Consider the following 144,179-nt stretch of genomic DNA (forward strand, 5'->3'; position numbering starts at 1 on the left):
TTTCTGCTGATAGGAGCACCAGCCCAGGGTGTCAGGTAAGTATAAGTGCCTAAATTTCGACTTTCCTTCTCTAGTGTAGAGAGCACAATTGCTTTCTCTGCACTAGCGATACGGCTACCCCTAGACCTACTCTGGCACTCACAAAGGTAAGCAACGCGTGAGGGGGGTACGGCATCTGAACGGCCACCTCAGGGGGCGAAAATCCCAGAAACGCCCCTGCAAACTTGTTACTTCACTTCCTAAAGTCGCCCAAAGTTTCCTTATAACACAACTTTGGAAATCCAAAGCAACTCTAAGGTTAGGGCCATTTTGTCCATCGCTACCATCCAGCGCCAGACACAGGTCCCTGCCTACTTGCGCCACTAGTCCCTGGCTGATGCCCATAAAGTGGTGACAGATAGATCTCCACACAAACACAAGCTCTTCTGTCACAGGGTGTTTTCCATTCAATGCTATTACGAGCGGTGGAGGGCATCGACGACCCCCATGTGCCAGATAAAGTGTGTATAATAACAGCTCATGTTTCACAGGCTCAAAGGCAGCGGTATGTACAGATAAAGTATGTAGAATAACCAATCACCACACAAATGACTCAGTATGGCTGGAAAATAATACAGGCCATACATGAAAGCAGGGTTGCCATGTTGGTGGGTTTCCAGCCAAATTGGGCTACTAATTTAAAGCCCAGGCGGGTTTTCATAGTACAAACTAGCCAAGGTAGGGATTTGGGCTACTTTTTGTGCCTTTGGCTGGTTTCTAATTTTGAAACCAGCCAAAGTTTTTTCTTGCCCTAATGTGCCAAGCCTGCATCTCCCAATGCATGTTGGGTAATGTCGTTTTTGTTTAACAATTTGTCGACTGCCAAGTTTAATGTAAGACTATACCCAGCATGCAATGGGCCTGACTTGTGTAGAAGATGGCAGTTACCAGATTTTGGGCTCGGTACCCATGTCTCCCGTCCCTTTTTCCGGGGATTTTCCTCAATATCAGAAAATTTTGGGGCAAAAATCTGCTGACCACCAAAATGTCTAGAGATTGATCTGTTTTAACAGTATTTATTGAAACTGTATAGGTATTATGGCCTTATTGGGCTCCCTATACCTCCTGGGCCCCCTCTGTAGTTACACCTCAAGTGACAGGCAGGCTCACACTGGCAATCTTTGGGTTCTGACAGCTATAAGGTGCCATATAAAGTCAGTATTTAGTGGGCTGTTTGGGCCTCTGTGTGGGCTGATTGGGCCTCTGTGTACCTGAAATACCAGGGCCTATTTTGACTCTCAGTCCAGACCTGGTAGCGGGCGAATCTGTCCCATTCTGCCTCATGGGAACATTTGTTAAACAGGCATATTTTCACATAAATTCATTAAAGGAAAACTTTACCCCCAAAATTAATAATTGAGCAACAGATAGTTTATATCATTAAGTCGCATACTAAAGAATCTTACCAAACTGGAATATATATTTAAGTAAATATTTCCCTTTTACATCTCTTGCCTTGAGCCACTATTTAGTGATGGTCTGTGTGCTGCCTCAGAGATCACCTGACCAGAAATACTGCAGCTCTAACTGTAACAGGAAGAAGTGAGGAAGCAAAAGACACAACTCTGTCTGTTAATTGGCTCATGTGACCTAACATGTATGGTTTTTTTGTGTGCACCGTGAATCGTAGGATCCCATGGGGCGGCCCTTATTTTTTAAAACGGCAATTTTCTGTTTATGATTACCCAATGGCACATACTACTAAAAAAGTATATTATTATGAAAATGGTTTATTTACATGAAGCAGGGTTTTACACATGAGCTGTTTTATGCCATATCTTTTTATAGAGACCCACATTGTTCAGGGGATAAGTTTAACTTTAGTTTCTTTAGAATTTTTTTCACTCCACATATTGTGCTATTTTCGGGCTACTTTTGAAGTGCCTCTCGGCTTGTTTTGGGCTGGTTTTCAAAATTAGACCCTGCAACCCTACCAGGCCCGGACTGGCAATCTGTGGGTTCTGGCAAATGCCAGAGGGGCTGCTATAAGGTCCCATTGAAAGTCAGTATTTAGTGGGCTGGTGGGGACAGTTTGGGCCTCTATGTACCTTAAAGGGCCAGGGCCCATTTTGATTCTCAGTTCATACCTGACCCTGCCTGAAGTAATTTCTGTTGAATATTCACCTTCAGCTTCAATGGGCGACTGGAGTCTCTATAGTAAATGAATAGGCTTTACTTGTCACCTCAGAGAATGAGCAATATGGCTTGCTAATTAGAATACACGTTACTTGGGACAGTAAATGACCTACATGTACCGTTTGGTTATGAAAACAAGTATAATAATAAGCCTCCTCACACAATAAAACAATTATCTGCCTGTGGCCCCTCACCTGCGCTCCGCAGGGGCCCAATCTGAGAGCCGGGGGCAGCCATGTAGTCGTTGTCAGTGATGACTCGGACCCTGACGTCCCTGCGGTGCAGAATAAGCAAGGCCCGGGCCAGGGAGGGACTGGAGAAGGTGAATACACAGAGTTCCAGGCTGCGCTGGGCCCCGAGGAGCTGCACGAGGAGACGGCTGAAGGCGCTGTCGGTGTGAGGGAGTGGACAGGAGCATTGCTTCATGGGAGACAACACGGGCTCGATACAGGTCACCGGAACCGGGAAAAACAGCACCTCCCGAAGAGGCTTTCTCCGCCTCATGTACCGATAGAACAGCTCTAAAATGAGAGCAAGGCCCGCCAGGCCCGCGGCTAACTTCCAGCGCCCCCACAGTAACATCTGAATGGCTGGGAACGAAGGGCGCCTCGGTATCACGTGGGACAGAAAAGGCGGGAAACCTCTGAGCTGAGGAGAATAAACTTGAAGCTGCTTCTGAAGGGATAGGGCTTTACTGTTAAGAGGTTCCTGTGGTGGTGTTTTCATATCATATTGCATAATGGTTGCACTGCAGTATATTCATCAGGGATATAACCTCAACATACTAATAAATAATCTCTCTCTCTGGACTGAGATTAAAAAAAAACGCCCTGTCATTCCAAGTGCACCGCCTCCCAACTGTCCCTTTTTCCGTGGGACAGTCCCTCTTTTGACAGCTCAACCCGCAGTCCCTCATTTGTACTGGAAAGTCCTTTTCTCTGCACTGAACAGCCAGAAAAAGAAACAAAGTTTCTCACTTAATTGGCTTTTAGCAGAGAGCCCAGAACAGCTAACAGGTGCAAATAAGATACTTTGTATCAATTTTGAGACACAAAAACACAGTTTAGATAAGGAGAAATATTTTCAAACTTTCATAACCTGCCAAATTTTGTATAACAAACATGGTAATTAGGGGGTGTGGCCACAGAAAGGGGTGTGGTCAAAAAATTGCTGTGCTACGTGCGGGAAAACATTTTTTGTCCCTCTTTTTACTTCCAAAATGTTGGGAGGTATGCGGCAAGGCCCAAACAGCCCCCCAATAAACAGCGACTGTCTACTCTATGGCATTTTATAGCAGCCCCTCTGGCATTTGCCAGAATCCACAGATTGCCAGTCCAGGCCTGTACCAAGGTGTTATAGACCTTATAATAGCACAAGGCAGAAAAAAAGTGCTTTTATACAGGATTTGGAACTCTGAGGTGACTTCTAATATCCTCATATTCTACAACATATACTTTTATTATAATACACACGATTCAGCGAGTCATGTGACAGAAATGACACCACTAAGCAATGTTTATAAGGATATAATGTGTATAATATATAGTGAATAAAGTACCCCCTCTTGTAAAATATAAGGATATTAGAACTTACAGAGGAGTTTCACGACCATATAAAAACACGAGGCCGAAGGCCGAGTATTTTTATACAGGTCATGGAACTCCGAGGTTACTTCTAATATCCTCATATTTTGCACCTGGAGGTACTTTATTTATTATAATACACAAGTTTTATTGAGTCATGTGACAGAAATGACATCAGAACTCACTGTTTATAACTGATGACATCAGAACTCACCGTTTATGAGGATATAATTTACAAGATATTCATCGCTTTTGTGTATTATAAGAATATCATGTGTATTATATGTCTATAATTACACACACACACACACATTAGGGATATAACCTGCTGTCAGGCCCAGACTGGCAATCTGTGGGTTCAGGCAAATGCCAGAGGGGCTGCTATAAGATGCCATAGAAAGTCAGTATTTAGTGGGCTGGTGGGAGCTGTTTGGGCCTCTGCGTGGGCTGATTGGGCCTCTGTGTACTTGAAATGCCAGGGCCTATTTTAATTCTTAGTCCAGACCTGCTTGCAGCCCTCCAGTATCCAACTGACAGCCAAAGCTGTAAGGAGGAATGTCATGAGTTGTAGTTTGACAACAGGTGGTGGTGAACTGCACATTTGACATCACCAATTCACATAACCCACCAGCACACTCACCATAGACCCTGTGTAGCTAGTGGAAGGGCAAGTGAGGATTTGTGGGTCAGAATGTGGAAGATGCATAGCAGCAAAATAAGGCAGAGAGGCTGACAAATACGAAGGGAGCGGACTGTGGAGAAAATGAAGGAGAATCTGAAGGGGTATAGTTTCTAAATGCAGTTATTTACTTTGGGGAAGAATAAAGCAGAAGGACCCAAGAAACAAAGTTTCTAACTTAATTGGCTTTTGGCAGAGAGCCCAGAACAGCTAACAGGTGCACAGAAGATACTTTGTAACAATTTTGAGAAAAGCAAATAAATAATTGTAACAATTTAGATAAGGAGGTCCCTTGGAAAAAGTTAGACTCATAGCTTAAAGGAAAACTATACCCCCAAAATGAATACTTAAGCAACATATAGTTTATATCAAATTGAATGACATATTAAAGAATCTTACCAAACTGGAATATGTATTTACATAAATATTGCCCTTTTACATCTCTTGCCTTGAACCACCATTTCGTGACTCTATCTGTGCTGCCTCAGAGATCACCTGACCAGAAATACTACAACACTAACTGTAACAGGAAGAAGTGAGGAAGCAAAAGGCAGAACTCTGTCTGTTAATTGGCTCATGTGACCTTACATGTGGTTTGTATGTGTGCGCAGTGAATCGTACGATCTCAGGGGGCGGCCCTTATTTTTTAAAATGGCAATTTTCTATTTATGATCACCCAATGGCACATACTACTAGAAAAGTATAATATTATGATAATGGTTCATTTACATGAAGCAGGGTTTTACACATGAGCTGTTTTACTCAGTATCTTTTAATAGAGACCTAGATTGTTTGGGGGGTATAGTTTTCCTTTAAAGGGCAATTCACCTTCATTAGCAAAACTGTAATAACTGGAAAAAAAAAACAGAAATATGATCAAACTTTTATAAACTGCCAAATTTTGCAAAATTAACATGGTAATTAGGGGTGTGGCCACAAAAATGGCTACACACCGCAATTTTTTTTGTCCCTCTTTTTATTACCAAAATGTTGGGAGGTATGTATGGGTAGAGCTAAAGCCAAGTTCTTTTTGGTTTTAATTGTGTGCATAGAAACTATTGTTGGGGCATGTATTTGCCCACTGGGGCTGTAACTTCAAGCGCCCTACTTGTGAACTCAAGGGCCCCTTCTTGCGTCTGCCCTCCTCTGCCTTGTCTTTTACCTCCCTCCAGGAGCTTTCGGCCTGTGTTCTTGGCAGAGGGGACGATTCAGGCGAAGAAGCGGGCTGGGGTTGGTGGGACCCCACTGGGTTTTTTCCAGGTATCCCACTAGCCATCTGACAGTGAGGGTTTAAAAGCAAGAGAACATGGGTGAAGTAGGGAATTGCAGCTAGGGGTAAACGAGAGGGCTCTGTTAGTGGGGAACACAAATGTTGGTGGAAGTGAAGGGTTTGGAGGATAGAAGAAAAAAGGGAGCAAAGGATTTATAAGGATGAATACAGCAGGACGCTAAAGGGCTGCTGGGAAAAACGAGTGCTGTGTAATTGTCTAATGCCAGGTTATACCTTAACCAAAATAATGAGTCAGTAGGTGCTGCCTGCTTTTGAGAACATATATATGAGATTTGGAATACATGATAACCACTGATATTTGACACCTTCATCAAAATACACCAATAAGTGCATCTCTGACTAGTAACTCATGCAACTTCTTTCTTAGTTATACAAAAATACATTTTATTGTAAAAGAAAAAAAAATCTTCTCAATCTAATCCCTCCCCTCACACAATATTTTAATATGAAATAGCTGAACGATATTTTTCTAAAACAGACATACATAGTACAGGATTATACACGTTTAATAACATCACAGAGGGCATAAACAGGTGGATTGGCTTTTGGATTGAGCCAGTTCTAACGAATCCTGAACCATATCGAGTATTAGGCATGTCTAATATTTTCCTTATCTTTCAGTTCTGCACTTACCGTAAGTTCCACCAAAGAACAGGCTTTTTTTATTGCTCCAGCTATAAATCATTTTCTCTAAATGTTTCCTACAACAGAAATCAAGGAGAGCCTGTCATTCAATCTGAACTTTAACTTACATTTTCCAAAGCCCTATATTTCTTTGTGCATGTGGAATTTAGTAATAAAATGGTGAAAAACTTTTTTTTTTTATCATAAAACACAGATATGTAGCCAATACAGCTTTAAACCATGGTGCAAAGAACTTGTGATGACCACAACAAGGCAGGGAACTCTCCTGAGTTTTTAGTCATATACAAAGGATTGGCAGCATGACCCATGGTGCATCATTATTTGTCCGTTTGACTGTGAGTCCATAGTTATTTTGATGTCACAGTGGTGGAAATGTCAGTTCTATCTTGATGGTTGACAGAAGCACAACCAAAGCTCTGACAGCCTGTTATTTAAACATATGGGGTATGCACCCAAAGTATACTTTACTACAGGAATATGCTTTACAAACACATGCATTTTTTGCCCCAAAGCATTTAATCATAAACTGAAGAATTTATGGCATGTGCCCCTGGACCCCACTTCATTACTGATGGGCATCTACTTGTTTCAGCAGTTTGTTTTAGCAATTTAAGCCATATTGGTTCCAGTCTTGGATAGCAACAATAAAGCCGGCCATATATGTGTTTTTGGGAATTTATACCACACTCAAATGCCCTAAATCACCCCATGTCAACACTGGTGAGGTTTAAAGGAGAAACAAACCCCTTATTAAAAAACCCCTACCCCTCTACCCCACATAGACCCCCCTCCCTCCTCCCCCCCGCCTAGCTGCTACTCCAGGCAAATGCCCCTAACTTTTTACTTACCCCTTGGTGCAGATTAGGGATTGGAGTTCACGGCAGCCATCTTCCGAGTCTTCGGTGCGATGCATGCGCAGTTGGAGCAATTTCCCCGGTTTGCGACAACTGCTCATGCGCTGAAATTGACGGAAATTGCAGAAGCGCTGGAAGAAGACCCGTAAGATGGCTGCTGTGAACTCTGATCCCAGAATCTGCACTGAGGGGTAACTAAAAAGTTAGGGGTTTGATTCTCCTTTAAGGGTTTTTTTTGCCTTAAAAGGCATTTAAATGAAAATTGCCCATGTTTACGTAATCATGGCATTATCAATGACAGCAATGCTGAATCATTTTCAGGCAGTGGTGTAACTCCTTGCAGGTGGGCCCTAGTACTGGATGGGCACTTGGGCCCCCCTGTCAAGCCCTCCCCCCTATGAATCTTGTGCCAGAGTGCTACTGGCGTGCAGGCTATAAAATCACCCCCTGCCCAGACGCCCACAATAACCGACATTGTGGCTCCAGCGGGCCCGGGTGCAATCGTACCCCGCACCCCTAGTAGTTACGACACTGTTCAGGCACTGCATGTTGAACTTAGAAAAACGATGATGGGCAAACATCCCAAAATGTATGCCAATCATATAGCTGCCAGTGGCCTTAGCCAACAGAGTAAAATTCATGTAATAAAAACAAAAGATAATGGGCCTGATTCATGAACTTTTATGTGATTAAAAAAAGTAGACATGAACATTGCTCAGAAGTAAAATTATGTATATATGTACGTACTAAAGAAATAGTCAACAACAACCCCCCCCGACCTACGTGAGCTTGCTTGTAGATCTACTGCTGCAGACAAGGGCTCAAGGAGAAAGGCAATGTATCGTTATGCCCCATTCTATCCACCATCAATATAAGTAAGGAAGGCAGCTGTTATTTATAGATGAAACATATTGAAATGCCTGTAGGAATTACTGTTTAATAAAATTGTTATTTATATGGCATCATTTCCTCGGATATGTTCTTTTAATTGTTATACAGATGCATATCCTTGTATAGTCTGCTGCTTCCAAGGTAGATTACGTCTGGACTTGACATCATCAGGGTTCCCGTAATTCAGTTCAAACAAGTCAAGAATTGAATTAGATACAAAACTGTTCGAGTCTGAGTCTGCTGAAGCAGGGATAGGCCAGGCATCCGCGCCGGCTAGGGGAGTACAGTGCTCAGTTTGTATTATGGGATACAGATTTAGAGAGGGTCAATAAATAATATATGTTGTTTATAATATCACTGTTCCCTTTCCAGGGCTCCTGGTCGGGATTATGCATCTCAGTTGCGACATTCAGAGGCAGTGGGGCTGCGCACACTGGACATGAGGTGAGATTTGTAGGTCTTGCTGAGACCGGTCATCCAGAATTTCAGCAGTTTTATATTGTCCTCTTCTGAAGCCCCAAGGATAACGAGAAGTTTCTGTGTATCCTCCTTGGGTCGGCTGTCAACTTTGGTGAACTTGAAGAGTACTTTCACTTTACTGCACAAGTAAGAAATAGTATTGTCATGAGTACATAACTGATGGGACAGCGAAACAAGCAGTTGTCAATGGTGCTCTGTGGCACGATCAATGAAAAAATCTAGAGGTGTGACTACTTTCTACCGATATATTGACCTGTAATACTTAAATGGGTTCACCTTTGCATTAACTTTAGTATGATATAGAGAGAAATATTCTAAAACAATCTTCAATTGATTTAATAAATTTAATGATTTCAATTTTTGTCAGAAACTCTCTAGTCTGGAATTTTAGAAGCTATCTGGTTGCTAGGGTTCAAATGACCTAAACAACCAAGGAGTGGTTTGAAAAAGGAGTTATAGGAGAGGACCTGAATAGACAAAAAAAAAAAAATAACAATAATAATAAAATTGTAGTCTCAAGGAACACTAGTTTTTATGGGTGCTGGGGTCAGCGAGAGCCAGGAGAAGAAGGCAAATAATTAAAAGACTCTAAAATATAAATAATGAAGACCAATTGAAAAGTTGCTTAGAATTAGACACTCTAAAACTAAAAAGAAAGTTAACTTGAAGGTGAACCACCCCTTTAACTTACCATATTTGCCTGGAACAGACACTTATTTTTACTATTCTGTATAACAGTTTGGAAGGTTTTAATAGGTACGCTGTGTCACTCAAAATCTACCATCACATATGCAAATTCGGGGCAAGGCGGGAAATCACATGACTTTTTTTCACAAAACAAGGAAGTAATAAAAATAGAAAAAAATTCCACTTTTTCCTTTCCTGCCCCTAATTTTCATATGCAAATTTGGATTCTGTTTGGTATTTGTCCGAATCTTCCACGAAAGATTCAGGGATTCGGCCGAATCCAAAATAGTGGATTCGGTGCATCCCTACTGAAAAGAGAAACTGCTAACACTGGCAACTGCTGTCACACTAAGGGGCAGATTAATCAAAGGTTGAATCGTGAATTAGAATTTTCAGTTTTTTTATGGTCAAAACTCTCAAATTCAAATTGTGAATTATCCAAACTCAATTCGAGTTTTAATTCGAATTCAAATTTTGAGATTTATCATACTCTGGCCCTTTAAGAACTCGAATTTGACTATTTGCCACCTTAAACCTGCCGAGTTCATGTATAAGTCAGTGGAGAGGTCCAATGAGCATTTTTATGCTGTCAGTAGTCTTCCTTGAATCAAGTTTAGTCAAATTCGAGTTTCCGGGTCGGGAAATATCGTCCGAGTTTTAGATATTCAATTTTTTTTTTTTTTTTATAACCCCCCATTCGAATTTTGAGTAAAATCGAAAACTCACATGAATTTGAAGTTCGAACCTTAATAAATGTGCCTCCCGACTAGTGCGTACTGGGAATATTCAGGTGATCTCAAACTACAATATAGTACTGCAACAGATCACTGCATTCTCCCATCCACAAATAAATCCAGCAGTGCTTCATGCTGACCACACTTGGGACAATAAAAGCTGCTGACACAGCCCCTCCAGACTGAGTTTGAAGGTCATTTGCCTGTGTATGGCTTGAATTTCAGCAATTTTTGGAGGTTAACTTTCTAACAAAGTATTTGTATAAAGTGCTAACCAGTAACTAATATGTGCAGGCAACACTTGAGTAGAGATATGCTTACAGGAATATTATCGCTTTCAGAAGGAACATTGGATGCCTGAGGCTGCAGGAATGTATAGTTCACCTTAAAAATAGGTAGGTATCTGACTGTGTTGTAAAATGACATGCTATAGTTAAAGGGATCCTGTCATCGGAAAACATGTTTTTTTCAAAACGCATCAGTTAATAGTGCTACTCCAGCAGAATTCTGCACTGAAATGGGTTTTTACTATTGAGTGCTGTTCTTAGATCTACCAGGCAGCTGTTATCTTGTGTTAGGGAGCTGTTATCTGGTTACCTTCCCATTGTTCTTTTGTTTGGCTGCTGGGGGGGAAAAAGGGAGGGGGTGATATCACTCTAACTTGCAGTACAGCAGTAAAGAGTGATTGAAGTTTATCAGAGCACAAGTCACATGACTTGGGACAGCTGGGAAATTGACAATATGTCTAGCCCCGTGTCAGCTTTCAAAATTGAATTTAAAAAAATCTGTTTGCTCTTTTGAGAAATGGATTTCAGTGCAGAATTCTGCTGGAGCAGCACTATTAACTGATGCATTTTGAATTTTTTTTTTTCCCCATGAGAGTATCCCTTTTAGAGCAAAAGGCTAGTAAACTGGTTTGCTTACTTCATCCACTCCTCCTTCAGGCAGATTAGACACTGATCTACCACATCCATCGACAGATTCTCATTGCTCAGAGCAGCTTCTATCTTGTTAAGAATGATGAGTCCAACTGTAAAAAAAAATATCATTTACTAATGTGTACATTTGGAGGGGTTGAACTTGATGGACTTTGTCTTTTTTCAACCCGATTTAACTATGTATAACTATGTAACTGTGTGTACAACTGCATTACAAGAGCAACAGTGGAAATCTGTAGTTATTATTCGAGTTACCAACTACAACACAATTAAGTTCAAGCTATTAACTAGGGTTTATGATACATTACACAGATATTATACTATAACCATTGTTCTGCTCTATTCCATGCATTACTCACCCTTGTCAGTGGCCACAGGGCTACCGCTTGCCACCAAAAATTCATATTTGCTCAGGGGCTCGTCATCCACAAAGAGGGCAGGGTAGAGGTTGGATCGATTCGCATGGCGGACATCGACCATGACAGCAAATTCTGTGAAAGGATTATGCTAATAATCAAGCATTCTCTTAAAGGGATCTGTAAAGTCCTGATGGGCAGCTATATCATATTACAAAATAATGATATGGGGAATGGTAACCCCTGTCCTGTAACACATGGCTGTACAGGTATGGGATCAGTTATCCGGAAACCTGTTATCCAGAAAGCTAAGAATTACGGGATGCCCGTCTCCCATAGACTCCGTTTTATCCAAATGATGAAAATTTTAAATAATTCCCTTTTTCTCTGTAATAATAAAACAGTAGCTTGTAGTTGATCCCAACTAAGATATAATTAATCCTTATTGGAAGAAAACCGGCCTATTGAGTTTATGTAATGTTTACATGATTTTCTAGTAGTCTTATGTATGAAGATCCAAATTACGGAACGATACTTTATCCGGAAAACCCCAGGTCCCGAGAATTCTGGAAAACAGGTCCCGTACCTGTACCAATTATGAGCCAACTGCCAGACTACATGACCTGTTTTTAGTAAAGAAGCATAACCTTAAACTTTATAAATGCAGATAGCGAAGAAGCACGCACTCCATGGACCAACGGATAAATAAAAGATCTTTATTGAAACAGCTAAAACAATGATCCTTACGCGTTTCGTATCCGAAGATACTTAGTCATAGGCCTATGATGCCTATGACTAAGTATCTTCGGATACGAAACGCGTAAGGATCATTGTTTTAGCTGTTTCAATAAAGATCTTTTATTTATCCGTTGGTCCATGGAGTGCGTGCTTCTTCGCTATCTGCATTGATATTACTCCCCCAGCTACGGGTTCGGGGCGCTGCACCCGGGCCACTCTGTGAATTCGGTGAGTCTTCATCTTTACTAAGATTGCTGTGTTCGTGACTTGAATGCTGTGCACTGAGTGAAATTACACCCTCCAACGATAGACCCAGGGTTTTTACACCTGGGTCCTACTCTGCGCTGGGTGAGCGGTTAATTAACTAATTTTGGCTTTACTTAGGGACCAAGCCGATAATAATTTTCTGTACTTAAACTTTATAACCCATAAAACTCATCTTGGAAATATCGTTCATGCTTGTTGTGTGTTTTAGGGACACTCACCAGATGACTGGACATGAAGGGGGATCTCTGCATGAGGGCTGAGCCCTAAGAAGTTGCAGCGATATGCATCCTCATATTTCACACTGTATGGAATGATCCGAACACAGCCAACAGGAAGCATGGCCTAAAGATAAGATGTAGAACAGAACAGTGGGTGCTCTTGCGATGCATTATGGCTACTACGCAGCAATTAAAATGCCTGTGTGCCATAACCCCAAACGCAATGGCCCAAGTAACTGATTGTAACCAGAGGGAAACTGCATCAACATAATATCAGGAACTGTCTCAAAGACCATTATCTATGACTGGAAGTGATTCCAGAAAACTCCTGGCAAATGATATCAAACAGCAATAATCTTTAAAGAACTTTTGTCTTTAACTATGTCTTAGTGAAAAATGGACGCACCTGCAAGACATCAAATGCAGACTGGATTAACTCTTGGTCTTGCCCTTTCCAGATGACTTGATTCCCCATAAGGACATGCCAGGCCAGCATGCGGAAAGCAGGAGCACCCAGGACCTGGGAAAGAGTCGAACAATACATATCATCCCATGCCTAAAGTCTACTGTGTTCTGATAAATTGAGCAGGCACTTCCAAGGATCAATCTTCCAGGAAGACTTGTCAGTTAAAAAGTATTTTTATTTATTATTACAGTGCACTAGGATACAACCTAATGAGTTTTGTATCGATAGGATACTTAATCATTTAAAAACCATTGGAAGCACGGATATTATGAGCAAAGGGACAAGCTTAACGCTTTCCATGATGGGTCCGGGTGCTCATGCCCCAGACCTTCAGCAAAGGGGAGCAACACAAAGAAACCATGAATAGCGGGCAGGCACCACTCCGGAACACCAAAAGTCAATTAGTCAGTAGAATCCAGGAGTCCAAATTATTTTTTGAAGTAGTACAAAAAAGTCTTTATTTACATCATGTATAATTTTTTTAATCATGTATAAACGCCTGCCGTGTTTCGTGTCCCCCAAGGACACAATCATAGCCTATGATTAAGTATCCTATCGATACAAAATGCGTTTGGTTGTATCCTAGTGCACTGGAATAATAAATAAAAACACTTTTTAAGTCTATCAAGTCTACCTGGAAGATTAGTCCTTGGAAGTGCCTGCTCAATTCTTCTATACGGTTATCCGCTCCCTCAGCTGAAGGTTCAGGGCAGTGCACCTGGACCCCTTCTCCAAACTGGTGAATTTTTACTTCGAGACCTGAGAAATTTACTGCAATATCATTACCTACTAGTGTTTATGATTCCATTTTGTGTTCTGAAAAACTCAAACGTCCCTATCTGAGTCTTATGTTGCACTGCCCCAAAATGTCAGATCTGCAATACATTTCTTACCTGCCTCATGTGTCTGAGAGATCTAAAGACACCCATCCGCATCTGTACCATATTCCAGCTGCAGTCCGACAACACGGACGATTCCGTGGGACATTTGGAAAGCTCTCTGCCTTCCATAAGTTCAGGTTGTGGATGAAGTCTCCCTTCTTCCCCATCAGCTCCCTCCCTAGCTGCACACTCTTCCTCTAAATCTGCAAACAGTTCAGATTAAAGAAAAAACTCAGTATACAGTTATGTCCATAAATATTTGGACAGACAACTTTTTTACTAATTTTGGTTCTGTACACACTGTGCCACAATGAATTTTAAATGAACCAACTCAGATGCAGTTGAACTGCAGACTTTCAGCCTTAATTCAGTGGCTTGAACAAAAAGATTGCATAAAAATTGGGTTCAGACCAGGTTTGTCACATTTTTATGCAATCTTTTTGTTCAACCCACTGAATTAAAGCTGAAAGTCTGCAGTTCAACTGCATCTGACCCCCCTTTTAGTGTATACTAGTTATTTAACAGTACAAGTCTCCTGCATTACTTTTTTCCAATTAGAAAAGGTGGCAGGAGCAAGGCTACTTCAATTTCGGGTAATAAGTCTCTTTTCCGATCAGTATTTTTACTGACAGGTACACCGTAAAACATGGTTCAAAGGAAGGGACAGTCTTCCTCAAGGAGTTAAGACTCAAGACAACATACAGTGTGCTCCACTTTGATCCATTCCATATCACATTTGAATGTACTGCAATCAATTTAAAGGAACAGTAAAACTAAAAAATGAAAGTGTCCTAATGTAATGAAAATACTAAGTATTGTTGTGCTGCACTGGTAAATCTGGTGTGTTTTGCTCCAGAAACAAAACTCCCCGAACTGCCTTCCCGCAGGCTAGAATGTAAATCGCTGGCAAGATGGCACTCAAAGTGCTTTGCTTTCCGAATTCACCTTAAGGTGCACGAGGAAATTTCGTGCGACTTCGAAAAAAGGATTGATCTGAGTGCCATCCTGCTGGCGATTTACATTTTAGCAGGCGGGAAGGAAATTAGGGGAGATTAGTCGCCCCGAAAAAGAGGAGATTTGTCGCTGGGCAACTGATCTCCCCGAATCTGACTGTGTGTCTCTGCCCTTAAAACAGTTTAATTTTCTGGTGTTACTGTTCCTTAAAATCCAAAAGATTAGCTGTGCCCTCTGCTGGTCATACCTGCCTGCTTCTCCATCTGCACTAGAGTATCCTCTGTGGGAGCTCCTTCTAACAGCTTCTCCGTAAGGCGACATCCACAAGCCTTCAGGAGCCTAAAGGAAATACAGAGATAAGCAAAGGCAAACATCCCAGTGATTATCAGTACCTTTAAAGAAAAACTAAAGCTTAACCAAAGAAGTAGCTAGAAATGTTGTACATTATGTTTTGTGCTTCTGTACCAGCCCAAGGCAACCACAGCCCTTTAGCAGTAAAGATCTGTGTCTCTAAAGATGCCCCAGTAGCTCCCCATCTTCTTTTCTGCTGATTCACTGCACATGCTCTGTGCTGCTGTCACTTACTGAGCTTAGGGACCCACTCACAATATACAGTACACATAGAATAGAAATGTCACAATATAAGGCTGATTAGTAATTAATACACATAATTACTACATGGCAACACAGAAACCAGTGCAATTAGCATCAGAATTTAATAATCAGCAAACCTGTAGCATCAGCTTATATTACAGCCAGGGAAGCTCATTTTCTGCTGGATAATTAGTGACGAGCCCTAAGCTTAGCTTCTCAACAGCCAATCAGAGCCCACTGAGCATGTGAGTGTCACAGACACTTTCCAAGATGGTGACCCCCTGTGACAAGTTTGAAGTCCTGGATCATTGCTGCTATTGACAAGCTGAAACTTTAGCCTTGTGCAATAAGTTCACTGTATAAAATATGGCTTTTTTCAGCCACGTTCATTTTTATGGTTTAGTTCTCCTTTAAAAACAGGGTTACAATAGTTATTCTATATGAACTTACTTTAGTGTGGAACAAGATTGTGCTGGCTCAAATCCTACAAAAGTAAGATTGCTTGTAACTCTAGAACCAACCAATCAGTATGTTTTAAAACTCCAAAGCTGGCAATACAAGGGGACCATTCAGTCATTTGAAAACAATTGAACTCTGTTTTGTATGAGGCTAAAAACTGATTGTTGTATGAGCCTATCAGATCAGAGTATGTCAGAAACTCCAGCTGCCTGATGTACTGATGTACACCTATATCATGTCTTACCATGCAAAAGAGGTGTGCAGGCAGGCCCAGAGGTTATCATCACTGGTGAGAGAGGTCAGAGAGCGGGCTGCATTTCCATTGCGCTGGTGCAAGAAGGGTGTGAAAGCTGTGTTGATCCGCAGGGGGCGCTGAGGACAGCCAAACTGCTCTGCTTCAAACACCTGCAAGAACACACACATCAATGTATAGAACTGGTGCAAACACAGCCTGGATACCTGCAGCTATCCTTTCCCAATACTCACTTTTATTGCTTTCCCCTGCAGTTCATCAATGACACCTCTGATTTTAGCCAGCAGGAAGGGCCAGGAGTTGATCAGGTAGATTCTGTCCATCATAATGACAATGATGCTGTACCACCTCTGGAAACCCCGAGCCAGGCTGTCTTTAATGAAGAACGTGTGACTAAAGACAAAGCCGTGTTGCTCATCTCCAAAGAATATGGGACCTTCTCTACCAGGACATACCTGGAACAATAAAAAGAGACTGTCTTTATTTCTTCTGGGACAATGTAATGTATCTAAAATGTATAACTAAGCAGAATGGTACCTCCAAAATGGTGCCTATTAAAACAAATGATTTATGGCTGCTTTCAAAGTTGGCCACAGGAGGGCATCATCTTGTAACTTTGTTATACACCACAACTGTGCACATGCTCAGGAATCATCATAACTGATCAAACCAGCACCAGCAAAATAATTTCTGCCATAGAAGCAGATACAGCAAGACCGACTAATAATCAGAATATACAGACTGCACTGGGTCTGCAGATACAAATCTCTACACAGTCGCCGGCTGCTTTATAGGGAAACAAACAAAGCTGCTGGAGTTATGGGAAGTAAGGTGGGGGCTCCCCCCTGCCATTTGAAAGTATGATCATTTCCCTGCAGAGCAGTTAGGGACTGTCTGCAGCAGTCAAAACGAAGGGAGAATTTCACTGGATTCGATCAGGTTTCTTATAAAAATGCTAGGCATTTTTCAAATTGACGTATATTTCTTTTTCATTGAAGAAAATAAAAATCTGATTTTATTTTTTTTTTGCCTTTACACCCCCTTTAACCAGGTCTCGGTTAACATGTTGAATCCACCGTACTCCTGCAATTTATATGTACTGCATTGGTGGTGCTGGCCCTCCGTTGACCTGGCTAGGTCCCTTATTAACAGTAAGATTTTCACGGATCCACACACATGATTCTTTCCTTGCAACATGATCTTGACAAACTGGCAATCTGGGCAGCTAAGTGGCAAATGAGCTTCAATGTTGATAAATGTAAAGTCATGCACCTGGGATGTAACAATATCCACTTATACCCTTAATGTGACTGCACTAGGCAAATCCATTATGGAAAAGGACCTTGGAGTCCTTGTAGATGATAAACTTGTCTGTAGCAAGCAATGCCAGTCAGCAGCATCAAGGGCAAATAAGGTCTTGAGTTGTATTAAATGGGGCATAGAGTCATGGGAGGAGGGGGTCATTCTTCCACTGTATAGAGACTGGTAAGGCCCCATCTAGAATATGCCGTACAGTTTTGGTCTCCATCACTCAAACAGGACATTATTGTATTAGAGAGGGTACAGAGAAGGGCAACTAAGCTGGTAAAGGGAAAATCTTAGCTATGAGGAAAGACTGGCCAAATTGGGGATGTTCATGCTGGAGAAGAGGCGCTTAAGGGGAGATATGATAACTATGTATAAATATATAAGGGGATCATATAATAATCTCTCTAATGATTTATTTACCAGTAGGTCTTTCCAGCTGACACAAGGTCACCCATTCCGATTAGAAGAAAAGAGGTTCAGGCTAAATATTCGGAAGGGGTTTGTTACAGTGAGAGCTGTGAAGATGTGGAATTGTCTCCCTGAATCAGTGGTACAGGCTGATACATTAGATAGGTATAAGAAGGGGTTGGATGGTGTTTAGCAAGTGAGGGAATACAGGGATATGGGAAATAGCTCATAGTACAAGTTGATCCAGGGACTGGTCCCATTGCCATTTTGGAGTCAGGAAGGAATTTTTCCCCCTCTAAGGCAAATTGGAGAGGCTTCAGATGGTTTTTTTGCCTTCCTCTGGATCAACTGGCAGATAGGTAGTTAATATATAAAAAAAAGGTTGAACTCGATGGACATGTGTCTTTTTTCAACCTTACTTACTATGTTACTATGTTACCAACAGTATCAATATAATGTTGGGAGTATAATAAAAGGGGCAATCTTCCCAACTGCATAAAAATAGCATGTGTGTGGATTAGTGAAAATCTTTCTATTAACCAGGTCTAGGCCACATGGATGACTTTGTGGTGGTATTAGAAATTCAATGAGAATGGCTGCTAGCGCACAATATTGCAGCAACCACACACATTCAAGATAAGAGAATCGATTATGAACTATAACATCACAATGGATGTTAAATGCCACCTTGCTTGGACATGCCATGTTACGTTTTTGTTACGTGAATGCAGTTTTCTATAAATAAACCAGAAATAAAACAAGATTTTAATTTCTATTATTAAAATATGGTTTGTCTGTAGATGAACCCTTTTTTGCTGTTACTGTACCCCTCTGTCCTTACCTCACAACTCAGGCTGCGCACACAGGCCTGGCGCACAATGCTGAACAGCTGTGGGTGGTTAGGGTGCTGGTGGCTGACATATTTAATGGACGTCTCCTTATCATGACTGATGTACCCAGGATGTCCCGCAGCTAAGGAACGGCAACCCTGCACAAATGGAAAGCAGTGATATTAATGAACGAACTAGCCACTCCCAGCAGAGGATTCATAGATTCTATCTTTGGCAAATGGGATTTTCCAGCTGAACTGATCAACATCTGAATGGGCACAAACAGATATCTTTCAGGAAACTGAGTCAAAATCAGTGGACCTGGTAATCTTTTAACTTTAGTACAGGTATTGGCCATCTTATGGCAGGGGTCCTCAAACTTTTTAAACAGGGGGCCAGTGCACAGTTCCTCAGACTGTTGGGGGCAGGCCCGGACTCTGTTTGGGTCTCTGTGTATCTGACATGCCAGGGCTTATTTTAATTCTCAGTCCAGACCTGGTTGGGGGGCAGGACTGCATAACTTGGCTCCTACTTCGGCGCCAACTCGGTACCTTCTTCGGCACAACTCGGCTCCTTCTTCAGCGCAACTGGGCTCTTAACGCACCGCAACTCTGTTCCTACTTTGGCGCAACTCGGCTCCTACTTCGGCGCAACTCGGCTCCTACTTCGGCGCAACTCGGCTCCTACTTCGGCCCAACTCGGCTCCTACTTCGGCCCAACTCGGCTCCTACTTTGCAGTTCAAGGGGGCCCAGCTATTCCAGGAAACGCAGCACAGCCAACCCCCCCCCCCCCTTAACATATAGAAGCCATCTGGCCTGGGACAATTGTTCTCCCAGTGCACCTAACTACGTATCTGTCTCTCCCTGTGAGCGGGGATTTGATTGATGGTTCTCCTGTAACTCTAGCTAGGACCACAACATGTGCGGAGGGTGCGTGCAAGAGGAGATCCTGGACCAGGTGAGTGGCCCACATCTACTAAACTGCTGTTCACAGATCCTTTCTTTTCCTCTGCCCCAGCGTTTGACGTCACTGCGTCCCCCCCCCCCCGGGCCATAGTTTGAGGACCCCCTGCCTTATGGCATGTGTTGATATCTATATTGATATATATCTGGAAAAGTGGAACTCTAGAAGGCCTGCAACTTGCTTCCAAATCTGGCAAAATCCCAGCGCTTGGAGCAGATTTTGACAGATTTGGGAGCAGGTTGAACTGTCCGTCACCCCTTTCACTTCTGGTCTGGAATGGGAGGAGGAAGAACCAGGTGGCATTTAACTTTAGAACGGTCACCTCTCCCACCCATCTGGCCAGTGCAACGTTAAAGAACATTAAGAGAGTAATGATCCAAATTCCACAAAGATTTCTTAGCAAGCCTTGGATCCTGAGATTTTAAGATGGAGGATTCACATCAGGTCCATAAGAGGCCCTGGCATTTCAAGTACAAAGAGGCCAAGACAGCCCCCACAGGTCCAATAAATAGTGACATAGAGTCTGTGGCATCTTACAGCAGCCCCTGCAGTTGCCAAAAATGTTTGCAAATAAACATAACACATATATATATATATAAATGCATGCACTGCACTTGCCTCACACATATCAGACTTTTTAGGCCTGGGGCTGTTGGAGTCTGCACTCGCCCCTTCTGCGGGACTGTGACATCGGATCCTGCTGCTCATCTGAATTCCCACCTCCTCATCCTCTGCTTGCTCTCCCTGGCCAATGCCGTCTCCACAACTAGCCCCTTGGGGGTGCGGGGAATGCAGAGCTTCTGTGCAGAACAAAGTTCGGGGTCCATGGAGCTCACAGAAATGGCAGAGTGCCACAATGGCGTTCATGGTAACACTTAAGAGATTCTTTACCACAAATTTAAATTCTGTTAAAAAAAAAAATAATGACAATGTATAGTAAAAAGAAAAAAAAAAATCAGTATTCAAAGAATTTAAAAACTTAAAATCTGAGTTCTACTGTAGGTTCTCCTGTGTCATCGATATCACTTAAAGGAGAAGGAAAGCTACGGAGGCATTTTATTGCCAATAGATTAGCTGCAATAGTGCAAGCTAGAATGCTATATTTATTCTGTAGAATGTTTTACCATACCTGAGTAAAAAGCTCTAGAAACTCTCTGTTTGTTTAGGATAGGAGCTGCAGTATTAACATGGTGTGACATCACTTCCTGCCTGAGTCTCTCCCTGCTCTTGGCTCAGATTACAGTAGAGAAGGGAGGGGGGGGGGAGAGGAGCAAACTGAGCATGCTCTGGCCCAGGGCAATGAGGTTTAAGCTGAAAACAGGAAGTCTGATACAGAAGCCCAGTACACAATAGAAGGAAAGAAATGCTGTGTTTCAGGGGACTCAGAGCAACATTACTTTGGGGTTTACTGGTATATTTAGATGGACCTTTCTGATAAGGCTTACTTAGTTTTAACCTTTCCTTCTCCTTTAAGGGGGTGGTTCCGAATTACGGAAAGGCCGTCTCCCATAGACTCCATTATAATAAAAGCATTAAAATTTTTAAAAAAAATTTCTTTTTCTGTATAGTAATAAAACAGTAGCTTGTACTTGACCCCAACTAAGATATAATTAATCCTTATTGGAAGCAAAACCAGCCTATTGGGTTTATTTAATGTTTATATGATTTTCTAGTAGTCTTAAGGTGTGAAGATCCAAATTACGGAAAGACCCGTTATCCGTATAGCCCCAGGTCCCGAGTATTCTGGATAATAGGTCCCATACCTGTACTATATCAATATTATTTATTTGTATAGTTTTTGAATTATTTGCCTTTTTCACCTGACTCTTTCCAGCTTTCAAATGAGGGGTCACTGACCCCATAAAAAAACATTTGCTCCGTAAGGCTACAAATGTATTGTTATTGCTACTTTTTAATCACTCGTATAACTCCTATTCATATTCCAGTCTCTCAATCAAATCAGTGCAAGGGTAATTTTAACCCTAGCAACCAGACTGCTGAAACTGCATACTGGAGAGCTGCTGAATAAAAAGTTAAATAACTCAAAAAACACAAATAATAACAAAAAAATGAAAACCAATCGCAAATTGTCTCCGAATATCACTCTCTATATCGTAGTAAAAGTTAATTTAAAGGTAAACAACCCCATTCATTTTGTGGTTTCTGGTCTTTATTAGAATAATCTGCTATTGGGTTTTTATAACTCGCTTCCCCTAACAGATACATCACAACATTTGAAAAGCTGAATGAGGGACGCAATTAACAAACATGTCCACTTTGTAGCCGCATCCCCAAAACACTCCTGTTTCTACATGGTTGAAACAAAAGACCCACAATGTCCCCATCCCCCCATTTCATGAGCCAATAAATCTTACTTTTTTAAGCTTTTTTAGTGTGCTGCAATAAATAGTTTGATTTTTATATCTTTACCCCAAGCAGAGTGGGAGCTTTTTCTTTTGCAAAAGCACCTGGAACCACAAAAGTTTTGCAGTGCGGATAAAGCACTTCATCCCATATCACATTGTGCTCCCCGAAAACAGGACTTTTAGGGGGCAGTCAGGGTTTGCAAGCTGTGCAAATACAAAATCAGGACTGACTCATGGAAAGCAGGACAGTGGAGATGTATATGGACATCACAGGTACATTACATAAAATGAGAGGGAGTGGATATTGATAATTCAGCCATATTGTATACACACATGACCAGGGGCAGCTGGGAAATTGACAAAATGTCTAGCCCCATGTCAGATTTCAAAATTGAATATAAAAAAATCTGTTTGCTCTTTTGAGAAACGGATTTCAGTGCAGAATTCTGCTGGAGTAGCACTATTAACTGATGTGTTTTGAAAAAAACATGTTTTCCTATGACAGGATGGATCCCTTTAACTCAAAGGTGAACAACCCCTTTAATTAAACTCTGGGATTCTGCTCGGCTGGGACAAAGATAAGAAATGTATCAGCTACATTTATCCATTTAAAACAGTTTACAGGGTCGGCGACCCCCCCTTCAGAAGGTGAAAAATGACACTTTACACTTCAATATTAGAAAAAAAATCACACATAGACAATAGAAAGTCATTGGAAAAAGTCGTTATTTCTGGTGATCTATCTGAAAACAACTAGTTGTTTGAAGGTGGACAACCCTTTTAAAGGGCAATTCACCTTCATTAGCAAAACTGTCACAACGCATAAAACCTGACCCTAAAACCCCCAGAAATGTGTTCAAACTTGTCTTTCTATTTCCCAGATGTTGGGAGGTATCCGTGCCTTGCCCTATTGCCATAAACCTAGTATGGGATCCATTACCTGAAAACCCATAATCCACAAAGCTCTGAATAACAGGAACGCTGTCTACCACAGACTCCGTTTTAATCAAATAATTAAATGAATTAATTTAAAAAAAAATGCTTTATGACCCCTGCTAGACTAGCTAAAATCCATCATAGCTCTAACAACCAATGTTTCCGGGGCTGTTCATCCCCGGGGACTATGACCCACATCTGGTGGACCTGCCCGAAAGTCGTCAGGTTTTGGGTTAGGGTCTATCACCTTATCTTCTCGGTTTTACATTTGAACTTGCCAAAGGCCCCTCAGGTGGCCTTGCTCGGAATACCTCCTAAGGGGACCCCAAAGATTAAACTGAAACTACTAAACCACATATTCTTGGCTGCTAAAGCTTGGAAATCTCCTGCTATTAACTTTTCTCAGTTTAAGAATAAAATAGATTGGATTTACATGAATGAAAGGCTTACTGGTCTAGCTTCCGAGAACTCCCAAAGGACCTTGAAAATTTGGCAACCATGGCTATTATATAGATTTAGTGGGTCCCTAACCCGCCGTAGACATAATTCCTCAGGTCCCTCCTCTATCCCTAACCAGGTGGAGATGTCTTAATGGGTCAAGTACCAGATGTGGCACCCACTGTCAGTGCCTCACGTATGTTTGACCACTCTTTATTCTTTGTTTTTTATTTTCATTTTCTTTTTATTTGTATTGTTATTTCCCTGCTTAGTTTAACACTTTATTTTGGATTTTTGAGTTATTGTTTATGTAAACAAAACGAATCTGTCTAACGGCATTTTTGTTCTGGGGACTACTTATGTGTAGGTTGTTACAAGATTTACATTTCTAGTCTCCTAGGGTACGGACTCGGTGTTGGCTCCCCTAGTTCTTACTGTACCTTGGCGCTTACTTGGGCAAGCTAAGGGGTACCCCTGGCTCTCAAAGAGCACCGGCTTGAAAGCTAGTTCTATTGGCATTGTGGAACTACTTTTTTTTTTTGCAACTGGGGCACCCCCCAGTCTTGGGATATGGTTCTAATTGTTGACTATATTGACCTCACAACTGTGTTATATCTTTTGAGCTATGTACACTGTAACGTTTCTATGCTTGCTTACACTCTGCTATTGTTCTGCTGTATGACAACATTTCATAAATAAAAATATTAAAAAAAAAAAAAATGCTTTAACCCTTGAGGCAAAATAATCCTATCTAGTTTATTTAAAGTTGGAAATATTTTTTTTTTTTTTAGTGGACAAAGTATGGGGATCCAAATAACAGAAAGATCCTTTTTCTGGAAACCCCCAGGTCCTGAACATTGTGGATAACAGGCCCCATACCTGTATGAGAACAATATAATGTATGATATCAGGTATAATAGCCTCATAAAGAAAGAATAATATTTCTATGAATCAATACAGAAATAATAAAACCTTCCTCTGATCTAATCCGCCAGCAGACTGTATAGCAGCCTAAGAAAGCCAGAAAGAAGACACTGGAATATACCATTAAACACACACAAACATTTACTGGATTGTGCCATTACCCCCGCCGGACCCCAATCTACAGACCTGCAGTCACGTCGCCATGTTTACATCACGTGACAGCCGCGGAGACTTCCTTTCTCTTTGGAAGATCGCACGCGCGGGCGCGGGGGGGGGGAAGCCAAAATCGTTCTTCTTACCGAGGCAGCGTGAATTTATTAAATGTAATAATTCCGTGTTGACGTAAAGGAAAGGAAAGCGAGGAGGATTATTAATAAGACGTACGTGTTAGACAGACGGAATCAAGGTTTTGAACAACCTTTAGAAAGAAGTGCGCCCCTCTGGAAAAATGTAATAGTGTAGTCCAGCCTGCTAGGAACCTGGCACCCTAAACTCTCATGTGATTCCTGTCATGTGCTGATGTTTGTCACTGTGCTCTGTCAGCTCTGAGTAACTCTCAGTCTTCTTTACACAGGAATTGGCATAGACTCACTCTCATGTTATTCTGCTTTATTATACACTACATGTCATGGCATAGCTTCCAACTGCCTCAAGGTCCCAGGGACAGGCCTGTGCATTAGTCTCTCTCCCCCTGGAAATGTGACTCCCCAGACTGGAACACACCAGACCAGGTCTGGACTGGGAGTCAAAATAGTCCCTGCAATTTCAAGTACATAGAGGCCCAAACAGCCCACTAAATAGTGACTTTCTATGGCATCATTCAGCAGCCCCTCTGGCATTTGCCAGAACCCACAGATTGCCAGTCCGGGCCTGCACCAGACTATATATATATATTTTATATTCTTACGCCTGTTCTGGTCTCAGTGGTCTGTTTGGTTTTCGGCCTTGTGAAACCCTGAAGAATAATTTGGCCAATAAATGAAAAACATCAAAATATTATAATGCTCACAGTGATTCGTATTAACAATGTGGTTTAAGATGGCCATAAACAGGCAGATAAAAGATGCCAACAGACTGAATAGGCATCTTATCGGTTTGTGTAGGACCCTCCAGTGGGCTTTCCCGATCGATACCTGTCTGAAAGTCGGGCAGATGTTAAAAATCCCATCGGATCGAGCGGGAATCTATTCGTTGATGCAGTCCCGCGATCCAACCGCCCGTGTTGGCTACATTATGATCCGATCGTTGGGCCCTAAGGCCCATGATCGGATCAGCCCGATATGGCCCACCTCGATGTGGGCATATTGGGGAGAGATCCGCTCTTTTGACGACATCGCGGATCTCTACGTGTATGGCCACCTTTAGTTATCGTCAAGTGCAGTTTTAAATTATTACAGAAAGAAAAAAGCAAATCCGATAAAACTAATGAATTGGCATTGCTGTGGTGTGTCAGAGAGTTTTTAGATAACTGGTTTCTGTATAATAGATCCCATACTTTTAATAAAAGCATTGGGCTTATTCATCAGGCACAATATAGACAGAGCTCGGGTTGCCACCTGTCAAGTTTTGAACCGAACATCCCTGTTTTTCATAGGACTGTCTGGTTTAAAACATTACAAAAAGACTTGACAGAAATCCAGCCAATCTAAGTGATGCAATAACCCCCCCATCATAACCCCAATCAACATCACTGTGTCAACATTAGGGTTGCCACCTGGCTGGTATTTTACCAGCCTGGACAGTAAAAATGATGGTTGATCCCAGGGCCGAACTAGAGGTAGGCAGAGTAGGCACGTGCCTAGGGCGCAAAGCTGGGGGGGCACCAGGCACGTACCTGCTCTGTCGCCTACCCCATGTCCGGTCCCGTCTCTCCCCGACTGCTGCGTATATCTTACACGTAAATACGCTTCTACATGCGCGCTGGAGCGAAGTTTCGCGCATGCGCAGTCGATCACGCACTGAGCCGGCGCCGTGGCCCACCAGGTTGCCTAGGGCGCCTGGCCGGCTTGGCACGGCTCTGGTTGATCCCAATGTTATTAATAGGGAAAAAAGATTAATATATAGGAAGGCAGTTTTTCCCCCCAGAAAAGGTGGCAACCCTAGTCAACATGCCCCCCCCAGCACCACTGCCCCCCCCCTAGGGTTGCCACCTGTTCAGTTTTGACCCAAAGATTTCGGTTTTTCTAAGGCCTGTTCAGGTCTCAACTCTCTATAGCCTTGTGAAACCCGAACAATAATCTGGCCAATACTGTATATGAAAATCAATTAAATACCAAGATACCTTGACATGGCTTTATTATTATCAATTACAGTTGATTTCTAGTTATTACATAAACAGAAATAAGACAATCAATCAAAAATAAAAACTAGTTTTTCTAAATGAGCATTGCTGTATATCATAGCTTTCTGGATAACTGATTTCTGTATAATAGATCCCATACCTGTACTTAAAGGAGAAGCAAACCCTTAATAAAAGAAAATCCCTACCCCCTACCCTACATACACCAACATAGAATAGATAGAGTGTTTCCAGTTGTGTGGGTTTTTAACTGGACATCTCCGTTTGTCCAGTTCGAAACTTTCTGTCCCATTAAAAACATTGTGAAAGACAGTTGCATATAAGTGATGTATTAACCCTGACCGGCAGGGTCCACGACATCATCTCTGATGTCATCATGCCCACCTGAAAATCACTGCTCCACCCCCAATGCTATCTGCCCCGTCCCCTCAGAAAAGGTGGGAATCCTAGCCCCCCCCCGATGCATTAGCCCCACTCCCTTTGTTCGGGGTTTAGCCACCAGAAAAGGTGGCAACCTTAGAGAGTAATCATACACATAGTTGGGGACAGAATATGGTGTGATGATCAGGGCAGAACAGGACATGGCCAGGTAGAGTTGCCACCTTTTAAAAAAAAATTACCGCCCAGTGGTGGGGGCGGGAACAAAAAGGGGCGGGATGTGATGCAAAAAGGGGTGGGGCTATGGGCCACGTTGCAAAAAGGGGTGGAGACACATGGCGCAATGGCCAGAAGGCGAAGAAAAGGTAAGTTTCGAGTAGAGGGCCAAGGGCTTTTGATAAGGTTATTACAAATTTACCGGTAAATTTGTAATAACGGCCTGGCAGGTGTTTTACTGGGAAACACATGAAATACAAAACAAAAATACAAAACCCTTCCTTCTATGTGCTGAAAGCCTCACACAGCAGACTCAGATCTATACTGTAGATCATCAAGGCCCCATCTTCCAACAGTTGTAGGGTCTATGAGTATGGTAGTTACTCCAGTGGAAGTCCCGTGTGGGCTCTGTCCTTAAACCATTGACTTTTAAGTTGTTTATGACTCAGGTTGGGGTTTATTTTCTTTCTGGTGTGTGTCAGCCATGCTTCATTTTGTCCCCTTATGCCCTCCACTCCCTCCTTTAACTCTCCCCAATGCTGCTTGTATCTGAGGTCATTTCAGGATATAGAGCAAGGGTTAACTTTAAAGGGATACTGTCATGGGAAAAAATGTTTTTTCAAAACACATCAGTTAATAGTGCTGCTCCCGCAGAATTCTCAAAAGAGCAAACAGATTTTTTTATATTTAATTTTGAAATCTGACATGGGGCTAGACATATTGTCAGTTTCCCAGGTGCCCCCAGTTATGTGATGTGCTCTGATAAACTTCAGTCACTCTTTACTGCAAGTTGGAGTGATATCACCGCCCTCCCTTTCCCCCCAGCAGCCAAACAACAGAACAATGGGAAGGTAACCAGATAGCAGCTCCCTAACACAAGATAACAGCTGCCTGGTAGATCTAAGAACAGCACTCAATAGTAAAATCCAGGTCCCACTGAGACACATTCAGTTACATTGAGTAGGAGAAACAACAGCCTGCCAGAAAACAGTTCCATCCTAAAGTGCTGGCTCTTTCTGAAAGCACATGACCAGGCAAAATGACCTGAGATGCACCTACACACCAACATTACAACTAAATACACTTGCTGATTCAGGAGTGAAATTGTATATTGTAGAGGAAATTATTTACAGTGTAAACAGTGACATTTAGAAATAAAAACATAAAAAATTATGACAGAATCCCTTTAATTAAGGAGCAAATTACAGGGAGTGGCAGAGAGGGGGCTAAAAGTGATTTTTAAAAATTCAGATGAAATTGAAGTCAATCAATATTCCCTCTAATTCCTTCTCGAATGTGTGTATAAAGGGGGTACGCTAAGGGCCGGTGCTGTCACACATGCAAGAAGCGGCCGGCACTGGGACCATGCGGCCTTGGGGTGCCGCTTTGTGAAATCTGGCCCTGACTGTGAACCATACTACCTTTTCTTACACATTACACGTGACAATATCCAGGCCACTTATACCCTTAGGGTAGAACTACATGGGCAACTTCGGTGCGATTCTGGCGGATCAGACGCCAAAACACCGGAGTCAAATCTGATGCAACGGAAAATAAGGTAAGTGATAGCAATGCCTAATGGTGTACTAGGCAAATCCATTATGGAGTCCTTGTAGATAATAAACTTGTTTGTAGCAAGTAATGCCAGTCAGCAGCATCAAGGGCAAATAAGGTCTTGAGTTGTATTAAAAGGGGCAGAGAGTCACGGGAGGAGGGGGTCATTCTTCCACTGTATAGAGCACTGGTAAGGCCCCATCTAGAATATGCTGTACAGTTTTGGTCTCCATCACTCAAACAGGACATTATTGTATTAGAGAGGGTACAGAGAAGGGCAACTAAGCTGGTAAAGGTATGGAAAATCTAAGCTATGAGGAAAGCATAATAATCTCTCTAATACTTTATTTACCAGTAGGTCTTTCCAGCTGACACAAGGTCACCCATTCCGATTAGAAGAAAAGAGGTTCCAGCTAAATATTGGGAAGGGGTTTGTTACAGTGAGAGCTGTGAAGATGTGGAATTGTCTCCCTGAATCAGTGGTACAGGCTGATACATTAGATAGGTATAAGAAGGGGTTGGATGGTGTTTAGCAAGTGAGGGAATACAGGGATATGGGAGATAGCTCATAGTACAAGTTGATCCAGGGACTGGTCCCATTGCCATTTTGGAATCAGGAAGGAATTTTTTCCCCTCTGAGGCAAATTGGAGAGGGTTCAAGTGGGTTTTTACCTTCCTCTGGATCAACTGGCAGATAGGTAGGTTAAAATTAGGGAGGCACAGAATCCAGGATTCAACCTTTTTTAGCAGGTTTCATATTCGGCTGAATCCTTCTGCCAACCAAATCTGAATCCTAATTTGCTTATGCAAATTAGGGATGGGGAGGAAAATCGTGTGACTATGTCACAAAACAAGGAAGTAAAAAAAGTCTTCCCCTTCCCAGCCCTAATTTGCATATGCAAATGCAAATTAGGATTCAATTAGGCCGAATGTTTCGCGAAGGAATCCAAAATAGTGGATTCGGTGCATCCCTAGTCAAAACAGAGCTAAGGGTTTGAACTTGATGGACGTGCGTCTTTTTTCAACTAAACTTACTATGTTCCTTTATCGCACACACACAGACTGCTGTTCATTGTAAAGGTAAAAGTGTCGTCTATGGGAGCCGCTTCTGAATTACCTTGTGCCTCAGTGACACACTCCTACCAACACATCAGCCATTATACACGATACTACTATACACAAAACGATCCTGGATGCTCAAAACTGAACGTAGCCTTCATGGGAAAGGTCAGACACCCCTCCACGCAGCGTAACCCCAACGTCTTCTTATACATGAAGGAGAGCGAAATTCACAACAGGTTTTTATTTCTTAAAGATTGTTTTCCTTGAAGTGTAACGCATACAGAGCAGAGAGAAAACGTTATAAATATTTGCTTTTCATTCCCGTGTAAATGTCCAGGCAGAAACGATCATTTCCCTCTCTGCTCGTCCTTATTTCCGAAGACGTGTTTTTTTTTATTGTGGGGGATTCTGAAGGTTTTTGCATTGCTGATTATCCACCTTTCTTGGGAATATGTAGTGGGATCTTGGGTTTCAAGAGTAGCTGGATGGTTTGCTTCCTGAATCCTCCTCCTGAGACCCCATGCTCTGTAATAGAAAAGTCTTATTTAGCAAGGAACAAGATATCACCAGGACATAAGCAAATAGAGTCACTAACAAACGGGCACCCACAGTGGTTTTATGATCCCATATTCTTTAAAGGAGGGGTTCACCTTGGAGATAACTGTTAGTATGATGGAGAGAGTCACATTGAGACAATTTGCAATTGGTTTTCATTTTTTATTATTTGTGTTTGAGTTATTTAGCTTTGTATTCAGCAGCTGTTCCAATTTGCATCTTAACCAATCTGGTTGCTAGTGTGCAAATTCCCCTAGCAACCAAGCATTGATTTGAATAAACGACTGGAATATGAATAGGAGAGGCCTGAATAGAAGGATCAGTAATAAAAAGTAGCAATAACAATACATTTGTAGCCTTACACAGCATGTTATTTAGAAGAAGAAAAAGGCAAATAACTATAAAAAAAAATAAATAGTGAATACTAATTGAAAAGTTGCTAAGCATTGGTCATTCTATAAAATACTAAAAGTTGCCTTAAAGGTGAACCATCCCTTTAAAGGGTGGCGACAGTATACATTTATCCCACATAACTTTAAGTGATATACAGCAACTAAGCACATGTTTCACATTCTCAAACCTACTCGTCTGCTCCACTGTCATCAGCTCGTACCTTTTGAACAAACTGAGGGTTCACAGTGATCTCTTGATCCATTGCTTTCAACCTATCTTCAAGGTCTATACATCTCAGCATCTAGGGAAAAAAAAACACCAGACACTTGTTAGTACAACAGCCAATGTACAGACTGCATGTACAGTTTTGTAAACCCATAACCAGGGTCACCTGATCTACCAATAGACTTTGAGCTGGTGATCAATAGAACACAGCAGCATTGGTCAGTCCAAAAACAGCTCAATTAGATCACAATTAAAAAGACTTAAGAATGGAAAAATGTACATAGTCTGTGCTTAAATGAGGTGCTAATTAAACGTCACTAATTGTATATCCAATAACAACTGATTCTGAGCAACCCCCTTAATTAATGCCTTTTTAAAGATTTACCACTAAATGAGTTAGCTTTCCAATCACTGAGAACAAATTGGTCTCATCATGGCTCATGGAACATAAAAAAAAACAAGGGATGCAACGAATCCACTATTTTAGATGCGGCCGAACCCCCGAATACTTCGCGAAAGATTCGGCCAAATAATAAACCAAATCTGTATTTGCATATTCAAATTAGGGGTGGGAAGGGGAAAACATTTTTTACTTCCTTGTATTGTGATATTGTGATTTCGAATCCCATTTGACATTTAGATGACGATTACTTTAAAAGAAAGCTAGTCAACTATATCTCATATTTCTATGGTCACTAGAGACTAGATGGGTATATATATATCTATCTATCTATAGATATATAGATATATCTATATATCTATATTATATGACTTCTCACCTCTTGATCAATATTGTGAAGCATCGCAGGATTGTTATATTTCTCTGGGTTATCATGAAAACACACCATGCCGTCCTTTTGATTAATACTTGCAAATATTTCCCCATCTTCTATCTGGGAGAGGAAAAAGCAGAGATGACAACACAATAGCCTAAATACAGTATATCCAAATTACACAGCTGCTGTTTTTTTTAATCCAAAGATACTTGAAGTAGCCTAATAAATGCAATTAAAGTATAATAGCTATTTAAAAAATAAAGACTGCTTAGTACAGTCTGGACCCTCCACAGTTACTCTGGCAATTTGTGTTTGGCTCACGCCACAATAACATAATAAGGGTACTTTGGAGGAAAGAACTATTTCTATTCTTACCATGTGCAGCACATATTTCTCTGCCTCCTGGGCACCAGATAACTGAACGCGACTGGCCATGTCTTGTAATGACAGCGTTAAAAATGTCTGAAATGAGAGGTCAGCCATAACTTAATAAATGATGAACATTGTTAATAAAAAGGAGATTGTTTTTTACTGGTCACCGAGGAGTGAAAGGCACTTACTTTGGTGAGTCTCTGAATGTTCTTCTTGTAGAGGGAAGACAGACATTGCTTCACCAGCCCCATGTTGTTGTCTCTGGTAAAGGTTTCGTTGTGTTTGCTCACAAGGTTCCGCAGCTCAGCTGGGTTATTAGTTGAATAGACTTGTGCCAGCTCATGGTAAGCGTTGCTAAGAGGCTGTGAAGAAACATGAATAATCACTCATTTACAGCTCTTCAGAATTTTACACGGCATTTAGGATTTGAATACAGTGCGGTCCGACACTAAGGGGCCGATTCACTAAGGGTCGAATATCGAGGGTTAATTAACCCTCGATATTCCACTAGGAACTATAATCCTTCGACTTCGAATATCGAAGTCGAAGGATTTAGCGCAGATAGTACGATCGAAGGATTATTCCTTCGATCGAACAATTAAATTCTTCGAATTGAACGATTCGAAGGATTTAAATCCAACGATCGAAGGAATATCCTTTGATCAAAAAAAGTTAGCCAAGCCTATGGGGACCTTCCCCATAGGCTAACATTGACTTCTGTAGCTTTTAGGTGGCGAAGTAGGGGGTCGAAGTTTTTCTTAAAGAGACAGTACTTCAACTATCGAATGGTCGAATAGTCGAACGATTTTTAGTTCAAATCATTCGAGTCGAAGTCGCCCATTCGATGGTCGAAGTAACCCAAAAAAAACTTCGAAATTCAAAGTTTTTTTTACTTCGAATCCTTCACTCGAAGTTAGTGAATCGGGCCCTAAGGGTCAGGGCACACAGGCAGATTCGGGGAGATTAGTTGCCCAGAGACAAATCTCCTCTTCTTTGGGCGACTAATCTCCCTGAACTGCTATCGGCTAAAATGTAAATCGCCAGCGGGATGGCACTCGGAGCAATTCGTTTTCCACAGTCGCCCGAAGTTGCCTCACGAGGATTCGTTTTCCGAAGTCACCTCCCGAGGAAACTTCGTGTGACTTCGGAAAACAAAACACTCTGTGGTTTTGCTAAAATGTTAATCGCCGGCGGGAAGACAGTTTGGGGAGATTAGTTGCCCGCCGACAAATCTCCTCTTTTTCGGGCGACTGTATTTGAAACATCCCTTGTTCGGCTTATCCATAATTCGAATAGAATTTGATTAAAATTTTAAAAACTTGATTCTCCGAAAAAACCTTGTATGTCAGGAAGGCTGCAAACATTGGTCCCTGGGACTTATACAGCAATTCGACAGGTTTTAGGTGGCAAATAGTCTAACTTGAATTATTAAATGGCCAGAGTATGATAAATCTTGAAAACATTTTTTTAAAAACTCTAATCAAAACCCTAGTCAAATTTGACAGTTTTGACCATAAAAAAATTTGAATTTTCAATTCAACCGTTGTTAAATTTGCCCCATAGTGTCAATGGTCCTTAACCGAACGCATCTGAAGATCCCGAAGAGGACGCTTGTGAGCTGCACTACTCTGCATGCAGGTCTGTGTGACATTCAGCAACACATTGGGACATATTTATCAGTAGATTCAAATTTGAATTTTCGAGTGTCAAAATTCACAAATTCTAATTTTAATCCCCCGATTCTAATGTAAATTTGAATGTAAGATTTGTCACACTCAACCATGATACTCCGCTCTAAGAGAAGAAGCCCCTTATTTTTGGATTTTGATTTTCTATTTATTATGTCCTTTAAATGATAACCATTGGGTGTTGGGCTGTAAGGGTTAATGTTTTAAGTAGGGATGCACCGAATCCAGGATTTGGTTCGGGATTCGGCCGAATCCTTCTGCCTGTCTGAACCGAATTCGAATTTACATATGCAAATTAGGGGCGGGGGAGGGAAGTCACACGACTTTTTGTCACAAAACAAGTAAGTAAAAAATGTTTCCCCCTTCCCACCCCTAATTTGCATATGCAAATTAAGATTCGGATTCGGTTCGGTATTCGGGCCAAATCTCTCGCAAAGGATTCGGGGGTTCGGCTGAATCCAAAATAGTGGATTCGGTGCATCCCTAGTTTTAAGGAGGTGTGTCTTTGCGTTCATGTGGACAGTGTTATATCATGCTTATGAGGAAGTGGTTTTGACCACGAAACGCGTCAAGCATGTATCTGTGCGCTTCATGATATTAAATAATATTTAATAAAGTGCTGATTTTAGCCCTGCGAGTGCTCCGTGTTTAAGCCATGCAATTGGATTTCTCACACTTCGGGGGTGTCTCCACGTGGTAGCACAGCAGGACAAGCCGTATGGATCAGTGAGTGCTCCCAGTATTTTTGTGATAACAAGTCAAAGCCAGAGGTCCGCTGAGCCATTTGGAGATGTTAATAGCCTTCCTGACATTCAAGGGGTTTTTTTTTCGGGAGAAAAACACAATTCGCATGAAACTAATACGATTCGAATTTTTGGGTCGGAACCATTAGATCGAATATTAGACTTTAGAATTTTTTCTTAAATAACCTCCCAGTCGAATTGTGAGTTTTTTCGAATAAGTAGTGGGTTTATGTGGGATGGGGGGGGGGCAATGGGGATTGTGAATAGGGTTTCCACCTTTTTTAATAAAATTTCCACCGGCTGGTGGAGGGGGCGGGAACAAAGGGGCGGGCCATGAAGCAAAAGGGGACAGTCGTGATGTAAAAGAGGGTGGGTCATGATGTAAAGGGCGGAGCCAGAATGCGCGATTGGCCAGAAGGCAGCAAAAGGGTAAATTTTGAGCAAATTGAGGGCGGGCCGAGGGCTTTTGTTAGGAGTATTACATATTTACTGGCAGCTACATTGCCGGTAAATTTGTAATACCGGCCCGGCAGGTGTTTTACCGGCTAGGCCAGTAAAATACCGGCTGGGTGGCAACCCTAATTGTGAATGGGATTCTCTCTTTAGGAGGGTTCCTATAATATTATATTATAACAAACAGATTACAGAACACATGGAGGACCCTGTTCACAAGAGCTCACAATCATTCAAAACACACTTTCTGTCTGAAGACTGTCTAGAAAACATTTGAGCCAATCGACTCATTCCAGCTTACCTTGATAAATCTACCAACAATCTGAGAGGTATATTTAGGCAGCTGTTGAACCTTTCCATGGAGTATCAAGGAGACCAGGATATACTTTTTATAGGCTTCCAGCATTATGTGACTAACAGCCATGGCTGGAGTTGTGATAGCCTGCAGGACAAACACATGAAAATGATTACAGAGAGAAGAGATAAATTAAGGCAAATACTTAACATTTCACTGTTTGAGGAGCTTTACCCTATTATGACTCGGCCGTGCAAAGTAAGACTATCCAGGAAAAAATTCTTTATATTGATTAAGAACGTGTTACTGCAACACAACTCATGCTATGATGGGAAATAAATCATACTACAATTCTGACAGCAGTCATGTTTCAGCAAGCATAACTGATGCTACACTGAGATATTCTTAAAGGAGTTGTTTACGTTTGAGTTAACTTTTACTATGATGTAGAAAGTGATATTCTGAGACAATATGCAATTGGTTTTAATTTTCTATTATTTGCGGTTTTTGAGTTATTTAGCTTTTTATTCAGCAGCTCTCCAGTTTGCAGTTTGAGCAATCTGGTTGCTAGGGTCCAAATTCTCCCAGCAACCATGCATTAATTTGAATAAGAGACTGGAATGTGAATAGGAGAGGCCTGAATAGAAAGTTCAGTATTAAAAAGTAGCAACAACAATACATGTGTAGCCTTACAAAGCATTTGTTTTAGAGATGGGGTCAGCGACCCCCATCTGAAAGCTGGGAAGAGTCAGAAGAAGGAGGCACATAATTAGAAAAGTATAAAAAATAGATAACGAATACCAATTGGAAAGTTGCTTAGAATTGGCCTTTCTAGAACATACTAGACGTTAACATTAAAGGAGAACTCAAACCTTTATCAAAAAAAAAACCCTACCCCCCACCTCACGTAGACCCCCCCTCCATCCTCCCCCCAGCCTAACTACTGCCCTGGGGAAATGCCCTTAATTTTTTACTTACCCCTCGTCGCAGAGTCAGGCATCAGTTCCACGCAGCCATCTTCTGGTTCTTCGGTGAGCTGAGTGGGAGACTGGCGAAGCGGTGCAATTGGAGCAATTTACCGGTTTGTGACAACTGCGCATGCGCCGAAATGGTCGGAAAATGCAGACGTGCCGGAAGAAGACACGAAGACCCTGAAGATGGCTGCTGTGAACTCCAATGCCTGACTCTGCGCTGAGGGGTAAGTAAAAAGTTAGGGGCATTTCCCCCGGGGGGTAGGAGGGAGGGGGTCTATGTGGGGTGGGGGTAATGTTTTTTTTTGCTAAAGGGTTCAATTCTCCTTTAAGGTAAACCACCTTTTAAAGTTAACTTTTAATATGTTATAGAATGGCTATTTATAAGCTTTTCAATTGGTCTTCATTATTTTTTTTTTTTAATAGATTTTAAAGAACCAGTAACATCAATTTAAAAAAAATGTTAGTATACAACGAAAAAAAACACACAGACAAATTAAACTTTGAAATCTCTAAGACTTTATTAAATATAACTTACCTAAACTCCGCTTCTCTTCAGAAAAGGCGACAGGGCAACGGATACATCACGCTGCGCTCGATTTCTCCTCCCTGGCTATCTCCTACAAGGAAGACAGGGAGGAGAAATCGTTGTGCCGCACGATGGATCGCCTTTTCTGAAGAGGAGCACAAGGGGAGTTTCGGTAAGTTATTTCTCAATAAAGACTTAGTGATTTCGAAGTTTCATTTGTCTTTGTGAGTTTTTTTTTCCGTTGTATATGAACGAATTAAGAACGAATTAAAAAAAAAAAAAAATGTGGTGTTACTGGTCCTTTTATCATTTGCCTTTTTCTTCTGACTCTTTCCAGCTTTCAAATGGGGGGCACTGACCCCTTCTAAAAACAAATGCTCTGTTAAGCTGCACATTTATTGTTATTGCTACTTTTTTATTCCTCATCTTTCTATTCAGGCCTCTCCTATTCATATTCCAGTCTCTTATTCAAATCAATGCATGGTTGCCAGGGGTAATTGCAAATTGTCTCAGAATATCACTCTCAACTAGGGATACACCGAATCCACTATTTTGGATTCGAGTGAACCCCCAAATCCTTCGCAAAAGATTCTGCCGAATACCGAACCAGAATTTGCACATGCAAATTAGGGGGGGGAGGGGGAAATGTTTACTTCCTTGTTTTGAGACAAAAGATCACATGATTTCCCTCCCGCCCCTAATTTGCATATGTAAATTAGGATTTGGATTCGGTTCGGCCAGGGAGAAGGATTCGGCCGAATCCGAATCCTGCTGAAAAAGGCCGAATCCCGAACCGAATCCTGGATTCGGTGCATCCCTACTCTCTACATCATAACTCAAAGGTAAACAACCCCTTTAAAACAGGGCCCCAGAAAAACTAACATTTAAACGTCGGTGAAATCACCATAACCTTTTCGTGGCACCCTGCAGAACAAAAACCAGTGCATTGTATAATTTTGGCTAGCACCAGATACAATAGACCACATGCCACATTGAGTTGGCCTTTAGACCCCATGATTTATCAGCTGCTCCAACAATTTGCAGATTGTCAACAGAAACACCATTACATTAATAGATCAGCACTGGCCCAAAGCTAAACAATTGTACCTGCTCGTAAAAGTACAGCGCTCTCTCGAGGTTCTTCAAGCCTGTGTAAATCATCCCTCCGTAATAGTAGTAACACAGGAAGGGCTTGGCATCATAAGCGCCATTCTCTTTGCAAATATCCATCATATCTACATCTAGGTACGCCAGAGCGGGCTTGAAACATCTTGCTAATAGACAGAGCTGCAAGGGAAAAATGAACGGTAAGAAAACAAATGTTGTAATTCAAAATTTGCTTATGCTGGAACAGCTCGGAAAATACATACAGCTGTGTAATTAAAAAAGGAGCTACAAATAAGAATGAAATAAGTGTGGCTGTTACTATTCTCTGCTCCAACTCCTGAAACAATATAAGAGAAGACAACTAAATAACAGACCTGGAGAAGAACCGACTTCTGCTACATAGTTTCAAGAGTCGTAATCGGAGAATAGAGAGGAATAAAAAAATATTAATTTCAACTGCTATTTACAGATATTAAAAATATTAAATGAATGTATATTGGAAAGTCGTTTCTGGCAGGCTGCTGTTTCTCCTACTCAATGTAACTGAATGTGTCTCAGTAGGACCTGAATTATTGAGTGTTGTTCTTAGATCTACCAGGCAGCTGTTATCTTGTGTTAGGGAGCTGCTATCTGGTTACCTTCCCATTGTTCTTTTGTTTGGCTGCTGGGGGGGAAAAAGGGAGGGGGGTGATATCACTCTAACTTGCAGTACAGCAGTAAAGAGTGATTGAAGTTTATCAGACCACATGACTGGGGGTAGCTGGGAAACTGACAATATGTCTAGCCCCATGTCAGATTTCAAAATTAAAGGGCATGTAAAGGCAAAAAAAAAAAATCCCATTTTTACTTTCTTTAATGACAACACAGGACCCAGTGCAGTCTGCATATTCTTATTATTAATCAGTCTTGTTGTATCGGCTTCTGGCAGATATTATTTGACTTGTGCTGTTTTGATAATTTATGACGATCCCTAAGCAGCCCAGACCACACTGAGCAAGTGCACAGTCTTGGTGGTTTAACAAAGTTACAAGATTGTGACCCCCTGTGGCCAACTTTGAAAGCATAAATCATTTGTTTGATTAGGCTTGCGGTGCAGTAAGTTCATTTTTATGTTTAGTATACAAAATACAGCATTTCTAGCCTTATTCTATTTTAGACTGTACTTCCCCTTTAAATATAAAAAAAAAATCTGTTTGCTCTTTTGAGAAATGGATTTCAGTGCAGAATTCTGCTGGATCAGCACTATTAACTGATGCGTTTTGAAAAAAACATTTTACCATGACAGTATCCCTTTAACTAAGCAGAGCTAGAAAAAGTAACTAAATATCACACTGCATTGCTACATGCTCATCTGTTTGAGTCTCATACCTGGCAGAGATCTGCGTGGATTGAGGTCAGCTGGTTTGCATTCATTTGCATCTTGTCTATGGCTTGTCTGATAACACAGATTCCACGCAAGGGCTGTCCATGACAAAATCTCGGTTAACACTGTATCTGGTACCAAATCATTCATGCCATTTAGCATAACCTTGCTAACCTGATTGTAATCTCTAACCTCTAAAGTACGCCCCCCCACCCAAATTATTTATCATTATTGATGGTCTTGGTACGTGTGATGTAATAATTACAACTACTGCTATTTGGTTCCCCTGACAATCCTATTTACAAACTCAGAGAGACTGCTCTGATTGTTGCATTTACAATAAATGACCAATATATATCTGTACTTTTAAAGGAACAGCTCAGTATAAAAATAAAAACTGGGTAAATAGATAGTCTGTGCAAAATAAAAAATGTTTCTAATATAGTTAGTCAGACAAAAATGTAATGTATAAAGGCTGGAGTGGCTGGATGTGTAACATAATAGCCAGAACACTACTTCCTGCTTTGCAGCTCTCTTGCTTTCCACTGATTGGTTACCAGGCAGTAGCAAATCATTGACTAAGGGGGGGGGGGGCATATGGGTCATGACTGTTTGCTTTTGAATCTGAGCTGAATGCTGAGGATCAATTGCTAGGGATACACCGAATCCACTATGTGGGATTTGGCCAAATCCCCGAAGAAAGATTAGGCCTAATACTGAACCCTAATTTGCATATGCAAATTAGGGTCAGGAAAGGAAAAAGTGGAAAAAATTGTTCTTTTGTGACGAAAAGTCACGTGATTTCCCTCATTTACATATGTAAATTAGGGTTCGGAATCTGTTCGTCCAGGCACAAGGATTCGGCCGAATCCGAAACCTGCTGAAAAAGGCCAAACCCTGGACGAATCCTGGATTTGGTGCATCCCTATCAATTGCAAACTCACTGAACAAGTTCCCCATGTGGCCCCCCTTATAGTCACTGACTAACTCAGAGTTAGAGAGCTGAAAAGCAGGAAGTAGTGTTCTGGCTATTATGTTACACATCCAGTCACTCCAGCCTTTATACATTACATCTTTGGCTAACTAACTATATTAGATACCTTTTTTATTTTGCACAGCCTATTTACCCAGTTTTTATTTTTACACAGCGGTTCCTTTAATGCACCCTAGCACATGGCTAAGACTCATCCTGAGGGTTTCCTTGTCCTTTAATGTAACTCAGAGGAATAAACAAACTGTTGGTACAAAGCGACTGAAATATTGAAAATAATAGTAATACCAGAATAGTCCATGTTCATCAACAGGTGTATACTAGCTATTGGTCTATAAATATTTTCATTCATCCAAGTTCTAACACATGGTATTTAGCAGTGATTACTCTAAAGCAATTGGAGTAATCCTGAACTGTTTCAGCTCCCATCAGAGTGGCTTCTTCAGAAGAGAATGTAGAGGTTTTACCTGCTTCCTTTCCACAAGTGCATTTGTTAACTGATGGCAGAGACCAGCAACTGTAGACAACACAAAAAAACAACAAAAAAACACAAGAGTCAGTTATTTGCTGCGCTTAGAAGAAAAGCAGCCGCACTTCTAGTAAGTATACTCACAAGTATCTGTCGCGTATCTAATGTGCTCTCCGTTGCAAGTGCTGATAAAGAGTTGAACTTGAGAAAATAAAGTCTCAAAATCGGGAATACTGGGCATGGAAAACTTCACAAACCTTAAAAAAAAGAGCAGACAGAAATCAGCATTTATACTGACTAAACATCATATGGATCTGTTTACCGAATGCTTTAAAGGGACAAAAAAAGGACAAATCACAGTAGAGGTTTGGGTCTGGTCCCCTTAAAGGATAAGTAAAACTTTAAAATAAGTGAATGTAAAACTGATGAGGGGGCTATTCTAAGCACTTTTGTCATTTGCATTCATTATTTATTTATTTTTTATTCCAAGATATTAAGGGAAATCTGTTCTGTTAATATGAATGAATTTTGTTACAACAGCGCCACCTGCTGGTCAGTTTCCCACCAGTCTGACCACCAAGTAGTCAAGGAAGGTGTCAGGAGAAAGAAAGAGGCTGCTCTGATGTTCTTCTACTTAGGAAAGATTTGAGAAAGGTTTTTATTTTTTTCCTAAGCAGAAGAACATCAGAACAGCCTCTTTCTTTCCAGTACAAACAAAATCTAACAAAATAACTGCCGTTTGCACAAATCCTGCATGTAGAGAGACATGATGTTTGGTGATTTTAATAGTGAGCTCTAATACATCTTCCAGGCAAAAGGAGCCCCCCTATAATTAATATTGGATCATTCATCTGACACCCAACTGCTGAATGAAGACAGATTTAAGAGAAACAGATGCTGAGAGAGGAATAGTGAAGATAAACTTGATTATTTCAGAAACTTTACAGAATTTCTAATTGATTGTATTTAGAAAGTTTTTTATTACATAATGCTGAAGCTTATATTAAATTTTTATTTAACGATAGTTCCCCTTTTAAGAGCAAACCAAACACAAAAGCTACTTACAAAACAGCTAAGACCCCGAGAGAATGCTCCTGAACATCCAGCGCCCCCAGAACAGTGTCCAGATGAGAGAGGTTCTTTGCTAGTAGCTCCCCACTCTTGTTAATTAGTTCACATAGCTGTGTCATTTGCCCTATAAAAACAAAAATATATATATATTTTCAAAGAACACAGAAACATAATGTTGCATAATACCCCTGTCTGTGTGTGCATGTGATTAAATGCCTGTAATGGAACAATAAAGGCACATTTTGCTCAGTTATAGTCATAAACCGAATCCCTGTTACATAAGAGTATGAGTTGGAGCAAGGCAGGACAATAAGTGACTAATATAGTTGATACACAGACATTGGTTGGGATTGTCCAGCCAGCTTAGTAATATCTTAGTTGGGATCAAGTACAAGGTACTGTTTTATTATTACCGAGAAAAAGGAAATCATTTAAAAAAATTGGCATTAGTGGATTATAATGGAGTCTATGGGAGATGCCCTTTACGTAATTTGGAGCTTTCTGGATAACAGATGATCCAGAAAACCCCAGGTCCCAAGCATTCTGGATAACAGGTCCAATACACGTATTTGAATTATTGGGTTCAGCAGCTGTTTACAAGGCTCTCATACATCCAAGCAGTTAGGCAGTGGTTGGAAGATAAATTGGAGAGAATGTTAAGTAATAAAAATTGTAACAGAAAAGTAATAATTTTTTTTAGCTTCCAGGGTCCATAAGCCACATTTAAAAGCTGAAAAGAGGCAGAAGGGAGTAAATAACTCAAAAACAATAATAGAAAATGAAGACCAAATGAAAAGTTGCTAAGAACAGGATATTGTATAACATACTAAAGGCAAACCACGCCTTTAAACTATGAACTGCCCCCTCCATAACTTGAATGGCCCATTTATATTCACTACTGGGCAGTAAATTATGACGGGGAACAGAAGCGCTGGGTTGGGAAGAACAAACCACTCAGTGTTTTAAAGACAAATGTGTGACATTTATCCACTGGCTGTGACAAAGTATTAGTAGGTTATTTAAACTAGGGATGCACCGGTATTCAGGCAGGATTCGGCCATTTTCAGAAAGATTTGGCCGAATCCTTGTGCCTGGCCGAACCAAATATGAATCCTTAAAATCATGTATTTTTGTCACAAAACAAGGAAGTAAAAATTTTCTCCAAAATACGATCATTTATCACCCAAGATGCTGCCAAAATTCTTATTCACTCTCTCATCATATCAGGTCTAGACTACTGTAACTCTCTTTTAATTGGCCTCCCCCTCCAGAGACTGTCACCTCTCCAGTCCATAATGAACACTGCTGCGAGGCTCATACACCTCAGCAACCGCTCCTCCTCTGCCTCGCCATTCTGTCAATCCCTGCACTGGCTTCCATTACCTTTCAGAATCAAATTCAAATTAATGACCCTGACATTCAATGCACTTCATAACTCTGCCCCATCCTACATCTCTGAACTCATCTCTTTATACTCACCCACTCGCTTACTACGCTCCTCTACTGACCTGCTACTCAACTCTTCTCTCATTACCTCCTCACATGCTCGCATTCAAGACTTTGCAAGGGCTGCACCCCTCCTCTGGAACTCTCTCCCACGGTCTGTCCGACTTTCTCCCAACCTTTCTGCTTTCAAGAAATCTCTGAAAACGCATTTCTTTAGAGAAGCCTCCCCTCACTCTGCTTAACTACCAAACGCAACACCACATACAGTACCACATTTCTCACCCACTTAATTCGATCTTGCCCACTCCCACACCTTGTGTATTACTCCCTTCCCTTTAGAGTGTAAGCTCTTTCTGCTTTGGGCCTTCCTCACCTTTTGTACCTTTATTGATTGTGATGTATGTAACTCCATATGTTCTATGTATAGAATTCATGTGATTTAGTTGTATAATCACATTTACTTTACAGTGCTACGCAATATGTTGGCGCTACATAAATACATGTTAATAATTATAGCAGTGTGCCACTACACAAACTTTAAAGGATAAGTAAAATTAAGCCCAATCAAACAGTCGCTTACAGTTAGCCGTTCTATAATATACTAAAAGTTAACTTAAGGTGAACCACCCCTTTAACACAATTATGAACACGACCACAGCCTTGCCATTTCCAAATCAGATTTTTAGTACTATTAACACTTCAACAGCAGTGATGAACAAGATACATCAGGAGACTCACATGTGGCCCCTGACTAATGAAAATGGCAACCCATGGTTCATTAAAGGGCAGTTTACTCAATTATTCAGCATGACCTAAGTCAATGGGCTTCAGCTAAGCAAACATTTTGTCCATTGAATTATAAAGAAAATGAAACCACTTTCACTTTCTAACTTACTGGTTGAACAGGCACAGGAGAAGCTAGAAAACAAGTTCGCACATAAGCGGTCTTATAATGAGCTGCTCCTCATATCAAAAGAAAATGAAATCCTAAAAACAAATACGGGTAGAAAATGCCGTATTTTGTAGACTGAACTTGCTGCGACAACCTAAATTTTCAGATTCTCTACAACAATGATTCACAGTTTTGCACAGGAGCTCACCATCTTGGATCTTGTTAGGAGTGTCAGTGGCACTGCACATGCTCAGTGTGCTCTGGGCTGCTGTTGAAAAGCTCTGGTTAGGGGTCGTTGCAAATCATCAAGCAGAAAGCGAGGTTCACGTGTCATAAAAGCGAATGCTACAGAGCAGATTATTACATTCTGATGCTAATTGCACTGGTTTCTGTGCTGCCATGTAGTAATTATCTGTATTAATTACTAATTAGCCTTATATTGTGACATTTCTATTCTATGTGTACTGTATATTGTGAGTGGGTCCCTAAGCTCAGTAAGTGACAGCAGCACAGAGCATGTGCAGTGAATCAGCAGAAAAGAAGATGGGGAGCTACTGGGGCATCTTTGGAGACACAGATCTTTACTGCTAAAGGGCTGCGGTTGCCTTGGGCTGGTACTAATTTATAAAACTTCTAAAAATGTTTTTTTCTTTGTAAAGCAAAAATATTATTCCCAATCAAAGGTGGGGTCTCTCCAGTTGGAGGTACAAGTAGTAAAAAAAACAATGTACCCCCAACCTGACTGCTGGCTCTATTAGCCCAGACCTTAGGTTTAGGGATAATATTCTTTAAGCTTTAACTATCATTCAACGTGTAAGAGGCTCAAGTTTATGGGTTGTTTATACAGAATTTATAATCTGCCTTCAATCGAATTACCATGTTCATATGGAGAGAAGGGGGAGGTAGTCGAGTAATAACTAGATTTTCCATTAGTGGTTTATAATTGGGGGAAAAATAATGTAAATAAAAACCTAAAAAAGCAATGACAACCCCAGCACCACCATTCTAACAGAGCTGGCAGCAGACACAAGTGGGTCCCCTGGAATTTTGGGGGTGCAGCTGTTTATAGAGGAGCCCCCTGTTTACACACAAAGGAGCAGAAGTACAGTAAATAATAGATTTCCCATGACAATCACCATTTAGCTTGATGAAATACAAGCCTTGTTTAATCTGTAGGCCAGTAAAAACACTGCTGATGTACAGAGACGTATAGGATAAATGTGTAGGCAATTATAAGTAATACATGGTGTTGCTTTTTACATGGTGCTAAAAAATATTATCTTTAAAAATAGCCCCTTTATTGGAGCTCCCTATAAATGTTCTCTGGTCACTGTCTGTTTCAAATGAGTTGTGGGCGTGTCCTAACGGTCCCTGCCAGAAGCACAGTAGGAGGGGGACAGCCAATCACAGCCCTGCAGTCACACAAGCACAGACAGGCTTCAGTTCCCTATCAGGTACTGCTAGCTGCTGATTGGTTCCTGTCCTACAGCGCAGTGACCTGAGAGCTGCTGGCTCCCCTGCACAGCCTGGGAATTCAGGGAGCAGGAAGTGGAAGGGAGGGATTATTAGGGTTTTTGAAGAAATATTCAATAAACCAGCTTGAAACAGTACATTTTTAAGCACAATTCTTCTACATCTAAAGGAGTATAATGCACTAGTACATTCTTGTTTTTTACACAATATGTCTCCTTTAAAGGAGAAGGAAAGCTACGGAGGCAGTTTAATGCCAATAGATTAGCTGCAATAGTGCAAGCTAGAATGCTATATTTATTCTGTAGAATGTTTTACTGTACCTGAGTAAAAAGCTCTAGAAGCGCTCTGTTTGTTTAGGATAGCAGCTGCCATATTAGCTTGGCGTGACATCACTTCCTGCCTGAGTCTCTCCCTGCTCACTTATAGCTCTGGGCTCAGATTACAGCAGGGAGGGGAGGAGCAAACTGAGCATGCTCAAGCCCTAGCCCTGGAGGTTTAAGCTGAAAACAGGAAGTCTGATACAGAAGTCCATGAGTACACAATAGAAGGAAAGAAATGTGGTGTTTCTTTTGACAGAGGACTCAGAGCAGCATTACTTTGAGGGTTTACTGGTGTATTTATATAGACCTTTCTGATAAGGCTTACTTAATCTTAGCCTTTCCTTCTCCTTTAAGCGGCAGAACTACTACAGCTCTCAAGGTGCCAGTGGAAGCAGACAGGAAGAACATGGGAGCCCTATAGTCATATACATAACACAGGGCTCTAGTTTAGCTGCATATGACATATGGGTTCTCGCACCCCTTCTGCACCCAATGAGCAGCGCCTCAGAGGCGGCCCCTCCCACTTGCAGGTACTACTAAACTCAGCAGCACAGGCCCCAGCTCCTCGCTCAGCATGAGTCCTCACCTTGGGAAGACAGCTGTCTCACGCTGTTCACGAACTGCTCCAGTGCGGAAGCCATGCCGCCTGGATCCCGCCTCCCTCCGCGGGGAACTGCAGCCGGGAGCGGAGCGGGAGGAACAGAGTGGAGCACAGGCCAGGCTCACTCACACAGCGCTTAATCTCGCGAGAGCCCACACCGGCCCGCGCGCTGTCACTGGTGTAACATCTCGCGAGAATCTCCGGATCACTAGCTATCGCGAGATTGCTGTTGGCGCTGAAGGCTTGGACCTGGAGTGTTCTCGCGAGAACTTGCCGGGGGACAGCTGGAATGTGTGGGCGTAACTTGTTTCTGCTGAGTCGTCGAAGGCGGATGCGTAGATCTTAAAGGTGCCGCTTACTCGAAAAAGGGGGAGCCAAAGGGATGATGTCTACGTAATAAGGCGTTTGGTTTATAGGAAACCTGCAGACACCATGTAATATTTACCAATGTACACCCTTAACAACCAATTAGATACTTGTACACCCGTAGCAACCAATCAGATACTTGTACACCCGTAGCAACCAATCAGATATTTGTTCGCTTGTAACAACCAATCAGCTATTGATTTCCACTTCCTGCTTGGTTGTTGTTGTTGTGTGGTACTTTCACATTGGCAATGTACTACTTTATATTCCAACACAACAAAGTATTCCTATTTGAGTTGAGACATTTTATTACCACTTTTGGGCAAAGGAAGCCAGAGACAGCAGAAATGTACCCACTGTGACGCCTAATAAACTTAAATTATAATATAAAATGCAATATGTTACAATTACACAGTCATGAGAAAGTACATCTCTGCTGTGAGAATAAAGCCCAGCGCATAGTGGTACCACAAGTGTGGAGCCCTGACGAGCGATTATAATCTTATTGTTATCATACCAATTACTTTTGAGCCCCTGAGATGAAGTGATTGTGTTAAAAAAAGGCTTTGGTTCCTCACATTTTTATGCAATCTTTTTGTTCAACCCACTGAATTAAAGCTGAAAGTCTGCAGTTCAACTGCATCTGAATTGTTTCATTTAAAAAAAAGTTGTCTCTGTCCAAAGATTTATGGACCTAACTGTATGTTCCAGCGCCATACAGTTGGTCCCAGTGCCTTCTCATAGGTACAAAGATCTTTGATTCATTCAGTATCTGTTTGTTTAATCCTATATGAACAAGTTTCCAGGGGCATTTCTGGCGTTTTTGATGCCTGAGGCAACCTGTCAGATGCAGTCCCCTCTCACACCCGCATCAGAATTCTGGCTCTTCTGGTGCAGAGAGTGTAATTATGAAGAGCAAAAGATCTGAATTTACCATGACCAACTTTTTGCTGCACCTGCTCACCTGCAGGCTGCTGTCTCCTCAGAAGACTTTCTCAACTCGCCTCATGGCAGCAGCGACCCTGCAAGTTTCCTAAATAGTTCCTTTTTTATATCCAATGTAATCCCTCAGTCTCACAGTACAGCGACAAGCAAACCCAAATTTCACGGTATCCTACTTTATACCTACAGCGATTAGGGTTGCCACCCAACCGGTATTTAACCGGCCCAGCCGGAAAAAAGGGTCTCAAGGCTGGTGCCGGTATTAAAAAAATACCGGCAATTACATTGCCGGTAAAATTCTGAGGGGAGGAACCGCCACTTAATTTAAAGCAGCTTCACTGCTCCCTCCTCCCTCCCTGCTTGAAATAACCCAGCTATGCAGCGCCTGTCACGGCGCTTACGTGACATGGAAGGTGCGATTCTGGACTGCAGGCTGTGTTTAGGGTTGTCACTGCCGGCTCCGCCTCTTTTTGCGTCACGGTCTGCCCCTTTAGTACCCACCCCCACCACTGGCCGGTAATTTTTTTTTAAAAAGGTGGCAACCCTAACAGCGAGCCCCTAACTTGTACATAGAGCAATCCCTAGATCATACCTCTCAACTTTCCTGTTTTTGCAGGACGGTCCCGATTTTGATAGCTCAGCCCACAACTGTAATAACACATAAAAAACACAGAAATGTGTTCAAACTTTCATAACCTGCCAAATTTTGTACCATGAACATGGTAATTATGGGGTGTGGTGACAAAAACAGGGCAAGGTCAAAACAATTTCACCACACTGTGCACGCCAAATCGTTTTGTCCCTCTTTCTATTAACAAAATGTTGGGAGGTATGCCCTAGATCTCACAATACCCTAATTTATACAGGGAATTTACAGCTAGTCAAAAAATCTAGTACAGGTATAGGACCTGTTATCCAGAACGCTCGGGACCTAGGGTTTTCTGGATAATGGATCTTTCCGTAATAAGTCTACTAGAAAATCATGTAAACATTAAAGAAACCAAATAGGCTGGTTTTGCTTCCAATAAGAATTAATTATATCTTAGTTTGGATCATATACAATGTACTGTTTTATTATTACAGAGAAAAGGGAAATCATTTTTAAAAATTTGGGTTATTTGGATAAAACGGGAGACGGCCTTTCCGTAATTCCGAGCTTTCTGGATAACCGCATGGAAATTGTGTCTTTAATTCATAACCATATGATTGGCACAATGAATGGGAAGCAAAGTAGTTACTGTTGTGTGCTTTAAGTAGCATGTAGCATTACTTTGCATTGCGTTGCCAGGAAAGTGTTATTGAAAATATTCTCTGAGAAAACATCTTACTGGTTGGGTTGATAAAAGTTTTTAGATTTAATGATATCAGAAAGAAGTGATTATGGCAAGTCAAGTATACAGTTTGCCCCACTGGCCTTCATGTTGGGTGGCTCCTAGGTTCCTAAGAGTTTGCCTGGGGACTATGCATATGCTGTCTTAAACTAGGGATGTACCGAATCCACTATTTAGGGATTTGCCCAAATCACAAATTTTAAATGAAGGATTTGAGGTGAATCGTAAGATTTGAATTCAGTTCAGCCAGACCCTTGGACTTGGCTGAATCCTGCTTAAAAAGGCTGAATCCCGAACTGAAACCTGGATTCAGTGCATCTCTACTTACAACAGCAGAATTGTATCAGGGGCTGCATATCTGAAATAAGACATTCTTTCAGAGCCTACATTCATTAATCCACAGCTAAACACCCCTTGCAGAATCACATTATTTATGAACAGCAAGACTTTTTGATCAGTGGCCCTTAAACTGTTAAACTACAATTGCCAGCCTGTGGGAGGGTGCTGGGAGTTCTACTTCAATAACAACATAAGGAACTGCTGTTATCATTTTAGTCAACTGTTGCTATTGTGTACTGTTACTGCCATCTTGTTCTTCATCACCATCTTGCCCTACTCTCAGCTACAGTCTTACCCTAATGTTGCCCCTTTCCCTTTATGGTTCTGGGAGTTCCCGCAGTCTTGTTGGTGACATTTATCAAATAAATAACACCATATTTTATGTTTTCGATCAGCAACATCTGGCTAAGCGTTACATTTTAAAAAGAGACAAATAGCTAAAAAAATGACAATGATAAACCCCTTGGTGTCGGTGCTTAATTAGCGTGGCAAATGATGAGCTCTTTATAGATCAGACTAATGTAGATTTAACATATTCTCACTGTTGTTTTTGTTTTGCTGACTGTCAGATTTGTGGCATTGAATGAGTTAACCTTCCAACCTCCCCCCCCCATTGCTTCCAGACACTCTCTGCAGCATAGAAACAGCAGCAAATGCTCAGTTGGCTGTATGTCTCTTTAAGAAGAGGTGGCAGCCTGTCTGCTGTAGCAGTGTTGGAGGAACTGCTTGTAACTGGCAGTGTGAGAGCGGAAGGCCCGGTTTGCCTGACACTGCATTGCAGAACCCAGTCTGTGAGTATAATGACATGGACAGCACATTCCTGCCTTACAGTGCATAGTAAGCTCTGCCTCTCCCTACCCACAGCGCATATTGGCACATTCAGTATCTGCAGTGCACATTCACTACATAAATAGCATTTCCCACACTAAGCTCCTCCTCTGTTGCTGCACACACATTGCACTGCTGCTGGCTTCCCCCTAAATGACCACATTATGATTGGACAGCACTACTCTTGTACTGTGCCCTGGGGCTGGGACACATTGCCCTCCCCCTCCTGTTGACCTGCCTGGACTTGCTGACTGCCGAGGATGATTGTGATCTCACTGAATAACCACACACTAACTCTCTATTTCAGGACACTGGTGCTGAATGAGTCGGACTGAGTTCCAGATGAATGGCTCCCCAGGAAAGTGCCTAGTGACCTTGTTTAGAGCCGTCCAACCACATACATGACGTGAGACAATCACCTGTGTACTCTTGCTGATTATGCACCTACCTCTGATTGGGACCTGGCTAGTGACTTTGTCACACAGTAAAGCGTTACTGTTATAGTGATTGTGTGTACAGCATCACTAGCTCTTCTGCTATGGCCTTCTTGCCCAACTTTTTACGTAGGGGCAATATGTTATCTCCTAGACTTCAGAACTGTAGGTGCCAATCGTCCACTTCAAATACCCGACGTCTAAGGGTCCTGGTGGACATGGATGGGGTGCTGGCAGACTTTGAGGGGGGCTTTCTGAAGAAGTACAGAACTCGCTATCCCAATGAACCTTTCATTAGACTAAAGGACCGCCAAGGATTTTGGGTCTCTGAGCAGTATGGAAACCTAAAGCCTGGGTTATGCGTAAGTTAATGCCATATTATTTGTATAGTCCATTGTATGAGGTCTGTTCCTGTAGACACAGACGTCTAAGAAATATTTTACTGCAATTACTGCATTGTTAAAGTGTTTATAGTGGGTAAACATCATCTGAGAAAGGAAAGCATGGTACAAATTGTAAATGCACCAACCCATTTTCTCTACCCTTGCAGGAAAAAGCCATTAGTATTTGGGAATCAAAGAATTTCTTTTTAGAGCTGGAACCTCTTCCTGGAGCGGTGGAGGCAGTGAAAGAAATGGCCACTTTGGAAAAGTAAGTGAATCCTTATACTCCAGCAATTTATAGAATTTAAAATAGAAGACTGGTGGAGGGGGGGGGGTCTGTTTTATTTAGGGATGCACCGAATCCTCTATTTTGGATTTCGGCCGAACCCCCGAATTCTTCGTGAAAGATTCGGTCAAATAGCGGACCGAATCCGAATCCTAATTTGCATGTGCAAATTAGGCGTGGGAAGGGGAAAACATCTTTTACTTCCTTGTTTTGTAACAAAAAGTCAAAAAATTTTCCTCCCCGCCCCTAATTTGCATATGCAAATTAGTATTCGGATCAGCTGGGCAGAAGGATTCGGCCGAATCAGAATCCCGGTGAAAAAGGCCGAATCCCGAACCGAATCCTGGATTCGCTGCATCCCTAGTTTTATTTGTCTAAACCTTACAGCAGAGGTGTCCAAACTGCGGCCCAGGATGGATATAAATGCGGCCCAGTTTGAAATGCTTGGTTCCTGTCACAAAGGATATGGATCCCCCCCCGGACCTAATGGGCCTGCAGGCTGCCACTACTTGGTGCCTGGCATTGGCAATTCAGCTTGTTGTTACTGCTGCGCTCTGGTTGTGCGCATATGTCTGACTTGCGTTCTTCACGTGCGGGGATAATCAGAGAGAGGCGCATTGGTGGAGGGAGCAGCTGTGGAGCAAAATCAGTGCGGTTTCTGGCTGCTTGTGCTGAGCACTTCACTGAGTTGGAGCCCTGTATTCTCCTAAACTGCTGCAACACTTAACATTAGATCTCACTGGCTCCTCCACTACTTCGGCGAGCAAACAAATGGGAGGGGGCATGGTGGTGAGCAGGTTTGTGGGCTGTAATTCTTTTTGGTAGACTTCCATCCAATCTGGGTGGGTGGGGGGCTGCCAGTGAAGGAAGAGAAGGGGAAAAAAAGAAAGAAATTAAGAAATAAAGATATGGAAATAGGAGAAAACAAGAGAATGAAATAACACTTTGTGCTCTCTAAGTCCAGACACATTAACCACCTCAGTCTGTCGTCTTGTAAGGAACAGGCTCATTATGCCAGGTTGTAACAATGTGGTGACCTATAGAGTTGGGAGGAGGGGGGACTCTGCCTATTGCCCGGTTAGTAATAATAGGAAGTCTATTTAATATCCAGGTGTCCCATATTCCAGTTTATAACTCAATCTGGTTATCTAATTGGTATTGTAGTTCTTTTCTGTGTATTTTCTTTACTTCAACGCAAAAGTGATTGTGTATTTCATGTGTGGCCCCAGACATTTTTTACTTTTCCAATGTGGCCCATGGAAGCCAAAAGGTTGAACACCCCTGCCTTACAGTTTTCTGTCCATAATAAATCATGGCTTCTTGAACAGGAAGTGGAGCATGCAAAAAGGAAACAGCCTTCCTCTAGCAGCAAAGACCATTGATCAATCAACAATCTGTTTAGAGACAAAGCTGATCTGTACATTGATATGACCACATTTTGATTTGGCTCAGATGTGATCTCTAAGGCTGGTCTCATGCCAGTGCTGGGCCTGGAGTACAGTTTAATCAGATTTTGGCCAGTTATTTTAAAGCTGCAGACTGTTGGACACACTCAGAACTCGCATCAAACAGAAGTCAGTCATGTGAACACTTGGGGATATATTTATACCTGTGGCTGAAACACTGCATATGGCTGCATTAGTTGGGTTGCTTCCTTTTCTTATCCCTCTTTATTACCTCCCCTATTTATAACATTGACTATTGTGGCAAACTGGCAGCTTGAACACGTAATTTTTACGGGGATTAGTCAATGGTGAGCAGGCAGCATAGGAAAAAGGAGCATAAAGACAGGGACACACAGGCTTCTTCAAGGAAAACACACGTTTATTTTCCCACTTTGCACCAACACAGTGTATTGTCCACAGACACAGGGGTGACCATTTTATCATTCAAACAAATAATAAAATAAAACCTAGCCCATTGGGCACTACCTTCCAACTCTGGAGCAGTCCCTGACTAGGCTGGGCCCCTTGTGGACTACCAGCACAACAAAGCAATTGTTATGTCTCACCACTGTACTCACAGTCTTGGAGTGAACTTTTTAGCCGCCTGGCTTTTCTTAAATGTCCCACACAGACAACAAATCTGGCTCTTAGTCACAGCCACGGGCTCCCTCTGCTTCATGCAGTATTAGGCGGCACTCCCAGCTCCTCTGGGAGTTCCCAACACAGGCAGGTCTCCTACCTGCTGTGCCCTGATGAGAGACACTCTCCCATTCTAATTAACTTTAAATAGTCTTTCCACAGGACAGCTTTCCTGTGGAAGGTGAACTCCAATCTCTGCACTGGATCTGCGGAATGGAGTCCCTGGCTACTAAAGTCTTTAAACAGAGCACTGATTCTCTGTTTAGTAACTCCCTTCCTGGAGCCTCTCTCAGTACCTGGGGCGAAATCAAAGGCTAGAGTGACCTTTTTCCTCTTTTTCCTAGTCACTCTACCACACTATATATCACATATTACCAGCTGAGCCAGTAAACTACCTGCCAGATGGCAACCCCATGACTCATGTGCACTAAAAAAGATCACAGTACCTTTGTCTGCATCTGATGCAGGTACCTACGGTTGATTGCAAATGCAAAATTCAGACTGGGGTCAATTCCTTATTGACCCCAACACACACACTGTTGGCTCCAGTTAATAAATTTATATCTTTATCCACCCATATCCCTCAACCCCATGAGCATGGCGCTTTCATACTGAGATTTTTTTGTGGTGTGATGAGAGATGTTGTGCCCATGGGGCAGCCTCCACATCTGGACTGAGATTCAAAATACAAGTACAGAAAGGTTCAAAGAGCTCCATATGGGCTCAATGCAGAATTTCCAGATTGCAAGTTTGTGCCCTCTTTAGGGCCTGGGTGCAAAGCAGTATAGCTGTGTACCCCTCATCATTCCGATTTCAACTAGTGAACCCACAATGCACCATATGGCAAATGTGGGTACTGAGAAATATGTCATCTTAAATGTTACATAATTAGCGTGACAGTGACACTAAGGGGGTTATTAATTCAAGTATTAATGGAAAAAATAATCAAAAAATTCAAGTTTTTTTTTTTTTTTTTTACTATAAAATCCGAATTTTTAGTAGAAAAAAACTCGGGATTTATTAAAGCCCAAGGCTGAAAAAAGTCTGAATCTGAAAATCCGGCATCTCAGACCTGCCGAGGTTGTATTTAAGTCAATGGGAGAGGTCCCTATCCTATTTGGAAGTTTATGTGGTCTGCGCTGGAATTAGCCCAAAAAATGCAAATATTTCTGACTTTTCAGGCAAAAAAATCTGGCTTTTTGGGAAAGACTCGGGTCTCAGGGTTTTTTGATGATTTTATTGAGTTTGTACCCAATCCGATTAAATCAAGCTTTTTCAATAATAAATAAGGTCACATTGTGTATTCTCATTTGGTCAGACTTTTTTATTTTGCAAAATCGGATTTTGATAAATAACCCCCTTTATGTCTTAAAGGACATACTTATCCAGATCTCATGGAGATGCACCAAGTAGTTTTCATACTCTAACAACAATAACTTGATATGGTCCAACTACATTAAATGAATGCCTGTGGTGTGAACAAGGCCTAATGAGGGAGATGCAGAACACAAGGAGAACCTTTCAGAGAGGGATAACAATCAAACTACTGTATTTTCTCAAAGATTTCATTTCCAGGAACTGAAAAGAATAGCTCATATGTAAAAAGCTTAAATGTAGTATATATCATAAACTATTCTAAAAACTCAAGCTGCTTTGTATGAGAAATAACGGTGAACAATAGATTTGTTACATGTTAAAACGTTACCTTCCCTTCATTGTATTTACTAGTATGTTTTATGTGCTGCCACTGTACAAGTTACACTCTAGAACTTGTTTTTTAATACAGTAAGTTGATATCTGATATCTTTTTGCTTTCTCACAGCACTGACGTCTTTATATGTACCAGTCCCATCAAACGTTACCAGCACTGTCCTTATGAAAAGGTGAGATAATTACACCATCCACCTTCTCTTTATAATTTGTTTATATTTTATGTGGTTTTGTCTAAAGAGCCAAAGCATTCCCTAACGTGTTTATTACATGTTTGCAGGAACAGCCCCCTAAGTTTGCTCATAGTCTGTACAGAGAGATCCCATAAAACTATGGCAGCATAGGTATTCCCCTGTACTAAGCACAATTCAGCAGGAACAACCCCTAAGTTTGCTCATAGTCTGTACAGAGAGATCCCATAAAACTATGGCAGCATAGGTATTCCCCTGTACTAAGCACAATTCAGCAGGAACAACCCCTAAGTTTGCTCATAGTCTGTACAGAGAGAACCCATGAAACTAAGGCAGCGTAGGTATTCAACTGTACTAAGCACAATTCTGCAGGAACAGCCCCTAAGTTTGCTCATAGTCTGTACAGAGAGATCCCATAAAACTATGGCAGCATAGGTATTCCCCTGTACTAAGCACAATTCTGCAGGAACAGCCCCCTAAGTTTGCTCATAGCCTGTACAGAGAGAGACCATATATATGTACCAGCATATGTATTCCACTTATGCATACAATTTTTAAAGACGCTTTACAAATTCTGTATGTGCCATCTATCACATTGTTGCTGGCAAATTAGACCTGTGTTCCTGCCTCACCCCTTTAAATCTGCCCCAGACTGGGTTTAGTAACCATGATACAGAATGTTATTCCTTTTAAGGGAGCCCTCTATTTCCTGTATTGTTTTTACAAATGCTCAGTCAGTCACAGGGTCTCCAACTGTACATAGACATTACAGTGGGCTTTGTGCCTATCCCCTAATGACCAGCAAAATATTGCTGGAGTTTTCTCTTGTACCCTCTTCTGCTCACAATGCCCATTACATCAGATGGCTATTATCCTACTGCAGCAAATAAAATATTGTTAGTTAGGGATGCACCGAATCCACTATTTGGGATTCGGCCAAATCCTTCATGAAAGATTTGGGACAGGAAGGGAAAAAGTGGAAAAAAATGTTTTACTTCCTTGTTTAGTGACAAAAAGTTATGTGATTTCCCTTCCTGCCTCTAATTTGCATATTCGAAACCTGCTGAGAAAGGCCAAATCCCAAACCAAATCCTGGATTCGGTGCATCCATAGTTTTAGTGCATAACTTTGTTTAGTATGTTAGTAGCGATGCAATGCAACAAGTTTGCTTTATGATAGACCAGATAGACCAGCACTATCATGCAAGAGTTTTTACTTTGTACATAATGGGGTTATTTACAATGAAGAACACAATGTACAAAAAAGGGCTGTAATTGCCTCCCACTTCCCATAACCAGTAGTCTAATATGATCCTGTTGTTGCTGTCCACTAGTGTTACATAGGAAACAATGCTAGCTATTTCCTTCTCTAGTAATACAATACAACTGTAATATGTGGGAGCTCAGCAAGGCACTATGGAGAAAGCATTCCCTTAAAGGTAAAGTACATCTTACTCCCATCTAAAGTGTATAAACTACTGTTTATTATATTTCTTTATCAGTTTCTGTTGAATTTACTCAGGTTTTTATCATACCCAGTTTCTTACACAGAGCATGGTTTTGTTTGGTTCATTTAAAGACAAAAATCGGCAAGCACTCATAGGATAAAATGATCAACTTTATTTCAGCAACTTAAAAACATCAAACATCCTGACGCGTTTCATATCGAAGATACGTAGTCATAGGCATAGTACTCAAATGTGTTAAACGGCTTTTTAAATACATGTGCCGGAAATAATATCATTCATTAACTCCAACTCCGATTACAGACAAAACCATTTCTAACTGAACTGAAATAAATCGTAAACGTAAACTTGAATGGACAGTATAGCCTATGATATCTTTAGTCCATTCATTTCAATATACAATAAAGCTTTCATTTAACATCAGCATAGTGACTTAGAGACAGTAACATCATTGAAATCATGCAACTGTTTACTGAGGCTTAGTTCCATTCCTTGTTACTCTCATTGTAATTATTAGTCATTATATGTTATTTTTGTTTATTAATTTTATTAATAGTAATTTATACACCCAGGTCATCGAGGATGAAGGGTGAACGATATACGCTATTTGGAGTAGTTATTGCTATGTCATGTATATTTAGAAGGATTCTATTTTGAGACTGGAGAACCAAAAGGGATTAAGGGCAGAGACACACGTGGAGATTCGGGGAGATCAGTCGCCGGTGACAAATCGCCTCTTTTTCGGGCGACTAGTCTTCCCAAACTGCCTCATGAGGAAACTTTGGGCGAGTTTGGAAAAAGAAGCGCTCTGAGTGCCATCCCGCCGGCAATTTCGATTCTAGTTGGCGGAAGGCAATTCGGGGGGAGTAGTCGCCCGAAGAAGAGGTGATTTGTCGATGGGCGACTAAATATTCCCGAATCTCTGCGTGTGTCTCTGCCCTAGTGGTTTACCACTTTTAAAAATAGGAATTGAGCTGAGCTATATATGAGCTATATATTTATTTGTTTGGTTCATGTAATGTTGTACCGTGTTAGCCAGTCACAGGGCAAAAAAAAAAAATAACAAAAAGGTGGTATAAAGATAATCATTGTAAGCTTTCAGAACATTTTAGTTCCTTTTTCAAGCTGAATGTAATGAAGCTGTAGTGTTCTCTGATATATATATATATATACAACATTCAGCTCATAGATCAAATGACCAAAGGAATATCCATCTCTGTGTAAGGTATTAACAAAGTCATATACAAGGGGACATGCTTGAGATAATGTACAACATAATAAGAATCAAAGTGTTTGAAAATAATTATGGCTAAATTAATGGAGTGTGAAATGAAAGAAATTCCACATGAGCAGCTAGTCCAGTGTCCCAACAACTGCCTTTATTTCTGGCTTGGTGCAGGCAGTTCTTAATCCACATAATTAGCCATAAATCCAAGGTCCAGGTTCAGTCCCTTCTCCAATGAGTTTTTATTGGTTATGGCAAAGCGATGGTGTATATTTCTCTTTCTCAGACTTTGACCAGTTTGGATCATGCAAAGCCCTTTCTCCTTCAGAAGGTGGTGCTAGGGGCCTGTCAAACCCTCTAGCTGCCTTTTGGAGCCAGTTCATTACTTACTAAGGCAATTTCCCAACTGAATTAATGGCAGCATTCAATGGGGTGTTACTAAACCCTGTGTCAAAATAATTTTAAAGCCCCCTGCCATAAACTTTCTTCATAAGTATTAATTGAAACTGCTTAACAGTCAGTGCTTCACTACCCCCTATACCTTGAGATAGAGTCCTGCGCGGAACCAATTTATAAGACCAGACCCGACCCACCCGCAGCCCGCGACCTGAACAGCAACTCGCACATTTACCCACCTTGATCCCCTACCCGTCTCTCAACTGCATTATCCACAACTCAATCCGCAACCCGCCGACCACCATTAAACAGGAAGCGATGGTGCTGTAAAACATGATCATGACATGATCAAAAGTGGGCAGGGACAGAAAAGTTTTGTAATATTTAATAAAAAGGAGTAAAATATGACAATATAACATAAAATAAGAAATTTAGATGAGACTGCAAGCCACAGACCCACAGACCTGCATCTATACCCGCACCCAAAAATCCTTCCCTCATCCCGCAAGGTACCCACTTTTTTTGCGGGTACCCCGCAGGTACCTGGCCTGCTGCAGGACTCTCCCTTAAGAGCCCCTCAGCATGTGTAGGGTCTTCTTCCACTATAGCAGGGGCCATTAACCTTTTATACCTGTGAGCCACATTTAAATGTAAAAAGAGTTGGGGAGCAACACAGGCATGAAAAGAGCTCTTGGGGTGCCAAATAAGGGCTGTGATTGGCTATTGGTAGCCCCATATGAGCTGGCAGCCTACAGAATACTCTGTTTGGCAGTACAACTGTTTTTTATGCAACCAAAACTTGTCTCCAAGCCTGAAATTTAAAAATAAGCTCCTGCTTTGAGGCCACTGGGAGCAAAATCTAAGGGGTTGGTGAGCAACATGTGGTTCATAAGCCAGTGGTTGGGGATCACTGCTCTATAGTAATACCCCTTCTGTCCCCAAGGGAGAGAGCACTAGATTTCATGACATATTGAGCCCAGCATTTCCATCTTACCACCTAAAACCGTGGAAGTCAACCTTGTGTTCAAAACAAAGGCTCACCATTGTGTTTGTGTTCTGCTTCTTGTTCCTGTTGCACAGTACGCGTGGGTGGCAAAGTACCTCGGGCTCCAGTTCCTGGAGCAGATTGTTCTGACCAGAGACAAAACCGTGGTGTCTGCAGACCTTCTTATTGATGACCGACCTGATATTATTGGTAAGTTGAGTTTTATTATGCGTTAGTTATTAGGCCCTGTAGCTGTCATTTTCTAAATGCTTCAGTTTAACAGATTTTTTTTTTTGTGGTTGCTGTTGAAATGTTCATTTAAAAAAAGCGAAACAGGAAAAGAGTTTAATATATGTTCCCTTTAATAAGCAGCTTTGTGCTTATTAGTAGTATAATCTGCTTAAAGTAGTGGTTCCCGAATTGTTCCTTGTCCCTTTGGGAGGGTTTAGTGCAGTGACAGTGGGATTCAGTCTTAACGACTGTCCTGATGCACCTGAAATCCCTGATTGAAAGCTACCATGAGATTTGGGGTGAATATTTGCTGCTGTAGATATTATGGAAGCAGCGGCTGAATGACTGATACACTAATATTTTCCCATATATGTACCTATTTCATGGGCAAAGGGATGTCCTGAACAAAGGTTGGATTTTAAAGGGGGCACTGACCAAAGATTGTATCATGAGGGAGGGCTTGAACTTAAAGGAGAACTAAACCCCTCATTGTGATAAGTCCCCATTGGCCCCCCTCCCTGCCTCCCCCCTGCACAGTCTTACCCCTGATTCTTTCCCCTCTAGTAATAGCGACGGCAAATGCAGAGTGAGCGCAGCAGAGTGAGCGCAGCAGAGCTCACAGGCACCATCTTCTTCTCTTCTGTAATCTTTGTGAAGTGAGTGGCATATTGGCGCATGTGCATTTTGAGCAATCTTCCGGGTCGTGACAACTGCACATTCGACGAAAGAGACGGCAATTTCCGAAGGGGTGGAAGAAGACAGGAATTTACCAAAGAGAATAAGATTGCGCCTGTGAGCTCCGCTGCGCTCACTCTGCATTTGCAGTCGCTATTTCTAGAGAGGAAAGAATTCAGGGGTAAGACTGTGCAGGGAGGAGGCAGGGAGGTGGGCCAACGGAGGGGGGCCAGTGGGGAGTTATCACAATAGTGGGTTTAGTTCTCCTTTAAAAAGCTTAACAGCCACTGGTCTAAAATCATTTAGGCTCAATTTCAAACAAAGAAGTAACAAAGTTACCCATCGCAACCAACCAGTATCAGCCCCCAGTATTCATAGAGTTAGGTTCATTATGCCAGTTTTCATTCTTGTGAACTTCATTTGTAGGTGCTGAGCCGAATCCCACCTGGGAGCATATCCTCTTCACTGCCTGTCACAACAAACACCTCCAGCTCGCTCCCCCCAATAGAAGACTTCCATCTTGGAACCATGACTGGAAAAGCATCCTGGACAGTAAGAGAGAGCAGGCACCATAAAAACAAGGGGCCCCGTCTTTCAGAACCATGAGGTGGCCCAATCAGAACACTCCATTCCGCATAGCCCTAGTATTCTAGGGAGACAATCCACCCACTTTTGTCTTGTATAAACAGGTGCGTTAAGCATGGAGTTTCCAAGTCTGGACCTTTACCCTGAGTTGATCCACAACATAAATAGTGTCAGCTTGGTTCTTCCAGGTTCTGTATGGAACATACACATTAATAGCTAAAATACTGTTATTATTATTATCCTTAATTTATATTTGTATTTATATAGCACCAACATGTTCTGCAGTGCTTTACAGCCATTATATACCATTCCTGCCCCAGTGGAGCTTATTCACACACACTAAGGTCAGTTTTATCAGGCACTATTTAACCTTTCTGTTGGTTTTTGGGGTGCGGGAAGAAACCAGAGTACCCTGAGTAAAGATGCACAGACATAGGGGGGAACATAGAGACTCCTTGCAGATAGGGCCCTGGCTGAAACCAAATCTAGAACTGCACCACCATGTTGTTTTGTATCAGCCACTTCAAAAACCATATTCCTCATGTCCCAGAACCCTTACAATATATTTATATCCCAGAATGCTTTGTACCAATGGCCTCTTCCCAATTACCCCAATACTATGTGCAGTTAGTTACCAACCCTATTGTGAATGCCCACACTTGGGATAATGTTGGTGGCAAGTTTAGAGAGAATTGATCCATCTTTAGTGTAGCGCCTGCAATTCAATGTGGGAGAAGCAATTCTATTTTGTCGAGAAAGTGCTCCTAGCAAGTGCTTTGCCACCCGCACCAGGAGAGAGCTTGCGGTTTGGGAATCCAGGTTGAACACATGCACACACTGAGGAGTGATCCAGCTCGCTTATTATGCCCATGTGTGTGTGATTTAGGATTAGTTGACTACTCTCCTGATCTTACATCTAATGCATGTGCATAATGAGTGAGCTGGGGGACTTTTTATTATATGCATGCATGCAACCAATATGGCTGCCCACACTGGGAGCTCCCTGCTCATCATAGTGCTCACTATGACATTTTATGCCCCAAATAGTATGGTTTCCCCCAAACTCTAGTAGTCCACAACTTTGAAGTGGGGGATACAATTACTATGATAAGTGCCCTTTAAAGGAGAAGTAAACCCTTGCTACTAAAATCCCCTACCCCACACAGACCCCCCTCCCCCCCAGCCTAGGGGTTACCTTTGCTAAATGCCCCTAACTTTTTACTTACCCCTTGGTGGAGATTCAGGGCAGCCATCTTCTTCTCTTCAGTAATCTCTGGGAAGTAAGTGCCGTATCGGCGCATGCGCAGTTGGAGCAATTTTCTGTTTTGCGACAACTGCGCTGAAAGTCATGGAAATTGCAGAAGCACTGGAAGAAGACCCAAAGATTACTGAAGTGGTTAAAGATGGCGCCCGTGAACTTCACTGGACAAAATCTGCACGGAGGAGTAAGTTATGAGTTAGGGGCAGTTAACAAAGGTACCACCTAGGCTGGAGGGGAGCAGGGAGGGGGGTAAGGGATTTTAGTAGCAAGGGTTTGTTTCTCCTTTAAGTAAATGAGCCTTAAAGCCTGTGTGTTGTCCTGCAGCAAAGCATGTGATTAAAAATTCATGTAGATTCAGAGGCTGAATAATTCCAGGCAAGCAAATATTGGATTTTGCCACGTGGGGGCACCCTTACACCCATTTCTCACAGCTTGCAAATTGTGTGCTGCATTGTCAAATACTGCACTTTACATGCCTGGAATGAAGAGCAAATAACTGTGCAATTCTATGGGCTGCAAGATGAAGTAGAGACATCTACTAGGTACTGGGCTTCCCTGCACTCACCATCGTGGGGCAGATTTGGAGCAGAGACCATTGCACCATGCGCAGCTACTAAATGCATGGACCCTAACGGGCAGTGGCGAATAAGCCTTAAAGGAATTGTTCAGTATAAAAATAAAACTGGGTAAATAGATTGTGCAAAATAAAAAATGTTTCTAATATAGTTAGTTAGTCAAAAATGTAATGTATAAAGGCTGGAGTGACTGGAGGTGTAACATAATAGCCAGAACACTACTTCCTGCTTTTCAGCTCTCTTGGTTTCTGCTGATTGGTTACCAGGCAGTAACCAATCAGTGATTTGGGGGGGGGCAGGTGGGTCATAACTGTTGCTTTTGAATCTGAGCTGAATGCTGAGGATCAATTGCAAACTCACTGAACAGTTATGTCCCATGTGGGTTCCCTTATAATCACTGACTAACTCAGAGTTAGAGAGCTAAAAAGCAGGAAGTAGTGTTCTGGTTATTATGTAACACATGCAGTCACTCCAGCCTTTATACATTAAATATTTGACTAATTAACTATATTAGAAACATTTTTTTATTTTGCACAGACTATTTACCCAGTTTTTATTTCTACACTGAACTGTTCCCTAACACTTTTTACAGATCAGTCATGCCACACAAATCGCTCCCAGGCTCATTTAGGTCATCGAGACGCTGATCCAAATCCATTGCAGTTTGAACAATACTGTGAGCCAAATGGAAAGTTCTTGGGTTATTTTATTAAGTTTTACAAATCTGTCTTCTTCCATATTGGTTTATTTTTTAATTCATTGTGGCATTAAAAATCTATCAATGAAAGTTCCCTCGCTGCTGTTGTAATTTCCTTAAGTCCTCAGCTGTTGTCATTGAAAATAATTCTCTTTCCCTGTGTGTGTGTCGTGCTTTTAGGTGGCAGAGAATGACTATCCAGGGCCGGACCTAGCCCTAGGCAACCTGGCCGGCTACTTGCCCTCCCGCATTCATGAGCGACCCGGCACATGCATGCATAAGAGCACATTTTGATTGCCCCTTTAAATGGGGCTCCCAGTAGAAAAAAGGCATGATGCAGGGATGTATTATGGGTGTGTGATGTTTTATTATACTTCATTCATATATTTAACTTTTATTTAAAGGGAACATTTGACTACTTGTTCATGAAAAACAATCATATATATACACTGGCATTTCAAAAAATGGAAAGAGGGGCAAAAAAGATCTGCCACATGTAGAATTTTTGAATACCCCCATTTTAAGACCACACCCCCTAATTACCATGTCCATTTTACAAAAATTTGGCAAGTTATGAAAGTTTGAACACATTTGTGTGAGTTTTAGGGCAGAGTCACAGATTTAGGGAGATTAGTCGTGACTAATCTCCTCTTTTTAGGGGTGACTAATCTCCCCGAACTGCCTCCCGCCGGCTAGAATGTAAATCAATGGCGGGGTGACAATCGGTGCCAGGAGGAAACTTCGGGTGACTTTGGAAAACTAAGCGCTCCGAGTGCCATCCAGCCGGCGACTTAGATTCTAGCCAGCGGGAGGCAGTTTGGGGAGATTAGTCACCCCGAAGAAGAGGCGATTTATTGCTGGGCAACTAATCACCCCGAAGAAGAGGCAATTTATTGCCGGGGGCGACTAATCTCCCCGAAGAAGAGGTGATTTATTGTCGGGCGACTAATCTCCCAGAGGGAAGAGGCGATTTATTGCCGGGCAACTAATCTCCCCGAAGAAGAGGCGATTTATTGCCGGGTGACTAAATCTCCCTGAATCTGAGCGTGTGTCTCTGCCCTTAATGTTATAACAGTTTTGCTAATGAAGGTGAATTGCCCTGTGAGTCACTGTTTTTCCAAGTGACTGGCTTATCTTATTAGTTACATTTGTATCTTTGCTTATCTGAAATCGTTACAAATGTATCTAAGTGCAGGTGCTGTGTGTTTTGGGCTCTCAAAAGCCTCTTATTTAAGTACATTTCTGAAACTTTGTATCTTTTTCTGGCATCAGTGCAGAAGATAAAAAAAGAAAGAAAAACCTCTGGCTATTTAATAAAAATCCAGGACTGCCGTCTGAGCTGTCGGGGAAAACGAAATAGTTGAGAGATATAGACTGGGTAGATTTGCCCGTGACTAGTAACCCATGGCAACCGAATCACTCACTGATGCCCATGTGTTGATAAGTGGCCCCCATTGTCTGTGGGTTCATTTCCAGCAAAGAATTAGCCGATCCGTTCAGTGCGCTTGAAGAGAAAAAGGCCCATGTTCCAAAACAAAGAAGTTGTCAGGAGAAAGAAAGAGTCTGCTCTGTTGTTCTTCTGATTTGGAAAACAATTAGAAACCTTTCTCAAATCTTTCCTAAGCAGAAGAACATCAGAGCAGCCTCTTTCTTTCTCCTGACAACTTCCTTGACTACTTGGTGGTCAGACTGTTGGGAAACTGACCAGCAGGTGGCGCTGTTGTAACAAAATTCATTCATATTAACAGTACTTGTATCCCTTAATATCTTGGAATAGAAAACAAATAAAGGTGCTTAGAATAGCACTCTCATCAATTTTACACTTTTAACTTATTTTAAAGGTTTACTTATCCTTTAAAAGTGTCTTTGTTGATGCTGCACCCAATAGAAATATTTGCCACCTATAGTGAGAGCATGTTCCAAGTATGCACGGCATTTCCAGTACATTATCACTAAAGTTTTATTATCGATTAACCACTGAAATTCCAGTTTCAAGGAGCCGCTTCCTGTGTGTGTTACTAGAAGGTCCCACTTATTGGCTTTGTGTCAGCTCTTGTGTACCTACGTCACCTGCCTATACTATACACGGACATATTCTGCCTTGTGTGAATAAAAGACACAAAGTCCAAGGCCATTGGTTGCCAGTTATTTATGCAATAAGGCGTCACAATTTACCCTACAATCCTATGCTTCCCACTCCTGGCACCCTGACGCTCTCTGTCTCATTTCATCTCTCTCTTATGGAACCCAATGTCTCCTCTGAGGATGCAGAAAGTGTCAAAACATCCTGTGAGTAATGCGCCAGATGAACCCAAACACAGATAAGGAAATACGGAAAATCCATTTATTACCTCTGGTATGTGACTCACTGCATTAACTCTTGCAGTTCAGCTTATGGCACCACCAGGGGGCACTATATGAGCTAGAATCAGAGATGCTGATGACTCCGGAGATCTCACAGGTAGAAAAGGAGACACAGAACATAGAATTTATGATCCATTTGTGGCAGGTGCCAGGTTCTGCAGCCCAACATACTTCTTTAGGATTCACATTCCTAGAAATGTTCCTTAAAGGGGTTGATAAACGTTTAGTATGATGTGTAAAGAGGGATATTCTGAGACAATTTGTAGTTGGTTTTCATTTCTTATTATTTGTGTTTTTTGAGTTATTTTGCTTTTTATTTAGCAGCTCTCCAGTTTGCAATTTCATTCATCTGGTTGCTAGGATCCAAATGACCCCAGCAACCGTGCACTGATTTGAATAAGAGACTGGAATATGAATAGGAGAGGCCTGAATAGAAAGATAAGTAATAAAAGTAGCAATAACAATACATTATATATTACATATATAGTAGTTCTACCTTAAAGCAGTGTTCATAAATTAAAGTCAAAGAAAAAATATTCCTCAGTTAACGGGGTGGTTCACCTTTAATGTAACTTTTAGTATGTTATAGAATGGCTAATTCTAAGCAACTTTTAAATTTGTTTTCATTATTTTTTTTTGTTTTTATAGTTTTATAGTTATTTGCCTTTGTCTTCTGACTCTTTCCAGCTTTCAAATGGGCGTCGCTGACCCCTTCAAAAAAGCAAATACTCTGTAAGGTTTCAAATGTATTGTTATTGCTACTTGTTATTCCTCATCTTTCTATTCAGTCCCTCTCCTAATTGTATTCCAGTCTCTTATTCAAATCAATGCATGGTTGCTAGGGGAATTTGCACCATAACAACCAGATTGCTTGAAGAGCTGCTGAAAAGAATCCTAAATAACTCAAAAACCTTAAAGTGGACCCGTCACCCAAAAAAATTATTCAAAATCCTATTTTATCACATTAGTCAAGCAAAATGAACTTTAATTACACTTTATAAATTATTTGAATCTTGTTTCCTTCAGTCTGGGAATTCATAATTATAGCAAACAGGCAGCAGCCATTTTGTGGACACTGTTATTAAGACAAGTCTTGTATCATCTCAGAATCTTGTTTGTGCTCCAGAATGGGGGACCTGATGTCCATCCCCATGCCCTGGTTACACAATTAAATGGTTAAGAGAACTGGGGGAACGTGGGGAGAGCAGTGACATGTAGGAAGTGCTGAATGGAAAGTGAAAGCAATTGTCTGCCCCGCCTCTATGCCTAGGCATAGAGGCGGGGCAGACAATATTTGATTGACAGCTGAGATTTTTAAATGAGTTTACAACAGCTATGAATGCTTTAATAAAAAATAGAAATTGGATTTCATGTGTAATTTGAAAAGGACTTTTATTATACAGATTTTTGTGTCTGGGTGACAGGTCCACTTTAAATGATGAGAAATTAAAACCAATTGCAAATTGTCTCAGAATATCCCTCTCTACATCATACTAAAAGTTATCTCAAAGGTGAACAACCCCTTTAAGTCCAGAATGATAAACAGTGGCCATGTCCCAGAAAACCCCCAGTATAAGGGTTATACATCATTTGGTAAAGAAAATCAAGAATGACCTATTGAAAAAATTGCCCAAATTTTTTTAAAAGTAAAAAATATTTATTAGGACATTCATTGGCCTAATGCGTTTGGTGCCAAGGTGGGTATTTACTCACAGGCTGTCGGTCTCCCCTCTGCACAGATCCTGGGTCTGGGTACTGAGCTGGCTGGTCTGCCTTGACATCAATGGGAGGAGCTATAATCATGCCCCTCCCCAAAAAAAAACAGACTGGCAGAGGAATTTCTGGGTCCAGTAGTTGTAGGGCCACAGGCAGAACCATAAGATCTACAGATGTTTATTATTATTCAGCCCCATTGAGCAAAGAAATTCACAACATAGGGCTCCCCAAAAAGGGGGATATGAATAACCATAATATTTCCAATAAATGTCTGATTATGATTTTTGATTATCAAGTGGTGAGCCCCATCGGAGTGACAGAGGTTCCCCTCCAGCACACAGGGGGTTACAGGGAAGCCCAGAGATGGATGATGCAGGCGGCGGTTTGTTTATGGACAGAGGGATCCCACGGTGTCAGCTGGCGGGAGCACAATGTCCCCTGAGGAGAGGTTTACATAAATCTGACAGTTGCCCAATATACAGGGTGAGACTCTCTCCTTATCATTTCCTAGAAGCATGAGCAGGAATGCACTAGCACAGTGATCCCCAACCAGTAGCTCGTGAGCAACAAGTTGCTCTCCAACCCCTTGGATGTTGCTCTCAGTGGCCTCAAAGCAGGAGCTTATTTTTGAATTCCAGGCTTGGAGGCAAGTTTTGGTTGTATAAAAACCAGGTGCACTGCTAAACAGAGTCTCAATGTAGGTTGACAATCCACATAGGGGCTACTAAATGGCCAATCACAGCCCTTATTTGGCACCCAGGAACAGTTTTCATGCTAGTGTTGCTCCCCAACTCCTTTTACTTCTGAATGTTGCTCACGAGTTCTAAAGGTTGGGGATCCCTGCACTAGCAGAAGCAACAGCAACTCTATAATGCAGCCATCGCTACTAATGCCTTAAAGGAGAAGTAAACACTTAAAATGAATAGGGCTAAAAATGGCATATTTTATATAGTGAACTTATTGCACGAGGCTAAAGTTTCAGCTTGTCAATAGCAGCAATGATCCAGGACTTCAAACTTGTCACAGGGGGTCACCATCTTGGAAAGTGTCTGTGACACTCACATGCTCAGTGGGCTCTGATTGGCTGTTGAGAAGCTAAGCTTAGGGCTCGTCACTAATTATCCAGCAGAAAATGAGCTTCCCTGGCTGTAACATAAGCTGATGCTACAGGTTTGCTGATTATTAAATTCTGATGCTAATTGCACTGGTTTCTGTGTGGCCATGTAGTAATTATCTGTATTAATTACTAATCAGCCTTATATTGTGACATTTCTATTCTATGTGTACTGTATATTGTGAGTGGCTCCCTAAGCTCAGTAAGTGACAGCAGCACAGAGCATGTGCAGTGAATCAGCAGAAAAGAAGATGGGGAACTACTGGGGCATCTTTGGAGACACAGATCTTTACTGCTAAAGGGCTGTGGTTGCCTTGGGCTGGAACAGAAGCACAAAACATAATGTACAACATTTCTAGCTACTTCTTTAGTTTAAAGGAGATGTATAGAATAAATGAAAAAAACCTAATTTTGTAGGCAATTATAAGTAATATATGGTGTTGCTTTTACATGGCGCTAAAAATTAATATTATCTTTAAAAATAGCCCCTTTATTGGAACTCCCTATAGATGTTCTCTGGTCCCTGTCTGTGTTTCAATTGAGGGGTGGGCGTGTCCTAACGGCCCCTGCACAGTAGGAGGGGGACAGCCAATCACAGCCCTGCAGTCACACAAGCACAGACAGGCTTCAGTTCCCTATCAGGTCCTGCTAGCTGCTGATTGGTTCCTGTCCTACAGTGCAGTGAGCTGAGAGCCGCCAGCTCCCCTGTACAGCCTGGGAATTCAGGGAGCAGGAAGTGGAAGAGAAGGGAGGGATTATTAGGGTTTTTGCAGAAATATTCAATAAATCAGCCTGAAACACTACTTTTTTAAGCACAGTTATTCTATATCTAAATGCGTGTAATGCACTGGTACATTCTTATTTTTACACAAAATGTCTCCTTTAACTTTCCTTGTCCTTTAAGGCCCCCATACACGGGCCGATAAAAGCTGCAGACAGACCGAGTCTTGTTGGCCCGTGTGTGGGGCCCTCTGACAGGCTTCCCCGATTGATATCTGGCCGAAAGCTCGGATCTCGAGGTTGACACCTTTTCTCGAAAAAAATACCAGCCTTCCTATATTCTTGCAATTTTTTCCTTTTAATAACATTGGCATCAAGCATAATTTTTACCGGCCATGGCAGAAAAATACCGGCCAGGTGGCAACCCTAGTCAGATCGTGGCCGCATCTGTCAGTTGATGCGGTCCCGTGATCCAACCGCCCGTATGGACTCCATTGTGATCCAATTGTTGAGCCCTTAGGCCCACAATCGGATCAGCCCAATATCACCCACCTCAATGTGAGCATATCGGGGAGAGATTCGCTCGTTTGGCCAAATAGCGGATCTCCCTGTGTATGGCACTGTCTGTTCCCGAACCTTTTTTTTTTTTTTTCAAATGATCAATATAGTTTTATTAACCCTTGCAAATGCAGTTTCTATTACCACCACTAGGGAGAGCTGTTAGACCAAGAAAACAGTTTATTCCTCTTCTGGGGGTCGCAAACGCTTTCTACAAGTGTCTCTGTGCCACTTGGTTGTTTTTGCTGATCGTTACTAACTTAAAGTGCCCCTTTTTTTTAATCTTTTAAGGCTTTAAAATGAAAAAGTGTTTTAAAGGGGAACAGCGCCCCCAAAAAACACGATAGCAACTTTCAGATATACAGTCGTGGTTGTCAATGCAGTTGCTATGGAAAGCCATATCTGTCTGGACGTTTATATTCTCTGAAGATTGCTGAAACAATGTAGGAGAAACCAAGATCAGCACAAGTCCTAGAAAAGAACTGAGTTCTGCAACTGTCGATTGACAGCACAAGGATGAAAAGAAATTACCAGGGGTGTGAATGTCTCAATATAACATATGGATCCCCTTAGGCTGATAAACTGAGATCAGAACAGAGCTGTTGCCTTTTTTGTTTAATGTTACATAACAATCTCTTTGAAGTCTGGCAGCAGCTGTCATGGGTTTTGCATATGCATTGCTTAGTGGAACATCTGGGCGACGCTTTATGGCATAGCTGTTCTGCCTTTCCTATGGTGTAGTGTTTGCACTGCAGGCAGCGACCTGTTGATTCTGTATGTGAGACACACAAGTCTGCTACTTCTGGGTAATGGCCAATTGAAAAGTTAAAGGGGTTGTTAACCTTTAAATTAACTTTTCGTATCATGTAGAGAGTGATATTCTGAGACAGTTTCCAATTGGTTTTCATTTTTTATTATTTGTGGTTTTTCGGTTATTTAATTTTTTATTCAGCAGCTCTCCTGTTTGCAATTTCAGCAATCTAGTTGCTAGGGTCCAAATTACCTTAGCAACCAGGCATTGATTTAAATAAGAGACTGGACTAGGAATAGGAGAGGGACTAAATAGAATGACGAGTAATAAAAAGTAGCAATACCAATACATTTGTAGCCTTACAGAGCATTTGCTTTTCAGATGGGGTCCCTGACCCCCATTTGAAAGCTGGAAGGAGTCAGAAGAAAAAGGCAAATAATGAAAAAATATATAAAAAATAAATAATGAAGTCCAAATTACCCTAGCAACCATGCACTGATTTAAATAAGACATTGAATAGAAAGATGAGTAACACAAAGTATCAGTAACAATACATTTGTAGAGCATTTGTTTTTGTAGATGGGGTCAGTGACCCCAATTTAAAAGCTGCAAAGGGTCAAAAGAAGAAAGCAAATACTTAAAAAAAACTATATATAAAAAACAAGACTAATTGGCCATTCTATACCATACTAAAAGTTAACTTAAAGGCGAACCACCCCTTTAAAGGACAGTTGGTGAGCCCCTCTGTACTGAAAAGACCCTTGGCCAATGCCCAGGCTCAGATCTACCAGCTGGGCGCCCCAAGGCCACGTCACCCACTTGTTTGCCCAGGCACACTTCTCCAGGTTCTGGCAGGGACACCGGGAAAATACCCGGTGGGTCCCGACCCTAGTGGGCCCCCGCCGGGCCAGACCCCCTCTCCCAAAAAGTTTTCCGGCGCATTGCAGCAACGTTTGCGCATGCGCGATGCGCCGCCTGGGCAGGTATGCCGAGTGGCGCTTCGCCTCACAGTAGGTAGTGGGGGGCCAGAGGGGGGCCCTGGACAGCAGTCCCGGTGGGCCCCGGGCTCCCCAGTCCGACCCTGCATAACTTTTAAATCCCCTATGCACCCAATCTACAATGCTGGTAAAAAATGTACAAGCAACACCTCCCAGCATTTTGGAAATAGAAAGAGGTACAAACAGATTTGCTGTGCGGAGCCACACCCCCTAACGACCTTGTTCATTTTACAAAATGAGTTTGAACACATTTCTGTGGTTTTTATGTGTTATTACAGTTTTGTTAATGAAGATGAATCACCCTTTAAGCTGCAAGTCACAGTTTCCCCCAAACTTAAATTGTTATAATTGTTTTTTTGTTTATCTTAAATTGTTACAAATGTATCCAAGTGCACCTGCCATTCTGGGCTCTCTGCCAAAAGCCTCAGTTTTAGAATCTTTGTATCTTTATCTGGCTGTTCAGTGCAGGAGATCAAAGAGAAAGTCGGGACATTTCAGTAACAAACTGGGACTGTGGGTTGAGCTGTCAAAATCAGGACTGTCCCATGAAAAACGGGACAGTTGGGAGGTATGTAGAAGCAACAGGGCAGCATGCTGACTTGTGTGACTTTTCCATAAATCTAGGCCTGCCAATGCCCCTTTTGCCCACTTATGAAAGGGGCTCCTGCATGGCTGGATAGAATCCAGTAGGTATTTCCTATGTAGCCAGGTAGGAGGTTAGTTTTATGTTTTTAAAGGAAAATGTAACCTTTAAAATAAGTGAATGTAAAATTGAGGAGGGGGCTATTCTAAGTATTTTTGTAATGTACATTCATTATTTATTTTATTTTTATTCCAAGATATTAAGGGATACATGTACTGTTAATATGAATGAATTTTGTTACAACAGCACCACCTGCTGGTCATTTTCCCACCAGTCTGACCACCAAGTAGTCAAGGAAGTTGTCAGGAGAAAGAGGCTGCTCTGATGTTCTTCTGCTTAGGAAAGATGTGAGAAAGGTTTCTAATTGTTTTCCTAAGCAGAAGAACATCAGAGCAGCCTCTTTCTTTCTCCTGACAACTTCCTTGACTACTTGGTGGTCAGACTGGTGGGAAACTGACCAGCAGGTGGCGCTGTTGTAACAAAATTCATTCATATTAACAGTACATGTATCCCTTAATATCATGGAATAAAAAGAAAATAAATAATGAATATCAATGACAAAAGTGCTAAGAATAGCCCCGCATCAATTTGTGACTTATCTGCTACATGATCCGTGACCCGCTGACCATCAAGAAACAGGAAGTGCTGTCATTGTAAACCGGAAGTGACATCATTAGAAGTAGAGATGATCAGAAAAAAAGATATCGAAACATGCGTAAAGGAGTAGAACATCGCTATTGACCCCAACCCCGACCCGCAGAACCGCTGATCCACATCTATAGCCACGCCCGAAAGTTCTACCCGCAACTCTGTAGGACTCACAGTTTGTTCCCTTTCATCTCCCCTTGTGTGTGAGCACAGTACAACATAGTGATGGGAGCACACTGGCTGCACTGAGGACTGGGCCTGTGGCGAGAAGATGAACATCACAAGATTGGAAACAAGAATCTGTGTAAATAAATAATCTCCTGTATTCTGCTGCTGTGCATCATGGGGTTTGGCTTCCCACAGAGGGACAGATTGTTGTGCCGTACGTGTGGGTCCAGTTGTACCGCCGCCTCTCAGATTGAGCACAAAGCCCCTTCTCATACCAACCTCAGTTTACTTGTGCCTAAAGGGGGCTTTCTACATGCTCAATACAAATAATAGCACTCAAAGGAAAACTTCCCCCGAAAACTGGGTCCAGCGTAATGAAAGACACGTCATTTTAGTCTATTTGCCAATATACATTCATTAACAATATCAGTGGTTTTAAAGTTATCTGCAAGTGTAATTGTTGTGGAAAGCAGGACCTGTCTGGGATTATATTTTCTGCACTGTTGGTTCTGACTCCTGAAACAATGTAGCAGAAGCTGATTGATAGACCTGGAGGGGAGAGATAACCAAAGCTTCACCAAATGAGTGGGTTGTTGATCCTTTTGAAGAGCCATGTGGTAAGGCAAGCTGGGCTGATCCACTCCAGATCATACGGGGATCCTATAATAATTTGTCAGCAGAGGGTCACATCAACATTATGCTCATGTGGTCCTTGGTCAGGCAGGCCAATCAGCAGGATTTCCCGCTCAGGCCAATAAGATGCCGACTCAGTCTGGAGTGGTTGAGTTGGCATGGTTTGTAGGCCTTGCACCATGTCCCTAAAGGTGGCCATACACAGGGAGATCTGTTCATTTGTCACTAAACAAGTGGATCTCTCCCTGATATTCCCACATTGAGGTGGACGATATCAGGCTGATCCAATCGTGGGCCCTAGGGAATGGAGGCCATACGGGTGGTCGGATCACGGGACCTCATCAACGAACAGATGCGGCCACGATCCAATGGGATTTTTTTACCTTGCCCGATTGACATCGCCTGATAAGTCAATCGGGGATGTCGGATGACCCCACACACGGGCCAATAAGCTGCCAACTCGGTCTGTTGGCTTGTGTATGGGGGGCATTTATGCTCTATCACGTACATAAATGATACCTTATGCCTTTAGCAGGGTTAATTAGCTGAGTAATAGAGACAAGAAAGCTTAGCAAGACAAGGGAAACAACTCCACTGCAGTTTTATATCATATCAGATAGAAGCTACTGACACCATATTTTTCAACTCATCCCAGAAATCTGCGAAACCCATACAGCAACAATAACATTACAATATAGTGATCTACCACGTAATGGCATTTTACATTGCGTAATGGCGAAAACAAAATTAGAAAAAGAAAGCAGACAGCGGATTAAATTGCCGCAGTAACGAGATGAAAATGAGAAAAATCTGAATGCTGGGCAGATGGTGGTGCATTATTCACACGCTTGGATAAAACTGTTGTTCACTCTGCTGAGAGTCGGCCTCTGTATTGGGGCAGTGCGGTTTGCAGAGCAGGGAGTGTTAGTCCAGGCAGAGAGAATTCTGGGAATGTTTGGCCACTGCTTCCACCAGCTCTAACTAGAGATATTTCACTATGATGCAAGTTATCCATTTTGTATTATAAGGGATAATGTACCCCCTACTGTGAATGATAAGGATATTAGAAGTCCCTGAGGGGTTGTTCTGTGACCATATAAAGGCACAAGGCTGCAGGCTGAGTTATACAGGGAAATCTGAGTATCACTCATGTATTATAAGGGATAATGTACCCCCTACTGTAATTGATAAGGATATTAGAAGTCAATGAGGGGTTCTGTGACCATATAAAGACACAAGGCTACAGGCTGAGTTATACAGGGAACTCTGTGTATCACTAGTGTATTATAAGGGATAATGTACCCCCACTGTAAAGTATAAGGATATTAGAAGTTACTGAGGGGTTCATTGACCATATAAAGGCACAAGGCTGCAGGCTGAGTTATACAGGGAACTCTGAGTATCACTCATGTATTATAAGGGATAATATACCCCCTACTGTAAATGATAAGGATATTAGAAGTCACTGAGGGGTTGTTCTGTGACCATATAAAGGCACAGGGCTGCAGGCTGAGTTATACAGGGAACTCTGAGTATCACTCATGTATTATAAGGGATAATGTACCCCCTACTGTAAATGATAAGGATATTAGAAGTCACTGAGGGGTTGTTCTGTGACCATATAAAGACACAAGGCAGCAGGCTGAGTTATACAGGGAACTCTGAGTATCACTCATGTATTATAAGGGATAATGTACCCCCTACTGTAAATGATAAGGATATTAGAAGTCACTGAGGGGTTGTTCTGTGACCATATAAAGACACAAGGCTGCACTTGTACACTGTGCCCATATTCTTCATGCTTTGAAAATCAGTTTGGTATTTAGTCCACAAGAATAGTCACAAATGTAATTTTGTAAACAGTTGAGAGAATGCAGGAGAGAGTGGATTTTTATTGATCCGTGTCCAATGTTTGTGCTGTGCAGATGGCATGCTGAACTAAAGCCAAACTATAATAACAAACTGATGTAATGTGTGTAAAGTAATGCGACTGACCTGGCACATCTGCACAAAAACACCTGTGATCTCACCACTTTGAACAATGCTGCACATAATCACTTGGACTCAGGGAACCATTCATTCTCCTTTTCTTTTCACAGAGAATAAGCAAATGTAGAAATGTTCACTGTTTGTGGCAAATTGGCAACTGATCTGCAGTTAGAATCTCTGGCCTTTATATGGTCACAGAACCCCTCATAATCTCCTTATCATTTACAGTAGGGGGTACATTATCCCTTATAATACATGAGTGATACTCAGAGTTCCCTGTATAACTCAGCCTGCAGCCTTGTGCCTTTATATGGTCACAGAACACCCCCTCAGTGACTTCTAATATCCTTATCATTTACAGTAGGGGGTACATTATTCCTTATAATACATGAGTGATACTCAGAGTTCCCTGTATAACTCAGCCTGCAGCCTTGTGTCTTTATATGGTCACAGAACAACCCCTCAGTGACTTCTAATATCCTTATCATTTACAGTAGGGGGTACAATATCCCTTATAATACCTTATAATACATGAGTGATACTCAGAGTTCCCTGTATAACTCAGCCTGCAGCCTTGTGCCTTTATATGGTCATAGAACCATTCAGTGGCTTCTAATATCCTTATCATTTACAGTAGGGGGTACATTATTCCTTATAATACATGAGGGATACTCAATAGTTCCCTGTATAACCCAACCTGCAGCCTTGTGCCTTTATATATGGTCACAGAACCCCTCAGTGACTTCTAATATCCTTATCATTTACAGTAGGGGGTACATTATTCCTTATAATACATGAGTGATACTCAGAGTTCCCTGTATAACTCAGCCTGCAGCCTTGTGCCTTTATATGGTCACAGAACAACCCCTCAGTGACTTCTAATATCCTTATCATTTACAGTAGGGGGTACATTATCCCTTATAATACATGAGTGATACTCAGAGTTCCCTGTATAACTCAGCCTGTAGCCTTGTGCCTTTATATGGTCACAGAACAACCCCTCAGTGACTTCTAATATCCTTATCATTTACAGTAGGGGGTACATTATCCCTTATAATACACGAGTGATACTCAGAATTCCCTGTATAACTCAGCCTGCAGCCTTGTGCCTTTATATGGTCACAGAACCCCTCAGTGACGTCTAATATCCTTATCATTTATTGTAGGGGGTACATTAACCTTTATAATACACGAGTGATACTCAGAGCTCCCTTTAAAAACCTACTTATATATAGATTTACCTATATATGAACAATAATGTGTATTTATATACAGAGAGATAAATTAAATAATGTTATATATTGGTATCTGGATTGTATTCCTTTTCCTGTTTCACTGAATAGACACAATGGTCCAGACGAGTTGCAAAGGAGACTTTGGGGCCCCAGCCAGAACTCTGTGATTAAAGTGATGTTATGAATGTCCCAGCGTTTCCCTTAACTACTTGTAGCCGTATTTGTGTTGAATAACACAGAGCAGGTCAATCATTGACTTGTTGTCACTATGAAGGCTGTGCATCCCAGTACGGGGCAAGGGCCAAGCAATGGAGTGCACAGGTAAATAAACCCGTTCTTCTGTGTATTGTTCAGTTAGGTACATTGCAAGGTGTGGCGCTCGTGTGTGTGAAATGTCCAAGGCAAGGGGCAAAGTCTCAGGCGGCAGAACAGGAGCTGCAACTGAATGGGCCAGACTTCATGCTGCGAGTGGGGAATAGGACGAGGCCTGCGGCTAGATAAAGAGAGGCAGCTGCTTCTCTATTTATGAAGGAAAACAAAATGACTAGCATTATTATGCTGTGATATATATTATATAATACACAAAAGCTGTGAATATCTTGTAAATTATATCCTTATATCCTTATAAACGGTGAGTAGTGATGTCATCAGTTATAAACGGTGAGTTCTCATGTCATTTCTGTCACATGACTCACTGAAACTTGTGTATTATAATAAATAAAGTACCCCCAGTTGCAAAGGGGGTACAGGGGTACTGTAGTACAAGGCCCGGGCCTAAAGGGGGCTAGGCTGTGCTCCACTTTTCTAAATAGCTGGGCCCCCCTTGACAGCACCAAATTTGTGCCGAACAGCTGAAGTCCAGAAGAGCCGAAGCGCTGAAGACCTGAAGAGCCAAATTCCTGAAGTCTCGAAGCGATGAAGACCCGAAGCCGCGAACAGAGCTGAAGTCACAAAAAAGGCCCGAAGTTGAAGTCCTGAAGCTGAGAAAAGACCCAAGGTAATGAAAGGAGCAGAAGATGAAGTCCCAAAGCAAGGAAAGGAGCCAAAGCTAAAGACAGGAAGCCACAAGTTCAGTTCTACTGAACACCAAAGTGTTTTTTTGTATTTTATTAAACCCCTGGCCAACAATTTATTATTTTAATACTCTGGGGCCCCAATGCTTCTTTTTAACTTGTATGGGGGGGATGGCCACAAATGTTTTTTTTAACTTATAGAGGGGCCCTGGCCACCAATGAATTTTTGAAAACTTTTATGTGGGGCCCAGGCACCAATTTTTTTTTTTTTACTTATACGGGTGCCCTGCCTACCAATTATTTTTTTAACTTGTAGGGGGGCCCTGCGCCAAAGTTTTTACTATGTATCTAGGGCAAGCTGCTGTACACCCAAGAGTTGCTGTACACCCAGACATAAGTAAGCTAATTTAACCAGCCTTTAATATGGCAATGGCTGAAAAAGTAAGTAACTGTGTGAATGGAACACTGTAAAGCAGCAGTAATAGTGCAGATACAGAGCTCCGGAGAGCACTAGTCTCTATATACCCACCAGTCAATATCCCCTTTCATTTTCTTCTGCTCAAGAAAATAGCCTCCTTCCTTTACTCTTGTATCTTGTAACCCATGCTGACCCCTCACCACCCACTGTATCCAATCGTAAAGTATATAAATCTGCTAAAAATAACATAAAGGGGATAGGCACGGAGCTCTTTAAATTTGTTCTTCATAATGACAATCCATACTGGCACTCACAGGTAGGGTTGCCACCTTTTCCAGAAAAAAATACCGGCCTTCATATATATTTATCTTTTTTCCCTATTAATAACATTGGGATCAACCATCATTTCTACCAGCCAGGTGGCAACCCTACTCACAGGGGCCACAATCTTTACTTGGCCCCTGCTTTACATTTGGCTACATTTTCTCTCCTTTATCTGTGCTCTGTTTCAGAATTAACCATAAAGACCATTCCTTACAAAAGGCCCCTCTATCACATACACAATGTTCTTTTAAAGTTGAGTTTCCCCTTTAACACAGACCCATTAACAGAGCATTAGGAGTTCAGTTCGAGGGGCAATGAAACTGTCAGGGAGCCAATGCAAGAAGCACAATGACATTTAGAAACTCTGTTCTAGGCTGCACAATGCCAGGCAGCTGCTCCCTCAGCCAATAAGAATGAGCGCAGGCATCTTTAAGGCTCCCTTAGAGGAGAGTATTTTTATGTTTTATGGTATCTCTCTGTACAGACTATGAGCAAACTTAGGGGCTGATCCTGCAGAATTGTGCTTAGTACAGGGGAATACCTATGCTGCCATAGTTTTATGTTATCTCTCTGTACAGACTATGAGCAAACTTAGGGGGCTGTTCCTGCAGAATTGTGCTTAGTACAGGGGAATACTTATGCTTCCATAGTTTTATGGGATCTCTCTGTACAGACTATGAGCAACTTAGGGGGCTGTTCATGCAGAATAGTGCTTAGTACAGAGGAATACCTATGCTGCTGTAGTTTTATGGGATCTCTCTGTACAGACTATGAGCAAACTTAGGGGCTGTTCCTGCTGAATTGTGCTTAGTACAGAGGAATACCTATGCTGCCATAGTTTTATGTTATCTCTCTGTACAGACTATGAGCAAACTTAGGGGCTGTTCCTGCTGAATTGTGCTTAGTACAGAGGAATAACTATGCTGCCATAGTTTTATGGGATCTCTCTGTACAGACTATGTGCAACTTAGGGGGCTGTTCCTGCAGAATAGTGCTTAGTACAGAGGAATACCTATGCTGCCATAGTTTTATGGGATCTCTCTGTACAGACTATGTGCAACTTAGGGGGCTGTTCCTGCTGAATTGTGCTTGGTACAGAGGAATAACTATGCTGCCATAGTTTTATGGGATCTCTCTGTACAGACTATGTGCAACTTAGGGGGCTGTTCCTGCAGAATAGTGCTTAGTACAGAGGAATACCTATGCTGCCATAGTTTTATGTTATCTCTCTGTACAGACTATGAGCAAACTTAGGGGGCTGTTCCTGCAGAATTGTGCTTATTACAGGGGAATACTTATGCTTCCATAGTTTTTTGGGATCTCTCTGTACAGACTATGAGCAAACTTAGGGGCTGTTACTGATGAATTGTGCTTAGTACAGGGGAATACCTATGTTGCCATACTTTTATGTTATCTCTCTGTACAGACTATGAGCAAACTTAGGGGCTGTTCCTGCAGAATAGTGCTTAGTATAGGGGAATACCTATGCTGCCATGTTTTTTTTAATCTCTCTGTGCATCTTGTCTAGTTCCATTAGACAAATACAAAAAAAACATAAAGTATGATGTATGGTTCCCCAAAGAGACATCACTATTATTTTGAGAGTCCTCTAATATTTTTCTTTCTCCTGCTTTCAACTTGCGCTTTCTCCTCTTTGATGCTGACTGCGAGTACATTGTGTGCCCAGAATCTAGAAGAGCAGTGTCAGCCCCTTCTAATCTTACCCAGCCATTCCCTGTGCATGGCGCTGCCCCTTTCATTTCACACATAAGCAAAAGATCACGTGAGCCCCGGTGATTAAGTAAAAATGGACAAAGGTGAAATTAGCAGAATGTTCCGCCAGGAAGATGTTCCAGCAAGTCATTAATGACGTATTATATAAAGTGAAAAGCGCTGGTCAATGTGTATAAGGGTTAGAATAATTCCCACACTCACCAGCAAGTCTGGCAGCAAGAGGAACAATTAACCCAAGTTGAAACATCGGCCAGAACCTTTTGTCCACAGCATGTTGGGTAAACACACAGAAGTCATTTCAATATTTACCACCGTAGTACCTGGAATCCAGTATCTGAGAAGCTGATACATCAGATATTCTGTGTATGATAAATAAATGAAATAATGTTACTTAATAATACTAGATAGGTTTAATGCTAGTGTCTGCTTGGAAATCATATATTTAATGTCGGTCTAAGATACAGTATTAGCAGCTTTGGCCATTGCATAGGGCACATCGATCTTGTATTTAAGTCTCCTTCCTTTTCTTCTCCAAAGCAGCAGTTGTACCTTGCTTTACGGTTGAGTGGTCATAGGCCCTGTGTGATCGCTATGGTTCATATCACTGAAAGATTTCAAGACCTTAAAGGACAAGGAAAATGAAATTCATAGGAGGGTGCCCATTTGTTAGGAATCCCCCCTCCCAGTGATTACTGTCGCTAATCATGGACCCATTGGGTGGCGCTTCTGTTTTCTGAAAAACACTTTGCCCTGGGACAGCCAGGGGGACGCCGGGAGCCCGACGATACTGAGTAGGACGACCTAGGAAGAAAACCAGGATGGCTCTCTAATTGGAAGAGATGCCACCAGAAGATGTAAAGGCCCCACCAACAGCCATCTTGAAGTTAAACTATTCATTGAGGCTTGGAGGAAAAAGCCCCTGCTAAGCTCAATCAGAAGGTGAGGGATGGAGGTCCAAGAGTAAATGGAGGAACTGATCAAGTTTTAGCCAAAATGCCAAAGTAATGACATTTACCTCAGTTGAGAGTGCCAAAGCCATGGATCTACCTGTGATTCCCAGTCAGACCACCTTGAGAGCATTCCAGTAAGGGAGTTTATTGGCTGAACCATTAAATGGAGGCACCACCAGTGTCGGACTGGCCCACCTGGATACCAGGAAAAGTCCCAGGGGCCAAGGTGTCAGTGGGCCCTCATGCTGCTAAACATTTGGCATATTTCATGGCCATTCCCTATTTCTATGAGAACAAAGAGGCTAAATAGATGGAAAAATAGAGTATAGTATGTAAAGAAAAGAGACAAGGAAAATAAAGGTTGAGTGAGGAGATGAAGAAAAATAGTACTGAGAGTTGGCCCCTTGTCTAAGATTAATTGGTGGGCCCCTGGTCAAAGGTTTTTGGGTGGGCCCCTTGTGTCCCAGTCCGACACTGGGCACCACCCACATATGTACCAGGTTTCCAAATGGAAGGTGACCCCCAAATTGTAAGCCCTAAGGACCACAATCAAAGGGGGAACAGGCAAGAGTCTACGGCCCGGGCAGCCATAGGTGGATCAGGGGAGGATTTTGGGCAGATCAGGAGCTTGGCCAAATGGGAGCACAGGGTCCTATAATTCATTAAGCCAACCCTGTAAGAGCGCAGCATATACTGCAGTGTTATCTTACATTTTCGGCAGAGAGCCAGGAAAGGGTTACATATTTTTCAATAACAATTCTGCTTCATTAAACATTACACATTGTTTTCAGGACTGTGTTCTAGATCACGACAGTGTGTGCCAGATCCTGGTGCCGAGATGCACTAAGTAAAGCCGCCCTTCTCTATACAGAAACACTGTGTTTATAAACCTGTCGGCTTAAAAAGAGCAGATTGTTTACGCCTGGCATCTACGCCTTTCTGTTTGCAATAACAAGGCACAGGTTCATATAAGTCTTCCCTGCATCACATTGTACCCCCCTTCTATTAACTAATGGTGGATTCTCTCCTGGCATGGAGGGGGGGGGATTAGGAGAACATGGCAAAGTCTTAGCTTGGTCTATTATCTCTTATATGGTGTATATAATGCCTTTTTCCCATGCCACCTGTTGATCCTCTCTATGGAGCAAATTCACTATGCGCCGAAGCGCCTAACGCTAGCGTCAATTCGCTAGCGTTGGGCATTTTTGTTACTCCGCAAATTCACTAACTGACGCTTGCGTAACTTCGCTAGTGTAACTTCGCACCCTTACGCCTGGCGAATTTGCGCAACGGACGTAACTACGCAAATTCACTAATGCGCACATTGTTCTGAACGCTACCTTTTACGCTAGACTTCCTTCGCAACCTCAGACCAGGTGAAGCGCAATAGAGTAGATAGGGATTTCTTCAAAAAAAGTTAACATTTTTTCTAAGTCCCAAAAAACGCTGGCGTTTTTTTCTATATTATGGGTGATAGGCTGAAAAAGATTGAAATTTTTTTTTGGGGCTCCCCTCCTTCCCCCCTACATTTCCTAACTCATGGCAACTTAACTATACAGTGGGCACATGTGTAGGGCAAAATAAACATTTTATTTGATGTTTTGAAGGTTTCCCAGGCATTTGTAGTGATTCTACGTATTCCTCCATTGAAATTTGAATTTGGCATTGTATGCAAATTAACCATCGCTAGCGTAACTTCGCTTCGCGAATCAACGCTAGCGCAACTTCGCAACCTTATGCTACCCCTGAGCGCAACTTCGGATTTTAGTGAATTTGCGGAGCACTGGCGAAACTACGCCTGGCGAAGTGCGGCGAAGTGCGTCGAAGTTACACCTGGCGCAACTACGAATCCTAGTGAATGTCCCACTATGCAGTGAAATAGAAACCCTCTGCATCTGTTGCCCACCAAGCATGTTTTCCCTTCTGTTTATTCATTGGCTGCTGTATGCTGGCATAAAACCCCCTTGTCATCATTAAGCTTCTCAGTCCGAACCTGCCCGAGTCTTGGGTAAACCTGCAAGTTCTGGAGGTTCTTAGACCAACCTGCCCATAACTACAAGGCACATTTCTGCACAGGGTTCTATTTTTGCACATGGTATTGCTCCTGCTTATTGTTGAGGCCCCTTGTGTTGCAGCCTCAGCATCACATTTCAGGTTTGCCCCTGTGCATAAATGCCCTACATTCTCACTGTGCTCCATCATACTGTACATACACCTGCTTGTGACCAGCATCACCAGCATCTGTCTGCACCCAGCATCCACGCAGCAGATTTTCCTTGACACACAGCTACTGGTGTGACCTCTGCTAAGATCTAATTAGGCAGATTTATTCCCTTTGTGCTGGGGGAAGCACAGAGCTGACAGTTTGTCCTACAGGTGATTTGCTGTTTTCCATCTATCTGTGTACTGAGACTCAGATAAATACATGCCCTGTCCTTTTCTGCTCACACACCTGGGGGGACCCTTGCACAGAAGATCTACATCCGAGGAACTGTATGTGCGGAGACAGTAGGAAAACAAAGGCTTGATGTTCTGCTGGGTAGATCACTTGGTACCATGGCAGGACAGAGATATATAAAAGTTCCATCCATTCCACCTTTGTGTCAATAAATACACCTGATTAGCACCAGGACTGTTCTGTGCTCCAAATACAAATGAAAATACTACATTAAAAAATCAGTATATAGGGAGAGACTCGTGTGAACTGTGGATGCACACACCTTAGCATCTACTGTATATACTCTTACATCCTATAACAGTGATCCCCAACCAGTAGCTCAGGATCAACATGTTGCTCACCAACCCCTTGGATGTTGCTGCCAGTTGCCTCAAAGCAAGTGCTTATTTTTGAATTCCAGGCTTGGAGGCACGTTTTGGTTGTATAAAAACCAGATGTACTAACAAACAAATCTCCTGTAGGCTGCCAATCCACATAGGGGCTACCAATAGCCAATCACAGCCTTTATTTTGCACCACCCAGGAACATTTGTCATACTTGCTCTTTTTACATCTGAATGTTGCTCACAGGTAAAAAGGTTGGGAACTCCTGTCCTAAAGAAACTGACTGTCATCTCCAGGGCTTAAAAAGCCACCCCTATGGAGAATGCATGACTGCAAGGCCAGTGCCACAGTCAAACTAGTCAATGGCAGGTTTACCTTGTTATAATCTAGCCATCCCTACTTTCTTTCATTTACCTCCATCCTAGCATAACTCCTTTATCCAGGCCACCTTGCTGGCACCTCTTTGATTCTATTTCTTTCAGCACTTTCCCATTATCCTGATCAGACATTAGATAATTATTTAAGTTTTTATTGGTCAGTTTTTCAGGGCCCACATGCAGTGACCTACGGGACAGTTGCACACCACTGTTGGTTGCCCTTATTGGGCATGTATGGCCAGTCATGGAGCTATTCAAACCGATAATTCTCAGTTCCTTGTGGATCACGGATTATAGGCCTAAAGGCACATCTCTATCCATCAGTCAATAGAAAGCAAAGAGAAGCAGCAACACAGCATTTGTTCTTTATCATCATATTTCCTGGTTACATCCCTTCTCTCTTGGCTTGGGGGCAGATTTACTAAAGGGGCGAGGTGGCCGCCGCTAGTGGAAATTCACCAGAAATCTCATCCGCAGGGACATTGCCAATTTACTAACAGGCGTAGACGACAATTCGCTAGCGAAATAGACCATTGCTACTGCACTTTCGCACCCTATTGCCATGCGCATTTTCGCTCAGGCAAGCGATCGTTACTCCACAAATTCACTAAAATGCTAATTTTACAGAATGTTACCTCTTTCGCCAGAGTTTCCTTCACCACCTTAGACCAGGCGAACTGATAAGATGAAGCTACATCCTCCTCAATCTCATGTCAGTGACATCATATCCTGCATGCCGGAAAGTCATAAAAGTTGTAAAAAACTCTGGTGTTTTTTATAGCGAAACTTCGCCAGCGTTCGGCTTCTGAGACGCAACTTTTCATTTTAGTGAATTTATTGGCCAACCTAGGGCGTCCAGGTGGCTTGGCCTGGGCCTGGTCCAAGCTCTAGTCATAGGAGGCCAGATTGTCCAGTGAACAGATGACCCCACTGACACTTAGGCTTTCTGGGAGTCTACCTGGTATCTAATGCATAGGGCCCACCTGTATCTCATCTAAGGTAGAACAGCTTTGCCTTAATCCCCTGTGATACAGAATTGTTATTCATTATTTTTACATGTATCTTAAAATATCCCAAACACTGGAAAACCAAACATAGTGTGGAGGAAGAACAATTGAAATAAAAATAGCAATACAGGCTAAAATTAAAAATAAAATGGCATAAAAATAGCCTGCTAACAACTTGATAACAGGAGATTTCCCTGAATGGCTTGATGCAGAGCTTTCCAGCAGTCACAATTACCCGCCGGATGTTTTCACTCTTGATCTGTAAGAGGTCGGCCAGGCAGAAAATCATAATAAGCACCAGCAACGAGTCTCAGGTAGAACTAGGTAATGGCACTTTAGCAGAAGCTGTATGTATAATGGGTTGGAAATTAGATTACACCAAAATAATGGCAATTCCGGTATGTTTGAATGGCACCTCGTCCCTTAAATATTGACCTTTTTCAATCACTTACCCAACATGGTATCATAAAGTAAAAGTACTTCCTTGTGTAACATGGATTTGTGTCCATAATAGTCTTTTTTTAGGCAAAGCAGCAGAATTCATGAGACCTCCTAACACTCAGGCCTCTGAACAAGTTCTCCTAGAAGATCTACAGTATAGGGTGCTCCAATAAAGGTGTATTTGTTACATGTAAACATGTATTTTAGCCCAAATGTATGTGAGTTATGCATTATTTAGCACTGGCTACAGGTTTCTATGCAAAGTTAGAAAAATAAATGGTCTACAGTTTACTACTTGTTTACCAACCTATAGCAACCAATCAGGCATTTGAAAACACACATCTGCCATGGGTTACTAGACATGGGCTAACTTTAGACCTTTATTCCATTGACCCATTATTTAAGTGGGTCCAAAATGGGGTGACTTCATTAATCCCTAAACTGTTGGAAGGTAGGGTATGAAGGTAGTCTGAGTCAGACCAAGTAGCCAAGGCAATACTTCATGGAGCACCACCCCACCTACCCATCCCCAGCCATCATGGCATTGCCAGAAAACCTCCTGTCTTGCAATGCTGCACCCAATGACATTTCCACTTACTCCTTCACCCTCCAGCTGCTACTAAGACACATGTCTACCCATAGTTCCAGCCCTGAAGGTTATCCAGAATGCTTGGGACTTTTGGGCGGTTTTCTGGATAATGGATCTTTCTGTAATTTGTATCTTCGTACCTTAAGTCTACTAGAAAATCATGTAAACATTAAATAAACCCAATAGGCTGGTTTTGCTTCCAATAAGTATTAATTATATCTTAGTTTGGATCAAGTACAAGCTACTGTTTTATTATTATAGAGAAAAGGGAAATCATTTTTTTAAAAATTGGATTATTTCATTATTATGGAGTCTGTGGGAGATGGCCATTTCATAATTCTGAGCTTTTTGGATAACGGGTTTCCGGATAACAGTTCCCATAACTGTATATATAATAGAGAAAGATTACAATAGGAAGTGGGCCAAGATGGTGGCATTAACCTTTTCTATGAGTGTTATGGCCGTATAAACTGTAACTCTTTGAAGTACGTCTTCCAACGGGGCCTGCCATGGTGAGTCCTAATTAATAAATAATGAAGTTAAGCAGTTTCATTTGCCATGGGCCACTTCCATTACCAAAAAGACATTTGTTTATGCACAGGGCCAGATTTACATAGCTACGCCCGCTGTTATTTGTTAAAATTTTCATCATCAGGACTGGAGCAATCGGGATTGGCACATGGGAAACATGAAAAACTGTCGTATCACCTGCTCATCCCCAGTGTTTCTGAACCAATGTGGGTGTGGTTGGGCTTCATGCTGCCCCCTAAAATCCTGCAGCCCTAGGCCTGAGCCTTGGTGGCCTCTCCACAATTCCGGGCCTGTTTATGTAACGCCCATTTGGAGTATGTGTATTTAAGGTTGAAGTCAGCTCAGGTTAGGTGTCAAGAACTCCATTGAAAAGAGAAGCTGGTGCTCATCAGGTTGGAAAGCACACAACACCAACAGATGGATGCTCATCATATGGACTTCTAGAGAGCACTGAGCATATCAGGACAGTGTGATTTCCGCCTGGATGGACCACAGTATCTCTCATCAGATGTCTGTAGTTATCAAGGAACATTGTGTTCAGCAGTGACATTCACCACTTGTGGCATCAGCAGGATCATAGAAAAACATCAAATACACTACAAAGGGACACACAGTTGTCCCGCTTAACCCCAAACCCCATCATTCCTCATTTTTAGGAAATATGTTCACTGAATCACATAATAATAATACTTATAATGCAGATGAGGTAGGGGGGCTGGAATAAGCTCAGAGTGGTTTATATGCCTGCAAAGAAACAGTCAGCGAGGTCCATTCCATTGAAATATGACCTTATTCATTATTGGACAAGATCATTACCTAGCTTGAATTAAAGGGGTTGTTCACCTTTAAATGAACTTTTAGTATGATATAGAGAGTGATATTCCGAGATAATTTGCAATTCGTTTTCATGTTTTATTATTTGTGGTTTTCGAGTTATATAGCTTTTTTATTCAGCAGCTCTCCAGTTTGCAAATTGCTAGGGTCTGAATTCCCCTAGTAACCATGCATTGATCCGAATAAGAGACTGGTATATCAGTAGAAGTGGCCTAAATAGCAATATGAGTAATAAAAACAATACATTTGTTTTTAGATGGGGTCAGTGACCCCTAAACTGGAAAGAGTCAGAAGAAAAAAAAGGCAAACAATTCAAAAAACTATAAAAAAAGAAAAAATGAGGGTCAACTGAAAAATTGTTTGGAATTGGCCATTCTATAACATACTACAAGTTAATTCAAAGGTGAAACACCCCTTTAATGGTCTTTATTCAACCTCACTAAATCTCCTTATGGAGAAGAAGCACCTTACGACCATCAGTTGAAGTGGCAAAGTTTGTTCCTGTCTCCAAAATAGCATTTATGTTTTTGTAACCCCCATCTCTAAAAAAATTACCTCTTTAAAATATACTTTCCTGGAAGGCTTGTCTGCATTCTAGAAAGAACTAACTCACAAAATGACCACATTCATCCTTAAAGGTTACTTTCCCAGTTATACAACACTTGGCCAACCTATCATCTATAACGCTGCTTTGGACTCTCTTTAATTGACTTCACATGCTCTTTGTGAACTGGTGCCTCATTCTTGCTTTTGTAAGGTCCTTGAAAAAAATCTGTAAAGTGGAAGCTCAGTAGCCACCCCCTGTATATCTGCTCTGATCCTGAAGATGAAAGCCAGAGCTGGTTATGAAGAAACTGAGGGGAGATGCAAGATAAATTGTGATGGAAAATGAGCATTAAAAACATAGAGATACAAAGTAAAGAAGGAGGAGAAGGGAAAAATGCTTAGGAAGCAGAAAGACTAAGAGAGAGAAGGTAAGAAGAAAGAATAAATGGGGTATGAGATCAAATCTGCAAAAGGACTAAACATGAAGATGTTGGGTAGGGTTGGTATTGATGAACTTCAGGGAAGGAGGGCGACAGCTTTCTTGTTCCCCTTATGTCTCCCCTTATCAGTTCCAGCCAGCAACCACACGGCCTGTGTTGCTAAGAATTCTTGACCTAATAGTAACATAGTAAGTGAGGTTGAAAAAAGACACACGTCCATCAAGTTTAACCTTAATTTTATATATAAACTGCCAGTTGATCCAGAGGAAGGCAAAAAAAACCCTCTACAATTTGCCTCAGAGAGGAAAAAATTCCTTCCTGACTCCAAAATTGCAATGGGACCAGTCCCTGGATCAACTTGGACCATGAGCTATCTCCCATATCCCTGTATTCCCTCACTTGCTAAACACCATCCAACCCCTTCTTATACCTATCTAATGTATCAGCCTGTACCACTGATTCAGGGAGACAATTCCACATCTTCACAGCTCTCACTGTAACAAACACCTTCCCAATATTTAGCCGGAACCTCTTTTCTTCTAATCGGAATGGGTGAGCTTGTGTCAGCTGGAAAGACCTACTGGTAAATGAAGCATTAGAGAGAGTATTATATGATCCCCTTATATATTTATATATAGTTATCATATAGCCCCTTAAGCGCCTCTTCTCCAACGGGAACAACCCCAACTTGGCCAGTCTTTCCTCATAACTAAGATTTTTCATACCTTTTACAAGCGTTTTTCTCTACAAATGTTTAATCTTTTCTTTAGGTATAGACATAAGGTCTTTTCTACGTTAGAGCCCCATAGCTAAGATTTTTCATACCTTTTATGTTTAATCTTTTCTTTATGTATAGACATGAGGTCTTTTATACGTTAGAGCTGTCTGGTCCAGACAGAGATGAGTGGGCTGGGTCCCTCAAAGTTTGACCTTACAAAGCAGCAATGACTGCAGGTTAGGCAATGCTAAGGCAAGATGGAGACAGTAACACTTTAATTTAGTGTTAGCTAACCTGTGGGCAGAAGTACAACTTGCCAGCTGTTGAACAGCTGAAGGTCTTCTCTATACACAGCCCAAAGGATATTAATATCTAGACTTGATTGCTCGTGTCATTACAGTCTCTGTTATCATGAATAGATTCCCTCTTGGCCGCACAGATTTTGAAATAGTTTTATAAATCTTTTGTTGGTTGTTTCTATTCCAGTGATTGTGTTATCTGAGCTCATTACATGTCAGGAAACGTTATGTGCAAAGTTTATAAAAACCAGGGACATCGATGATAGAGAGGCACCTAATCTCTCCCAATAGAGAGGATGAAATACTAATGTGAGAGCAGTGTGTTGAGAAATACTCACTCCTTGGCTCCACAGCCTGTGAAGGACCTTGGCCTTTGGAACACTTCCAGCTCAGTTTCCCTGTTCTCCATTTCTGCTTCTATGTCTGCTGATCCCATCTTTGTCAAATCCTTCTCCACATAATCCATCCATCTTATCCTGGGACAGCCCCTCTATCAGGATCTTCCTATATACTTTCTTTACAGCCTAATATTCCCATATTCTTGCAATGTGTGTTTCCTATTAGCTTCATCACACTTAAATAGGAAATGTTCTTTATATAATCAAAATTAAAAATTCTAAACTGTTTCTGAAATAATCAAGTTACTCTTCCCTATCCCCCTCTCAGTCTCTCTTAATGCAGGAGTTGGGAGTTCAATTTGGTTGAGAGTTGAGTCTAATACAGCGTTTGGGAAGGGTGCTTCTTTTGCTTAGAAGAAGCATTAGAGTTCACTCTTTCAAAATCACCATAAATCATGTCTCTCTACATGCAGGATTTGCGACACAAAAAAGTTATTTTAGTTAGATTTTGTTTTGCTTGAATTCCAAAACCCAGAGCCCAGAAACCACATAGGAAGCCAGGATGCAATGCAAAAGAATGCGGGAACTGGGGATATGTTTGGCATCTGTACCCTGATTCCGGCCTGGGCAAAGCCAGCTGGGTGCCCTGGCGCATGCTCAAAGGCACATGAAAGCACCTTGTAACTATGCACGGGGGGAGGAGCATGCACAGAGGCGTGTCGGTGGAAGACCAAGGGTCTGGACCAGAGGTAGGGAGAAAGAAGAGGTACATGCTTGGCACCCTCACTTTGTTGCCCCCTAGGCATGTGCCTCTTCTGCCTAGTTCCATCCCTGCCCTGCTTTGCACTCTGTAAATTACTTCTCATATCTGGCTTTTTACACAGATGCTAGAGCTCCAGACTCCAGACTTTAATTGTCCAGCATTTCCAGCTTGTATCTTCCTTTCCCATGTTCATGGGGACATCTCATCTAATGCTATCATTCTCCAGGCTCCTGAGCCACTGGTCCTTCTACTGTACCAGTTTCTCAGAAGGTTGCATATTTTATATGCAGATATATTGACCCAAGCAGCTTCTGTTGAGGCCATGATACTTCTAATCTCTTCTCTCGTGCTCTTATTATCTGTAATCAGTGATTTTTTAGGCTCTGCTAGCTAAACCTTCCCATTCTGGCTTTATCTAGATGATACTATATATTTGTTTTTAGCGCACTTCACCTTCAGTGCCATCTCTGCTGTTCGTCTCTCTAGTCTCATGAGAATCTACAATAATTTCTGCCTTTCCAAAAGTTCCCCTCCATTATTGTCTATGTGTGTGTGAAACCCATCATCTATCCATGCATATAAATCCTTTGGCGGAGGCTTTAGAGGGAAAAAGACAATGTTTTGTAGGTCCTAACTGACATTCCCCTACCCTGGCCCACCACAAATTCTCCCCCTGTTTTTACTCTACTTTACTCTACTTTTCCTTCCCAAACAAATGTAACTTCCATCCTGTGTGATTTGCCATCTATCTACCCAGCACACCTCTCTACCCCCCTGGTTCCCACTCTTGTCAGTAGACTTCTAGAAATTGAGAGGGAATGAAGAATAGGAGATGCAGGAGGATGGCTGGGATTTTATTTACTAAAATAGTAAAATAACTTGATAGAGGAAAGTTTATTGTCCCAGTGATATACTATTCTCCCTGTAATATCTGCATGTGGCAAGTGGCAGACTCTACACCCACTTTACCTACCCATCATGCTTTGGATCATGTAGAAGGATCCTGGACAAGGCCAGTTGCCTAATTTATCAGCAACCATGACCTGAGAAAGAGACCTTGGCTACTCTTAGAAGGAGTGTCTATGGGTACACATCTGGTAGGATCTACAGAACCTGAGAGCAAGTTTTTCTTCACTTCTACTGTAAATGGTAACATAAAAAAGTCTCCAAAATGACTGGACCATGTCATGCTTAATTGACATCTCCGAGATGAGCATATGCCTTGACTATAATTGGTGCAATCGTTTGACATAGAGTATACAATATACCAGTAACTATGAATCATCTGGCTGTGGATATCTTCAAGTACAGTCTGTAAAGAACTTCACATACAGAGGGTCTGGGCACAGGGTATAAAGACACAATGCTGGTGTTTATTTTGGTGGAAACATAAACATTGTACTCTTTATTCTTCGCCCACAGTGTCATGTAGTTTTGCAGATAAGACACGTGGCTGAGCCAATCAAATTCTTGCCATATACCAAGGTAATAGCAATGACTTGGCCATGTGTGTAATCTTCAAGCCGCAGAACTTAAGCAGCTTGACCTCGATCGGTTGGAAATATCACACAGTTTGACCCTCACGCTGCCAAAATATTTGGGTTGCGAAACCCATCATAAATGTTTAATCGGCAGCATGTGCAGTTTCTATGGAAGGTCAGACTGGAGAGACACCAGTAATTCATATCCTCAGGCAGAAGGATGCAGTATATGCTAGGAGCCTGTGACAGGCATATTTGGACAAACAGCTGAATGACATATACTAAAGCATAAATGGCCAGAGATGGAAGAACATGCATATGATGAGCAAAAAAGGGAGTGACAGAAGCCCCGCCCTTGCACCTGCACCCATAAGTGCTCCCTAACTTGACACCCAAGTTAGGGGACTGTTAGAGGCAACAGCAGGGCAATAAGCATGATCAGTCTGCTTAGTATAGAAAGTTAGCAGTGACTGCAGTGGCTGGTGTACACAGGTGACCTTTTGACAAACGTTTTCAATAAAGTGATTTTTAAATGTATAATAATATATATATGTAGATACTGGTCTAATATGTCAATATATGTAGATAGAGGTCTAATAGATCAATAGATGTAGATACAGGTCTAATAGGTCAATAGATGTAGATACTGGTCTAATAGGTCAATAGATGTAGATACAGGTCAAATAGGTGAATAGATGTAGATACAGGGCTAATAGGTCAATAGATGTAGCTACTGTTCTAATAGGTCAATAGATGTAGATACAGGTCTAACAGATCAATAGATGTAGCTACTGGTGTAATAGGTCAATAGATGTAGCTACTGCTGTAATAGGTCAATAGATGTAGCTACTGGTGTAATAGGTCAATAGATGTAGCTACTGGTGTAATAGGTCAATAGATGTAGATACAGGTCAAATAGGTCAATAGATGTAGATACAGGTCTAATAGGTCAATAGATGTAGATACAGGTCTAATAGGTCAATAGATGTAGATACTGGTCTAATAGGTCAATAGATATAGACACTGAGAGCACTTGAGAAAGGGCGAGGAACCCCCGAAATGTTGTGTGAAGATCTCAATAAAACACAAAGAATTTAGCACATATATCGTTAGTGTCATCTGACTTTCTTCGTTTTATGCCAATAGATGTAGATACTGGTCTAATAGGTCAATAGATATAGATATTGGCCAGGCAATCAAATTGAGATGCTGGTCTGGTAGAGCAATACATTAGTGTGTAGGGGAAAAGTTGTTCCAAATATACTAAACAGAGTAATGATAGGCTGTGTGTAGCATGGCAATAGAAAAGAATAATTGAGGTCCACAAAAATATTCTGTTTTTGACTCCCTGTTTAAATAGAAAGACAAAGTATACAGTTATTGTAAATATATTTTTTTTCCTGTTTACAATGAATTGCTGTCCCCCCCAGGCAGCTAGGAAAATGTTCTTTAAATAACTGCTCAAATGAAACATGGGGTCATATAGTGAGAAACCAATTTATCCCTTTATTACAAGACATTTCAGCAATTAGCCTCCACAAATTGGCTGGCTGTGTCCCCTGGTGCAAACTAGCTCGGGCCGGTGTATATCCACTATAATCTCCCGTCGGGCTCTGCATGCTAGAGGCCTTCTAATGAGAGGGGCATGGGGTGCGTTGCCATGGTAACAGGTGGCTGATCAGTGGCACGGCCATTTCTTAGATTCAGGGCAGGCAGCGAAGTAAAGCAGCTCTATGTATGCATAGATACTGTATTTCTTATTCATATAATGTCAACAGACGGCTTTAGCAGATTAGGATACTTGGGATATAGAAGCAAGCATGGAGCCTAAGTGGAGTTAATGGATAAACAAGACACAGAATAGGCATTTCTATATATAGCAGATGGAGTCTGATAATGTACGTGATGCCCAGGAGCTTGTTATTAGCTTCTCTGTTCCATCTCCATTTAGAAAACAACAAGACAGGTCTTGGGGTTCATTTGCTGCTGTGCAAGGGCAAATGTTGGAAGGCTAGGGGACCAAAACTGTAATTCTTAGGGCCCATACACAAAGCGCAAGTGGAGAGTGCAGTTCAGATAGAGCTAAGGTAAGCAGTATTAAAGGGCACCTTAGTGCCTCATAACCCCTGGTACACCCGTGCTGCTTGTGCACAATCTAGGGGCATCCAGAAGACCCCATACAAATGTATAATGGCTTGTTGCATCCCATACACCAATAGGAAGGTGGAGTCCTTCATGCAAGGAGCAGTTATTGACTAAGGGGCAAATTCACTAACAATTGTAGTTTCGCCAGGCGCAACTTCGCCGCGCTTCGCCGCACTTCGCCAGGCGTAGTTTCGCCAGCGCTTCGCAAATTCACTAAAATCCGAAGTTGCGCACAGGGGTAGCGTAAGGTTGCGAAGTTGCGCTAGCGTTGATTCGCTAAGTAAAGCGAAGTTACGCTAGCGAAGGCTAATTTGCATAGGGCACCAAATTTCAATGGAGGAATACGTATCCGCACTATAAATGCCTAGAAAACCTTCAAATCAGCAAATAAAAATTTTATTTTGCCCTACACATGTGCCCACTGTCTAGTTAAGTTGCCATGAGTCAGGAAATGTAGGGGGGAAGGAGGGGAGCCCCAAAAAATTTATCACCCATAATGTAGAAAACAATTTTGCCTTTTTTTGAAACAATCCCTATCTACTCTATTGCGCTTCGCCAGGTCTGAGGTGGCGAAGGAAGTCTAGCGTAAAAGGTAGCGTTCAGTACACTGTGCGCGTTAGTGAATTTGCGTAGTTACGTCGCTAGCGAAAATTCGCCAGGCGTAAGGGTTCGAAGTAACACTAGCAAAACTACGCCAGCATTCGTTAGTGAATTTGCGCAGTAACGAAAATGCCAAACTCTAGCGAATTAACGCTAGCGTTCGTCGCTTCGGCGCTTAGTGAATTTGCCCCTAAGAGGGGAAACAATAAGGCACTACACAAGAAGGAGAAGATGAAGATCTGAACAAGAATAGGACAAAGTGGACAGAGAGGCAGGGCAGCCTGGAGCAGAATGGGGTGGTCAGAGATGAAGGACAGACTGGAGGACGGAGCAGGTGGAGAAGCAGGACAGGCTGGAGCAGAATAGGGTGGCCAGAGATGAAGGACAGACTGGGGGACAGAGCCAGTGGAGAAGCAGGGCAAACTGGAGCAGAATAGGGTGGCCAGAGAGGAAGGACAGACTGGAGGACGGAGCAGGTGGAGAAGCAGGACAGGCTGGAGCAGAATAGGGTGGCCAGAGAGCAAGGACAGCACTGTGAATTATGTTGGCGCTATATAAATAGATTTTAATAATAATAATAAAAAAGGACAGAACAGGTGGAGGGACAGGCAGACAGAAATTGAATGGAATGGGAAGAGAGACAGGACAGACTGGCCCAGTGGTAAGGGAAATTCCCTTTTTCAAATCCCAATAGAGCCTGCTTGCATGCATTAAACAATTATTTCTGGTGTATAGGGCTCAGGTTAACAATAATATGGGCTCCACAACAAATTGACTGTTGGAAACACAGAAGGTCAGTCAAGCCCTGGCTGTTATTTATTATTTGTCCCCAGCAACTATATTATGAATAATGCACCTGATTGTTCATGTGTGGGTTGAACCAAGTGCAGGCAGCAGGTAGGACAGTGCTATTATGTGAACTGTACACACAGTCAGTCTAAGCAAGGCCTAAACATGCCCGACTTGTTGTACTGTACACTTTATAACAAAGGCAGTTCTGCCATGAGCAAACTGGAACTAATCAAGATTAGTGATACCATCTCTGCACCTGCCCTCTATGGGGAATGTACCACAGACCTCCTGACCCCAACCAGGAGCAAATGGGTTTATCCACCCTTGTTCCAATTTATCCTCCAGCTCAGGTACATTTCCTTAATGAGGTGCAAGAACAAGAAATGGCACATTGTGAACTGTGGTTCCCTGAATGTTCAGATTTTGTATGTCTTGTTTAGACAGGGTCATTATTATTGCAGTCGGTCACTGTTTTTAATTCGAAACCCCACTTTGAAAGCCAATATTTGACCAGGCTCCCTTTATTCATAACAAAGTGTTAGCTCATAACAAGGTTACAGATATATAGAAACATTGGGGTAACAGTCACCCTGCTATAGTTTGAGGGGTACCCAGGGCACAAATAAGCACTCACCCCAAATCTCCCCCTAACTGACCTTCAGACTGGGCCCCCTTAGCTCATAACAAGGTTACAGATATATAAAAACATTGGGGTGTCACCCTGCTATAGTTCCAGGGGTACCTAGGGTACAAATAAGCACTCACCCCAAATCTCCCCCTAAGTGACCTTCAGACTGAGTCCCCTTAGCTCATAACAAGGTTACAGATATATAGAAACATTGGGGTGTCACCCTGCTATAGTTCCAGGGGTACCCAGGGTACAAATAAGCACTCACCCCAAATCTCATCCTAACTGACCTTCAGACTGGACCCCCTTAGCTCATAACAAGGTTACAGATATATAGAAACATTGGGGTAACAGTCACCCTTCTATAGTTCCAGGGGTACCCAGGGCACAAATGAGTTCTCGCCCAAATCTCCCCCTAACTGACCCTCAGGTAGGGCCCCCTTAGCTCAAACATGGTTACATATACAGTATATATATATATATACATAAGTGTTAGCCTTCTTGAGGCCTAGGATTTGGAAACCTGTAGGTTATGGAGTGCAAGCTGTTTACCAAACACTAACTGGACACTAATAAGGATCCCAGGTACAGATTACCATCCGACTTGCTAACACCAGAAACTATGTATATAGAACAGGGCTTTGTGTTGAAGTGAAACCGTTGCCATGCAGATCAGAAAACAAAAACCAGCACCATGAGGCTTATTGACATATGTGCAGTTAAAGATGGTAAATACATGGTACTCTACCAGGAACTCATGGATGGGGGGCACAGTATGTACCAGAGCTTTCTATAGTTCAGGTGAACACCCCTATTCTCACTAATACAGGTAAGGATGCCAGTGCTAGTGGATGTGTTTTAAGGGGTGCAATGTTCCCGCACTTTTACCCCTGGACAAGGAGTAGTACAGAATACTGCGCCATACTCGTAATAACCCCCAAAGCACTTTGCTTTATTTTTTTCTTCTCAAAGAGATATAACCCCCCTGGTCCATTCCTTTGCTATCAATAATAATCCAGTTAATTTTTTCAGGGAAGCATTCTGCCTACGCACAGAGATAAGTGCTTATTATTTTGAGGCTGATTGTGGCTCGGGGGACGATACTGATCTGTTTTGCTGCTGAATAGAAAGTAGGACGGGTTCCGCCCAGTCTATTAGCCTCTTCTTGAACCAAGCTCATGCCATTAGCCTAGATTCTGGGGGGAGATGAGAGCCGAGGGGGGCGTCAGAGCCTCTCCGTACAATGCAGATTATTACATCTGCCCCTCATATTCAGTATGTGACAGGTCGAGAGGCAGCAGTTCAATCAACAACCCCAGGTGCTAGCGCTTTAATCATCGTGTTTCCCCTTTCCAAACCTGACCTACATCTACCACATGAGAACAGACACAGCTCCAACAATGCACAGGCCTTCAGCCCACTAACACACACACGTTCCACTCAGTTCTCATCCAGGCCTGTTAATCAATTGGCTTCCGCTACATTCTTTCAGAAGCCGGAACCAGCAGTGGCAGAGAATAGAAACAGCCAGGAAGATATGGCAATTATTTTTACAAAAAACTTTAAAGCCGTTGGACATTTAAAAAAAAAATCATGGTACAGGTATGGAATCCGTTATCCGGAAACCAATTAACCTAGAAAGCTCCAAATTACGTAATGGCCATCTCCCATAGACTCCATTATAATGAAATAATCCAAATTTCTAAAAATGATTTCCCTTTTCTCTGTAATAATAAAACAGTGCCTTATACTTGATACTAAGGTATAATTCATCCTTATTGGAAGCAAAACCGGGTTTATGTAACGTTTACATGATTTCGTAGTAGACTTAATGTATGAAGATCCAAATTATGGAAAGATCCATTAACTGGAAAACTCCTGGTCCAGAGCAATCTGGATAACAGGTCCCTTACCTGTATATTGATAAGTTGCTTGAATTGATATTTTTTTGCATTAGATGTAAAACAGTGTTTTAAAAGAGAAGCACTTTAAGAAAATAAATAAAAATAAACGCTCTTAAAGTGATACTACCGGATTCAGAGATCCACAAAACAACATAGGGGCAACTGTCTTAGGTTTTTCTTGCTGGCTACAACCTAGTGTCCTGTATTAGGTCACAGTACCTGCAGAATACCTGACATCTGTGGCATTACTAGATGTAACTGGGCCCCACAGCAAATTCAAGTTAGCGCATTGGTAAATTGACCTGTTCTATCAACATACACAGGTATGGGACCTATTATCCAGAATGCTTGGGACCTGGGGTTTTCCGGATATAACAGATATTTCTGTAATTTAGATCTTCCTACCTTAAGTCTGCTAGAAAATCTTGTAAACATTAAACAAATATTACCAAAATTAGAGTAAAGAATAGTTACATATTTCAACGGCCTGCAGGTTAAATACTATATATATATATATATATATATACATATACAAATAAATCAAATGAGGTGTTACATGAGCTGGATACACTTAGGACAATGTATCACCTCCGGTTAACCAGTTCAGGTGCTAGGAATTGTCAGTGTAGTAAAACGTAGCTTTTATTGGCATTTCATTAAAAAAACACGCTTCCCACAACACAATACTCACTACTGTTATAGCTCATCAGTAGTGTTGGACCATGTCCATAAAAGTAACGAATACTTAAAAACACATAGGATGGAACGGTGGTATAAGTAAATCAACAGAGTATAATCTAAACTTTACTTTTGCTCACAAGTTAATTAAGTCCACCAATGCCGCAGGGTCGGACTGGGGGGATTGGGGCCCACCGGGGCTACGGCCCCCCCTCCGCTCTGTCGCTCCGGTGCCGGGTATGTGTGTATGCGTGTTAGTGCGCACGCACACAGCACCACAACAGTGTGCATGCACGCATCGCTGGTGCGCACATGCAAAGTCTGATTTTACCACGACCCCGACAAAGAGGCGGGGCCCACAACAGCCTGGGGCCCACCGGGTTTTTCCCCGGTGTCCCGCTGGCCCAGTCCGACACTGCTGACGCGTTTCACTAATCGCTCGGCTTCTTCAGGGGCATAAGAGACATAAGTGACTTATTTAAAATGTTTTTTTTTTTTTACAATTATGCAAGTTTTTATATTTTCATTTAAGACTTTTCTTAAAAATTAAATTGTACAAGGGGGATGGGTAACAAAATCATGAAAAATAACCAGAGGGGGGAAACGTGGTCCCCTTAATAGATGGATCCTGGAGTTTGTATAAAGTCCCTCAGAACTCCCAGGAGGCTTTTATCAGCATTGTGGTACAGAGTAATGTCTGGGCAATGCAATAAACATACAACTAGTAATTCCCCAGTCCCTTATTACTGTATCACCGGGTTATATCTCACAGGAACAAGAGAAAACTGTCCAACTGATAGCAGCAGAGACAAGATATTCCCGCGGGTGCATTGCTGCTCTATGAATCATTCACAACCTGATTTTAAGAAAAGTAAATCTTTTTGCTTTCCCTTGAACTGGCACAAATCTTGGTCTTTTCGTGCATGTGAGTGGGAGCTGCCATATATAAAGAACACATTCATCTTATTTCCTACAAAAAAAATCTCTAGAGAAAAACCCCAGCCCAAAGGAATGCAGCGAATTGGGGGTAGAGGGCAGACCCACACTGGTAGTTAGTGGATGGCAGAGAGGCTGCTGTAAGATGCCATAGACAGTCACTATTCATTGGGCCTGTGGGGGGCTGTTTGGGCCTCTGTGTACTGGGGAGCCTGATTTAGCCGGGCTGACATCTAGGGCCCCCTCCTGGCATCTCACTACCCCACCTCTGTGTACCCTGTACCTTTTACCTCTCCCGAACTTTCCACCTATCATTCAGGATGGGGGACGGACGGTGTGGATGGGGGAGTGAGGCTAGTTCCAGCAGAGGAGCGGCACTAGGGCAGGGGAGAGGGCCTGGGCATACCTCCCACCTGTCCCGTTTTCAGCAGGACAGTCCCGCTTTTGACAGCTGGACTCACAGTCCTGTGATTGTACTGGCAAGTCCCGACTTTCTCTGCACTGAACAGCCAGAAAAAGAAACATTTTTTTAACTTAATTGGCTTTTCTGAGAGAGCCCAGAAAAATTGTCCCTCTTTTTATTTAATAAAAACCTTTGTGTCCCTCTTTTTAGTTCCAAAATGTTGGGAGGTATTGGACAGGGCAGGGAAGTGAGCCTAAGTCTGAGTTGTGGACAGGTAATGGGTCTGCACAGTTGAGCAGACATGGGTAGGGGTGCCACCCAGATGGTATTTTGCCAGCCTAGCCAGTAAAACACATGTTAAGGTGTGCTGGTAAATCTGTGATACTCCAAAAATCAGCCTCTAGCGCCCCCTCAAAACACTGATCTGCCCAGAACCTGCCCCAAACATACCCTTCCTCTTCCTTTTCTCCTTCCCCTAATGCCTCTGCGGGGCCCATGATGTCATAGCTCCACCAACATTTAGGGTTGGCACCTTTTTGTAAAAGCTTTACTGGCCAAGGCGAGGATTGTCGCGTAAATTGGGGGGCCAGTGACGTCACAGGGGAGCCACGCTGTTGAGGGGGGGAGCCAAGTTGTGAAGGGTGGAATTAGAAGAGAATTCAGTACATATTGTAGCTAGAATGGGAAAAAAGGCAGGTCAGGAGAAGATTGCTAGTGATTTTCTAATTGCCGGTGATGTTGTAATACTGGCCCCAGCTTTACTGGGCTGGGTACGCCGGTCAAAGACCGTCCAGGTGGCAACCATACAAACGTTTTGTCACCAGACTGTCCCTCCTACACTACGGCTTGCCACTTTTGTTGCACCCCCACTGCTGGCTAGTAAGTTGGTGATGGTGGCAACCCTGGCAACCCTCCCACTTTCTAGAAATGAGTGCACATTATACTGAAGGTTTATAGGCATTTGGGGCATTTTCCGTTGCTGGTATTACTATTGGTATTGATATTACTGGTCCTTTCAGGACATGTAAATGGGGTTTATGAAAGTATTACAGATAAATGATTATTTCCTGTTTTCCATTCATTTCAAAGCTGCGGCAAACTCTTGTTTTTTGCAAAGCAAACAGTAGTACAAGACCTTGCCAGGGCGATAAGGGAGCAAGTTATTTGTGTTACCCCAGCCCAGTTGTTTGCTGCTCCCAAATGTTGGCTCTGATCTGAAAGCGGACATGAGGGCAACCGTAAAGATTGGCAGAAATGACTTGTGTTTAATCACAGGACCAAGTCATTTACTGGTAATTGAGATAACGCTCCGGGAAATGTGCACCTGGAAATGCACCCCCCACCACGTTATGGTCAACATAATATATTCCTCAGAAATGCTTTGTGATAAACACACAACTGAAAGTCTACAGACCTTGGTTAAAGTGTTATACAGGGAACTTGTGTGTTATAAGGGATAATGTACCCCCTACTGTAAATGATAAGGATATTAGAAGTCACTGAGGGGTTGTTCTGTGACCATATAAAGGCACAAGGCTGCAGGCTGAGTTATACAGGGAACTCTGAGTATCACTCATGTATTATAAGGGATAATGTACCCCCTACTGTAAATGATAAGGATATTAGAAGTCACTGAGGGGTTGTTCTGTGACCATATAAAGACACAAGGCTGCAGGCTGAGTTATACAGGGAACTCTGAGTATCACTCATGTATTATAAGGGATAATGTACCCCCTACTGTAAATGATAAGGATATTAGAAGTCACTGAGGGGTTGTTCTGTGACCATATAAAGGCACAAGGCTGCAGGCTGAGTTGTACAGGGAACTCTGATTATCACTCATGTATTATAAGGGATAATGTACCCCCTACTGTAAATGATAAGGATATTAGAAGTCACTGAGGGGTTGTTCTGTGACCATATAAAGACACAAGGCTGCAGGCTGAGTTATACAGGGAACTCTGAGTATCACTTATGTATTATAAGGGATAATGTACCCCCTACTGTAAATGATAAGGATATTAGAAGTCACTGAGGGGTTGTTCTGTGACCATATAAAGACACAAGGCTGCAGGCTGAGTTATACAGGGAACTCTGAGTATCACTCATGTATAATAAGGGATAATGTACACCCTACTGTAAATGATAAGGATATTAGAAGTCACTGAGGGGTTCTGTGACCATATAAAGGCACAAGGCTGCAGACTGAGTTATACAGGGAACTCTGAGTATCACTCATGTATTATAAGGGATAATGTACCCCCTACTGTAAATGATAAGGATATCATGTGTCTTTATATGGTCACAGAACCACTCAGTGACTTCTAATCACTCATGTATTATAAGGGATAATGTACCCCCCTACTAAGTCACTGAAGAGGCCCAAGGCTATAAGCTGACTGCTGTTATACAGGTCATGGAACATCTGAGAACACCTCTAATATCCTAACATTTAACAGTAGTGGGGTATTTTATTTTTCATAATACACATGTTTCAGTGTGTTATGTGACATTAATAACATTACAAAGCACCTATTACTATGCACTGTTTCGAAAGATGTATCTTACAGATTATTTTGTGAATTTTATATACTGTATGCTGTATATATATATATATATATATATATATATATATATATATATATATATATATATATATATATATATATAGACAAAATGCTGGGATTGACAGCACTCCAAGGAAATACATCAAGTCAATAATTCAAATGAAAGTGGTTATTTATTGGATCACCAATAAATCTCCACTTTCATTTGAATTATTGACTTGATGTATTTCCTTGGAGTGCTGTCAATCCCAGCATTTTGTCTACATACATCTCAGACTAGCACCCAGGTTTCTGCATACTAATGGTTGTGCATTCCATTCTGTTTGATTATATATATATATATATATATATATATATATATATATATATATATATATATATATAAATGCTTTGGGTGTCCGCACTCGATCTCAGGTAGAGTAGAGGTGCACAATCAATGTTCATAATATACAGTACTAATGGATCAGCACACTCTTTGTAGAAGTAAATAACGTGTTTTATTGGTAACACAGCATTATTATCCGATGTTTCGGATTCGGTCCCCCAGGTGGGACCGAAACGTCAGATAATAATGCTGTGTTACCAATAAAACACGTTATTTACTTCTACAAAGAGTGTGCTGATCCATTAGTACTGTATATATATATATATATATATATATATATATATATATATATATATATATATATATATATATATATAGTTTTGCAAAAAATGCTGTTGCACTCTAAGGACTTAAACAATAAAAAACTTTATTAGAATCGACGTTTCGACCCTCAATGGGGTCTTTATCAAGATATCCTGACCCTCAATGGGGTGTTTATCAAGTTTTTTTATTGTTTAAGTCCCTAGAGTGCAACAGCATTTTTTGGCAAAACTCTATATAACTTTACTGTTAGCACCAGGGCATTATCCTTTTTCAGTGTGTGCAGCAGCCCTACGGACTAACAGAGTTACCAGAACTAGAGGTTAGTGGGTCCCATGTCATATTCTTGGCTGCCCCAATATCATAATACAATTCAGCGAGAATGGAGCTTTCACATGTTGATATCAGATTATAAATTTAATATAAATAACTGATCAGTACTACACATAGCTGACATTATTATGTATTTTCCAGGGACTCCACATACTATGAGGCAGATTTACTAAAGGGCGAAGTGACTAACGCTGGCTACGATTACCGTTTTTAGGCACTTCGCCAAATTTACTAACGGGCGCAGGTGTAACTTTGCTAGCGAAAGAGACAGAGGCTAGCGCTCACTTGCACTCTATCGCGAGGCGAATGGATGTTACTCCACAAATTCACTAGGATGAACGTTACCTCTTTTGCCAGACTTGCCTTCGACCAGCTCAGCCCAGGCGAAGTGCATTGTAGTGCATAGATCTTCCTCAATCTTCTGTTACTTACATCATTTTTTAGTGGGAAAAAAAAGTCCAAAAAACGCTGGCGTCTTTTCCTTTTTTCAGAGTGATAGCCAGCAAAAGTCTTTTTTTGGGGTAACCGGGTTCCCCCCATACATTTTCTAACGTATGGAACATTAACTATACAGTGGGCTCATGTGTAGGGCATTATAACAACTCTATTTTATTTATTAAGGTTCCCTGGGCGTGTGTATTGTAATGTATTTGCGTCCATACAACTTTAAATTTCCCGCCGTATGCATATTAGCCTGAACGAAGACCTCTAACGAAGTTGCGCTAGGATTTGCTCCCATTGCCGAAGTAACGCTAGAGAAAATTTGCCAGCGTTCGGCGCTCTGGACGCAACTTCGCATTCTAGTAAATTAGCTCCGTCTGAGCTAATATTCGCCTGCCGAAGTGTTGCGTTGGCTACGAAGCCATCGCTGGCGAATTTTCGCTGCTTAGTAAATTTACCCCATTGTGTCTAATCATTAGCCCACCATCAGCAGGTGTATTTTATAACTGTCATAGTGCTTAAGCAGTAGAAACTCTACAAGTTATCCCAGTAAAGCTCTGGATCATCTCACTAACAGGAAGATTGATTAACACAAATCTAACAGTTTCTGCAAATTTCTAATTAAATCTCCAGGCAGATTGCAAAGTCCGTTTTTGCCAAGGTTACCATCTGCCAACAGTTATTCCCCTGCTGCGTGTTATGTATGACCTCACAGATACGTGTGCAACGTGGCCATATGGGCCCAAAAGAAATGATGCCTGCAACGGAATCAATGAGGCAGCACTAAATATAGGCTGAGAATGAAAGAAGGGACATTGGCCCGGTTCTGTTTAATAAGTTGATGATGGCAAGGGAGGTATCACTTCTGTTTATATCTCAGACACATGGGGAAGTGGAACGGAGGAAATGTACTTCTCATAAGCGAGAAATTAGAAGCATAAAGGCAATTAGAGGCAAGTGAATATTGTAAGATATAATAAGATATGAAGGGTAATTGCTCTGACCTGTTGCAGCCGGTGCAGCCGGGCCACTATAATCTGCAGGCTGAATCCTGGTTTGGGATCCGTTATCCAGAACCAGTTATCCAGAAAGCTCCAAATTACGGGAAGGCCATCTCCCACATACTCCACTTTAATCAAATAGTTCAATTTTTTTTTTAAATTATTTCCCTTTTCTCTGTAGTAATAAAACAGTTCATTGTTGTTGATCCCAAGATATAATCCTTATTAGAAGCAAAACCCACCCTTTGGGTTTATATAAGATTCGTTATCCAGAAAACCCCAGGTCCCAAGCATTATGGGTAACAGGTCCCATACTTTTGTCAGGCTGCGATGATATAAGGTTTGTCCTCTTGCTAACAATGGAACTGTATCATGGAGCAGACCTACCAAAAAGCTTGTGGACCATCTAGAAAAGGTGTATCCAGGGGCAAAAAAAGAAATGTCCCTAGGTGGCCACCAGATACATGCTGATAAATCCGGGCGCAGAGTGGAGGCAGAGGTGTGAGGAGCATCTCTACTCTTCAGCACTGCGGCCAAGATGGTGGTACCCATGAACCACGTGTGTTGCATCAATAACACATCAGTGGGTGACGTTATTGCGCAGCGGTTTGGCACCAAATCTGCAATAAAAGGATGCCAAGGACCTGGCTTCAATACCCAAATATAGGTTCTACTTCTGAGTGTTCCTGGGGGCGGTACAATTATTGACTGACTTCTGACTTCACTTTTTGCTGCCTGCCCTGATCTTTTGCCTGGATACCACTACAAACTTTCTTTAACCCTTTAGTTACTGTGAATTGGACTTTACGTATACAGCTTCCTGCTTGGTCCTGACCCCAACCTTACAAGAACTGCAAAGCCCTGACAAGATGGAGGATACCGTCTTCTTCACTGATCAGCCAAAGCACATTAGTACTACCCTACAATACAACTGACAGGGAAGGGGATGGGGTTTGCCTAGGGCAGCATTGGACCTAAATACAACCCTGCTAACCCACCCTCTTGTAGCCCTGATGTCCCCATCTCTAAATGGGGCAGGACAGGGCCCAAGGTATGAATATAAATTAAATATGGCAGCAGTGTTTGACCACTGCAGTTTGTTTGAGAAATCTGAGGAGGAGGAGAGAGGAGGATCCTGAACCATGACCCGCCACAGGTATCAGGTGGCCTGTGCACCACTATTTGCCACCTGCCTAGTGCTACCAATTCCTATTTCTGCAAAGTGAATTCAATCAGAGCAGTAAGAGCAGTCACCAACACTCATAACATTGCCTGCTGAAAGACATTTATTTTTGGTGTTCAAAACTAGACTAAATACATGCACATAAGGGCAGAAGCAGCACCGCAACCCTTTTGGGGCAACTTTTTTGGAAATGTCTCATTCATGGTCCATTGACAGCCCAGTCCCACCCTGTTAAGCCCAGAACACACCCTTGATCCACCAAAGCCCTGGGTGATAATTAAGAGCATTGACATCTCTGCATATTGGGTAACAGCTCATCACTATTTAATGGAGTGGATAAAGGACAAGTAACAGAGCTGCCAATCCACCTGGATTATATGGGATTTACCTGGTTCCTCATAGACATCAATTGCATGAGACATTCAACTGCCACATTGAAGACAGGGAGGGATTTGTTTACTTCTCTGCCAAGTTAAACTTTTTAATTTATTAGAAAAATAGTAGAAATATATTGAATGCTTTACCCCCACTTAAAATGTAACCTGCTCAAATGTATTATTTGGTTTTTCTTTTCTTCCTCTTCCCACTGTTTTGAGTTCATGGCATAAGAACGAACTGTGCAATTTGTAATAAAGGAGCAGAGTCATTTGGGGGATAATTCCATGGAGTATCTAGGCCAGGACAATTAAGGGCCGAGAGCAACAAGTAAGTCTTTACCTTGAAACAAACAAGCTACTTTGTGGTTAACTGAGACTCAGTGAGACGTGGACCCTACGCGGGGGCCCTAGTGGATAATTTCAGGGCTGACACTGACAATATCCTTCCTGTAGTGGCCGATAATTACAGGCATTTCACCACTGTACATTTAGTTCTGCAAATTCCATTCCCCACCACCTTGGAACTGAGTCAGAATCACGACAATCACGCAGAGAGGAAATAACGGCAAGAAACAAACAACTGCTTATTGCTACTTCCAGCAGTCACATGTATTCTGCACCGGAGAAACTAATCAAGCAAATAGGGGGGTGCAATGTAAGGAGGCGTGTGTGCTAGTGCACGGGAAAAGCAAACTCATTTATGCACACTCACATGCCAACAACTCTGGAGTACACAAAAAATGTTATAAACATGCACACTTAATTCACTATTTTGTTAACTTGAAGAAGGAATGCTGCCTCCCTCTGAATGTACCTATATATTTAATGGATGCTTCCCAAATTATGAGGCTGATCTGTATGGAGGGGCTTGGAGCAATGGCAGGAAGGTGAATGTGTATTTGCTGGATATTCTCGGAACTATGGATGATTAACTTATACACCAAGTTTTTTTTCCATATCTATTCCCATTTTATGACCAAGGGTTGGACCTTTGGGGGAGATGAATTGAAAACCTTTAAAAAACACTGAAATAGGGTCATTGCCATGTCTGGGGAAGGCTAAATGCATAGCTTTTTCAGGCCACTATTGATTGACCAGCACTGAACAGAGCACAGTTTACATTCAAGGCTATGGGGGGCTGCTTTGGTCCCACAATTTTGGGCCACTGAAAAATATAGCCCTTAAAGCACCCCAACTAACCCTGTGTGCCACTTACCCATTTTCATTATTGTACCACCCAATCAAAAGAGGATGGAAGGGCACTTTCTGAAAAGAGATCATATAAACTTCTGGATTTAAGAAGAAGAGAAGGCTGATTGAAGGCTGAGATGAATGGAGAGCACGCTGAAGCTATTCCAATCTTCTACAGTTATGAGTAAGCCATCTGAGATATTTTGGAAGAGGCAGGTGTTTGCAGGAAATCACTGATAAATGACCAGTAACACACTTCAGATCACTTCTGTTCTGCGAGAAAGTGTTGAGAAGAAGAGAAGTCAATATTGAACATGTAGACATGCAGTGAGAGAGGTGACCAAAAAGATTTATATAGACAAGGAGTTGAAAGGATTGTTGTTGTTGGCTTAAAGGAGTAACTCTTAGATGTCTTCTACTCATCTTTGCAAGGAATACAACTTTAGGAGTAACACTTAGATGTCTTCTCTTCATCTTTGTTATAAATAAACCTTAGGAGTAACTCTTAGATGTCTCCTACTCATCTTTGTTAGGAATACATCCTTGGAAGTAACTCTTATATGTGTTCTCCTCATTTTTGTTGGGGATACATCCTTAGAAATGTTCTCCTCGTCTTTGATTTAGATAATATGAGTACCATCAACTTAAAAGACAGCTACATTCCCTTATCCCCAGCAATTATGTACAAACAGTGGCTTGGTGATTTTGGCTCCAGGGATAGGAACCCATAGCAACCAATCAAATGTTTCCTTTCAAACAGCAGATCAGTAAGCCCTGCCTGCTTGTTGGTTGCTATGGGTTATTAGACCTGGAGCAAACCTGTTATTACATTCCCTAAATCTCTTGATATTTGCAGCATTTCCCCTTGTCCAAAAACAAAATATAAAGGATCACACAAAATGTACATCAGAGTTGATACTGTTTTCAGTTACTGCGGCAGAAAGTTGTAGGTTAATAGCTCACCTACGGAAACATGTTTTCCTTAAGGTCAGTGTATTGCATCACAGAAGTCCTAGCGCTCTGTAAACAAATTCCTCTATCTACGTATTTCATGTTCTAATGCAGGTCTTGTATCCCCCTGGTATTTGGGGTATGTTGGCAACACACTGGAACAGATAATGAACACAGGTTGGATGCGTGCCAATGCACCACTAGTTTACTTACAGGCCAACTTATAGACTCTGAGAGCAATGGTTACCTACCAAAACTTGTTGGGAGTCACATAATGAAGGTAGTTGAAAGATTAGTTTCCCTTTAAAGGCCCACTAACATTAATAAAACTTAGACAATGCTAGGTTCAGACTGGGCTGGCGGGACACCGGGAAAAAACCTGGTGGGCCCCTGCCGGCCCAGACCTTCTTCCCACAGCCACTGCACTCCCAGACTACCCCGATCGATAACATAAGAGCAGGTAAGCACTGGCGCTGAGGAGCAGTGGAGGTGGTTTGCGGCCTGGCAGGGGGCCGTGTAGGGGATTGGGGGCCCTTGATTTGGCAGCCACAATGGGCCCTGATCCCCCAGTTCAATGCTGGACAATACATACAAAGCATGTCTTGACATTTTGGCATCATATATAATAGCTGTATTCAATAAGTGTCTGTTCTTTTTTGCTGGACCTTTTGGGGCAGATCATGGTAGAGTCCTGCATGGAAATTTTTTTTGAAGGCCGGACCTGGGCCCGCTACCCGACCAAACCCACAACTGCCTTATCCGCAACCTGATCTGCAACCCACTGACGACCATTAAAAAACTTGGTGCACTCCCTGCCCCCGACTTGTGCCTCCCCATTCCCCGCCACTGGTAAAAGAGCGGCTGGAAAGGGGCTTTTCTTGTTAGCTATAGAGGAACCTGCAGTCCAGGCCTCGTATTGTATGGGGGCCCAAAAACCAGGCAACTCTCGGGAAATGCAGGGGAATTGTCAGGTATGGGAACCAAACAGCAGACCCTCTGACAGCCCAGGCCCCCCTGTAGTATGGTAGTTACTGCACATTTAAAGGACAAGTAATAACATTTCATACCTCTCAACTGTCCTGTTTTCAGAGGGACAGTCCCTCCTTTGACAGCTCAACCTGCAGTCCCTCGTTTGTACTGGAAAGTCCTGATTTTCTCTGCACTGAACAGCCAGAAAAAGAAACAATGTTTCTAACTTAATTGGCTTTTGGCAGAGAGCCCAGCTGCAGATAAGATACTTTTGTCACAATTTCGAGATAAGCAAATAAATAATTGTACCAATATAAGATAACAGGTCCCTTGGGAGAAGTTAGACTCACAGCTTAAAGGGCAATTCACCTTCATTAGCAAAACTGTATTAACTGGGAAAAAAAAACATGTTCAAAAATATGTTCAAACTTTCATAACCTGCCAAATTTTGTAACACGACCATGGTAATTAGGGGGTGTGACCACAAAAATGGACATGGTCAGTTGACTTGACTTTCATCTGACCTTGCAAAGCTGGGCCAAGAAGTGGCAATCTGGTAACTACACCCCCATGGTACAAGTACAATAATCAATTATTATTTGATACATATACAATTTGATTATATTTGATACATATACAATTATTTTCTGTGGAAGTCCTGTTTTCCATTGCAGCATGTTTGTCCTCAGGCAGAGCAGACTTATGCTGTTGTCAGGCCCACCCATTCTGTTTAGGGGAGTCATTTATTATACTTTACATTAGGGATGCACCGAATCGGCTGGGCAGAAGGATTAGGCCGAATCCTGCTGAAAAAGGCCGAATCCTGTATTCGGTGCATCCCTACTTTACATATATTGAATAAGCACCTAAAGCTCGCCATAGACGCAAAGATTTCTCTTGACGAACGACCGATTTTAGCGAAGTCCGACCAATCCTTCGAAATTATTGTGCGGTTAGTGGGATTCGAACGATCGTACATCCTATGATTTTTCGGCCGACATCTGTCAGGAAATCGATCAGCCAGGTCAAAAAATCTTTGTCGGTCCCAGTGCAATGTATCTATGTTTGCAGGGCCAAGCAGGCAGCTCCCCTTTGTTTTCCTGGCAAATTGGTCTTTTTAGTTGATGGACAATTCGTACGATCGTTTTGAGATAATCGTGGTCTCAATAAGATCTTTTAAAAATCTCAACATCTATGGCCAGTTTAAGGCCTACATTAGGAATAATTGTCAATAAACATCCCTGTAACTCACAAGCAGCGGTGAGTCCATTTGCATACCTCCCAACTGTCCCTTTTTCGGAGGAACAGTCCCTCTTTTGACAGTTCAACCCGCAGTCCCTCATTTGTACTGGAAAGTCCCTCTTTTCTCTGCACTGAACAGCCAGAAAAACAAACAAAGTTTCTCACTTAATTGGCTTTTAGCAGAGAGCCCAGAACAGCTAGCAGGTGCAAATAAGATACTTTGTAACAATTTTGAGACACAAAAACACAGTTTAGATAAGGAGAAATATTTTCAAACTTTCATAACCTGCCAAATTTTGTAAAATGAACATGGTAATTAGGGGGTGTGGCCACATAAAGGGGTGTGGTCAAAAAATTGCTGCGCTACGTGCGGAAAAAACATTTTTGTCCCTCTTTTTACTTCCAAAATGTTGAGAGGTATGCATTTGGTCACACACTATCCCATAATGCAACTGAGTTGTTTGAATGACAAGTAGTGACTTCTTTCTTATTAGCATTCCTGTGCGTCTGGACGACCCAAAGTTTCAGTTCCACCTCCACACCCACAACACACAATAGAACCAATTGGCAATCACTGCAGTCGCAGCGGGCCATTCTATTGGTCGTCACGTGAGCCGCGGTCGCGTTAGTGACGTCATTACGAAACCGCTGCATTGGTCTAGCGTCGCTGGGTTTGTGACGCGGGATCTTTGCGCCCAGGAAAGCGAGAGAGTATGGCTACCGGCGGCACCGTGAGACCGGCTGAGGAGCCTGAGGAGGAAGAAGAGGAGGAGGATGAAGCAGCCGAAGAGGCGGAGGAAGAGGAGTATACCTTTCTACCCTTGGTGCACGACATTATTAAATGGTACAGTCTGGTGGGAAGTGAGAGCTGTCAGTAACCAAATGGTACAATCTGGTTTGGAGGGAGAGCTGCCAGTAACCAAATGGTACAGTCTGGTGGGAAGGGAGAGCTGCCAGTAACCAAATGGTACAGTCTGGTTTGGAGGGAGAGCTGCCAGTAACCAAAGGGTACAGTCTGGTTTGGAGGGAGAGCTGTCAGTAACCAAATGGTACAATCTGGTTTGGAGGGAGAGCTGCCAGTAACCAAATGGTACAGTCTGGTGGGAAGGGAGAGCTGCCAGTAACCAAATGGTACAGTCTGGTTTGGAGGGAGAGCTGCCAGTAACCAAAGGGTACAGTCTGGTTTGGAGGGAGAGCTGCCAGTAACCAAATGGTACAGTCTGGTTTGGAGGGAGAGCTGCCAGTAACCAAATGGTACAGTCTGGTTTGGAGGGAGAGCTGCCAGTAACCAAATGGTACAGTCTGGTTTGGAGGGAGAGCTGCCAGTAACCAAATGGTACAGTCTGGTTTGGAGGGAGAGCTGCCAGTAACCAAATGGTACAGTCTGGTTTGGAGGGAGAGCTGCCAGTAACTATGGTGCTGAATAAACCAACCTCCTTTCCATTATCCTTCTCCTTTACAGTTATTTGTAATTGTAGTTGCAGCTGGAAATACTTTACCTGTCCCTTTCTGCACTGCTGCTTCTGACTCTCGAAATAATGTAGCAAGGGCCAGCCCTCTAACAGCACTGAGCCTCATTCTTGCCGGCTGCTTCACCGGGCTCTTTCAGTAGTGGGAACCATCAAGAAACAAAGTAGTAGAGCCGAAGTCAGATGTTAAAAGGTTTAAAGCTTACATTATATTTTTCAGAACTAAGAACCAAGGCCTGACGTGTTTTGTGTCTACCAGGGACACTTAGTCATAGGCTAAACCAGGGTTGCCAGGTCTAATTCTCAAAAACAGCCAAAGGCAGCTAAAAAAACTGTCCAAAAGTAGCCCAAAAATAGCACAATAGGTGCAGTGAAAAAAAAAAGTCGAATTACTCCTTTTTCAAATTTTCACTGTTTTGCAGTTTTTTTCCATGAAGCAAAATGGGACAGATCCACCCCAACTACAGAGGGGGGCCCCAGGAGCTATAGGGGCCCGTAATACAGATGCAATTTTAATAAATATTGGTAAAACAGCTCAACCTCTAGACATTTTGGTGGCCACAGGGTTGCCACCTGGCCGGTAAAAATGATGGTTGATCCCAATGTTATTAATAGAGAAAAAAGATAAATATATAGGAAGGCTGGTATTTTTTTCCAGAAAAGGTGGCCAGCAGATTTTTGCCCTAAAATTGTCTGAAATTGAGGAGTCACCTGAAAATGTTAGAATACTTAAGAGTCATGGGAGACTGGGGTACAGAGCCCAAAATCTAAATTACTCCCGACTTCTCTACAAGTGAGTCCCGTTGCATGCTGGGTATTCTTACATTGAACTTGGCAGTTGGCAAATTGTTAAACAAAAACTACATTACCCAACATGCATTGGGAGACACAGGCTTGGCACATTAGAGCAAGAAAAAACTTTGGTTGTTTTCCAAATCCGTACCTTGGCTAGTTTATACTTTCAAAACCCGCCTAGCCTTTAAATTAGTAGCCCAATTAGGTGTCACGCCATGTATTTCAGGGTATCTCCAAGAGAGTAGCAGCTCCATCCAAATCAGCTTAATAGTAAACTCTGGAGAACCACAGCGATTTCAGTGTATTTTTATGTCTCACTGGAAATAAAAGTGAGAAATAAAAATACACTGAAATCGCTGTGGTTCTCCAGAGTTTACTATTAAGCCAATTCGGCTGGAAACCCTCCAGCCTGGCAACCCTGGGCTAAACATTGAATACAACATACAGGGTATTTAAAAGAGAAGAAGCCAATGGGAAATAGATACGTGGAGCTACCCGCTGCGCCAATCCAAAATGTTATTCGACTCCAATAGAACACCCCCCCAAGGCTAAGATTACAATAATTGACTTAATTAAGGCATACAAAGTAAATATATCAAACAAGAGAAAAAAAAGACTATTATACATAACGAGATGTCTAAATTTAAAGTGAAAGGCTGTCTCATACCTAAATAAAATATCCATCGGGTTTCTGCTCTTAGTAATAGTCATTTTTTTTCTCTTAATCTTAGCCTTCGGGGTGTGTTTAATGTGTTCCATTGGATTCTAATGACTCTTTTTCGATTGCGCACTGGGTAGCTCCACCTACCTATTTCCCATTGGCTTCTTCTCTTTTAAATACCCCGTTTGTTGTATTCAATGTTTATCTTATGACTGTGTCCCTGGTAGACACGAAACGCGTCAGTCCTTGGTTCTTAATTTTGGAAAATAAAATGTAAGCGTTTAACCTTTTACCATCTGACTTCGGCTCTACTACTTTGTGGGACCAGGCTTGTGCCAGACACCTTTGATGTTTGTTGGTGTTTGCTCCCTTTGTTGAAGGTCTGGGGCTTGTGCACCTGGGCCCACCATACACAGTGGTAAGCTTATCTTATGTACTCAATACTTTACATACACTGGTTCTTTATTTGTATAAGTAGTTGGAACCAGCAGTGCAGAGAGTTACAGACAGCAGTGTTTATGGATACCAATATAGATCTATTTTACCTCATTCTTTGTGTGGAAGCCACTTCCAAGTCCTTTATTTCTCTTTTTTTTGGAGCCACCAGCAGAAGCTCTATGTTGCTTTATAGCAGGGACACTAGCCATATGCTGAGGATCAAAGCCAGTGTCCCACGACTGGACTATTAAAGGCTTATTTACTATAAACTGCTCTTTGGCATGTCTGTGGGCAGATTTAAATCAGGGTCCCCAACCACCGGGCTGCGGTCTCTGCCGAACCGGGCCTCCTCTGGTCCTGGCTGCAGTCTGTAATAGCTGCAAAAACAATTAAAAAGGCCCCAATTACATGCAATCTCAGCTCTCTGATGCGCCATCGCCATGCAAAGCCCAGGAAACTTTCTACTGATCGCGACAAGGACCAAAATACTGTTGGGACAGAGTTTTTTTGGTAAATCTGAAATGCACCCGCGCATCAACTCCCACCCAGGCCTCGGAAAAATTTTTGCTTTAAGGGGAGACATTGTGTGTAAAAAATAAGAACGTACAGTGCATTATACTCATTTAGATATAGAAGAATTGTGCTTAAATATGTAGTGTTTCAGGCTGATTTATTAAATATTTCTGCAAAAACCCTAATAATCCCTCCCTTCTTTTCCACTTCCTGCTCCCTGAATTCCCAGGCTGTGCGGGGGAGCTGGCGGCTCTCAGCTCACTGCACTGTAGGACAGGAACCAATCAGCAGCTAGCAGGACCTGATAGGGAACTGAAGCCTAGCTTTGTTTGTGTGACTGCAGGGCTGTGATTGGCTGTCCCCCTCCTACTGTGTTTCTGGCAGGGACCGTTAGGACACGCCCCCCCCTCATTTGAAAGAGGGCCCAGGGAACATCTATAGGGAGCTCTAATAAAGGGGTTATTTTTAAAGATAATATGAATTTTTAGCACCATGTAAAAGCAACAGCATATATTACTTATAATTGCCTACAAAATTAGGGTTTTTCTTTATCCTATATGTCTCCTTTAAACTGGTCCATGGCGCAAAAAAAGGTTGGGGACCGATGATTAAAGGTTAATAAGTGAAACTGTGCCATGTAGCAGATCACTCTTGCCCCAATGGAAACCCCAGATATGACTTGCTTGAGACCGTGCTACTACTAGCACCTACTTCCTGTTGCTACTACTAAACCCATGTGCTTGCTGAGAATAGAGTATTTGACTTGCTGAACCCACCCTTGCCCAAACCCAGTCTGTCCCTATGTGTTCATGTGGCTCATAAACTCATGCCCGTGTGATGTCACTAGAGGGGTGGGACTGGTAAGGGGTGAAGATTATAAATGAAATAGCCAGCAAAAGTCAGATGTAGGTGAGCCTAGTGGGGATGACTGAAGGGGCTGGAACAGGGAGTCACTTCACACTGGCCAGAATCGATCCTGCTAGGTAATTGGTTGAACCTTCTTGAACCACAGGTTTTGGGTGGGTCCACTCCATGAATCCCGTGGTAAATGTAAGCTTGCTAATAGTTGAAGTGGTGTTCTCCTAGCTTTAGGAACCTGCAGACCGTGCATAGTCGAATGGCATGGCTCATCGTCCATTAACACTGATAATGAATAGACCGAACATCAATAAAGTGTCTGACTTTGCAAGGAATTTTATCTCTCCCACATCAACTGCAGATGCTGGGCTTTGTAGTTCAATAACAGCCATGGGAGCCCACGATAAGATCCTTAGATAAAACAACTTTACTGACCTTATAAGTACAGCATCAAGTTATTCCTCTTGTGTCCTCATCACTGCTCCCATCTCTGCTTCTGCTGCTGAATCACCCCAATTCCTCGCTCGAGTGCACTCCCAGGCACAATATAAGTATCTCCTAGTGATCAGCGCGTATGTTGGTTTCTATAAACAGGAAGCTCATTTCACCCTTTCCACTGGCTTTCCGATTAAAGGGGAACTACCTGCTTCTTTATGTTTTGGGGTTCTGTACTAACCCAAGCTGACCATAGCCCTTTAGGAGTGAATTTCTGTGCCCCCAGAAGATGCCCCAAGTAACATAGTAAGTTAGGTTGAAAAAAATACAGAATTCTATCAAGTTCAACCTTCAGTCTATATATAACCTGCCTAACTGCCAGTTGATCCAGAGGAAGGCGAAAAAACCCATTTGAACTTTCTCCAATTTGCCTCAGAGGGGAAAAATTCCTTCCTGACTCCCTTCCCACTGTGGATAAGTGCAATAAATGAAAGCCTAATTACTTTGCTTTGCTGTTGGAAAGTGACAGTACAGACAAGGTATGTTGTCCCTCGTGTAAATATCTAATTAGGCCTCACTTTCCCACCGAGCCATTAAAGTGATGCTAATTGCAGCCGGCAGCAATCTGTATGTACAAGGGGAAAAAAAGTGTAGGCAGATTTAACTTTATAGCACAAAATAAGTTCAGCACATCGACGCTCAGCCGGAGAAATTTCAGAGACGGAAAAACTTCATCCAAAAACGGCTTTAATATAGCAAACAATGTGATTTAGTGGCAATGTCCGTGCAAATCAGCCTACGCGTTTCGTGCGCACAGTGGCACTTCTTCAGAGCTCTGAAGAAGTGCCGTTGTTTGTGGGCACGAAACGCGTAGGCTGATTAATATTTTCGTGTTTTGTGCCCACAAACGGCACTTCTTCAGAGCTCTGAAGAAGTGCCTTTTTTGTGTGGGCACGAAACGCGTAGGATGATTTTCCCGCATTTGCATTCTATAGATTTACCCTTATAACTGCAATGACGCAATAGATACGGACGCTGCTCTTGGCTGTCACTTGGGTGTTACGAAGTTCATTCCTGTGCTGAACTGTTGCCCCAAATACACGTATGTCCCGCTGCGCCCGGAAATACAACAGAACGGTGGCACGTTGACTGCAGTGCAGCAACAGGTGACTGAAATGATATGTATCAGGCAGTAAATGAATACGAGTCCCAGAAAGCAGCGAATAAGTCCCCTTTGCGTAGGCCTCACATGAATGCATATGAAAGCAATATCCTCCATCTGGCCGTGGATTTCCATTCAAGCCCTGTGTTTACCCTACTCCGGATCAGAGCTAGCAAAGAAAACAACTACGTTTACTTAGGGGCAGCTTTACCCCAGGGCTGGTTAATCTCTGGAGATGCTGTTCTGGCCGTGACTGTTCTGTTCCTGTAAACGACCCACATTGTATTTTACAATGGTTTTGAAAGACTACATTTGTAACCTTACAGTGAGCAATCCCATGTTATCTTGCGATATCCGTTCATAGCGTGTCGGGGCTTACTGGAAAGAGAACGTCTACAGAAGGGCTTTTAGGCCTAGACACAAGGAGATTAGTTGCCCCCGCAATTAAACTGCTCTTCTGTTGGCCGCTGATCTCCAAATTCTGTTTAATGTAAATTGCTAGTACAAAAAAAAACCATATGCTTCAGCTTTCCAAAGTCGCCTCATGTGTGAGTGGCCTTTAATATCCTTATTGTAGAGACGTGTTGTATTAAAGGAAAACTATACCCCTCAAACAATGTAGGTCTCTATAAAAAGATATTGCATAAAACAACTCATATGTAAAACCCTGGTTCATGTAAATAAACCATTTTCTTAATAATATACTTTTTTAGTAGTTTATGCCATTGGGTAATCATAAATAGAAAATTCCCATTTTAAAAAATAAGGGCCGCCCCCTGAGATCGTATGATTCACGGTGCACAAACCATACATGTTAGGTCACATGAGCCAATTAACAGACAGAGTTGTGTCATTTGCTTCCACAGTTAGAGCTGCAGTATTTCTGGTCAGGTGATCTCTGAGGCAGCACACAGACCATCACTAAATGGTGGTTCAAGGCAAGAGATGAAAGGGCAATATTTATTTAAATATATATACCAGTTTGATAAGATTCTTTAATATGCCACTTAATTTGATATAAACTATCCGTTGCTCAAGTATTCATTTTGGGGGTATAGTTTTCCTTTAATGGAGAAGGAAAGTTACCAAAGCAGTTTATTGCCAATAGATAAGCCACAATAGTGCAAGCTAGAACACAATATTTATTCTGCAGAATGCTTTACCATACCTGAGTAAACAGCTGTAGAAACTCTCCCTGTTTGTTTAGGATAGCAGCTGCCATATTAGCTAGGTGTGACATCACTCCTTGCCTGAGTCTCTCCATGCTCACTCGTCGCTCTGGGCTCAGATTACAGCGGGGGGGGGGGGAGAGGAGCAAACTGAGCATGCTCAAGCCCTAGCCCTGGAGGTTAAAGCTGAAAACAGGAAGTCTGATACAGAAGGAAAGAAATTCGGTGTCTCTTGACAGAGAGCATTACTTTGAGGGTTTACTGGTGTATTTGTATAGATCTTTCTGATAAAACTTACTTGATTTTAGCCTTTCCTTCTCCTTTAACTGATCTCCTCCCTAGCATGGACAAAGACAGCCAGGACGTTTACCAGGAGCTCAACGACTTAAAGGACAAGTTCCAAGCCATGCGGAAGCTGCTCGGCAATATGCCCGGCATTGTCATGAGCCCAGCAGAGCAACAGCAGCACCTCCAGAACCTGAGGGAACAGGTACAGACCAAGAATGAACTGCTTCAGAAGTACAAGAGCCTCTGCATGTTTGAGATACCAAAAGAGTAGGTTGAGTAAACACGGCTGCTGTGGCTAGTGGGAGGTTCTGCCAAACCCAACATGGCCTCCAGCATTCAACCAATAAGTGCACTGGGTGTACAAATATGGAGGAAGCCATTGCAATACCTACACTGGCATTTGCCCTTGTGAACTACTGCTGGACTCGCACAAAGGGTATTCCTAATGGATTTTATATTAAACGGCTATGTGGTTGCTAGGCTGAGTGCCTCAATAGCAACCAGGCAGTGTTGTGAAAGATTCAGGTAAATAGGGGCAAGTATGAACATATTACCTCCATCTACAACATATGAAATCTTTCATGTAATAGTTAACTTCCCCTTTAGATATATGTATATATGTATTAAATACATATGTGGGTAGAATTTTTTTATCATTCAGTATACGTATCTGTCCATAAAGTTTATTTCACTGGACTATTTATTGTACTGGAAGTTTCTCTGGCACATGAATTGTGGGTGCTGATGACTTGCTAGAGTTCATTAAGGTTGTAACGCAGAGCAATTAGCAGGAGCTGAAATGAAGTGTGGGCGTTCCACTCATTAGCACCACAGGCACGAAATAGGTTTCTTAAAGGTAACACAGTCCTAGAGTTAGGGATGCACCTAATCCAGGATTCGGTTTGGGATTTGGCCAGGATTCGGCCTTTTTAAGCAGGATTTGGATTGGCTGGAAATTCGGCGTATGCAAATTAGGGGCAGGGAGGGAAATCTCATGAGTTTTTGTCACAAAACAAGGAACTAAAAAACGGTTTCCCACCCCAATTTGCATACACAAATTAGGATTTGGTTCAGTATTCGGCCGAATCTTTTGCGAAGGATTCTGGGGGGTTCGGGCGAATTCAAAATAGTTGATTCTTTTTGTGGTTTTTGAGTTATTTAGCTTTTTATTCAGCAGCTCTCCAGTTTGTAATTTCAGCCATCTGGTTGCTAGGGTCCAAATTACTAGGGATGCACCGAATCCAATATTTTGGATTTGGCCAAACCCCCGAATCCTTCGCAAAAGATTTGGCTGAATGCCGAATACCAATCCGAATCCTAATTTGCATATGCAAATTAGGGGTGGGAAGGGGAAAACATTTTTTACTTCCAATTTCCCTCCCCAATTAGGATTCAGACTCTGTTCGGCCGGGCAGAAGGATACGGCCAAATCCAAATCGTGCTGAAAAAGGCAGAATCCTGAACAAAATCCTGGATTTGGTTTATCCCCACAAATTCCCCTAGCAACCATGCATTGATATGAATAAGAGACTGGAATATAAATAGGAAAGGCCCTGAAAATAAAGATGAATAATAAAAAGTAGCCTTGAAGAGCATTTTTTTAGATGGGGTCAGTGACCCCCATTCGAAAGCTGGAAAGAGTCAGAAGAAGAAGGCAAATAATTCCAAAAGGTATAAAAAATTAATAATGAAGACCAATTGAATAGTTGCTTAGAATTGGCCTTTCTATGACATACTAAAAGTTAACGGTGAAACGCCCGTTTAAATATTAACTTGCTGTGAAATAGGCAACATTGTAAGATAATTGTTTTTGCAACTTTTGGTAATTTCAGTTGCTTTCTGTTACCAGGATGTAAATGCCCTAGAAACCCGGTAGCATTATGGGCGTTAGAATGGAAGATCAGCAGCAAAGGGGCCCAAAAATACAGATAAGCATTGGAAAATAAGAACAATAATAAAACTGAGCCCGCACAATAAATTTGTTGCTGGGGTCAGTGACCCCTCCTGGCAAGCAGGGAGCAGCAGTTGCAGGGGGAAAATAGGCAGCATAGGAATGCTAATAATACTCATTTAAAAGTGAGCTTCCCCTTGGGTATGATTATAAGAGAGCTTCTCACACTAATTATTGTGGAGCAAGCAACTCGCTCATACCATCCCAGGCTGATAGAATAAGCAATGGAGTTGTACCAATTTTATGCCATATGTATAGTTGTGTTCCCTTTATATGGCCTGTAGGAATGCTTTTGATGCCATCAGACTCTACAATTGCCTTAATGTATATTTTCAGTATTTCTAGCCATAATCTGTATTGGAGTTTAGTTTCTCTTTAATGATGACATTCCTTTGGTACTTGGAGTGACCCTGCCTGTGGCCAGGAGATGCCAATCATTTGTATCCTGTATCCAAGTGCCTGTAATTTCCTGCAAAGGTACAATGCCCAGGTGCACAGGAGGCAGGGCACAGGATACGCATTAGATAACAGATAAGTACTACTATAGTTTATATAAACAAGCTGCTGTGTAGCCATGGGGGCAGCCATTCAAGCACAGGATACACAGTAGATAACAGATAAGTACTAGTATACTTTATATAAACAAGCTGCTATGTAGCCATGGGGGCAGCCATTCAAGCACAGGAGACACAGTAGATAACAGATAAGTACTACTATAGTTTATATGAACAAGCTGCTGTGTAGCCATGGGGGCAGCCATTCAAGCACAGGATACACATTAGATAACAGATAAGTACTACTATAGTTTATATAAACAAGCTGCTGTGTAGCCATGGGGGCAGCCATTCAAGCACAGGATACACAGTAGATAACAGATAAGTACTAGTATAGTTTATATAAACAAGCTGCTATGTAGCCATGGGGGCAGCCATTCAAGCACAGGAGACACAGTAGATAACAGATAAGTACTACTATAGTTTATATGAACAAGCTGCTGTGTAGCCATGGGGGCAGCCATTCAAGCACAGGATACACAGTAGATAACAGATAAGTACTAGTATAGTTTATATAAACAAGCTGCTATGTAGCCATGGGGGCAGCCATTCAAGCACAGGAGACACAGTAGATAACAGATAAGTACTACTATAGTTTATATGAACAAGCTGCTGTGTAGCCATGGGGGCAGCCATTCAAGCACAGGATACACATTAGATAACAGATAAGTACTACTATAGTTTATATAAACAAGCTGCTGTGTAGCCATGGGGGCAGCCATTCAAGCACAGGATACACAGTAGATAACAGATAAGTACTAGTATAGTTTATATAAACAAGCTGCTATGTAGCCATGGGGGCAGCCATTCAAGCACAGGAGACACAGTAGATAACAGATAAGTACTACTATAGTTTATATGAACAAGCTGCTGTGTAGCCATGGGGGCAGCCATTCAAGCACAGGATACACATTAGATAACAGATAAGTACTACTATAGTTTATATAAACAAGCTGCTGTGTAGCCATGGGGGCAGCCATTCAAGCACAGGAGACACAGTAGATAACAGATAAGTACTACTATAGTTTATATGAACAAGCTGCTGTGTAGCCATGGGGGCAGCCATTCAAGCACAGGTTACACAGTAGATAACAGATAAGTACTACTATAGTTTATATAAACAAGCTGCTGTGTAGCCAGGGGGCAGCGATTCAAGCACAGGATACACAGTAGATAACAGATAAGTACTACTATAGTTTATATAAACAAGCTGCTGTGTAGCCATGGGGGCAGCCATTCAAGCACAGGACACAGTAGATAACAGATAAGTACTACTATAGTTTATATAAACAAGCTGCTGTGTAGCCATGGGGGCAGCCATTCAAGCACAGGACACAGTAGATAACAGATAAGTACTACTATAGTTTATATAAACAAGCTGCTGTGCAGCCATTCAAGTTCAGGATACACAATAGATAAAAGATAAGTACTAGGAGGGCTCCCTTTCCTAGCAGATGTATTAGAGCTCACTCAAATAACTGATTCCAGTACAAACAAAATAACTGCCTTTTGCACAAATTCTGCATGTAGAGAGACATGATGTCTGGTGAGTTTAATAGAGTGAGCTCTAATACATCTTCTAGGCAAAAGGAGCCCCCCTATAAGATATATCGGATCTAACTGTCAATGAATATCTGACACCCAACTGCTGCATGAAGAGAGAATGAAGAGAAACAGATGCTGAGAGAGGAATAGTGAATATAAAGTTGATTATGTCAGAAACAATGCAAAATGTTTAATTGATTATATTTAGAAAGTTTCTTATTTCAGTGCGAGGAAACTTATATAAAATTTTCGCTATAGTTCCCCTTTAATAGGACCAAATAATTGCAGCCAAGGGAGGAGCCTTGGCTCACGTGCTGTGCACATGTTATTAATCATCCCAAACACACGACCCGTCAGTACCACCCACCTCTGGCGGAATATTCAACAGCGACTGCTGGTTACCTGGCGGGGAGAGTACAGCACACGTGTCTGCCGAGATGTTTCACATGAGAACCAACAGAGACAAACTGCAACTGCCCGGCTGCATCCTGCACTATCCACTCTCTCATGTACTTACTTCTGGTGAGGAACGGGTTAATGCTCTTCGTTCCGACACCTTCCCATCTTATTAGCTGTTTATGATTTTTGCTATCAACCGTTGGTTGGAATTTCTGTATTGATTCCCTTGTCAGATGTTAACACTTCAGTGAAAACAATTGGAAAAAGGAAAAGCTGCTTATGATCCTGCCAAAGGGATAGAGAAGTTTTACAGATTGTCCAACAAAGGGGTTAATGGTAATGTCTCAATAAAGAGACCATGGAACTGAATAAACCTGCTTTTGTGCTGGTGCAATTTCATGATATGACCAGTAGGGGGAGACAGATTATAACAGATGACTTGCTGGAGAGGCGAGTATTTAGTTCAGCAATGCCTTGGGACTGGCGCTACTGGGATTGACTTATAAATGCCAGAATTCAGAAATTCACTAGGGGTTAACAGCAGCTCTCCATTAGGATAATGTAACCCAACCACATACCCCACTCCAACCTTTTCTTGGGGGGCTGCACAGCAACCAGTTTAACCCTGTAGGGTGCCAGTGTGTTAACTGTATAATGTGCAGTTTCAATCCTTCCTTCTGAATTGCCAAATTGTGGGTTTGATTTAACCAAGTGGGATTATAGAGTAACCCAAGGGTGACATTTGTGCTGTCTGGGGTACCCCTGGAACTAGCAGGGTTACCCCAATGTTTCTATATATCTGTAACCTTGTTATGAGCTAAGGGGGCCCAGCCTGAAGGCCAGTTAGGGTGAGATTTGGGGTGAGTGCTTATTTGTGCCCTGGGTACCCCTGAAACTATAGCAGGGTGACTGTTACCCCAATGTTTCTATATATCTGTAACCTTGTTATGAGCTAAGGGGGCCCAGCCTGAAGGCCAGTTAGGGTGAGATTTGGGGTGAGTGCTTATTTGTGCCCTGGGTACCCCTGGAACTATAGCAGGGTGACTGTTACCCCAATGTTTCTATATATCTGTAACCTTGTTATGAGCTAAGGGGGCCCAGCCTGAAGTCCAGTTAGGGTGAGATTTGGGGTGAGTGCTTATTTGTGCCCTGGGTACCCCTGGAACTATAGCAGGGTGACTGTTACCCCAATGTTTCTATATATCTGTAACCTTGTTATGAGCTAAGGGGACCCAGTCTGAAGGCCAGTTAGGGGGAGATTTGGGGTGAGTGCTTATTTGTGCCCTGGGTACCCCTGGAACTATAGCAGGGTGACTGTTACCCCCAATGTTTCTATATATCTGTAACCTTGTTATGAGCCAAGGGGGCCCAGCCTGAAGGCCAGTTAGGGGGATATTTGGGGGTGAGTGTTTATTTGTACCCTGGGTACCCCTGAAACTATAGCAGGGTGACTGTTACCCCAATGTTTCTATACATCTGTAACCTTGTTATGAGCTAAGGGGCCCAGCCTGACTTATAACAAAGGAGATATTCCCCAGGCAACTGGTATGGTGATGCCACAATGTAACCAGATTGTTGTATTTTTGAGCAAGTGCCCATGGTTATTACTCTCAATCAAGCACAGACATTGACTGGATTTCACTCTGTTTTTATTGAGTAGAAAAATAAAGACACTGAAAATAAAGCACAAAGTATCAACACTTTGGATTTGTTCTGATCCAATACTCCGAGTGAGAGCACAATGGCACCATGTAAACAAATCTCGTTTTTCTTTTGTTTAAATCAGTCCTTGTACAGTTATTAACATCCCTCCCCCCACATTCAGTCCAGAGTTGTACCCAGCCTGGGAGGTTCAACGGATCACGGAGTTTCTCAAAGTAAAGAGCGTCAACTCCACCAGTCCCATCATCAGGTGAAAGCTCCTGCACAACTTCAGTGCATCTTCCAACAACGTCTGCCCCATCAGGCTCGATTCTCCTTTTCCACAGCAGCCTGACCAACCATCAGAAGGCATGGAGGGGCAAGTAGAACCCCTCAACGGTCATGCCATCTCGGCTTTGGCTTCTTCCAAAAACAACACGGCCTTTGTGTTTCTCTATGTATATATTTATAAAGACATCCGTGCTGGATCTATGAAGTCCTAGCTAATCACACACCTCTCTTTGTCTTTACTCTGGCCGCCTCCTATGGCCTTGGCTCTAATGTACATTAAGTCACTGTGGATACTGGGTCTGCGGGCAAAGGGAGCTACAATGCCATAGGCATCCCCATCCTCCTTGACTTTCTTGCTCTTCAGGGACTTCTTGTGCAAGATCTCACAGTACTGGACAGACACCTTGCGGTGCATGTCTGGGCTCATCTCACTGGGCAGCTTGGCCATGGTGAAGAGAGCTTTAAACATCTCATCCAGGCTGGAGTTCTTCTTGGCAGAGACCTCAAAGTAAGAGCATTTACTGTCCTCTCCAACCAGCTGATCAATCTCATGGGCTTGCACTTCCCTGTAGAAATCCCGGTCCACTTTATTCCCACATATAACGATGGGAACATCCACATTCTCCTTGGTTTTGTTCTTCAGACAGGACTTGGTCTCCATGATCTGCTGCTTCAGCTTCTGCACCTCCTCAAAGGAGTCCCTGTTGTCCAAGCTGAAGACCAAGATGAAGACATCTCCTAAAGGAGAGAAGAAGAAGATGGGCAGGTTACTTAACTGTAGAACATTGTTACATTCACACTGATACATTGTTTCATGTTTTTAAAATTCTTTAATGGGCACCAACAAGTGGAACTCAAAGGGATAAACTGAATTTGTGCTGCAAAAAGAGACTTTATGGTAATCTAATGACAAGGGCGTGTAGAAGAACAGCTCATTGCTATAGGCAGTCTCCCTGGCTGGAAAGAAGGACCACTTAAACAGGTTGTTCGCCTTTAAATTAACTTTAAGTATTATGTAGAGAGGGATATTTTGAGACAATTTGCAATTGGTTTTTATTTTTTTCATAATTTGAGTTATTTAGCTTTTTATTCTGATTTCTAAGGTCCAGATTACCCTAGCAACCATGCACTGATTTAAATAAGAGACTGGAATATAAAAAGGACCTAAATAGAAAGAGGAGTCATTAAAAAGAACCAATAAATGTGTAGTCTTACAGAGCATTTGTTTCTAGATGGGGTCAGTGACCCCCGTTTGAGAGCTGGAAAGGATCAGAAGAAGGCAAATGACTCAAAATGAAGACCAATTGCAAAGTAGCCAGGAATTGGACATTGTACAACATACTAAAAGGTGAGCCACCCCTTTAGTTCCCATAATAAAAACCAAATGATAAAAGGCACAAACATGGGCACCAACAATACCAGGTTAGAAACTGAAGTTGCTTAGCATTTACCAGCAGTATAAAGTAGTCTCTGCCCATGGTGCTGGTGAGGGTTTTCAACTTAATGTTTTAAGGATAGATAAATGTCGCGCAAAAAAAAAAACGCCCAAAGTTGCGAGTTGTCGCCAAGGAGAAGAACTTACCGGTGAGGATGGAGAGTCTTCTCATGGCCGGGAAGGGGTGATTGCCCGAGGTATCGAGGATATCCAGCTGGTAGACATCTCCTCGGATGCTGTAGAACTTTCGGTGGAAGTCCTCGATGGTCGGCGTGTATTGCTCGTCGAATCGGCCGCTCAGGAAGCGCGACACGATGGAGGTCTTGCCCACCTTGGAGGAGCCCAGGATGACCATGCGGTAACAGTTCTTGGCCGGGATGTTCATGTCGCTGGGGCACATTTTCTTGATCATTGCGGTGACGGTGCCTTTGACTGAACGCGAGTCGCTGCGACTGAAAAGCATTAGATGGAGAGGAGAGTCGATCTGAACTGAAGCGCCGAGCGCCGCCGCTTATATAGGGAGCGGGGACACGCCCACTGCAACGTCACGGGCACAACAGAAGCCAACGCTGAAGTGTCACAAAGCAACAGAAATCTGGGGAGAAACAGAATCGCTTCTAATAGCTTCTAATAGCTTCTAATAGCTGCTGCTTGGCCATAATTCTCCTCCTTGACTACAGCTGCTGGGCACTCACCTGCCAACTCTTACCCTTATCTACTAGTGGCTACTGTCACCCACAACTGACACTTACAGCTTTCTACTCTCCCCAAACCCTGGGCACAGATTTACTCACAGCTAATAACATCTCCCATAGCTCCTGGCACAACAGATTCATATAGTCCCCATATACCCAGAGCACTCTTCTACTGACTGCCACCCCGACATGTAGCTGACAGTTAGCCACAGCCCTAGCTGACACTTTTGTTTGCAGTTTGACACCCATACATTGCTCACCTGGCTGATGACACCCTAATTGTCACTTATCTCTACCCGGGCACCCATGCGCTGCTGCTGCTGCTGGGCACTTATTAAAGCTGGTGCTGTGAGCAGGGGACCATGTGGCAGTTGTACATGACAGTCAGGTAGGTAAAACATAACAGGGCATGTGTATAAAAGCCAGTCGGGTGTGCAGAAATATAGAGACTAGAGAGCTGCTGGCAGTTAGTAGAGTATCTGTTAGTAGGAAGAGCAGAAGTAACAGAGAATCATTGGTTCAGAGACAGAGGAACAAGCGCTAGGGCAGATCCAGCGTCTCACGTTTATTCACTGCAATCACCATGCAGAAAATAGGCGAGGAACTAACTCATTATCTCGCCTGGAATATCCGCATATCTGTTATTTATTGGGCACAGCTCCAGCCTTTGCATTGATTCTCGCTACTGTACTTTGTACTGGAAGTGTCCTTCTTTCTGCAACGCCTACATTGCGCTCCTGTCTGCGCCCTGTGCATTATACTGCGCCCTGTGCTTGATATTGCGCTCCTGTCTGCGCCCTGTGCATTATACTGCGCCCTGTGCATGCTACTGAGCTCCTGTCTGCGCCCTGTGCATGATACTGCGCCCTGTGCTTGATATTGCGCTCCTGTCTGCGCCCTGTGCATGATACTGCGCTCCTGTCTGCGCCCTGTGCATGATACTGCGCTCCTGTCTGCGCCCTGTGCATGATATTGCGCTCCTATCTGCGCCCTGTGCATCATATTGTGCTCCTGTCTGCGCGCCCTGTGCATTATACTGCGCCCTGTGCATGCTACTGAGCTCCTGTCTGCGCCCTGTGCATGATACTGCGCCCTGGGCATGATATGGTGCTCCTGTCTGCGCCCTGTGCATTATACTGCGCCCTGTGCATGCTACTGAGCTCCTGTCTGCGCCCTGTGCATTATACTGCGCCCTGTGCATGCTACTGAGCTCCTGTCTGCGCCCTGTGCATGATACTGCGCCCTGGGCATGATATGGTGCTCCTGTCTGCACCCTGTGCATTATACTGCGCCCTGTGCATGCTACTGAGCTCCAGTCTGCGCCATGTGCATGATACTGCGCGCCTGTCTGCGCCCTGTGCATTGGACTAGTGCAATAGGTTCTTTTTTATGCTAAATTTTTTTTTTTTTTCTAAAGCACAGGACAAATCACTTAGCACCATAGCAAGGAGAATATGTGTTTGCCCACCAAGCTTGCAATCTACATTGCGTTCCTATCATGGACTCTGTTTTGGCTCATCCACAATCCCCATGTCCTAAACCCACACACGCCCTGTTTATCTGTTGACTCTCTGCAAACAGCGCCGGGTGCTGGGCCAAGTCTCTCTCTCTCTGAGACCTTGTTGTTAATGTTTAATAGGAAAGGTCTTATCTTCCTCTCCAATTCCCAGTTGTGTCTGTTCCAATTCTGTTATTTACCCTTCATTCTGCCCTGTGCTCACTCCATACAGTAGTTATTCAAATAAAGGCCTATAAACATACATATTGTACTGTTATTACCTTTACTGATACCCTCGCTGCTAATTAGTTTCGATGCTCATTATTATGCTGATTGCTGTGCTCTAGAGAGCACTAATTAGCACTAAATGTGTACAGGTGTCCTCCCAAGCCTCCCCACTAGAGGGCGCAATGAGTAAGTCACATAGAAGCCAATGGCCTTTATTTGTGAGTGTTATTTAAAGGGGATATTAACCCCATATGTTTTTTTTTCTTTTTTTGCCTAAGGAAAGCAAATGTCCTACTGAGCAAAATCCCAAATACACCTTCATTACTCGTATTGACTGGTTGTAAAGTTATGTGTACAGGAAATTGCTATTAAAAAGCAGGGTCTGTCCCTTTCTGCTACGTGCACTGCTGGTTCTGACCGTTGAAACAATGTAGCTTTTTTTTAAAAAAACAGACCCCTGATGGATGGATTTTTTTCAGGAGTCAGAACTAGCAATGCAGAGGATATAAACAGCCAGACAAACACTTTCTCAATAGCCATTCCATTAGTGAATGGATATAAGGAAGATGGCCAAGAATAAGGAAAAAATTTATATATTTGGATTTATTTCCCCATTAACTTCCTTGTTCTGCAGATCACCAGGCTGGGAAAAAAGGAGGACGAGAAAGGAAAGTTAATTATTTCTCTGTTTATGGTCCAGTGGTAAATAGGAGCTTTAGTAATTAGCATTGTAAGGTGTTAGAGTCCCCAATGTAATACCCAGGGACCCCAGGTTGCTCGGTGTTTCTGTGCTGCTCCCCTTGTAGATCAGAGATGGCAGAAAGCAGCAGAGGGAATGGATTAAAGCAAAGGGATACAGCCTGATCATCAAGGGAAACAAATGAGATTTCAATTGGCTCTTATCATCCCCATGTGATTATTAATAAACTGAAATCAGCTATAAATAGTCATCAGGGAGTCTGATAGTGACTGATAGTGGCCTATGGAAAGTCATTAGGGCTACTTTAATTAGCAGCTGCCTGGCAGCAAGTCACTGGGGCCTTTGTCCTGAGCCGCAGAGGAGTTTAATGGGGGTCCCGGACATCGCTCAGAGGCTGACACCCCAATAATGATGGAGATAAAAAAGGTATTACAGCTCAGCCCAGATCTAATGGTGTTTCATGCAGAATGTGCTTTCTGCTCCCCAGTGTGTCAGGCAGGGGGTGGGACTTCCTTTAATGTGTGGTCTGCTTTGATTGGCAGGTGCAACCTCCTAATTGTTCTTAGGCTGTGCAAGAGGGAGGCCACAATCGCCCAACCTGCTGGAAAGTATATAGTCTGCTCATTAACCAGATTTGGGTGTAAATTACCAGCAAATAATTTATTAAGCGAGAAATCTGCAAACAGAAGTGTCATGATCTGTGTCTAGACTCTAACGCTGCTATTAGTTTAGACGTGTCAGTGTCACTTTAAGACAGGCCGTAGGGGGGAGGGGTGCAAGGAGCCCCATACAATCACCAATCAATGTCCCAGACCCAATTGTCATTGTTAAAGGGGTGGTTCACCTTTTAGTATGTTAAAGAATGGCTAATTCTAAGCAAATGGTCTTCATTATTTATTTTGTATAATTTTTTAATTATTTGCCTTTTTTCTTCTAACTCTTTTCAGCTTTCAAATAGGGGTCACTGACCCAACTAAAAACAAATGCTCTGTAAAGCTACACATGTATTGTTATTGTTACTTTTTATTACTCCTCTTTCTATTCAGGGTCTCTCCTATTCATATTCCAGTCTCTTAGTCATATCAGTGCATGGTTGCTAGGGGAATTTGGACCCGTCCCTAGCAACCCGATTGCTGAAACTGCAAACTGCTGAATTAAAAGCTCCAAAACCACAAATAATAATGAAAATGAAAACCAATTGCAAATGGTCTCAGAATATCACTCTCTACATCATACTAAAAGTTATCTCAGATGTGGACAACCCCTTGTAACAGAATCTTCATTTTCACACATTTTCCTCTGGATAATTGAGTCAATGACATTGTCCATTATTGAGATGCACACCCCATTGTGACGTCAGCACATTTGTGTGTCAGTATCACACCCTCACAACCCTCAACTGGTGATACCCCCTGGGTCTGTGTTGGACGTCACCGTTTCCTACAGACTTTTCAATGGGCCACAATAAAGCAACTGTCTGAGGCTGCAGGGAGTAGCAGGGAGTAGCAGGGAGTAGGGATACCTGTGTAAGGTACATCGCCACTACTGCAACCCAAAAACTGCCTTTATAAGTAACAATGGGGCACAATAAAGGGGCATATAATACATGTGAATGCTTTACATACACAATGCTGCACAAATCATCTGGGCTGCAATCAGGGGGTACAATGGATAATCCAGTTAGGGGACCCCAAGAGGTACAAAAAGGTTCAGGGGTCAATAAGGGATGGGGTTTGTGTGTTATGTGTGTAGGGGGGGTTGAGTTGATTATGGGTATGGTTTTGGCATAGTGAGGTGTGGCTAGTAGACTACAGACATGGCAGGGGACTGATGGGCTTATTATTGGGGAGCACTGTGATGGGAGGGCCGTGCATATGGTGCTACGTGATATTAGACACTGCAGGCTATTGCACTAGGATGGTGGGATGTGTAATATACCAGGGGACCACTTTCTAAACTATTATTATTCCTCTTCTCCTCACTCAACCTCTTTATTCTCCTAGTATTTTATATTTACTTACTATAATCTGTTCTTCCAATATTAAGTATTTTTTTCCCCATAAAGAAATAGGGAATGACTATGAAATGGTTAGAAGCAAAAGCTACAGGAGGGGCATTGGGACATATTACACATGGGCACTGGCCCATCCATGTCCTATAGGGGAACTGATGGGATCTGTGTGTTGAAAGGGGTGTTTCACCTTTATGTTTATAGGCTGCCTATGACTAAGCGCCCACAAGGCACAAAAAGCGTAAGGCTTTTTTTCAGATGTTTTCTTGCTGAAACTTTTTCAACTGCATCAAGCATTGGAGTGTGGTCCGGTTTGTGCCAGCCTACTACATACATGCGCATTGTTTGCCTCCCCAAGTCTGGGACTTGAGCACCTGGACCCCCCATGATTTTTGGTTAGTTAACCCTTCTTATGTCCAACACCAGGCCCGGACTGGCCGTTTGTGAATACGGGCAAATGCCCGTTGGGCCGCTGCCTGTGCAGTGTAAATGGGCCGCGGGGCAGTGCGCACCGCACCATAACAAAATTAAGGAGCTTACTTCCTCCCGCAAGATCCTCTGTGCGCACAGTAGCAGACGATAAACAGATCATTTTCTTCAGTCTGAAGAGCTCACCCCAAGGGCCGCGTATGTTTTCTTTTCTGTTTTTTTTTTTCGTGTCTGGACTGCTGAGGGGGGTGGGGGTTTAAGCAAGTATGCGGAGGAGAGGTGGGACTGGAAGAAGAAGCGTCCTATACGTCACCTGTGTGCTCTCAGCTATGGGACAGTCACAGATAACAGCCAATTGCAGGTAGGGAAAAAGGTGCCAGTGTATGTCTGTGTTGTCCAGTATTCAGCTGACAGGCAGGATGGATTGCAGACACTGGTGCTGCAGATTCATCCTCTCCCCCCCCCCCCCAGACTATCAGTTCAGAAAGAATGCTGGGCAAGTAAAGAGGATACAAATCATTTTTATTACACTGCCTCATGATTTTTTTTTTTAACCCTTTTTAACCCTTTCCATTGCATTTGTGCCATTTCTGGGGGTATTTATTCACGGAATTCTCACTGTGTTCATCCTGCTTTTACTCTCCTCTGGGGTAGTATACATGGAATTGCAACTGTGTCTTTTGGGTTTTATAAATTAAATTGCATCAGTGTCTTTTTTTTAAAAATAAATGTTTAGCTATCTATATTCAATATTCCTCCCATAGTGGGCATGGTCACAGAACAATTCAGCAGGAATAGTCCCTTAGTTTGCTCATAGTCGGTACAGAGAGATCCCATAAAACTATGGCAGCATAGGTATTCCCCTGTACTAAGCACAATTCAGCAGGAACAGTCCCCTAAATTTGCTCATAGTCTGTACAGAGAGATCCCATAAAACTATGGCAGCATAGATATTCCTCTGTACTAAGCACAATTCAGCAGGAACAGTCCCTAAGTTTGCTCATAGTCTGTTCAGAGAGATCCCATAAAACGATGGCAGCATAGGTATTCCCCTGTTCTATTTACCATATAACAGGAAGGTTTGAAGGTAGTTCTTTTAAAATACAAAAATACTGTGAAAATGAATTCCTGTGTTATGTTTGCAGTTGAACTCTATAGAAATAAATAAGTGAAATGAGTAATTATCATGGGACAAAAGGAAAGGCAGTCACTTTTCGTCACCCAGCCTTGGAACCCTGTGCCAAATGGAAAAACTCCATTTAGGGGGCCCTGCCAAAATGGTTTCAATTGGGCCCCACAGTTGGTAAAACCAGCCCTCCACATGGGCCTCTCTGCACAGTCTGCTGTCCCGATTTTTTTTACTTATCGGAGGCCTGGACCACCTTTTTTCCTAATTTTATTGGGGGCCCTGACCACCAATGTTTTATTTATAGCTTGTGTGGGTGGGGGAGCTTGGTTGCCAATGTCACACATATATACAGGTATGGGACCTGTTATCCAGAATGCTCCAGACCTGGGGTTTTAAGGATAATGGATCTTTCCCAAATCTTGATCTTCATACTTTAAGTTTACTAGAAAATCATATAAACATTAAATAATCCCAATAATATAATTTTGCTCCCAATAAAGACTAATTATATCTTAGTTTGGCTCAAGTACAAGCTACTGTTTTATTATTACAGAGAAAATGAAATCAATTTTAAACATTTGGATTGTTTGAATATAATGGAGTCTATGGAAGATGGCCTTTCTGTAATTTGGAGCTTTCCGGAAAATGGGTTTCCGAATAACCCCCATACCTGAAGTGGGCTGCTTTGATTTTTTTTGCCAGGGCTGCTTTTTAATCCCAGTCCGGCCCTGTCCAACACTCAATGCCTCTTCAGAAATTATTTTAAATTATTATCATATAATACACGAAAGCTATGAATATCTTGTATATCCTTATAAATGGGGAGTTCTGATGTCATCAGTTATAAACGGTGAGTTCTGATGTCATTTCTGTCACATGACTCACTGAAACTTGTGTATTATAATAAATAAAGTACCCCCAGTTGTGAAATATTAGGATATTAGAAGTTACCTCGGCGTTTCATGACCTATATAAAAACACTCGGCCTTCGGCCTCGATGTTTTTATATGGTCATGAAACTCCTCGGTAACTTATAATATCCTTATATTTTACAAGAGGGGATACTTTATTCACTATATATTATTATCTTTCCATCTTTCAGAAAAACAAATGCTCTGTATGTAATAACCGTATGTATGGTTATTGATACTTTTTATTACTGTACTCATCTTTCTATCCAGGCCTCTCCTGATCATATTCCAGTCTCTTATGCAATTTGGTGCATGGTTGCTAGGGGAATTCAGACCCTAGCAACCAGATTGCTGAAATTGCATACTGGACAGCTGCTGAATACAAAGAGAAATAACTTCAAAACCATAAAAAAATAAAAAAAATAAAAACCAATTGCAAATTGTCTCAAAATATCACTCTCTACATCAGATCAAAAGTTAATATTAAAGTGAACGTCCCCTTTAAGGCTCTGCATTGTGTTTCAGGTTCCATGTAATGTACTGAAGGTCTACTTGGGGCTGTGAGTGACTTGAATGGGTTGTACAATGTGCTGTGGGGAGTGGGGTGCTGGTGATGTAGTGAATGGGTACAGGAGGGGTGCAGTGTACTGAGCTGGCACAATATGGAATCTACATTTATATTGCAGGTGCGCAGGGACGTTACAGTATGGGGGGCTTTGCAGAGTAATGCAGGGGCACAAGAGGTTGGCACAGGCACAGTCACAATGTAGGTGGAGTTGGGGGGCCCGGATGAATTGGAGAGCAGCTAATTGGATTATGGGTCTTAAATAGCTGCCAGAAATGCACATTGTGCTCCAAACAACAGGCAGTTACTGAGACTTCCATAAAAGATTAATCAGATCCATCAAGCGTCTCCCATGTCTAATCAGGGAATTACTGCTCAGACTCTTCCCTCGTTTGTCTAATAAGTCAGATTAATGGCCTTTCTGCTTTCAGACAATGCCACGCTCTGCCATGTGCCTCCTCTGAACTGGTACCAAACCTAATGATATCTCCAATTATTCGTTACTGTGCAACTCTTTGCTGCCTAATCTAATATCTAATCTAATATCCGCTGTGGATTTGTTTCCTTTGCCTTGCTAAGCTTTCTTATTCATTTTCCTTAAAGGTACAGTACCACTCAAAAAAATGAAAAAGTGTTTTAAAGGAATGACAATATAGTGTAGTGTTGCTCTGCATTGGTAAAATTGCTTCAGAAACTCTACTATACTTTATATAAACAAGCTGCTGTGTAGCCATGGGGGCAGCCATTCAAGCACAGGATACACAGTAGATAACAGATAAGTACTACTATAGTTTATATAAACAAGCTGCTGTGTAGCCATGGGGGCAGTCATTCAAGTACAGGCTACACAGTAGATAACAGATAAGTACTACTATAGTTTATATAAACAAGCTGCTGTGTAGCCATGGGGGCAGCCATTCAAGCACAGGATACACAGTAGATAACAGATAAGTACTACTATAGTTTATATAAACAAGCTGCTGTGTAGCTATGGGGGCAGCCATTCAAGCACAGGATACACAGTAGATAACAGATAAGTACTACTATAGTTTATATAAACAAGCTGCTGTGTAGCCATGGGGGCAGCCATTCAAGCACAGGATACACAGTAGATAACAGATAAGTACTACTATAGTTTATATAAACAAGCTGCTGTGTAGCCATGGGGGCAGCTATTCAAGCACAGGATACACAGTAGATAACAGATAAGTACTACTATAGTTTATATAAACAAGCTGCTGTGTAGCCATGGGGGCAGCCATTCAAGCACAGGATACACAGTAGATAACATATAAGTACTAGTATAGTTTATATAAACAATCTGCTGTGTAGCCATGGGGGCAGACATTCAAGCACAGGATACACAGTAGATAACAGATAAGTACTACTATAGTTTATATAAACAAGCTGCTGTATAGCCATGGGGGCAGACCTTCAAGCACAGGATACACAGTAGATAACAGATAAGTACTACTATAGTTTATATAAACAAGCTGCTGTGTAGCCATGGGGGCAGCCATTCAAGCACAGGATACACAGTAGATAACAGATAAGTACTACTATAGTAGCCATGGGGTTGTCCAAGGGGAGGTAATAGGGTGCCAATGGTCTAGGTGCGCACCAGCTTTAAATCTGGCCCTGATTGTCATTCCATTAAAACATGTTACATTTTTTTGTGTCACTGCTCCTTTAAGGCCTCTAAATGCGCCAATGGATTCCAGATAGAGGGGCATCTCTTACAGGACAGATGCAAAGTACAACAAAGGGTCCAAAGCACCATGATTCATTTTTCACCCTGTCCCACATGTTGCATGCTTAGGCATGATTTACTACTATACAGGAAGCAGGAGTTAACAGAGCCCATTGTTATCTATGTGGGAGACCACACAGGAGACCACACATACTGAAATGTTCATATGTAAGGGCTCTAAGTTGCAGGTAGCTTTCCAGTGAATTAGCACTAGCTACCTTCATCAGTGCCATATTTATAAGGGGTGGGCTGTGGGTGTTATATGTGTTACATAGGCATCCCCTTGTATGTGCATACCTGGTAGAACTGCTACTCTCAACCAGCCAGTAGCATTCACCGCACTATAGATGCAAAATATCTGGTTGGTTGCTATGGGTTACTACACCTGGATACATGTAAAGGTCCCCATAGACGCAAAGATTTCTCTTGCCGAACGACCGATTTTAGCGAAGTCCGACCAATCCTTCGAAATTATCGTGTGGTTAGTGAGATTCGAACGATCGTACATCTTACGATTCATTTCCCCATAATGAATAAATCCTAATATCCATCTGAAACACTCGCCTTACACTCCTAACCTTGCCTTTCAGGTTCAGAGAATAAGCACAATAATCTACTCGGTGACAATCTAATTCAACCAGAGCATTAAAAATTCAGCGGAAACCTACACCTTGCGACGTATCTACTCACAATGCCGTATAAAGTATTTATACCCAGTAGTACCCAGACTGTCCTGGCAATTTAGATAAATAAAGGCACCATACAAAAGGTAGAGTCGGCAGTCGCAACCCACAGTTCATGTAATGTTGGCAACGGCAGAAAAGGCTCTGGATTCGACGGGAATAAACACAAAATTCAGCCCATCAATATAATTGTAACAAATTGACTTGATAGCGAGGAAACCTGAGACACTGGGTAATACAAGCCGCAAGCACAGGGCAATAATAATGTTGTAGGGCAGGTGATACATTGAGATCGGAGTTTCATCCAATTATGCCCCCCCCATGCTCCGTACAAATGATCCCTTCTGCTGTTTTGTTACTCGGAAACCCAATATCATTCATGGTCAGAATGTTAAGGTGGGTCTGTTCTCTTCCCTGTGGTGACACTTGGTACAGACCAGCTGCGAATGAACTAATCTGTACTGTACTAATCCAGTGTTATTGGTACGGCTCTAATAAAGTGGGTGGACGAGGCTTTAGATCCAGGTGTGATTGTAAAAACTGTCCGTTCACATTAAGGCCATTAAGGCCTTACTCATCACTTACCGAGGGCCTTACTCTTCACTAAGGCCCTAGGAATAAGGAGCAAAGGATTTAGCTACTAAGAGATCGTTCCAGTGATGTTGTTTATTATAACACTGCGTTTTGGTCCAAAGGAACTGACCCATATAAATACAAGGAGGTGAGCCCAATGGCAGGCATGACAATGTATCAAAAGTTTACAGGTTCTTCTTATGATCAGTAGGGAAAAACAAGTGTTTAGCCTACTCACTACCAAGATCAGTGTTGGGGATCATAGACCTGCAAGCATGATTTTGATAGTATGGAGAATTATTGGGAAGTATCTAAGAGATTAGGGGATGGCTCTGCTGGGATTTGAACCAGGGCCTCTTGGCCCATAACTGCTGGGCCAGGAAGGAAGCAGGAAGGTTTCTGGCCAATTTGGGATTAGTAAAAGCCTTCCCCAGTGTGTCTACCAAATCACAGCAATCTTATTGCTAGCCCAATCAGAGTTCCTCCCTATTTAAAGAAAACCATCAAAAAAATATATCCTCCGCTAGAAGAGAGACATGACCGTCTGCACAAGGAGCTCAAAATCTAAATGTGCATCTTATAATTAATGTAGGAAGGCCTTTTAATTGCATTTAAAAGGGATAATGGGGGCCTACCCTAACCAGCACAAGAACCCAACCCATAAGTTGAGAATATCTGGTGTAGAGTTAATGCAGATGCCCATTGTGGTGTAGAGTTAATGCAGATGTCAACTGGAGTGGCCCCTCATGCTCATTGTGACTCTACCCACAATTAAAGTTTTTCGGTGAAGTATGACACTATCCCGGGTGCCACCACAGGACCAGCACAATGAAGCTGTTAGGAGCTTCTGGATTTCATGGAAATGTAGACTTGAGTTGATTTTGGGTTGACTATATGTTCCAATGATAGACAATTATGCCTAAATGTTATACTAATAAGCTTTCCATCCTGTATTCGTGGGAACAAGGGATCTGGGAATTCCATACATTCCATAATTATACATGTTGGGTGTTATGCTTTATATGCAAAACTTTTGAAACCCACGACACTTACCTCCCCATTGTCCATGATTTAATGGTGCAGTCCTATTTTGTGAATCTGGAAGTGTGGAGACATAGGTAGATGTGGGCAAAGTAGTTTGGGGGTTATGGGAGGTACAACTATGTTGTTTCATGTACTCTAACGTCAAAATGAGCTTCCTGGTATTGGGAATCTGAACCTTGGTTATACAAGTATAGACTACAGAGGTGTAGGGTTGGTGCTTCAGGAAGGACATTCATGTTTCCTTCAAACTTAGAGTTATCTAGAACTTAATGATCAAAGTGCAGAAAAGTACAGAGTGAATCCAGCGTTGATGAGGACACTTGTCGTATAAGTGCGGCTCAGTTCTATCTGGTCACCTTACAAGGTCAATTGAGGCTGCGCTTGGAACGGAGTTTGGCAACTGAAAGTGGAGCATCTGGTGCGAAGAACAGTTAATATAACCTAATGGCATAACTTATTGTATTGTCAGAGAAGAAAGGATAATGTGATGCTGAAAGACAAGAACTCATTAGGTACATTGGACTTTGGCAACCTCCTTTCTTCTCATTTAGCCAGGGAATATAAAGTACCATCTATGCAGTACCAGGGTTCTCCAGTGGGCGGGGGGAGGTACTATTGTGGTCCAACCTGCAGATTGTATTGCCAGGGTCTTTAAAGAACACTATCCTATTTTATTATCTGTTTCAAATTTTATTCCATCCCAGTATTTATATTACTTCCATAAAGATAAATGCAGATGTCTAAATCTGTGGTTCCCATACTAGGGGCCTGTGGCAATGGCAGGAGGGCTAAGGGCTGAATGCTTGTTTGCCCTCAACAGGAGACCCAGATCTTCCAGATAGTCTTGGAAGCATGGCTAATACATCAGCGTTTCATTATATTTGTTGACAGGTTAGTTAAGGGGTGTCTTGATCTCCATGGCGAATTAATTTAGCCTACTGAAGGAAGCCATTACAGGAGGCCATCTAAGGTGCAATAATGACCTTACTTAGTAGCTGTTTAAGTTCAAACCATTATGCAGGTAAAGCTTAGTCTCAAAGTTCTCCCCAGGTCTAGTATTCCATATCAACCAATCAGCAGGTAGCATTTACTGGTCAGCTGCTCGAAAGCAGGCAACACATTGGTTGCTATAAGTCACTAGACCTAAGCGAAACTTTGCCCTTTTTATTATATTACCCTTAGTGTCTACAACAAATGTGCAATGTGAATCAATAGAAAATCAATGTCCTCCAGGAAGCAATGGGTTCACTCTCTGGCCCAAGTCACCAGCTCGCTGGGAATCCAGCCTCCTGCCTGAAGATGATGGTTATTTGCCTTATTAATCTCTGACAATAAACACATTGTTAGTCGTCTCTTACTGCAACAAAGATTTTCTCCTGAGTCACCTGAAATGTCTTTTAATTAAGTAAAAGCAAACATCTCATGGTATGTGTTGAATGCACAATATCTTCCTCCCGTCTGTAAACATTCCCTGATGCAACATGGGCATAAAGTGAGAGTGAGCTGTTTATTTTGCCCCAACTCCAAACAGGGTACACGTTATTAAAATGATCATTCCAAAAATGATCATGACACAGTATGTAGGCACAGCTAAGCAGGGGTTGCCCGCATGTAGACCTCTTAACAGCTGTCATTAAATACTGATACTGGAACAACTGGAGGCCCACACAGTGGACAATACAGATTTAAAGGCCAATGCTCATTAGAGTGAAATTAGAGTGTCACAGTATGCTGATAGTTACATAGTTACATAGTTAAATCGGGTTGAAAAAAGACAAAGTCCATCAAGTTCAACCCAGGATCCATACACACCCCCCCCCATACTTTCACATAAATTATATATGCCAATATCTATACTAAGTAACTATGTTACATTGCTCATGCCCTTGGTTTTACAGCTTCCAACTTATTTGAGAGATACAACAATGTGCACCGATACATTGGCTGTTTCGGTGGAGAAAGGAATGGTCATTACAACCCTAAATTCATCCATATACCATGACTTGGGATTGCAGTCTCTACAGCAGTGATCTCCAACCAGTAGCTCGTGGGCAACATGTTGCTCTTCGACCCCTTGGATGTTGCTCCCAGTGGACTGGACTCCAAGCAGGTGATTCTTTTCGAATTCCTGGCTTAAAGTCAAGCTTTAGTTGTATAAACAGAGCCTCCTGTTAGCTGCAAGTCCACATAGGGGCTACCAATTCCCAATCATAGCCCTTATTTGGCACCTCCAGGAAAGGTTTGCTTGTGTTGCTCTCCAACATTATTTTATATTTGAGTGTGGCTCATGGGTAAAAAAGGTTGGGGACCCTTGCCATACAGTATTGGCTAGGAATGGAGAGAAGGTTCCAGACATCCAGTGTGAGTTTTTATGCAGTCAGTTTATTTTTGGTTTTATTCTGACTATTTTTGGTTCTAGTTCTATCTTCAAAGCTGTGGAGCTTCGATGGGGATGGTCCCCTTTGCCTCACTTATACCAGAGGCAGCTGCACGAGATGGTAAGGTTAATGCAAACCTTTACGGTAAGGGCATTACACTAAACATCTTGTTACATGTCTAGAGTGGACATTCTGTCTCCTGTCTGGTAGGGATCTCAAAGGGGCAATTGTATCTTCTCCTAGGATGCCTTTTTAGTAACAGACTATACCTCTGTAGGATAGGTTTATGTAGAGGCAATATAAATCTGAAGATATTAATTTAATGTACAAGAGGGTTGTGTTATCTTATAGACAGGACCTCAAGCAACATAGTAGTATGTCCCACTCCTCTGGTAAGAGTTGGAGATGAGGCCCAGGGCTTTGCTCTGAGTTATGGTTTGGTATTACATATGGTCGACGAATGTGTATTGTGCAAATTCATTAACACAACGTAGAAGATGAACTTTCATTGTCAGTAACAATGCAACAATAATCTCTATGAAAATGTGGTTATATCATATATTGTAGTGTAGTATCAGGAGAGCTGTATGGGGTTTTTTAAATAAAATGTTGATAAAAGGATAGAATATTTTGAATAGTTTGGGATGGGGAGAATACTTGTAATCAAAGTGGATGACACAATGAGACACCACAGGGTTAGAATGTACAGTATATGATAGAATATTTAGAATGTGTGGCATATAGTTTGCTTAGAATGGATGGAGAACCAACATTAGAATGGATAGAATAATTAGAATGTTTAAGAGAGAATGATGATAATGAATGGGATAAAATGATTAGCATATCTAACATTACAATCCTATGTAAATATGTAGATATGGGTTAGATTAAATAGAATATGTTGGGTAAACATTGTGTTTGACAGATGGTCAGAATGTGAGGGATAGAATGATAAGAATAAATGGATAGAATAACCAGATGATGCACAGCAAGTGCTGAACAGAAAGGGAATTTGTGGGAAAGAAATTGATCTGGGTTTAGAAAACTTGCGTTTCCTAAAGAGGTCTTTCTTCTGCCTAATACACAATGTCAAACCTGTTCTTGGAGGCTGGTGTTTGAGGAAGAGTGAATTCATGAGCTCAGCCCATGATGCTTTGCTCTTGTGAGTCAGGATGGTGTGGGGAATCTCTCGCTAGGGGTATCAGCTGCTCTAAATCCCATACAAACAATGAGAACAACACGGAACTGCCTCTGTGACCTTCAGTTTCTCCTAAGAGCAGGTTTGGTGCCAGGCTTTGCTTAGTGTCTGGAAGGTGCTGGAAAGTGTTCAGATCCTGTGATTATATTTACTGTAAGGATTTCACAGAAATTCCAGGAATCTTTCCCCATTGAGCTTGATTTTTGTTGTATTTCTGATTCTTGTTTTACTTCCTAGGGTGACATGGCTGAGGTCATCAATACACTGTTTATTCCAGTACCATTTGATGGCATGTCATTTGTTGGGTTTGTTATAGACCCTTTTAATGTAAAATATGAACCTGAAAGGAGCCGGCTGTCCTGGCAATGTAAGGAGGCTAAAGAAAGTCTTCCAGCTTAAATGACACAACTGCAGTGTCAGACTGGACCTCTGAGAGCCAAACAATCATCATCATCATTTATTTATATAGCACCAACAAGTTACACAGTGCTTTACCTTAAGGCCCCCCCATACATGGGCCGATAAAAGCTACCGACAGACTAAGTCAACAGCTTATTGGCCTGTGTGTGGGGCCATCCGACGGGCATCCGCGATCGATATCTGGCCAAAAGTCGGGCAGATGCCGATCGGGCCAGGTAAAAAATCCCGTCGGATCGCGGCCACATCTGTTCGTTGATAGTTATAACAAACGGGAAATACATGGTGAATAACCAACAGGATTTACAGAGTACAATAGGATTAGAGGGCCCTACAAGTGAGAGTTGACAAACTAAAGGTTAGTGTACAATTGAGACATTAGGTTTTTAGAATCAGTTTTGTGATTTATGATACAGCAATGATTGATTACTTAAGGTACATTGAATAACCTTCTTTAAACAGGTGTTTGAAAGTTTGGAAAGAAGGAGAAAGTCTGAGAGCTCAAGGCAGAGAGTTCCAGAGAAAAGCAGAAGCCCGAGAGAAGTCTTGTAGATGAGAATGGGCAGAAGTGATGAGAAGAGAATCTAGGCCAAGGTCGGAAGCAGAGCGGAGGTTGCGTGAAGGAGAGTATTTGGAGATCAGAGATGAAATATAGGGAGGGGCATCACTGTTAAGGGTCTTGAAAGTGAGTGTTAGTAATTTGAATTTGA

General features: G+C 42.2%; 6 protein-coding genes across 8 annotated transcripts in view; 2 read left to right on the top strand and 4 right to left on the bottom strand.

Moving 5' to 3' along the window:
* pld6.S (phospholipase D family member 6 S homeolog) overlaps window positions 1-2,759 on the bottom strand; it is a 5,692-nt gene extending 2,933 nt beyond the window's left edge. The window contains 1 exon segment of the mRNA NM_001097789.1: window positions 2,370-2,759. Within this exon segment, the coding sequence (NP_001091258.1) occupies window positions 2,370-2,757 (388 nt within the window). The 5' untranslated portion in view covers window positions 2,758-2,759.
* A 5,134-nt stretch (window positions 2,760-7,893) lies between these two features.
* flcn.S (folliculin S homeolog) lies at window positions 7,894-24,517 on the bottom strand. Its single transcript, NM_001127836.1, is given in 12 exon segments — window positions 7,894-8,716; window positions 10,944-11,049; window positions 11,317-11,448; window positions 12,537-12,660; window positions 12,943-13,056; window positions 13,896-14,086; window positions 15,085-15,176; window positions 16,135-16,295; window positions 16,377-16,598; window positions 18,701-18,847; window positions 20,272-20,558; window positions 24,504-24,517. Coding segments are annotated over 11 exon segments (1,740 nt in total). The 5' UTR covers window positions 20,521-20,558; window positions 24,504-24,517; the 3' UTR covers window positions 7,894-8,514.
* Window positions 24,518-30,052: 5,535 nt separating this feature from the next.
* Window positions 30,053-46,748, bottom strand: cops3.S (COP9 signalosome subunit 3 S homeolog). Its single transcript, XM_018239316.2, has 12 exons — window positions 46,545-46,748; window positions 41,822-41,951; window positions 40,901-41,013; window positions 40,755-40,804; window positions 39,302-39,394; window positions 37,934-38,113; window positions 35,333-35,473; window positions 32,336-32,509; window positions 32,151-32,237; window positions 31,779-31,892; window positions 30,995-31,075; window positions 30,053-30,351 (listed from the first exon to the last, which is right to left on the bottom strand). Exons 1-12 carry the CDS (start codon window positions 46,597-46,599, stop codon window positions 30,298-30,300), a joined length of 1,272 nt encoding a protein of 423 aa, XP_018094805.1. The 5' UTR covers window positions 46,600-46,748; the 3' UTR covers window positions 30,053-30,297.
* Window positions 46,749-46,818: 70 nt separating this feature from the next.
* On the top strand, window positions 46,819-62,229 carry nt5m.S (5'(3')-deoxyribonucleotidase, mitochondrial-like). Of its 3 annotated transcripts, XM_018239319.2 has the most exons (7): window positions 46,819-46,907; window positions 50,161-50,328; window positions 50,673-51,161; window positions 51,350-51,450; window positions 55,375-55,435; window positions 59,620-59,734; window positions 60,857-62,229. In XM_018239319.2, the coding sequence occupies exons 3-7, from the start codon at window positions 50,904-50,906 to the stop codon at window positions 61,003-61,005; spliced, it is 684 nt and encodes a 227-aa protein (XP_018094808.1). In that variant the 5' UTR covers window positions 46,819-46,907; window positions 50,161-50,328; window positions 50,673-50,903; the 3' UTR covers window positions 61,006-62,229. The 3 variants fall into 3 exon arrangements, with proteins under 3 accessions (XP_018094808.1, XP_018094809.1, XP_018094807.1); XM_018239320.2 differs by lacking the exon at window positions 50,161-50,328 and having other exon boundaries at window positions 46,835-46,907; XM_018239318.2 differs by lacking the exons at window positions 46,819-46,907; window positions 50,161-50,328 and having other exon boundaries at window positions 50,404-51,161.
* A 50,073-nt stretch (window positions 62,230-112,302) lies between these two features.
* Window positions 112,303-120,140, top strand: med9.S (mediator complex subunit 9 S homeolog). Its single transcript, XM_018239321.2, has 2 exons — window positions 112,303-112,500; window positions 119,499-120,140. Exons 1-2 carry the CDS (start codon window positions 112,370-112,372, stop codon window positions 119,713-119,715), a joined length of 348 nt encoding a protein of 115 aa, XP_018094810.1. The 5' UTR covers window positions 112,303-112,369; the 3' UTR covers window positions 119,716-120,140.
* A 5,385-nt stretch (window positions 120,141-125,525) lies between these two features.
* Window positions 125,526-127,726, bottom strand: rasd1.S (ras related dexamethasone induced 1 S homeolog; the record flags this gene model as incomplete). The annotated part of the gene is given in 2 exon segments (NM_001173993.1): window positions 125,526-126,563; window positions 127,408-127,726. Coding segments are annotated over 2 exon segments (795 nt in total). The 3' UTR covers window positions 125,526-126,033.
* Window positions 127,727-144,179: the final 16,453 nt, after the last annotated feature.

The sequence above is a fragment of the Xenopus laevis genome, chromosome 9_10S (genome assembly GCF_017654675.1).
Source record: "Xenopus laevis strain J_2021 chromosome 9_10S, Xenopus_laevis_v10.1, whole genome shotgun sequence".
Lineage (NCBI taxonomy): Eukaryota > Metazoa > Chordata > Amphibia > Anura > Pipidae > Xenopus > Xenopus laevis.

Bases quoted from the DNA above. Each gene is read 5' to 3' on its own strand.
- nt5m.S (XM_018239319.2), top strand. From the start codon at position 50,904: ATGGCCTTCTTGCCCAACTTTTTACGTAGGGGCAATATGTTATCTCCT. The intron at 51,451-55,374 runs GTAAGTGAATCC...GCTTTCTCACAG, and splicing joins GAAATGGCCACTTTGGAAAA to CACTGACGTCTTTATATGTA. The intron at 59,735-60,856 runs GTAAGTTGAGTT...CTTCATTTGTAG, and splicing joins TGACCGACCTGATATTATTG to GTGCTGAGCCGAATCCCACC.
- cops3.S (XM_018239316.2), bottom strand. From the start codon at position 46,599: ATGGCTTCCGCACTGGAGCAGTTCGTGAACAGCGTGAGACAGCTGTCT. The intron at 41,014-41,821 runs GTAAGTAGCTTT...CTTTTTTTTAAG, and splicing joins CTCGGGGTCTTAGCTGTTTT to GTTTGTGAAGTTTTCCATGC. The intron at 31,076-31,778 runs GTGAGAAGTCAT...TTTTTTCCCTAG, and splicing joins TTCACAATATTGATCAAGAG to ATGCTGAGATGTATAGACCT.
- med9.S (XM_018239321.2), top strand. From the start codon at position 112,370: ATGGCTACCGGCGGCACCGTGAGACCGGCTGAGGAGCCTGAGGAGGAA. The intron at 112,501-119,498 runs GTACAGTCTGGT...TCTCCTCCCTAG, and splicing joins GTGCACGACATTATTAAATG to CATGGACAAAGACAGCCAGG.